Source organism: Bombina bombina, chromosome 4 (assembly GCF_027579735.1).
Source record: "Bombina bombina isolate aBomBom1 chromosome 4, aBomBom1.pri, whole genome shotgun sequence".
NCBI lineage: Eukaryota > Metazoa > Chordata > Amphibia > Anura > Bombinatoridae > Bombina > Bombina bombina.
The window spans coordinates 465,900,751-466,044,929 of NC_069502.1; the positions used below are offsets into that span (position 1 = coordinate 465,900,751).

Genomic DNA, 144,179 nt, shown 5'->3' on the forward strand with positions numbered 1-144,179 from the left:
GAAAGACTTAGTAGCTTCAACATAATATTTCAAAGCTCTAACAACATCCAAAGAATGTAACGATTTCTCCTTAGAATTCTTAGGATTAGGACATAATGAAGGAACCACAATTTCTCTACTAATGTTGTTGGAATTCACAACTTTAGGTAAAAATTCAAAAGAAGTTCGCAACACTGCCTTATCCTGATGAAAAATCAGAAAAGGAGACTCACAAGAAAGAGCAGATAATTCAGAAACTCTTCTGGCAGAAGAGATTGCCAAAAGGAACAAAACTTTCCAAGAAAGTAATTTAATGTCCAATGAATGCATAGGTTCAAACGGAGGAGCTTGAAGAGCCCCTAGAACCAAATTCAAACTCCAAGGAGGAGAAATTGACTTAATGACAGGTTTTATACGAACCAAAGCTTGTACAAAACAATGAATATCAGGAAGATTAGCAATCTTTCTGTGAAAAAGAACAGAAAGAGCAGAGATTTGTCCTTTCAAGGAACTTGCGGACAAACCTTTATCTAAACCATCCTGAAGAAACTGTAAAATTCTTGGAATTCTAAAAGAATGCCAAGAAAAATGATGAGAAAGATACCAAGAAATATAAGTCTTCCAGACTCTATAATATATCTCTCTGGATACAGATTTACGAGCCTGTAACATAGTATTAATCACAGAGTCAGAGAAACCTCTTTGACTAAGAATCAAGCGTTCAATCTCCATACCTTTAAATTTAAGGATTTGAGATCCTGATGGAAAAAAGGACCTTGCGACAGAAGGTCTGGTCGTAGCGGAAGAGTCCACGGATGGCAAGAGGCCATCCGGACAAGATCCGCATACCAAAACCTGTGAGGCCATGCCGGAGCTACCAGCAGAACAAACGAGCATTCCTTCAGAATCTTGGAGATTACTCTTGGAAGAAGAACTAGAGGCGGAAAGATATAGGCAGGATGATACTTCCAAGGAAGTGACAATGCATCCACTGCTTCCGCTTGAGGATCCCTGGATCTGGACAGATACCTGGGAAGTTTCTTGTTTAGATGAGAGGCCATCAGATCTATTTCTGGAAGTCCCCACATTTGAACAATCTGAAGAAATACCTCTGGGTGAAGAGACCATTCGCCCGGATGTAACGTTTGGCGACTGAGATAATCCGCTTCCCAATTGTCTGTACCTGGGATATGAACCGCAGAGATTAGACAGGAGCTGGATTCCGCCCAAACTAGAATTCGAGATACTTCTTTCATAGCCAGAGGACTGTGAGTCCCTCCTTGATGATTGATGTATGCCACAGTTGTGACATTGTCTGTCTGAAAACAAATGAACGATTCTCTCTTCAGAAGAGGCCAAGACTGAAGAGCTCTGAAAATTGCACGGAGTTCCAAAATATTGATCGGTAATCTCACCTCCTGAGATTCCCAAACTCCTTGTGCCGTCAGAGATCCCCACACAGCTCCCCAACCTGTGAGACTTGCATCTGTTGAAATTACAGTCCAGGTCGGAAGCACAAAAGAAGCCCCCTGAATTAAACGATGGTGATCTGTCCACCACGTTAGAGAGTGTCGTACAATCGGTTTTAAAGATATTAATTGAGATATCTTTGTGTAATCCCTGCACCATTGATTCAGCATACAGAGCTGAAGAGGTCGCATGTGAAAACGAGCAAAGGGGATCGCGTCCGATGCAGCAGTCATAAGACCTAGAATTTCCATGCATAAGGCTACCGAAGGGAATGATTGTGACTGAAGGTTTCGACAAGCTGAAATCAATTTTAGACGTCTCTTGTCTGTTAAAGACAGAGTCATGGACACTGAATCTATCTGGAAACCCAGAAAAGTTACCCTTGTCTGAGGAATCAATGAACTTTTTGGTAAATTGATCCTCCAACCATGATCTTGAAGAAACAACACAAGTCGATTCGTATGAAATTCTGCTAAATGTAAAGACTGAGCAAGTACCAAGATATCGTCCAAATAAGGAAATACCACAATACCCTGTTCTCTGATTACAGACAGAAGGGCACCGAGAACTTTTGTAAAAATTATTGGAGCTGTAGCTAGGCCAAACGGCAGAGCCACAAACTGGTAATGCTTGTCCAGAAAAGAGAATCTCAGGAACTGATAATGATCTGGATGAATCGGAATATGCAGATAAGCATCCTGTAAATCTATTGTGGACATATAATGCCCTTGCTGAACAAAAGGCAAGATAGTCCTTACAGTTACCATTTTGAACGTTGGTATCCTTACATAACGATTCAATATTTTTAGATCCAGAACTGGTCTGAAGGAATTCTCCTTCTTTGGTACAATGAAGAGATTTGAATAAAACCCCATCCCCTGTTCCAGAACTGGAACTGGCATAATTACTCCAGCCAACTCTAGATCTGAAACACAATTCAGAAATGCTTGAGCTTTCACTGGATTTACTGGGACACGGGAAAGAAAAAATCTCTTTGCAGGAGGTCTCATCTTGAAACCAATTCTGTACCCTTCTGAAACAATGTTCTGAATCCAAAGATTGTGAACAGAATTGATCCAAATTTCTTTGAAAAAACGTAACCTGCCCCCTACCAGCTGAGCTGGAATGAGGGCCGCACCTTCATGTGGACTTAGAAGCAGGCTTTGCCTTTCTAGAAGGCTTGGATTTATTCCAGACTGGAGATGGTTTCCAAACTGAAACTGCTCCTGAGGATGAAGGATCAGGCTTTTATTCTTTGTTGAAACGAAAGGAACGAAAACGATTATTAGCCCTGTTTTTACCCTTAGATTTTTTTATCCTGTGGTAAAAAAGTTCCTTTCCCACCAGTAACAGTTGAGATAATGGAATCCAACTGAGAACCAAATAATTTGTTACCCTGGAAAGAAATGGAAAGTAGAGTTGATTTAGAAGCCATATAAGCATTGCAAGTTTTAAGCCATAAAGCTCTTCTAGCTAAAATAGCTAGAGACATAAACCTGACATCAACTCTGATAATATCAAAAATGGCATCACAGATAAAATTATTAGCATGCTGAAGAAGAATAATATTATGAGAATCATGATCTGTTACTTGTTGCGCTAAAGTCTCCAACCAAAAAGTTGAAGCTGCAGCAACATCAGCCAAAGATATAGCAGGTCTAAGAAGATTACCTGAACACAGATAAGCTTTTCTTAGAAAGGATTCAATTTTCCTATCTAAAGGATCTTTAAACGAAGTACCATCTGACGTAGGAATAGTAGTACGTTTAGCAAGGGTAGAAATAGCCCCATCAACTTTAGGGATTTTGTCCCAAAATTCTAATCTGTCAGACGGCACAGGATATAATTGCTTAAAACGTTTAGAAGGAGTAAATGAATTACCCAATTTATCCCATTCTCTGGAAATTACTTCAGAAATAGCATTAGGAACAGGAAAAACTTCTGGAATAACCACAGGAGATTTAAACACCTTATCTAAACGTTTAGAATTAGTATCAAGAGGACCAGAATCCTCTATTTCTAAAGCAATTAGTACTTCTTTAAGTAAAGAACGAATAAATTCCATTTTAAATAAATATGAAGATTTATCAGCATCAATCTCTGAGACAGAATCCTCTGAACCAGAAGAGTCATCAGAATCAGAATGATGATGTTCATTTAAAAATTCATCTGTAGAGAGAGAAGTTTTAAAATATTTTTTATGTTTACTAGAAGGAGAAATAACAGACATAGCCTTCTTGATGGATTCAGAAATAAAATCTCTTATGTTATCAGGAACATTCTGCACCTTAGATGTTGAGGGAACTGCAACAGGCAATGGTACATTACTAAAGGAAATATCTGCTTTAACAAGTTTGTCATGACAATTAATACAAACAACAGCCGGAGGAATAGCTACCAAAAGTTTACAGCAGATACACTTAGCTTTGGTAGTTCCAGCACTAGACAGCGATTTTCCTGAAGTATCTTCTGACTCAGATGCAACGTGAGACATCTTGCAATATGTAAGAGAAAAAACAACATATAAAGCAAAATTGATCAAATTCCTTAAATGACAGTTTCAGGAATGGGAAAAAATGCCAATAAACAAGCTTCTAGTAACCAGAAGCAAAGAAAAAATCAGACTGAAATAATGTGGAGACAAAAATGACGCCACATCCGGAACGCCGACATTTTTGGCGCAAAAGGACGTCAAAAAATGACGCAACTTCCGGCGACACGTATGACGCCGGAAACAGAAAAGATTTTTTGCGCCAAAAAAGTCCGCGCCAAGAATGACGCAATAAAATGAAGCATTTTCAGCCCCCGCGAGCCTAACAGCCCACAGGGAAAAAAAGTCAAATTTTTAAGGTAAGAAAAAATGATTGATTCCAACGCATTATCCAAAATATGAAACTGACTGTCTGAAAATAAGGAATGTTGAACATTCTGAGTCAAGGCAAATAAATGTTTGAATACATATATTTAGAACTTTATAAATAAAGTGCCCAACCATAGCTTAGAGTGTCACAGAAAATAAGATTTACTTACCCCAGGACACTCATCTACACGTTTGTAGAAAGCCAAACCAGTACTGAAACGAAAATCAGCAGAGGTAATGGTATATAAATAAGAGTATATCGTCGATCTGAAAAGGGAGGTAAGAGATGAATCTCTACGACCGATAACAGAGAACCTATGAAATAGACCCCGTAGAAGGAGATCACTGCATTCAAATAGGCAATACTCTCCTCACATCCCTCTGACATTCACTGCATGCTGAGAGGAAAACCGGGCTCCAACTTGCTGCGGAGCGCATATCAACGTAGAATCTAGCACAAACTTACTTCACCACCTCCATAGGAGGCAAAGTTTGTAAAACTGAATTGTGGGTGTGGTGAGGGGTGTATTTATAGGCATTTTGAGGTCTGGGAAACTTTGCCCCTCCTGGTAGGAATGTATATCCCATACGTCACTAGCTCATGGACTCTTGCTAATTACATGAAAGAAATATTTACGCCATATCTTATGGTAAATTTTCCTGGTAACAGGTTTCCTAGCCTGTATTAAGGTATCAATTACTGACTCCGAAAATCCACGCTTTGATAAAATCAAGCGTTCAATCTCCATGCAGTCAGCTTCAGAGAAATTAGATTTTGATGTTTGAAAGGACCCTGAATTAGAAGGTCCTGTCTCAGAGGCAGCGACCAAGGTGGACAGGATGACATGTCCACTAGATCTGCATACCAGGTCCTGCGTGGCCACGCAGGCGCTATTAGAATCACCAATGCTTTTTCCTGTTTGATCCTGGCAATCAATCGAGGAAGCATCGGGAAGGGTGGAAACACATAAGCCATCTTGAAGGTCCAAGGTGCTGTCAGAGCATCTATCAGGACCGCTCCCGGGTCCCTGGATCTGGACCCGTAACAAGGAAGCTTGGCGTTCTGGCGAGACGCCATGAGATCCATATCTGGTTTGCCCCAACGTCGAAGTATTTGGGCAAAGACCTCCGGATGAAGTTCCCACTCCCCCGGATGAAAAGTCTGGCGACTTAGGAAATCCGCCTCCCAGTTCTCCACGCCTGGGATGTGGATCGCTGACAGGTGGCAAGAGTGAGACTCTGCCCAGCGAATTATCTTTGAAACTTCCATCATCGCTAGGGAACTCCTTGTCCCTCCCTGATGGTTGATGTAAGCCACAGTCGTGATGTTGTCCGACTGAAACCTGATGAACCTCATAGTTGCTAACTGAGGCCAAGCCAGAAGGGCATTGAGAACTGCTCTCAATTCCAGAATGTTTATTGGAAGAAGACTCTCCTCCTGAGTCCATGATCCCTGAGCCTTCAGGGAATTCCAGACAGCGCCCCAACCTAGTAGGCTGGCGTCTGTTGTTACAATTGTCCAGTCTGGCCTGCTGAAGGGCATCCCTCTGGACAGATGTGGCCGAGAAAGCCACCATAGAAGAGAATCTCTGGTCTCTTGATCCAGATTCAGCATAGGGGACAAATCTGAGTAATCCCCATTCCACTGACTTAGCATGCATAATTGCAGCGGTCTGAGATGTAGGCGTGCAAAAGGTACTATGTCCATTGCCGCTACCATTAAGCCGATTACCTCCATGCATTGAGCCACTGACGGGTGTGGAATGGAATGAAGGATCCGGCAAGCATTTAGAAGTTTTGTTAACCTGTCCTCTGTCAGGTAAATCTTCATTTCTACAGAATCTATGAGAGTCCCTAAGAAGGGAACTCTTGTGAGTGGCAATAGAGAACTCTTTTCTTCGTTCACTTTCCACCCATGTGACCTTAGAAATGCCAGTACTAACTCTGTATGAGACTTGGCAGTTTGGAAACTTGACGCTTGTATCAGAATGTCGTCTAGGTACGGAGCTACCGATATTCCTCGCGGTCTTAATACCGCCAGAAGAGAACCCAGAACCTTTGTAAAGATTCTTGGAGCCGTAGCTAACCCGAAGGGAAGAGCTACAAACTGGTAATGCCTGTCTAGGAAGGCAAACCTTAGATACCGGTAATGATCCTTGTGAATCGGTATGTGAAGGTAGGCATCCTTTAAATCCACTGTGGTCATGTACTGACCCCTTTGGATCATGGGTAAGATAGTCCGAATAGTTTCCATTTTGAACGATGGAACTCTTAGGAATTTGTTTAGGATCTTTAAATCCAATATTGGTCTGAAGGTTCCTTCTTTCTTGGGAACCACAAACAGATTTGAGTAAAACCCTTGTCCGTGTTCCGACCGCGGAACCGGATGGATCACTCCCATCAGTAAAAGATCTTGTACACAGCGTAGAAACGCCTCTTTCTTTATCCGGTTTGTTGACAACCTTGAAAGATGAAATCTCCCTTGTGGAGGAGAAGCTTTGAAGTCCAGAAGATATCCCTGAGATATGATCTCCAACGCCCAGGGATCCTGGACATCTCTTGCCCAAGCCTGGGCGAAGAGAGAAAGTCTGCCCCCCACTAGATCCGTTTCCGGATCGGGGGCCCTCACTTCATGCTGTCTTAGGGGCAGCAGCAGGTTTTCTGGCCTGCTTGCCCTTGTTCCAGGTCTGGTTAGGTTTCCAGCCTTGTCTGTAGCGAGCAACATTTCCTTCCTGTTTTGGAGCTGAGGAAGTTGATGCTGCTCCTGCCTTGAAGTTACGAAAGGCACGAAAATTAGACTGTCGAGCCCTTGGTTTGGCTCTGTCTTGAGGCAGGGCATGGCCCTTACCTCCCGTAATGTCAGCGATAATTTCTTTCAAACCGGGCCCGAATAATGACTGCCCCTTGAAAGGTATGTTAAGCAATTTAGATTTAGAAGTCACATCAGCTGACCAGGATTTTAGCCACAGCGCTCTGCGCGCCTGAATGGCGAATCCGGAAATTCTTAGCCGTAAGTTTAGTTAAGTGTACTACGGCATCAGAAATAAATGAATTAGCTAGCTTAAGGGTTTTAAGCTTGTGTGTAATCTCATCCAATGGGGCTGAGTCAAGGGTCTCTTCCAGAGACTCAAACCAAAATGCCGCCGCAGCCGTGACAGGCGCAATGCATGCAAGGGGTTGCAATATAAAACCTTGTTGAACAAACATTTTCTTAAGGTAACCCTCTAACTTTTTATCCATTGGATCTGAAAAGGCACAGCTATCCTCCACCGGGATAGTGGTACGCTTAGCTAAAGTAGAAACTGCTCCCTCCACCTTAGGGACCGTTTGCCATAAGTCCCGTGTGGTGGCGTCTATTGGAAACATTTTTCTGAATATAGGAGGGGGTGAGAAAGGCACACCGGGTCTATCCCACTCCTTAGTAACAATTTCAGTAAGTCTCTTAGGTATAGGAAAAACGTCAGTACACGTTGGTACCGCAAAATATTTATCCAACCTACATATTTTCTCTGGGATTGCAACCGTGTTACAATCATTCAGAGCCGCTAACACCTCCCCTAGTAATACACGGAGGTTTTCCAGCTTAAATTTGAAATTTGAAATGTCTGAATCCAGTTTATTTGGATCAGATCCGTCACCCACAGAATGAAGCTCTCCGTCTTCATGTTCTGCAATTTGTGACGCAGTATCAGACATGGCCCTAGCATTATCAGCGCACTCTGTTCTCACCCCAGAGTGGTCTCGTTTACCCCTAAGTTCTGGCAATTTAGATAAAACTTCAGTCATAACATTAGCCATGTCTTGTAAAGTGATTTGTAATGGCCGCCTTGATGTACTTGGCGTTACAATATCACGCACCTCCTGAGCGGGAGATGCAGGTACTGACACGTGAGGCAAGTTAGTCGGCATAACTTCCCCCTCGTTCTCTGGTGAATTTTGCTTAACTTGTACAGATTGGCTTTTATTTAAAGTAGCATCAATGCAATTAGTAGATAAATTTCTATTGGGCTCCACCTTGGCCTTTGAACATATTGCACAAAGAGATTCCTCTGTGTCAGACATGTTTAACAAACTAGCAATTAGACTAGCAAGCTTGGAAAATACTTTTCAAATGAATTTACAAGCAATATAAAAAACGTTACTGTGCCTTTAAGAAGCACACAAAAAAACTGTCACTTTGATATAACAATGAACCGGTTTAGTTATAGCAATCAATTTTTCATATGAAATGCATTAATTTAGCAAAGGATAGCACCCATCAGCAAATGGATTAATAACCCCTTAATACTAAAAAATGATTGACAAATCAAATAAATGCGTTTTTATCACAGTCAAAGCACAGTCTCACAGGTCTGCGGTGAGTGATTACCTCGCTCAAACTAGTTTTGGAGACCCCTGAGCTCTGTAGAGACGTCCTGGATCATGCAGGGAGAATAAGGAAGACTGTGACTGAATTTTTAATGCGTAGTAAAAGCGCCAAAATAGGCCCCTCCTACTCATAATACAGCAGTGGGGAAGCTTAGTAAACTGATTTTATTCAAATAATCGACAGCCAAGTGGAAAATAATGCCCATAAATTTTCACCAAGTACCTCAGAGAGAAAAACGATTAACCTGCCAGTAAACGTTTTAATATATGAAATAATAATAAAAGCCTGTTGCTAGTCGCTATCACTGCAGAAAGGCTATAAGTTATATGTATATCGTATTTTCTTAGTGAAGTGCCATTCCCCAGAAATACTTTAGTGCCAACATACATACATAACAGCCTGATACCAGTTGCTACTACTGCATTTAAGGCTGTACTTACATTATATTGGTATTAGCAGTATTTTCTCAGTCAATTCCATTCCTTAGAAAATAATATACTGCAACATACCTCTTTGCAGGTGAACCCTGCCCGCTGTCCCCTGTTCTGAAGTTACCTCGCTCCTCAGAATGGCCGAGAACAGCAAATGGATCTTAGTTACGTCCGCTAAGATCATACACAAACTCAGGTAGATTCTTCTTCTAATACTGCCTGAGAAGAAACAACACACTCCGGTGCTGTTTAAAACAACAAACTTTTGATTGAAGTAATAGAAAACTAAATTTAATAACCACACTCCTCTCACACATCCTATCTATTAGTTAGGTGCAAGAGAATGACTGGGTGTGACGTAGAGGGGAGGAGCTATATAGCAGCTCTGCTTGGGTGATCCTCTTGCACTTCCTGTTAGGGAGGAGTTAATATCCCATAAGTAATGGATGACCCGTGGACTGACTACACTTAACAGGAGAAATTAGACTGTTTGGCCTTTGATTTGGCCCTGTCCTGAGGAAGGGTATGACCCTTACCTCCAGTAATGTCAGCAATAATTTCCTTCAAACCAGGCCCGAATAAGTTCTGCCCCTTGAAAGGAATGTTGAGTAATTTAGACTTTGAAGTCACGTCAGCTGACCAGGATTTAAGCCATAGCGCCCTACGCGCCTGGATGGCGAATCCGGAATTTTTAGCCGTTAGTTTAGTCAAATGAACAATGGCATCAGAAACAAATGAGTTAGCTAGCTTAAGTGTTCTAAGCTTGTCAATAATTTCAGTCAATGGAGCTGTATGGATGGCCTCTTCCAGGGCCTCAAACCAGAATGCCGCCGCAGCAGTGACAGGCGCAATGCATGCAAGGGGCTGTAAAATAAAACCTTGTTGAATAAACATTTTCTTAAGGTAACCTTCCAATTTTTTATCCATTGGATCTGAAAAAGCACAACTGTCCTCAACCGGGATAGTGGTACGCTTTGCTAAAGTAGAAACTGCTCCCTCGACCTTAGGGACCGTCTGCCATAAGTCCCGTGTAGTGGCATCTATTGGAAACATTTTTCTAAATATAGGAGGTGGGGAAAAAGGCACACCCGGTCTATCCCACTCCTTGCTAATAATTTCTGTAAGCCTTTTAGGTATAGGGAAAATATTAGTACACACCGGCACCACATAGTATTTATCCAGCCTACACAATTTCTCTGGTACTGCAACTGTGTTACAGTCATTCAGAGCAGCTAATACCTCCCCAAGCAATACACGGAGGTTCTCAAGCTTAAATTTAAAATTAGAAATCTCAGAATCAGGTTTCCCCAAGTCAGAGATGTCACCCACAGACTGAAGCTCTCCGTCCTCATGTTCTGCATATTGTGACGCAGTATCAGACATGGCCCTTACAGCATCTGCGCGCTCTGTATTTCTTCTAACCCCAGAGCTATAGCGCTTGCCTCTTAATTCAGGCAACCTGGATAATACCTCTGACAGGGTATTATTCATGATTGCAGCCATGTCCTGCAAGGTAATCGCTATGGGCGTCCCTGATGTAATTGGCGCCATACTAGCGTGCATCCCCTGAGCGGGAGGCGAAGGGTCTGACACGTGGGGAGAGTTAGTCGGCATAACTTCCCCCTCGACAGAACCCTCTGGTGACAATTCTTTTATAGATAAAGACTGATCTTTACTGTTTAAGGTGAAATCAATACATTTAGTACACATTCTCCTATGGGGCTCCACCATGGCTTTCAAACATAATGAACAAGTAGTTTCCTCTGTGTCAGACATGTTTAAACAGACTAGCAATGAGACTAGCAAGCTTGGAAAACACTTTAAACAAGTTTACAAGCAATATAAAAAACGTTTTTTAAACAGTCACAACAACTGCCACAGCTCTACTGTGGCTTTTTACCTCCCTCAAATACGACTTTGAAGCCTTTTGAGCCCTCCAGAGATGTCCTGGATCATGCAGGAAGAAGCTGGATGTCTGTGTCTAATTTTTGCTGCACAAAAAAGCGCTAAAATAGGCCCCTCCCACTCCTATTACAACAGTGGAAAGCCTAAGGAAACTGTTTCTAGGCAAAATTCAAGCCAGCCATGTGGGAAAAAAAAAACTAGGCCCCAATAAGTTTTATCACCAAACACATATAAAAACGATTAAACATGCCAGCAAACGTTTTATATTACATTTTTATAAGAGTATGCATCTCTATTAATAAGCCTGATAGCAGTCGCTATCACTGCATTTAAGGCTTTACTTACATTAATCCGGTATCAGCAGCATTTTCTAGCAAATTCCATCCCTAGAAAAATATAACTGCACATACCTTATTGCAGGAAAACCTGCACGCTATTCCCCCTCTGAAGTTACCTCACTCCTCAGAATATGTGAGAACAACCATGGATCTTAGTTACTTCTGCTAAGATCATAGAAAACGCAGGCAGATTCTTCTTCTAAATACTGCCTGAGATAAACAGTACACTCCGGTACCATTTAAAAATAACAAACTTTTGATTGTAGAAATAAACTAAGTATAAAACACCACACTCCTCTTACGACCTCCATCTTTGTTGAGAGTTGCAAGAGAATGACTGGATATGGCAGTGAGGGGAGGAGCTATATAGCAGCTCTGCTGTGGGTGATCCTCTTGCAACTTCCTGTTGGGAAGGAGAATATCCCACAAGTAATGGATGATCCGTGGACTGGATACACTTAACAAGAGAAAGAAGTACTATCTGCCGTAGGAATAGTAGTACGTTTAGCAAGAGTAGAGATAGCCCCATCAACTTTGGGGATTTTTCCCCAAAACTCTAATCTATCAGATGGCAAAGGGTACAATTTCTTAAACCTTGGAGAAGGAGTAAATATAGTACCCAGACTATTCCATTCCCTAGAAATTACTTCTGAAATAGCATCAGGAACTGGAAAAACTTCTGGAATAACTACATGAGGTTTAAAAACTGAATTGAAACGCTTATTAGTTTTAATATCAAGAGGACTAGACTCCTCCATATCTAATGCAATCAACACTTCTTTAAGTAAAGAATGAATAAACTCCATCTTAAACAAATATGAAGATTTATCAGTGTCAATATCTGAGGCAGAATCTTCTGAACCAGAAAGATCCTCATCAGAGATAGAGAAGTCAGAATGATGGCGGTCATTTAAAAATTCATCTGAAATATGAAAAGTTTTAAAAGACCTTTTACGTTTACTAGGAGGAGGAATAACAGACAGAGCCTTCCGAATAGAATTAGAAACAAATTCTCTTACATTAACAGGAACATCCTGAACATTAGATGTTGAAGGAACAACAACAGGTAATGGATTATTACTAATGGAAATATTATCCGCGTTAGACAGTTTATCATGACAACTAACACAAACTACAGCCGGAGGAACAGTTACCAAAAGTTTACAACAAATGCACTTAGCTTTGGTAGAACCTACATCAGGCAGCGTCTTTCCAGAAGTAGATTCTGATCCAGGGTCTTGCAATATGTAATAGAAAAAAACAACATATAAAGCAAAATTATCAAATTCCTTAAATGACAGTTTCAGGAATGGGAAAACATGCAAAACAAAACAAGCCACTAGCAACCAGAAGCAACTAAAAAGTGAGACTGAAATAATGTGAAAAAAACTGGCGCCAAGTATGACGCCCACATTTTTTGGCGCCAAGTATGAAGCACACTTTTTTGGCGCCAAAAACGTCTGCAACAAACATGCGTGAAAAAAAATGACGCAATAAATGTAAGCATTTTCTGCACCCGCGAGCCTAACAGCCCGCAATTTAGAAGAAAAAAGTAAATTGAAAATTTTAAGGTAAGAAAAATATTAATTCATATGCATTTTCCCAAAAAATGAAACTGACAGTCTGAAAAAAGGAACACTGATTATCCTGAATCATGGCAAATATAAGTTTAAAACATATATTTAGAACTTTACATATAAAGTGCCCAACCATAGCTTAGAGTGTCATGAATAGAAATAAGACTTACTTACCCTAAGACACTCATCTACATATAGTAGATAGCCAAACCAGTACTGAAACGAGAATCAGTAGAGGTAATGGTATATAAGAGTATATCGTCGATCTGAAAAGGGAGGTAGGAGAAGAAATCTCTACGACCAATAACAGAGAACCTATGAAATAGATCCCCTAGAGGAAGACCATGTTATTCAAATAGGCAATGCTCTCTTCACATCCCTCTGACATTCACTGCACTCTGAGAGGAAAACCGGGCTTCAGCCTGCTGCGAAGCGCACATCAACGTAGAAATCTAGCACAAACTTACTTCACCACCTCCATGGGAGGCAAAGTTTGTAAAACTGAATTGTGGGTGTGGTGAGGGGTGTATTTATAGGCATTTTGAGGTTTGGGAAACTTTGCCCCTCCTGGTAGGAATGTATATCCCATACGTCACTAGCTCATGGACTCTTGCCAATTACATGAAAGAAATACAATTTAATAATAGGAGTAAATTAGAAAGTTGCTTAAAATGTCATGCTCTATCTGAATCATGAAATAAAAAAATTTGGGTTCAGTATCCCTTTAAGAACAGTTTCCCAAAGTTCAGTATTAGAAGCCGTCATTCAAATTCTTAAACTTTGCTGAAGGATTAAAAGGGATTACCTGTTTTAGCCAATTCCTTAGAAACTCTCTCAACTATCTCATAGGCAGCATCAGGGACAGGAAAAAAACCTTAGAAGGTTTAACCATAGGATATAAGTCTAAACGAATAACAGCCTTATCCTCCGCTAATTTTCCGATTCATAACCAGAGGAAGACCCCTGATTGTTAGAGAAAAACTCCCCCTCTGAGGATTCAGCAAATTCATAAAACAGAAACATTAACCTCAGTAGGCTCAGAGCCATTAAAAAGATATAAATAAATTTTTTTTTAAAAAAACACAGCAGAAAGCCAAACCACTGCTGAAGCATGTCAGCAGAGGATATGAAATATGAGTATATTGATGACCCAACACGAGGAAGACAAGAGTGATGTGGGAGGGGATTTATAGAGCTCTTAGGGTTTGGGAATCTTTGCCCACTCCTAGTGGCAGGGAAGAGTAATTCACCGTGGACTTTCATTACCTGTATAAAAGAAAAACAATTTATGCTTACCAGATAAATTCCTTTCCTTCCGGATAGGGAGAGTCCACGGCTTCATTCCTTACTGTTGGGAAATACAACACCTGGCCACCAGGAGGAGGCAAAGACACCCCAGCCAAAGGCTTAAATATTCCTCCTACTTGCTCATTACCACAGTCATTTTGCCGAGGGAACAAGGAAAAGTAGGAGAAACATTAGGGAATAAATGGTGCCAGAAGAATAAAATAAATAGGGGACTGCCCATAGACTAGAGAAAATGGGCGGGGGCCGTGGACTCTCCCTATCCGGAAAGGAAAGGAATTTATCTGGTAAGCATAAATTATGTTTTCCTTCCTAAAGATAGGGAGAGTTATTCATTCCTTACTGTTGGGAAAACTATACCCAAGCTCCAGAGGACACTGAATGAATAACGGGAGGAAACAAAAAGGTAGAGGTGGACCCTATTCTGAGGGCACCACAGCCTGCAAAACTTTTCTCCCAAAAGCGGTTTCAGCCGAAGGAAAAACATCAACTTGTAAAATTTTGAAAAACGTATGTAAGGAAGACCAGGTAGCCGCCTTACAAATCTGATCCATAGAGGCCTCGTTCTTAAAGGCCCAAGAGGAAGCCACTGCTCTATTGGAATGAGCTGTTATCCTCTCAGGAGGACGATGTCCCGCTGTCTCGTAAGCTAAGCGGATGACACTCCTTAACCAAAAAGATAGGGAAGTCGAAGTAGCCTTCTGCCCCTTATGCTTCCCTGAATAGACAAAAAAAAAAGAGGAAGATTGTCTTAATTTCTTAGTAGCCTGAAGATAGCACTTCAAGGCACGACCCACATCCAAATTGTGAAGTGTTCCTTCAATGAAGGATTAGGATACAAGGAAGGAACCACAATCTCCTGATTGATGTTGCGATCTGACACAACCTTAGGAAGAAAACCTAATTTAGTACATAAAACTGCCTTATCTGCATATAAAAAAAAAAAAAAAAAAAAAAAATCAGATAAGGGGGCTCACATTGCAAAGCAGAGATCTCAGAAACTCTGCACGCAGAGGCAATAGCCAATAAAAAGAAAACCTTCCAAGATAATTTAATGTCAACATGCAAAGGCGCAAACAGAACCTGTTGCAAAACCCAAAGAACAAGCTCTAGGCTCCAGGGAGGAGCCCCAGATCTAAACACAGGTCTAATCCTAATTAGAGCCTTAACAAAGGACTGCACGTCTGGAAGCTCAGTCAGTCTCTTGTGCAATAAAACCGTCAGGGACGAAATCTGTCCCCCTCAGGGAACTAGCAGAAAGGCCCTTCTCCAGCCCATCCTGGAGAAAAGATAAGATCCTGGCAACTCTGTGCCAGGAAAAACCACACTCTTCACACCAGAATAAGTCATCCAGACCTTGTGGTAGATACGCAGAGTAACTGGTTTACAAGCACGAATAAGAGTATCAATGACACTCAGAGAAACCTCTCTTGGCTAAGACTAAGCGTTCAATCTCCACGCAGTCAGCCTCAGAGAATCTAGATTTTGATGAACAACCCCTGTGCCTTCCTTGCACCCCAAACACCTCCCCATCTGAATAGGCTTGCGTCCGTAGTCACAATCTTCCAGAAAGGTCTTAAGAAGCATGTACCTTGGGACAGATCTGGACAGAGCCACCAAGAGAGCGATTCTCTCGACCGGTTGTCTAATACAATCTGTTGAGACAAATCTGAATGATCACCATTCCACTGCCTCAGCATGCACAGTTGTAAAGGTCCAAGATGGAACCTGGCAAAAGGAATTAACTCCATGCAGGACACCATGAGACTAATCACCTCCATACACTGAGATACAGAGGGACTCAAGGAGGTCCGGAGGGCAAGACATGCTGAAATTAGCTTGCAACGTCTCTGGTCTGTTAGAAATATCCTCATGGACATGGAGTCTATTATAGTATCTAGGAATTCCACCCTGGTACTTGGGATATGAGAACTCTTTGCCAATTTTATCTTCCATCCAAGTGATCAAAGAAGACTGAGAAGGGACTCCGAGAACTCTTCTGCAAGATGAAAGGATGGTGCTTGCACCAGAATATCGTCCAAGTATGGGTCTACTGCAATACCTTGAGTTCTAGCAACGGCTAGAAGAGCCCCCAGAACCTTTGTAAAGATTCTTGGAGCAGTAGCTAGGCCAAAAGGAAGGGCAATGAAATAGAAATGCTGGTCCAGAAACGCAAACCTCAGGAACTGAAAGTGTTCCCTGTGGATTGGAACATGATGGTAAGCGTCCTTCAGATCTATTGTGGTCATAAACTGGCCTTCCTGAATTAAAGGAAGGATGGACCTTATTGTCTCCATCTTGAAGGAAGTGACACTGAGAAATTTGTTTAAGCACTTTAGGTCCAGAATTGGGCTGAAAGTTCCCTCCTTTGGGACCACGAAAAGGTTTGAATAAAACCCCAAACCTCTTTGATAGGCACAGGGACAACTCCTAAGGAGGATAGTTCCCAAACACACCCTAGAAAACATAATTTATGCTTACCTGATAAATTCCTTTCTTCTGTAGTGTGATCAGTCCACGGGTCATCATTACTTGTGGGATATTAACTGCTCCCCTACAGGAAGTGCAAGAGGATTCACCCAGCAGAGTTGCTATATAGCTCCTCCCCTCTACGTCACCTCCAGTCATTCGACCAAGGACCAACGAGAAAGGAGAAGCCAAGGGTGTAGTGGTGACTGGAGTATAATTTAAAAAATATTTACCTGCCTTAAAAAACAGGGCGGGCCGTGGACTGATCACACTACAGAAGAAAGGAATTTATCAGGTAAGCATAAATTATGTTTTCTTCTGTTAAGTGTAATCAGTCCACGGGTCATCATTACTTGTGGGATACCAATACCAAAGCAAAAGTACACGGATGACGGGAGGGATAGGCAGGCTCTTTATACAGAAGGAACCACTGCCTGAAGAACCTTTCTCCCAAAAATAGCCTCCGAGGAAGCAAAAGTGTCAAATTTGGAAAATTTGGAAAAAGTATGAAGCGAAGACCAAGTTGCAGCCTTGCAAATCTGTTCAACAGAGGCCTCATTCTTAAAGGCCCAAGTGGAAGCCACAGCTCTAGTGGAATGAGCTGTAATTCTTTCAGGAGGCTGCTGTCCAGCAGTCTCATAAGCTAAACGAATTATGCTACGAAGCCAAAAAGAGAGAGAGGTAGCAGAAGCTTTTTGACCTCTCCTCTGACCAGAGTAAACGACAAACAGGGAAGACGTTTGTCGAAAATCTTTAGTTGCCTGTAAATAAAATTTAAGGGCACGAACTACATCCAGATTGTGCAAAAGACGTTCCTTCCTCGAAGAAGGATTTGGGCACAAGGATGGAACAACAATCTCCTGATTGATATTCCTGTTAGTGACTACCTTAGGTAAGAACCCAGGCTTAGTACGCAGAACTACCTTATCCGAGTGAAAAATCAAATAAGGAGAATCACAATGTAAGGCTGATAACTCAGAGACTCTTCGAGCCGAGGAAATAGCCATTAAAAATAGAACTTTCCAAGATAACAACTTTATATCAATGGAATGAAGGGGTTCAAACGGAACACCCTGTAAAACGTTAAGAACAAGGTTTAAACTCCATGGTGGAGCCACAGCTTTAAACACAGGTTTAATCCTGGCCAAAGCCTGACAAAAAGCCTGAACGTCTGGAACTTCTGACAGACGCTTGTGTAACAGAATGGACAGAGCTGAGATCTGTCCCTTTAAGGAACTAGCGGATAACCCCTTTTCTAAACCTTCTTGTAGAAAAGACAATATCCTAGGAATCCTAACCTTACTCCAAGAGTAACCTTTGGATTCGCACCAATATAGGTATTTACGCCATATTTTATGGTAAATCTTTCTGGTGACAGGCTTCCTAGCCTGTATTAAGGTATCAATAAGATCAAGCGTTCAATTTCCAAGCAGTCAGCTTCAGAGAAGTTAGATTTTGATGTTTGAAAGGACCCTGAATCAGAAGGTCCTGTTTCAGAGGTAACGACCAAGGTGGACAGAATGACATGTCCACCAGATCTGTATACCAAGTCCTGCGTGGCCATGCAGGCGCTATTAGAATCACTGATGCTTTCTCCTGTTTGATTCTGGCAATCAATCGAGGAAGCATCGGGAAAAACATAAGCCATCCTGAAGGTCCATGGTGCTGTCAAGGCATCTATCAGGACCGCTCCCGGATCCCTGGATCTGGACCCGTAGCGCGGAAGCTTGGCGTTCTGTCGAGACGCCATGAGATCTATCTCTGGTTTGCCCCAACGTGGAAGTATTTGGGCAAAGACCTCTGGATGAAGTTCCCACTCCCCCGGATGAAAAGTCTGACGACTTAAGAAATCCGCCTCCCAGTTCTCCACTCCCGGGATGTGGATTGCAGACAGGTGGCAAGAGTGAGACTCTGCCCAGCGAATTATCTTCGATACTTCCATCATTGCTAGGGAGCTTCTTGTCCCTCCCTGATGGTTGATATAAGCTACAGTCGTGATGTTGTCCGACTGGAACCTGATGAACCCCCGAGTTGCTAACTGGGGCCAAGCCAGAAGAGCATTGAGGACTGCTCTCAATTCCAGAATGTTTATTGGAAGAAGACTCTCCTCCTGATTCCATAGTCCCTGAGCCTTCAGAGAATTCCAGACAGCGCCCCAACCTAGTAGGCTGGCGTCTGTTGTTACAATTGACCAGTCTGGCCTGCTGAATGGCATTCCCCTGGACAGATGTGGCCGATAAAGCCACCATAGAAGAGAATTTCTGGTCTCTTGAATGGAATGAAGGACACGGCATGCATTTTGAAGTTTTGTTAACCTGTCCTCTGTCAGGTAAATCTTCATTTCTACAGAATCTATCAGAGTCCCCAGGAAGGGAACTCTTGTGAGTGGAAAGAGAGAACTTTTCTCTTCGTTCACTTTCCATCCATGCGACCTTAGAAATGCCAGTACTATCTCTGTATGAGATTTGGCAGTTTGAAAGCTTGAAGCTTGTATCAGTATGTCGTCTAAGTACGGAGCTACTGAAATTCCTCGCGGTCTTAGTACCGCCAGAAGAGTGCCCAGAACCTTTGTGAAGATTCTTGGAGCCGTAGCCAGTCCGAATGGAAGAGCTACAAACTGGTAATGCCTGTCTAAAAAGGCAAACCTTAGATACCGGTAATGACTTCTGTGAATCGGTATGTGAAGGTAAGCATCCTTTAAATCCACTGTGGTCAAGTACTGACCCTCTTGGATCATGTGCAAAATTGTTCGAATAGTTTCCATCTTGAACGATGGAACTCTTAGGAATTTGTTTAGGATCTTTAAATCCAAGATTGGCCTGAAGGTTCCCTCTTTTTGGGAACTACAAACAGATTTGAGTAAAACCCTTGTCCTTGTTCCAACCGCGGAACTGGATGGATCACTCCCATTAATAAAAGATCTTGTACGCAGCGTAGAAACGCTTCCTTCTTTGTTAGGTTTGTTGACAACCTTGACAGATGAAATCTCCCTCTTGGGGGAGAGGATTTGAAGTCCAGAAGGTATCCCTGAGATATGATCTCTAACGCCCAGGGATCCTGAACATCTCTTGCCCAAGCCTGGGCGAAGAGGGAAAGTCTGCCCCCCACTAGATCCGGTCCCGGATCGGGGGCCCTCAATTCATGCTGTCTTAGGGGCAGCAGCAGGTTTTCTGGCCTGTTTGCCCCTGTTCCAGGACTGGTTAGGTTTCCAGCCTTGTCTGTAGCGAGCAACAGCTCCTTCCTGTTTTGGTGCAGAGAAAGTTGATGCTGCTCCTGCTTTGAAATTACGAAAGGAACGAAAATTGGACTGTCTAGCCTTGGCTTTGGCCTTGTCCTGAGGCAGGGCATGACCTTTACCTCCTGTAATGTCATCAATAATCTCTTTCAAGCCGGGCCCGAATAAGGTCTGCCCTTTGAAAGGAATATTAAGCAATTTAGATTTAGACGTAACATCAGCTGACCAGGATTTTAGCCACAGAGCTCTGCGTGCCTGAATGGCGAATCCTGAATTTTTAGCCGCAAGTTTAGTTAAATGTACTACGGCATCTGAAATAAATGAATTAGCTAACTTAAGGAATTTAAGTTTGTGTGTGATGTCATCTAGTGTGGATGATTGAAGTGTCTCTTCCAGAGACTCAAACCAAAATGCTGCTGCAGCCGTGACAGGCGCAATACATGCAAGAGGTTGCAATATAAACCCTTGTTGAACAAACATTTTCTTAAGGTAACCCTCTAATTTTTTATCCATTGGATCTGAAAAAGCACAGCTATCCTCCACTGGGATAGTGGTACGCTTAGCTAAAGTAGAAACTGCTCCCTCCACCTTAGGGACCATTTGCCATAAGTCCCGTGTGGCGGCGTCTATTGGAAACATTTTTCTGAATATAGGAGGGGTGAGAAAGGCACACCGGGTCTATCCCACTCCTTAGTAACAATGTCAGTAAGTCTCTTAGGTATAGGAAAAACGTCAGTACTCGTCGGTACCGCAAAATATTTATCCAACCTACACATTTTTTCTGGGATTGCAACTGTGTTACAATCATTCAGAGCCGCTAATACCTCCCCTAGTAACACACGGAGGTTCTCAAGCTTAAATTTAAAATTTGAAATGTCCGAGTCCAGTTTATTTGGATCAGAACCGTAACCCACAGAATGAAGCTCTCAGTCTTCACGTTCTGCAAACTGTGACGCAGTATCAGACATGGCCCTTGCATTATCAGCGCACTCTGTTCTCATCCCAGAGTGATCACGTTTACCTCTTAGTTCTGGTAGTTTAGCCAAAACTTCAGTCATAACAGTAGCCATATCTTGTAATGTGATTTGTAATGGCCGCCCAGATGCACTCGGCGCTACAATATCACGCACCTCCTGAGCGGGAGATGCAGGTACTGACACGTGAGGCGAGTTAGTCGGCATAACTCTCCCCTCGTTGTTTGGTGAAATATGTTCAATTTGTACAGATTGACTATTTTTTAAAGTAGCATCAATACATTTAGTACATAAATTTCTATTGGGCTCCACTTTGGCATTAACACATATAGCACAGAGATATTCCTCTGAATCAGACATGTTTAACACACTAGCAAATAAACAGCAACTTGGAAATACTTTTCAAAGTAATTTACAAATAATATGAAAACGAACTGTGCCTTTAAGAAGCACAGAAAATATTATAACAGATAAAATAATTAAGTTATAGCATCAATCTTTGTCAGAATATACAGTTTTAGCAAAGGATTGTTCCCCTCAGCAAATGATAACTAACCCAGGCAGCAGAAAAAAATACACAAATAAACGTTTTTTATATCACAGTCAATACAATCAGCACAGCTCTGCTGTGAATGATTACTTCCCTCAAAAAAGACTCTTGAGATCCCTGAACTCTGTAGAGATGAACCGGATCATGCAGGAAGAAAATGAACCTCTGACTGAGTTTTTCTGATGCATAGTGAAAGCACCAAAATGGCCCCTCCCCCACACACATAACAGTGAGAGGGATCAGTGAACTGCTCTAATTTAAATCAAAACTATTGCCAAGTGGAAAAAAAGTGCCCAAAACATTTTTTCACCCAGTACCTCAGAGAAAAAAACGTTTTTACATGCCAGCAAAAAAACGTTTTACCTCAATAATTAATTGTCATTTAAAACCTATTGCAAGTCCCTGCAAAATAGGTTAAGTCTATGTATACAGTTTAAAAGCCAGAGAAGTACCATTTCCCAGAAAACTGAAGTGTAAAATATACATACATGACAGCCTGATATCAGCTACATCTACTGCATTCAAGGCTGAGTTTACATTATAACGGTATGGCAGGATTTTCTCATCAATTCCATGTCAGAAAATAATAAACTGCTACATACCTCTTTGCAGATTAATCTGCCTGCTGTCCCCTGATCTGAAGTTTACCTCTCCTCAGATGGCCGAGAAACAGCAATATGATCTTAACTACTCCGGCTAAAATCATAGAAAAACTCAGGTAGATTCTTCTTCAAATTCTACCAGAGAAGGAATAACACACTCCGGTGCTATTATAAAATAACAAACTTTTGATTGAAGATATAAAAACGAAATATATCACCATAGTCCTCTCACACATCCTATCTAGTCGTTGGGTGCAAGAGAATGACTGGAGGTGACGTAGAGGGGAGGAGCTATATAGCAACTCTGCTGGGTGAATCCTCTTGCACTTCCTGTAGGGGAGCAGTTAATATCCCACAAGTAATGATGACCCGTGGACTGATCACACTTAACAGAAGAAATCCCTCTGTTCTGGTCTGGTAGACTGATTCGAGAGAAGGAATCTGCCCCTTGGCGGAACAGATTTGAAGCCTATCCTGTATCCCTGAGATACGACCTTTAGGACCCACGGATCCTGTACGTCCTTGAACTAGGCGTCTGAAAAAAAGACAGTCTGCCCCTACATGATCTGATCCCGGATCGGGGGACGCCCCATTATGACGATTTGTTTTCAGCAGGCTTCTTATTCTGCTTGGATTTATTTCAGGACTGAGCCGGCTTCTAAGTACTCTTGGGTTGCTCGGGCTTGGAGGAGGATTGTTGTCGTTGGGATTTGTCAGAACGAAAATTAGAAGATTGCCTTCCTCTAGACTTGCTCTTATCTTGCGGTAGTAAGGCACCCTTGCCTCTAGTAACCATATAAATATAAATAATGGATTCCAGGCCTGGACCAAATAAAATCCTTTCCCTTGAAGGGAAGAGAAAGGAGTCTGGACTTAGAAGTCATATCCGGAGACCAATATTTCAACCACAGCACCCGGCGGGCTAGGTCCGCAAAGCCAGAGGCCTTTGCATTTAGGCGAATAATTTGCATGTTTGCATCACAGATAAAAGAATTAGCAATTCTCAAAGCTTTAATTCTGTCTTGAATATCCTCAAGGGGAAAACTCACCTAAATAAGTTCCGACAAAGTCGCACCAGTAGGTAGCCGCTCCGGCAACTGCAGCCGCCAGTTGAAACAAAAATCCTGTATGTTGAAACACCTTTCTCAGAAAGGTTTCCATTTTCTTATCCATCGGCTATCTGAACAAAGAACTATCCTCAAGAGGTATAGTAGTACGTTTAGCAAGCGTAGAGATAGCACCATTCACCTTAGGAATGGAGCCCCACAAATCCAGTTGAGAGTCTGGGAACAACTTTTTAAAAGTAGACGAGGAAAAGGAAGAACCAATTCTTTCCCATTTGTTCTTAATAACGTTCGCCATGTTACCCGGCACAGGAAAAGTCAAAGGAACTTTCCTGTCTTCGTAAACTGTCTAATTTAGTTATCATAGGTTCTTCAGGCAGCGTGGTCTCTGGAACCTCTAACGTAGACAGAACCTCCTTTAATAAAAAACGCAAGTGCTCAATTTGAATTTTAAAGGGCGGTTCCTCCGCAGCAGGAGGCTTAGACGCTAAGGACTCTGACCCAGAAAGTTCACCCTTTGAAGCTAGAGGTTAACTCATCATCGGATAACTGGGACATAATAGCTAAATCCGATAAATATTTAGATGATACCAGGTCAGGAGAGCTATGTTGAACCTTTCTCTTGCGTTTGTTAGAGCGAGGTAATGCACTGAGGGCTCCAGACACTGCCGTTTGTAACTGCGCAGCAAAGTCCGCAGGAAGAAGGCCCCCTCTGGATGGAGGATTAGATGTGCTACAGGGAACTGCATGTGGAGTGGATAATGTAGCAAGGGTATTAATCTCATGGGATGCCGAGTCCTGAGAGGTAGACGGCTCAAAGGGACTAAGCCTTAGCAGGCTTGTCTCCCTTCTTAGACTTTATAACGTTGTTAAGGCATGTGGAACATAATTGAGTGGGCGGGAAAACCACAGCTTCCTCACAATATTAACAGGTATGATTTAGTACAGAAGGAGTACCTTCTAACATGTCAAGAGTTCTTCATAGCTCAGGTTTTACCCACAGGACACAAAATTGTTTTTTTTTTTTATTATAGGAAACTGCACCTTTATACTCCCAATGACTGGGGCACTCACCACCTCCTAGACCCAGACAGTTAACAGAGGAAACGCTCGCCTCAGGTTCAAGTCTCAGCCGGAATCAAGGAAATGAACATAGACATGGAGTGCAAGCCAGTACTTCCCTGTTATTACAAGTACAGCAAGAAATAGGAGCTGTGCAACACTTTCAAAAACAAAAGTGAAACCTGTTTGTTCCAGCCAAATACACAGTCTATTAGGCCAGGGGAAAAGAAAAAAAAAAAAATCACACAAAGCAGCATGTAAATAATTAATACACTGATTAATTAACCCCAAGTGTTTAAAAAAAAAAAAACACCTTTAGAGGATATTATCCCTGGATCCTATCAAGGTATAAAGGAGCCACACTGTGACCCTGTTATAGCGTATTAAGTGTAAAAATTTAAAGATCTTAACTCCAGGATCCATGCTGTCGAACAGAACACAGCCTCTCAAGTGTGACAGTCTTATAGCAGCGCTCCTGACGGACTTGAGTGAGAGAAAGCAGGCAGTGAAACTCCTCAACACTGCTTGCTTAGGAGCGGTAGTTTGGATGGTTTTGCAGAATAACTTTCCCTGCGTCTCCAGACTAACTCATCAATACACCTCCCTGAGAGGTTGACATGACTACTTAAACCTCCAGTGCTATCTCGAAGGGCAAATAGATTTTTTTCAGGACTCTGATTCCTCAGACACTTCTCTGCCACCTCCTAACGTGACGAAAGGCAAAGAATGACTTGGAGTAATGAGGAAGTGGGAGGGATATTTAAGCCTTTGGATGGGGTGTCTTTGCCTCCTCCTGGTGGCCAGGTGTTGCATTTCCCAACAGTAAGGAATGAAGTTGTGGACTCTCCCTATCTTAGGAAGGAAAAGTGTATATATGGGAAGGGTGGGGTACCCTTTACACTTCTGGGATGAGTTCACTTAAAAAAAAACTGCAGACTATAATACCAAGCAATTCTGCATATGGTTCACCAAGTGTGTGAGAAAAAGGACTGTTGGGAAAATAAACGCATAGCTGCAATAATCCAAAAGCACTACTGTGTTGCAGTTCAGAGCAGTTATATCAACAACAATGTAAATAAATTGCACACGATTTATTGACCAGGGCCACTGTACACTAGATTTTTCTTTGCATAAATGTTTTCTAGATGATCCATTTATATAGCCAATCTAGGGGGCGTTTTTGTATATAAAAAAAAAATTAAACAAATTGTTATTAAAAATAAGCAAAAACATTGTGCTGATTTTATGACTCCTAACCAAGCCCCAAAGTTTTAGATATATACTGATGTATATAGACTTCAGATTGCTTCTGTTTGTATAATGGGTCTTTTCATATGTAGGGGAGGGGGGAAGTTTCTACTCTCAGCTCCTTTCAGTGGGTGAAGCCTAACCTCATCAACAACGCTAAACTAGGATCTTTTTAAGTAAGTTTTTATACAAGTATCTCTGCATATTATTCTTTATAGTAGTGCCCATTTCATGCAGTTAAATGAAAATTGGTGTATACTGCCCCTTTAAAACAGCATATTGGCAATGGCAAAACCATGTGAAAAGCTATCGCAATTCTGAGCGCAATAGCATTCATATATCTGATCAGTTCTTGAAATTATTTTAAAAAGGATGAAAATGTATTTTACATTCTACAAAGATGAGAGCGATGCAAAGACAAACCATTCTTATCTTCTACTGTTTTCGCGATTGAGGTTAATAGAAGCAAATGATTTATGAAAGATTAACCCCAGAGATCCTGTCTTTGTTTTTTGTTATCTAATCCACATTAGGCCAGTGTAATCACATGATTTCCAGACCTGTTTTGACAGCAGCTAAGAGTCTTCCTGAGAGGAAGCACCCAGTGTGAGCTGGAAAGATGTAAACCCCAAAACACGTGCATAACAGGATGTCCACACCCCATCTCCTCCTATAAAGAATATCACATTTTAAACTCACCCAATATCCAAATCAGAATACCACCTCTGAAAGAAATGAATTAGTATCTCTTATGTAACTGATCTCATGGTCTGTACTATTACTAACAGCATTCAATTTATATGGTTTCATTCATGTATTTTCATATCCCCTTATACCACCCTAGTTTTCTCACACACACACAAAAAAACACCACACCAAGAAACAAAGAATTTCTTAAATAATTTAATTGAAAAATTGTTAAAAAAAAACAATTATAAAACAAGGAGAATTTCCTGTGTGGAAGAATCCACAAAATAAACATAGTAACACAATAGCAGAATAGAGATAATGTCGGAAACAGAGGAAGCACCCCAAGAAATTCATGATGAGACACAATGGACCAAATTCAATACAGCTGATAAAAAACAGCAGACACCTTGGAAGGTGAACTACACAACTTTGAGTGAGGATTTTATCTGTATGACAGAAAGAACTTACAGCTGCCTCAGTCCTAGATGTGTAAGTACCAGGAGGCACTGCAAAACAAACATAGCATGCAGCCTTTAGTTGAGACATGATCTGGGTGTCTGCTGTGTATTCGGAAGCCAAATGGTGCTGCAATGTCAGTTTTAATTACTGTCCTTGCAGAGGATGGAAGACACTCTATTATTGCTATATATATATATATATATATATATATATATATATATATATATATATATATATATATATATATATATATATATATATATATATATATATATATATATATATATATATATATATATATATATATATATATATATATATATGGAGAAGGATTTTGTACATCCAGTTCATGGTTGCAAATGGTCACACAGTGAAAGTTATCAGCAAGCAGAGTTCCTGTGAGCAAAGCTAACATGGCTTTTTCCTCCCAGATCTCTTTTATACACCCACAGCTCTCTGTAGAGCTCAAAGTCTGTATTTCTTCTTCAATATGAAGAGTTGTGTACCACAGGTGTTGGAGTATTACACCTGGATAGGCAAGGTCTGGCTCATCTGCAGCCTCATGTCTTGGACACTGTGGAGAAGCTTCTTCTGGTGACCAGCCAACGTCACCCCGATACGGAGCAAATCCCTGCATGGGAAAGAGACAGATCATTTATGAGCTGGTACAAACTATATTTCAGTTATTGCCACTCTGGTTTAGGCTCTACACTGCAGTCAAGTATAAACCTCCAACTTAGTCCCTATTTTACTGTGGTCAATCTCCCACATTCTCCCAAAGAACTAATTACTTACTCAGCTGTCATCTGAGCCACCAAGTGGAAGGAAGTAAAGCCAGCACTCAGAAAGTTCTCCTGGTACTGGCCCATTTTGATAGCCTCCAACCAGTCACCCACAGTAGGAAAAGTTGTGTAATCTGGAACCGTGCGATCCAAAAGCTGCTGAGATACCCTAATACAACAGAAGAGAGCAAATTAATTAATTCAAGAAGAGTTTAATGATTATCTAGACAAAGAAAAGACACCGTAGACACATAATTTTAATGTAAGCTAGTCAGGGTAAGCTTCATGACTTACACAAGCCACCACAAAGGAAATCTAACATCTTAAATAGGCATATAAGTACAGAAACTTATTTTCAAAGCACATTGTAAAATATGTTTTAGATTGAAAAAAAAAAAAATCTTCAAAAATAAAAAAGTAATGTTCCTTACCCTGCCTGTGCCGGACTAGTGACTTTTAGACTAGCTGCATTACGTATTAACTTGTCCAGCGAACTAACAATCTGGGAGAATTTAGGCCTTAAGTTGCGGTCACGGAGCCAACAATCGAGCATAAGCTGGTGCAAAGCAGAGGGACAATCCATTGGGGGTGGCAGACGATAGTCCTGCTCCACTGCATTAATAACCTGAAAACGAGATGTACAGATCATCAAGCTATGCTTTTTCCCCATCTTTTTTTTTTTCACCTGCCCTCTGTTACATCTAGATGCTTTCACCTACACTTCTCTCAATCTAGGATCCAACTTTAACTATAGAGTAAAACTAAACATATTAAACCATTCTCCAGCAATTAAAAAAAAAAAAAAAAAAAAAAAAACCAACTTACATCCTGATTTGACATATCCCAGTATGGCCTCTCGCCATATGACATCACTTCCCACATGACAATGCCGTAACTCCAGACATCACTTGCTGATGTGAACTTCCGATAAGAGATGGCTTCTGGAGCCGTCCAACGAATAGGAATCTTTCCTCCCTAATTAAGAATCCTAGTTAGAATACTTAAATTGCACAATGGCACAGTAAAATGGTGTTTTATATGCATTTCTGCGAACAATGGACATTTGTATTTTATTATTTAAATTGAATACCATTTGCTGACACACATTTAAAAAGGGATAGACAGGTCAAAATAAAAAAAAACTCATGATCCAAATAGGATTCAATGTAAGAGGAAATTTGTATCCAATAGTTGCAACTTGCTTGTAGTCAACGTGGCCTTGAGCTGCACTAGCTCAAAGAATTGCGCTCTTTATAAATCACTCCAGCAAAACAGGAACTGGCAATTATAAATTTACTGCACAATTTAAAAATATAAGTTACTCAGGGCAGAGTATAAAGAGTGAGTTTCTCAGAGTGTTGCAGTGGTCCGAGGATAGGTCACCATGAAGGGACATCATATGACCACTGCAACATTCTGAGGAACTCTCACCACTTTACACTCTTTTGCTGTGAGCTATTGAGCCCTGTTTCTATTGTGGTATTATGTTGCTTTTGGTGTCAAAATTTGTGCCCTGAGCGACTTATTTTTTTAAATTGTGGAATAAATTTATATTTGATTGCCAGTTCCTGTTTCGCCAAAGTGATTTATAAAGAGCACAATTCTATGAGCTACTGTAGCTCAAGGCCACGATAACTACAAGCAAGTTGCAACTATTGGAGACACTCACTTAAAGTGACACAAAACATACATTTTTGCTTTCATGATTCAGATAGAGCATGCAATTTTAAGCAACTTTCTAATTTACTCCTATTAAAAATTATTTGTTCTCTTTGTATCTTTATTTGAAAAAGCAGGAATCTAAGCATAGCAGCCAGCCCATTTTTGGTTCAGAACATGGGTAGCGCATGCTGATTGGTGGCTACTTTACTTTAATAATTTATTTAGTCCCCTTTTCTGGTAATTTTATTCTGACAATTGTGTCCTTTTCAGTTCCTGTTAGGCTGCACACACTAGTGAATTATTTATATTATAACCATTTCAAATTGGCCTCCGCAGAGAAAGAAACCCAAGTTACAACATGGCAGCACCCGTTGCTGTATAGACACTAAAATTTTACTTATTTTGTCAATATATAAACAACTAATTAAACATTTAAAACCTATGTTATTCTCAGACTAATCTGTTCTTTGAATGCTTCATTCTAGCTAGCTTTTATTTAGTGTTTAATAACCCTTTAAGGTTGGTAAGAATTCTCCACAAGGATAACTTCAATTTACTGTATAAATGAAAAACAATTTGAGGTAAAACTCTCCATCTTCCTTATTTTATATATAAAACCACAACTCAGAGAGACAATCAATCTATAGTTCACTTAGGAATGAACACATTAACTGCACATTGTGTGCAAACACCTGTTTATTCCCACAGTCTAATGTACACACCAGAATTACCATCCAAAACACACTTTATGCTTCTTAATATATGCACATCAATCCACACAATATTAATACTCCTCTGATACAAACACTCTCACCAACACTTTCATGAACACACATTCAAAAATTGTCCACATATCTGTCTTACCAATGAACTGGTGTATGTTGGATCCGAACGGTTATTCTGAAGGAATCTGGACAGCCCAAAATCAGAAACTTTGCAGACCAGGTTACTATTCACAAGGATATTCCGGGCAGCAAGGTCACGATGAACATAATTCATTTCTGACAAATACTTCATTCCAGATGCAATACCCCGAAGAATCCCTACTAGCTGAATAACTGTAAACTGGCCATCGTTCATCTGTTGAGAGAAAAATGCTTCCATTTAAACACTTGTCATGACAATTCATCAGCTCAAACTATTTAACTTATACTCTCAACTTGAGGAAACACAGCCGGCTCTGGCTTCTCTAGGTAAAATCTGTTTATTGCTTCCTCAAAAATTCACTTTGAAATATATATTTTTTTTTATATCATCTTTGTATACCGACTCACATCTTCCCTTTTATCAGCTTTCAAACAAATGGAAAGGTCAAATGATTTACTAAACCCACTATACCAACTCATCTAAAAAACTAAATGAGTTGGTAAAATGTAATTCTAAGAGTATTTAGCCAACTTCATTAGTCAGCATAACCAGTTGGACTCCACCAACTCTTCTTCATAAGCAGTGTGTCACAGTCTTAAATAACATGAGATGCTCTCTCCGATTCCTGTAATAAGCATTCTTCTAGCTTTCCCAACATACCCTTAGGAATGAGTCTAAGGCTCCATTTTCCATAAATTCGGTCAGGATCATAACAGGGCGGCTCCTGGTCACAACTCCCTCTAGTCGGATGATATTCGGATGATCAAACTGACCCATGATGCTCGCCTCACTCAGGAAATCACGTCTCTGCTGTTCTGTATATGCCGCCTTTAGTGTTTTTATTGCCACCAGCTGCTCTCGGCGTCCAGCTTGCTTCAGTCTACCACGACACACCTCTCCAAACTCACCTGAGTGAAGCATAAACACCCAAAGTTAGACACTGCAAGACAAATTGTGGTCACTCTCATAACCACACGTCTGGGCACACTCTTGGGAATGGATCAAAAATTGAAAAGAACACAGGACTAACCTGCACCAATTACTTCTTCTATCTTCACACAAGATATATCAATTTCCTTGGCAAAATCACGCACTGCTTCATTAGGATCCTCATATGTGAAAGGATCAATATAAAGTTTCATACCAGGAACCACTGCAAAAGGAAGATATATTAGAGAGAGATATTAGAGAGAGAGAGAGAAAAAGAGAGCGAGATATTAGAGAGCGAGATTAGAGAGAGAAAGAGAGCGAGATATTAAAGAGCGAGATTAGAGAGAGAAAGAGAGCGAGATATTAGAGAGCGAGATTAGAGAGAGAAAGAGAGCGAGATATTAGAGATCGAGATTAGAGAGCGAGAATATTTAAAACCACCGATCACTAATCATTTTAACGCAAGAGGCAGAATGATGAAAATAATTAAACATGGAGATGAAATACAAGGGTATGTGTGTGGGGAGGAGAGAGAGAGAGAGAGAGGTTTACTGTATGTTCTCAAGCAAAACCATATTTAAACATACGCAACAATAAAAAAGGAAATAAGACACTCACTGTATTGCTGTAGTTTTTCTGTGTATTCCGACTCTGGGTCATTTCTCTGTTTCCTGCTGCAAATAGCAATTTTAATGGATATGGTCAGTTTTGTGGCATGAAACATAGAATTTGACGGTAGATAAGAACCAAAAAACATAATTTATGCTTACCTGATAAATTCCTTTCTTCTGTAGTGTGATCAGTCCACGGGTCATCATTACTTGTGGGATATTAACTGCTCCCCTACAGGAAGTGCAAGAGGATTCACCCAGCAGAGTTGCTATATAGCTCCTCCCCTCTACGTCACCTCCAGTCATTCGACCAAGGACCAACGAGAAAGGAGAAGCCAAGGGTGTAGTGGTGACTGGAGTATAATTTAAAAAATATTTACCTGCCTTAAAAAACAGGGCGGGCCGTGGACTGATCACACTACAGAAGAAAGGAATTTATCAGGTAAGCATAAATTATGTTTTCTTCTGTTAAGTGTGATCAGTCCACGGGTCATCATTACTTGTGGGATACCAATACCAAAGCAAAAGTACACGGATGACGGGAGGGATAGGCAGGCTCTTTATACAGAAGGAACCACTGCCTGAAGAACCTTTCTCCCAAAAATAGCCTCCGAGGAAGCAAAAGTGTCAAATTTGTAAAATTTGGAAAAAGTATGAAGCGAAGACCAAGTTGCAGCCTTGCAAATCTGTTCAACAGAGGCCTCATTCTTAAAGGCCCAAGTGGAAGCCACAGCTCTAGTGGAATGAGCTGTAATTCTTTCAGGAGGCTGCTGTCCAGCAGTCTCATAAGCTAAACGAATTATGCTACGAAGCCAAAAAGAGAGAGAGGTAGCAGAAGCTTTTTGACCTCTCCTCTGACCAGAGTAAACGACAAACAGGGAAGACGTTTGTCGAAAATCTTTAGTTGCCTGTAAATAAAATTTAAGGGCACGAACTACATCCAGATTGTGCAAAAGACGTTCCTTCCTCGAAGAAGGATTTGGGCACAAGGATGGAACAACAATCTCCTGATTGATATTCCTGTTAGTGACTACCTTAGGTAAGAACCCAGGCTTAGTACGCAGAACTACCTTATCCGAGTGAAAAATCAAATAAGGAGAATCACAATGTAAGGCTGATAACTCAGAGACTCTTCGAGCCGAGGAAATAGCCATTAAAAATAGAACTTTCCAAGATAACAACTTTATATCAATGGAATGAAGGGGTTCAAACGGAACACCCTGTAAAACGTTAAGAACAAGGTTTAAACTCCATGGTGGAGCCACAGCTTTAAACACAGGTTTAATCCTGGCCAAAGCCTGACAAAAAGCCTGAACGTCTGGAACTTCTGACAGACGCTTGTGTAACAGAATGGACAGAGCTGAGATCTGTCCCTTTAAGGAACTAGCGGATAACCCCTTTTCTAAACCTTCTTGTAGAAAAGACAATATCCTAGGAATCCTAACCTTACTCCAAGAGTAACCTTTGGATTCGCACCAATATAGGTATTTACGCCATATTTTATGGTAAATCTTTCTGGTAACAGGCTTCCTAGCCTGTATTAAGGTATCAATAACTGACTCAGAAAAACCACGCTTTGATAAGATCAAGCGTTCAATTTCCAAGCAGTCAGCTTCAGAGAAGTTAGATTTTGATGTTTGAAAGGACCCTGAATCAGAAGGTCCTGTTTCAGAGGTAACGACCAAGGTGGACAGAATGACATGTCCACCAGATCTGTATACCAAGTCCTGCGTGGCCATGCAGGCGCTATTAGAATCACTGATGCTTTCTCCTGTTTGATTCTGGCAATCAATCGAGGAAGCATCGGGAAAGGTGGAAACACATGAGCCATCCTGAAGGTCCATGGTGCTGTCAAGGCATCTATCAGGACCGCTCCCGGATCCCTGGATCTGGACCCGTAGCGCGGAAGCTTGGCGTTCTGTCGAGACGCCATGAGATCTATCTCTGGTTTGCCCCAACGTCGAAGTATTTGGGCAAAGACCTCTGGATGAAGTTCCCACTCCCCCGGATGAAAAGTCTGACGACTTAAGAAATCCGCCTCCCAGTTCTCCACTCCCGGGATGTGGATTGCAGACAGGTGGCAAGAGTGAGACTCTGCCCAGCGAATTATCTTCGATACTTCCATCATTGCTAGGGAGCTTCTTGTCCCTCCCTGATGGTTGATATAAGCTACAGTCGTGATGTTGTCCGACTGGAACCTGATGAACCCCCGAGTTGCTAACTGGGGCCAAGCCAGAAGAGCATTGAGGACTGCTCTCAATTCCAGAATGTTTATTGGAAGAAGACTCTCCTCCTGATTCCATAGTCCCTGAGCCTTCAGAGAATTCCAGACAGCGCCCCAACCTAGTAGGCTGGCGTCTGTTGTTACAATTGACCAGTCTGGCCTGCTGAATGGCATTCCCCTGGACAGATGTGGCCGATAAAGCCACCATAGAAGAGAATTTCTGGTCTCTTGAATGGAATGAAGGACACGGCATGCATTTTGAAGTTTTGTTAACCTGTCCTCTGTCAGGTAAATCTTCATTTCTACAGAATCTATCAGAGTCCCCAGGAAGGGAACTCTTGTGAGTGGAAAGAGAGAACTTTTCTCTTCGTTCACTTTCCATCCATGCGACCTTAGAAATGCCAGTACTATCTCTGTATGAGATTTGGCAGTTTGAAAGCTTGAAGCTTGTATCAGTATGTCGTCTAAGTACGGAGCTACTGAAATTCCTCGCGGTCTTAGTACCGCCAGAAGAGTGCCCAGAACCTTTGTGAAGATTCTTGGAGCCGTAGCCAGTCCGAATGGAAGAGCTACAAACTGGTAATGCCTGTCTAAAAAGGCAAACCTTAGATACCGGTAATGACTTCTGTGAATCGGTATGTGAAGGTAAGCATCCTTTAAATCCACTGTGGTCAAGTACTGACCCTCTTGGATCATGGGCAAAATTGTTCGAATAGTTTCCATCTTGAACGATGGAACTCTTAGGAATTTGTTTAGGATCTTTAAATCCAAGATTGGCCTGAAGGTTCCCTCTTTTTTGGGAACTACAAACAGATTTGAGTAAAACCCTTGTCCTTGTTCCAACCGCGGAACTGGATGGATCACTCCCATTAATAAAAGATCTTGTACGCAGCGTAGAAACGCTTCCTTCTTTGTTAGGTTTGTTGACAACCTTGACAGATGAAATCTCCCTCTTGGGGGAGAGGATTTGAAGTCCAGAAGGTATCCCTGAGATATGATGTCTAACGCCCAGGGATCCTGAACATCTCTTGCCCAAGCCTGGGCGAAGAGGGAAAGTCTGCCCCCCACTAGATCCGGTCCCGGATCGGGGGCCCTCAATTCATGCTGTCTTAGGGGCAGCAGCAGGTTTTCTGGCCTGTTTGCCCCTGTTCCAGGACTGGTTAGGTTTCCAGCCTTGTCTGTAGCGAGCAACAGCTCCTTCCTGTTTTGGTGCAGAGGAAGTTGATGCTGCTCCTGCTTTGAAATTACGAAAGGAACGAAAATTGGACTGTCTAGCCTTGGCTTTGGCCTTGTCCTGAGGCAGGGCATGACCTTTACCTCCTGTAATGTCATCAATAATCTCTTTCAAGCCGGGCCCGAATAAGGTCTGCCCTTTGAAAGGAATATTAAGCAATTTAGATTTAGACGTAACATCAGCTGACCAGGATTTTAGCCACAGAGCTCTGCGTGCCTGAATGGCGAATCCTGAATTTTTAGCCGCAAGTTTAGTTAAATGTACTACGGCATCTGAAATAAATGAATTAGCTAACTTAAGGAATTTAAGTTTGTGTGTGATGTCATCTAGTGTGGATGATTGAAGTGTCTCTTCCAGAGACTCAAACCAAAATGCTGCTGCAGCCGTGACAGGCGCAATACATGCAAGAGGTTGCAATATAAACCCTTGTTGAACAAACATTTTCTTAAGGTAACCCTCTAATTTTTATCCATTGGATCTGAAAAAGCACAGCTATCCTCCACTGGGATAGTGGTACGCTTAGCTAAAGTAGAAACTGCTCCCTCCACCTTAGGGACCATTTGCCATAAGTCCCGTGTGGCGGCGTCTATTGGAAACCTTTTTCTGAATATAGGAGGGGGTGAGAAAGGCACACCGGGTCTATCCCACTCCTTAGTAACAATGTCAGTAAGTCTCTTAGGTATAGGAAAAACGTCAGTACTCGTCGGTACCGCAAAATATTTATCCAACCTACACATTTTTTCTGGGATTGCAACTGTGTTACAATCATTCAGAGCCGCTAATACCTCCCCTAGTAACACACGGAGGTTCTCAAGCTTAAATTTAAAATTTGAAATGTCTGAGTCCAGTTTATTTGGATCAGAACCGTCACCCACAGAATGAAGCTCTCCGTCTTCATGTTCTGCAAACTGTGACGCAGTATCAGACATGGCCCTTGCATTATCAGCGCACTCTGTTCTCATCCCAGAGTGATCACGTTTACCTCTTAGTTCTGGTAGTTTAGCCAAAACTTCAGTCATAACAGTAGCCATATCTTGTAATGTGATTTGTAATGGCCGCCCAGATGCACTCGGCGCTACAATATCACGCACCTCCTGAGCGGGAGATGCAGGTACTGACACGTGAGGCGAGTTAGTCGGCATAACTCTCCCCTCGTTGTTTGGTGAAATATGTTCAATTTGTACAGATTGACTTTTTTAAAGTAGCATCAATACATTTAGTACATAAATTTCTATTGGGCTCCACTTTGGCATGAACACATATAGCACAGAGATATTCCTCTGAATCAGACATGTTTAACACACTAGCAAATAAACAGCAACTTGGAAATACTTTTCAAAGTAATTTACAAATAATATGAAAACGAACTGTGCCTTTAAGAAGCACAGAAAAATATTATAACAGATAAAATAATTAAGTTATAGCATCAATCTTTGTCAGAATATACAGTTTTAGCAAAGGATTGTTCCCCTCAGCAAATAACTAACCCAGGCAGCAGAAAAAAATACACAAATAAACGTTTTTTATATCACAGTCAATACAATCAGCACAGCTCTGCTGTAATGATTACTTCCCTCAAAAAAGACTCTTGAGATCCCTGAACTCTGTAGAGATGAACCGGAACATGCAGGAAGAAAATGAACCTCTGACTGAGTTTTTCTGATGCATAGTAAAAGCGCCAAAAATGGCCCCTCCCCCACACACATAACAGTGAGAGGGATCAGTGAACTGCTCTAATTTAAATCAAAACTATTGCCAAGTGGAAAAAAAGTGCCCAAAACATTTTTTCACCCAGTACCTCAGAGAAAAAAACGTTTTTACATGCCAGCAAAAAAACATTTTACCTCAATAATTGTCATTTAAAACCTATTGCAAGTCTCTGCAAAATAGGTTAAGTCTATGTATACAGTTTAAAAGCCAGAGAAGTACCATTTCCCAGAAAACTGAAGTGTAAAATATACATACATGACAGCCTGATATCAGCTACATCTACTGCATTCAAGGCTGAGTTTACATTATAACGGTATGGCAGGATTTTCTCATCAATTCCATGTCAGAAAATAATAAACTGCTACATACCTCTTTGCAGATTAATCTGCCTGCTGTCCCCTGATCTGAAGTTTACCTCTCCTCAGATGGCCGAGAAACAGCAATATGATCTTAACTACTCCGGCTAAAATCATAGAAAAACTCAGGTAGATTCTTCTTCAAATTCTACCAGAGAAGGAATAACACACTCCGGTGCTATTATAAAATAACAAACTTTTGATTGAAGATATAAAAACTAAATATATCACCATAGTCCTCTCACACATCCTATCTAGTCGTTGGGTGCAAGAGAATGACTGGAGGTGACGTAGAGGGGAGGAGCTATATAGCAACTCTGCTGGGTGAATCCTCTTGCACTTCCTGTAGGGGAGCAGTTAATATCCCACAAGTAATGATGACCCGTGGACTGATCACACTTAACAGAAGAAAGGCCCATCAAGTCTACCCATATCACATGTTACTTTTTCCTTAGGATAGCCTTATGCATGTCCCAGGCATTTTTAAATTCATTTACAGACTGTGTGTTTACCACCTCAAATGGAAGTTTATTCCATAAATCCACCACCCTTTCTGTAAAAAACATGCTTCCTCAAATTTCTCCTGAATCTGCTACCCTCTTTAGATTGTGACCCCTTGTTTTGGCATTTATTTTTTGTGAAAAATGCTTCTATTTTATTAAGTCCCTTCATATATTTGAAGGTTTCTATCATGTCACCTCTTTCCCTTCTATCCTCTAAGCCAGTGTTTTTCAACCAGTATGTCAATATGTCATGTATAGTTTGTAGGAGGCATGGAATGACAGCACAGTGTGTGTGTGTGTATATATATATATATATATATATATATATATATATATATATATATATATATCTATCTCCTGTATTAGGCTATAATGTCTGATTTTGTAAAATTTTGGGATGGTGGTGTGCCACAGGATTTTTTTTTTAAGGCAAAAAAGTGTGCCACGGCAAAAAAAAGGTTGCAAATCACAGCTCTAAGCTATACATATTTAGAACATAGAGTCTTTTCTTTGTACGTTTTATATTTTAGACCATGTACCATTTTAGTAGCCCTCCTTTGGACAGCTTTTAGTTTATTTATATCTTTCTGAAGATATGGCTCCAGAACTGTACACTGTATTCCAGATTTGGTCTAACTAATGATCTGTAAAGTGGCATAAGAACCTTGCTATTTCTGCTACTAATACCTCTTCCAATGCAACCAAGCATTTGACTGGCCTTGCTGGCTGCACTGCTGCATTGTGTACCAAATTTTAGCCAATGATACAATATTTCACCCAAGATGGTACAGCCAGCTACAACCATTAAAAACAGATAAGCTTAAAAGGACATTTACTAAAAAAAAATTGTGAACGATTTTCCTGTAATTAACCTGTGAAAATGTTGCGTGTCCCCCCAGAGTTGCAGGAGCACATGCTGCATAATTGGGTGTCCCTTTATTTCATGATTCAGATAGAGCATGTGATTTTAAACAACTTTCCAATTAACTTATTTTACCTAATTTGTTTTGTTCTTTTGCTATCCTTTGTTGCAGCACATATATATGCCTCATTATTGGCTCACCTAATGCATTGAGCTAGCTCCCAGTAGGGAATTAATGCTTTAACAAAGCATAACAAGAGAATGAAGCAAATTAGATAATATAAGTAAATTGAAAGTTACTTAAAACTGTATTCTCTGTCTGAATTATGAAAGAAAAAACAAAATGTATGCTTACCTGATAAATTTCTCTCTTGTGGTGTATCCAGTCCACGGGTTCATCCATTACTTGTGGGATATTCTCCTTCCCAACAGGAAGTTGCAAGAGGACACCCACAGCAGAGCTGTCTATATAGCTCCTCCCCTAACCCCCACCTCCAGTCATTCGACCGAAGACAAGTAAGAAAAAGGAGAAACTATAGGGTGCAGTGGTGACACTAGTTTTAAAAATAAAAACACCTGCCTTAAAGTGACAGGGCGGGCCGTGGACTGGATACACCACAAGAGAAAGAAATTTATCAGGTAAGCATAAATTTTGTTTTCTCTTGTAAGGTGTATCCAGTCCACGGTTTCATCCATTACTTGTGGGAAACCAATAGCAAAGCTTTAGGACACGGATGAAGGGAGGGACAAGGCAGGAACTTAAACGGAAGGCACCACTGCCTGTAAGACCTTTCTCCCAAAAATAGCCTCCGAAGAAGCAAAAGTATCAAATTTGTAAAATTTAGAAAAGTATGAAGCGAAGACCAAGTCGCCGCCTTACAAATCTGTTCAACAGAGGCCTCATTTTTAAAAGCCCATGTGGAAGCTACCGCTCTAGTAGAATGAGCTGTAATTCTTTCAGGAGGCTGCTGGCCAGCAGTCTCATAAGCTAACCGGATTATGCTTCTCAGCCAAAAAGAAAGAGAAGTTGCCAAAGCCTTTTGGTCTCTCCTCCTTCCAGAGTAGACAAACAATGCAGATGTTTGACGAAAATCCTTAGTAGCTTGCAAATAAAAACTTTTAAACCTTATCTGTATGGAAGATCAGATAAGGGGAATCACACTGCAAGGCAGATAACTCTGAAACTCTTCGAGCTGAAGAGAAAGCCACTAAGAACAGAACTTTCCAAGATAAAAGCTTGATATCTATGGAATGCAAAGGTTCAAACGGAACCCCTTGAAGAACTTTAAGAACTAAATTTAAACTCCATGGCAGAGCAACAGGTTTAAACACAGGCTTGATTCTAACTAAAGTCTGACAAAACGCCTGAACGTCTAGAACATCTGCCAGACGCTTGTGCAAAAGAATAGAGCAGAAATCTGTCCCTTTAAGGAACTAGCTGATAATCCCTTTTCCAATCCTTCTTGGAGAAAGGATAAAATCCTAGGAATCCTGACCGTACTCCATGAGTAACCCTTGGATTCACACCAATGAAGATATTTACACCATATTTTATGATAGATTTTCCTGGTGACAGGCTTTCGAGCCTGAATCAAGGTATCAATGACCGACTCAGAGAAACCATGTTTTGATAAAATCAAGCGTTCAATCTCCAAGCAGTCAGACGCAGAGAAATTAGATTTGGATGTTTGAATGGACCTTGGAGTAGAAGGTCCTGCCTCAGTGGCAGAGTCCATGGTGGAAAGGATGACATCTCCACCAGATCTGCATACCAAGTCCTGCGTGGCCACGCAGGTGCTATTAAAATCACAGAAGCTCTCTCCTGCTTGATCTTGGCAATCAGACGAGGGAGGAGAGGAAATGGTGGAAACACATAAGCCAGGCTGAAGGACCAGGGCACTGCTAGAGCATCTATCAGCGCTGCCTGGAGATCCCTTGACCTGGACCCGTAACGAGGAAGCTTGGCGTTCTGACGAGACACCATCAGATCCAGTTCTGGTTTGCCCCATAGTTGAATCAGCTGGGCAAGTACCTCCGGATGGAGCTCCCACTCCCCCGGATGAAAGGTCTGCCGACTTAGAAAGTCCGCCTCCCAGTTCTGTACTCCTGGGATATGGATAGCTGAGAGATGGCTAGAGTGAACCTCTGCCCATAGAATAATCTTGGAAACCTCCATCATTGCCAGGGGACTCCTTGTTCCCCCTGATGGTTGATATAGGCTACAGTCATGATATTGTCCGACTGAAATCTGATGAACCTGGCCGCAGCTAGCTGAGGCCAAGCCTGAAGAGCATTGAATATCGCTCTTAGTTGCAGAATGTTTATCGGAAGGAGGGCTTCCTCCTGAGTCCACGAACCCTGAGCCTTCAGGGAATTCCAGACTGCGCCCCAACCCAGAAGGCTGGCATCTGTCGTCACTATAGTCCACTCTGGTCTGCGGAAACTCATTTTCCTGGACAGATGGACCCGAGATAACCACCAGAGAAGAGAATCCCTGGTCTCTTGATCCAGATTTAACAGGGGAGACAAATTTGTGTAGTCCTCATTCCACTGATTGAGCATGCAAAGTTGCAGTGGTCTGAGTTGTAGGCGGGCAAACGGAACTATGTCCATTGCCGCTACCATTAGGCCAATCATTTCCATACACTGAGCCACTGACAGCCGAGAAGTTGAATGAAGAGCACAGCAGGAAGTTAGAAGCTTTTATATCCTGACCTCTGTCAGAAAAATTCTAATTTCTACTTCAGAGTTCCTAGGAAGTAAACTCTTGTGAGAGGAGAGAGAGAGAACTCTTTTCTCTGTTCACTTTCCACCCGTGAGACCTCAGAAAGGCCAGAACAATGTCCGTATGGGACTTGGCAATTTGAAAAGTCGACGCCTGGATTAGAATGTCGTCTAGGTAAGGAGCCACCGCTATGCCCCGTGGCCTTAGAACCGCCAGAAGAGACCCTAGAACCTATGTAAAGATTCTTGGCGCCGTGGCTAACCCGAAGGGAAGAGCCACAAACTGGTAATGCCTGCCCAGGAAGGCAAACTTGAGGAACTGATGATGATCTCTGTGAATCGGAATGTGGAGATAAGCATCCTTTAAGTCCACGGTAGTCATATATTGACCCTCCTGGATCATAGGGAGGATGGTTCGGATTGTCTCCATCTTGAAGGATGGGACCCTGAGAAATTTGTTTAGGATCTTGAGATCCAAGATTGGTCTGAAAGTTCCCTCTTTTTTGGGAACAATAAACAGGTTTGAATAGAAACCCTGACCCTGTTCCTCCCTTGGAACTGGGTGAATCACTCCCATAACCAGTAGGTCTTGAACGCAACGTAAGAATGCCTCTCTCTTTATCTGGTTTGCAGATAGTTGTGAGAGATGAAATCTCCCCATTGGAGATGAACCTTTGAATTCCAGAAGATATCCCTGGGAAACAATCTGTAGTGCCCAGGGATCCTGGACGTCTCTTGCCCAAGCCTGGGCGAAGAGAGAAAGTCTGCCCCCGACTAGATCCGGTCCCGGATCGGGGGCTACTCCTTCATGCCGTCTTAAAGGCAGCAGCAGGTTTTTTGGCCTGTTTCCCCTTGTTCCAAGCCTGGTTAGGTCTCCAGACTGGTTTGGACTGGGCGAAATTTCCCTCTTGTTTTGCATTAGAGAAAGCTGAAGCTGCGCCACTCTTGAAGTTTCGAAAGGAACGAAAATTATTCCGTTTGGACCTTAACTTATTGGACCTATCATGAGGAAGGGCGTGACCTTTACCTCCGGTAATGTCAGAGATGATCTTCTTCAGGCCAGGCCCGAATAGGGTCTGTCCCTTGAAGGGGATGTTAAGAAGCTTAGACTTTGAAGTAACGTCTGCTGACCAGGACTTAAGCCATAGCGCCCTACGCGCCAGAATGGCAAAACCTGAATTCTTAGCCGTTAGCTTGGTTAAATGAAAAACGGCGTCAGAAATAAAGGTAATAGCTAATTTAAGAGCTTTAATCCTGTCTAAAATATCATATAACAGAGTCTCCCACCTGCAGAGCCTCCTCAAGAGACTTGAACCAAAAAGCCGCTGCAGCAGTAACTGGGGCAATGCATGCAAGAGGCTGGAGAATAAAACCTTGATGTATAAAAATTTTCTTAAGGAGACCCTGCAATTTTTTATCCATAGGATCTAGGAAAGCACAACTGTCCTCGACGGGGATAGTTGTACACTTAGCTAGGGTAGAGACTGCTCCCTCCACCTTAGGGACCGTCTGCCACGAGTCCCGTATGGCGGCATCTATGGGAAACATCTTTTTAAAAGCAGGAGGGGGAGAGAACGCACACACCTGGTCTATCCCATTCCTTAGTAATAATTTCCGAAAACCTCTTAGGGACTGTAAAAACATTAGTGTAAACAGGCACTGCAAAGTATTTGTCCATCTTACACAATTTCTCTGGAACTGCAATGGGTTCACAGTCGTCCAGAGTCGCTAAAACCTCCCTAAGCAATAAGCGGAGGTGTTCGAGCTTAAATTTAAACGCTGTCATTTCAGAATCAGACTGAAGCAACGCCTTCCCTGAGTCTGAAATGTCACCCACAGATAGAAGCTCACCTGCCTCGGCTTCTGAGTATTGTGAGGGTATATCGGACACAGGCATTAAAGCGTCAGAAAGCTCTGTATTAGTTCTAGCCCCAGAGCTGTCTCGCTTTCCTTGTAACCCTGGCAGTTTGGACAATACCTCAGAGGGTAGCATTCATAACTACCGCCATGTCCTGTAAGGTAAAAGAATTAGACGTGCTAGATGTACTTGGCGTCACTTGAGCGGGAGTTATAGGTTCTGACACATGGGGAGAGCTAGATGGCATAATCTCCCTTTTTTCAGTCAGAGAATCCTCTGGAGATAAATCTTTAAGCGCCATAATATGGTCTTTATAGTTTATAGAAATTTCAGTACATTTGGTACACATTCTAAGAGGGGGTTCCACAATGGCTTCCAAACATATTGAACAAGGAGTTTCCTCTATGTCAGACATGTTTAACAGACTAGTAATGAGACAAGCAAGCTTGGAAAACACTTTAATAAAGGTGAAACCGCAATTAAACAAAAACGTTACTGTGTCTTTAAGAGAAAAAAAAAAAAACTAGCACTTAAACTGCAAAACAATGTAAAAATATAGTAAAGTCTTCGAAATTTTTACAGTGTGTGTAAGGGACTAAAGCAACATTGCACCCACTTGCAAATGGATGATTAACCCCTTAGCCCACAAACCGGATGTAAAAAACGTCAACCACCGGTAAAAGACAGTTGAGCACCTTGCCACAGCTCTGCTGAGGCTCCTACCTGCCCTCAAATACGATTTAGGGAAGAAATAAAGCCTTTATAATGGTCCTCAGATGCCAGAGGACTCCTCTAGGGAAGCTGGATGTCAGTCTGAAGGAAAACTGCGCATCTAGAGCGCGAAAATAGGCCCCTCCCACCATGTACTGGATGTCAGAGGGGCCTTAAGAAAATACTCCTAGGAGTATCTGACTAGCCATGTGGAAAACTAGGCCCCAAATAAAGATTTATCTCCCTCAGAGAAAAAAACGTCCTATTTATGAAACATGTAAACGTTTTGTCAATAAGTAATATGAGTATTAACATGAGTATTACCCTGTTTTGTAAGCATGATCCCAGTCGTTAAATCACTGCATCTAGCTTACCTCAAATATACAAGACTCTGTCAGCATTTTCTAGAACTTTTATTCATCTTTCTAGAAATAAAAATACTGAACATACATACCTCAAAGCAGGTAATCTGCAGACCGTTCCCCCAACTGAAGTTTTCCCATACTCTTCAGTTATGTGTGAGAACAGCAATGGACCTTAGTTACAAACCGCTAAGATCATCAACCTCCAGGCAGAATTCTTCTTCTAATTTCTGCCTGAGAGTAAAACAGTACAACGCCGGTACCGTTTAAAAATAAACTCTTGATTGAAGGTAACACTACACTAAGTCACCACATATCTCTTGATACTTCCGATCTTGTCGAAAGTTGCATAAGAATGACTGGGGGTGGGGGTTAGGGGAGGAGCTATATAGACAGCTCTGCTGTGGGTGTCCTCTTGCAACATCCTGTTAGGAAGGAGAATATCCCACAAGTAATGGATGAACCCGTGGACTGGATAGACCTTACAAGAGAAATATGGGGTTTAATGTCCCTTTAAGTATGCTGCAGTTTAAGAATGCCAGGTAAACATACTCAAGTGTTCAAAAGGGTATACCTCTAAACTGTAAAATTAGCAAGGTTTGCAGGGTGAGTTTTCAAAGGTTTCATATTTACTTGTATGCATATATGTAGCACTTAACATACAACATACTACACACACAACAAAACTTTAAATCTCCCTTCTAAGTAACCCCCTCCCCACATATTACAGTAACACTTACCTGAAACAAACTATTACTATAACGACCACAGCAATAATAAAAACCAGGCCGGCAGTTACAGAGCCAACAACCATCGGGACCTGCTCCTTCAGACTGCTTTGATCTCCTGTATGGGACAGTAGGGAGGGTAGAAAGGACGGGAGGTGAGGGATCATTGGGAACAGGGGTATGTGCATTCAAACTCAAGGTGCAGGAGAGAACGGGACGTAAATAAATACATCAGTGAAAGAGAAACAGAGGGTTGTGGTGAAATTAAAGCCAGATTGGCCAAAATAAAGGAGAGCATCAGCTGGCTACACTCAGATCTGAGAAATACCATCAGTTGAGATGAATAGAATGTGGTGAATCAGCAAAGGAAAGTGATGAAGATTTAAAATAGATATGAAACCAGAGGAAGGTGGTGATGAAAGCTTAGACAGGAAAAAGCAAGAAAATGGAGGGATTATGCACACACCATCCTCAGCTGCGGTCTGGAACTCTCGTGGCTCACTATATGCTCCATATCCAGCCACAGTACGAGCCCGAACCTGAGCCACATACACAGTGTCCGGGAGAAGGCCCTCCATGCGCACAGATGTGCGCTGACTGGTCACTGTGTTACCTGCACCACTGTATCCCTAATAGGTAGCGGAGAGGGAGACAAGAGTAAAATAAGGGAAAAATACAAAAAAACAAGCTAAGGTAGGAACTGTGCGTGGATGGAGGGTTGAGGTAGAATGGAAAATGTACAAGGAAAGGAGTTTGGATACCAAGATAAGAAGAGAAGCAGAAAAAAAAGTTAAGATAAAATAAAAACATATGTTAGGCATTTAAAAAACAGTTCATTAGGTAGAGAAGGATAAGGAGGATTTATATGGGTTGGTGAAAGGTGACAGAAGAAGCACAAAGAGTAGCTAGAGTTCATTAGTGGGTCAAATGTAGCAGGGAGGAAGAAGGAGTAATATGGCAAAAAGGAGGAATGAACCAATGAAAGAAGATGTCGTGCTCACCTTCGCAAAGTACTTTATCTCATAATCCAGAATTATGCCATTGGGACTTTCAGGGGGAGCCCAGGACAGAGTGAGAGAACTTGCAGAGCTGCCATGAGATTGCACAATAGGTACAGCTGAAGGAGCTGCAGAATAAGATTTGTAAAATGAGTAAATAGTATGAAACCATTATACTCCACATTATTATCCTGAACTTGCACTTCTGGCTAACTTATCACTGCTTTTTATATACCCCCCCCCCCTTTGTCAGTCATCCTTTCTTCCCTAAGTTACTATACTAAAAGTAAAAAGCTTATCCATCAAGCTGAACTTTATATCATATCTAAACCATCTTAGTTCACCCTTTTCCTGACCGCAACTTCCTAGATGTCCTCACTTACCTGCTTGGTTGGTGGTTATATTGACACAGTAGTAATTAGGAACGTGGGTGCTTTTGCTGGATACGCCATTTACAGCCTGTATCTCAAAGCTATATTTAGTGTGGGCTTGCAGATGACTGACAGAGACACGACGCTCAATAAACCCAAACTGCCGAGGCCAGAACTGGACATTGTCATCACAACGAGAGCAGCCACGCTCTGAACACTTCTTGCAGATAACGTTATACAGAACATCCTCTCGTCCACCCAAGTCTCCAGGCTCTGACCACTCCAGGATGACATATGTTTCGTTCACACTGGAAATTACATGACGTGGTGCAGAAGGCACAGCTAAAAGGAAACAGGTTGATGTTCAGAGAAAAAGATTGCCTCATTATGCCTACACATTATGTTCTCTTGTATTAACTCGCTGCTTCAACCCCTGAAAAACTTAAAAAATGTACACAATTATATTCTTCTGAGTCTTGTTCTAATTCTCTTTCTCAAAACCAACTGCACCTAGCATACCCTTAAAGGGACAGTTTACTCAATTTTTCTCCCCTTTAATTTGTTCCCAATGATCCACTTTACCTGCTGGAGTGTATTAAATTGCTTACAAGTTATTTCCATTAACCTTATATTGGCATTTGAATTAGTTTATTTAGCCTGTGGTATCCCCACCCATCCTGAAAGTTTTTGGCCACAAGGCCAAGCTGTATTAACACAGCCAGTAGAAGAAATTACACTCCCAGTGGGTTATAGAAGAGCTAAGGTAATAAAATGTTAATTTTCTATTGTTCTCTCCAAGTATTGGTGATTGGTTTATGGACAGATAAGATAAAGAAGCCGGTATATGTACACAATGTGATAAAGTAATGAGATCTGATTATACCTACAAGCTCAACCCATTTTATTAGGTTGTGGCTTCAAAACACAAAAACAGCTCATTCATATACACAAATAAGCTTTAAAAAGCAAGTCTCATACATTTTATACTCTGCAGCTGGTAAAAAAAGTAATTGGAAACACATTAAGGGAAAAACAATTTTATAGTATACTGTCCCTTTAACCACATTTCACAATACATTATTCCATGTTGCTTTTGAGATACAATTACAATATACTTTGAACTCATGGCGCACACACACACACTTACAGGTACATGGAGTGTCAGCTAACTCGCCATCAGCTCGGTAATATCCATGTTGACAGGCACAAATGGTGACTCCAGTAGAACTTGTTCTGCTGTTATAGGGACAGGGAACACAGGGACCTTCTCCCTGCTTCGATTTGTATGTGCCACGACTGCAGGCTGGTTAGAAAGAGGAACGTTAGAAAAAAATGTAATGTGAAGGAATAACAAGGAAAAAAATTAAAATGGTATAAAAAGTCAAATTGCAACATTTTCCTGTGTACTTTGGCCCATCTATCAAACTCCCTATTATGTAGGCACCTTTATATCTTGTCTGTTGTCAGTATAAATACTTAGCACTGTATGCACAAACCCATGTGAGTAGCTTAGTACCAAATCAACACCACTTAGATTGGTAATCCAAGAAAACAGAATTTATGTTTACCTGATAAATTACTTTCTCCAACGGTGTGTCCGGTCCACGGCGTCATCCTTACTTGTGGGATATTCTCTTCCCCAACAGGAAATGGCAAAGAGCCCAGCAAAGCTGGTCACATGATCCCTCCTAGGCTCCGCCTACCCCAGTCATTCGACCGACGTTAAGGAGGAATATTTGCATAGGAGAAACCATATGGTACCGTGGTGACTGTAGTTAAAGAAAATAAATTATCAGACCTGATTAAAAAACCAGGGCGGGCCGTGGACCGGACACACCGTTGGAGAAAGTAATTTATCAGGTAAACATAAATTCTGTTTTCTCCAACATAGGTGTGTCCGGTCCACGGCGTCATCCTTACTTGTGGGAACCAATACCAAAGCTTTAGGACACGGATGAAGGGAGGGAGCAAATCAGGTCACCTAAATGGAAGGCACCACGGCTTGCAAAACCTTTCTCCCAAAAATAGCCTCAGAAGAAGCAAAAGTATCAAACTTGTAAAATTTGGTAAAAGTGTGCAGTGAAGACCAAGTCGCTGCCCTACATATCTGATCAACAGAAGCCTCGTTCTTGAAGGCCCATGTGGAAGCCACAGCCCTAGTGGAATGAGCTGTGATTCTTTCGGGAGGCTGCCGTCCGGCAGTCTCGTAAGCCAATCTGATGATGCTTTTAATCCAAAAAGAGAGAGAGGTAGAAGTTGCTTTTTGACCTCTCCTTTTACCGGAATAAACAACAAACAAGGAAGATGTTTGTCTAAAATCCTTTGTAGCATCTAAATAGAATTTTAGAGCGCGAACAACATCCAAATTGTGCAACAAACGTTCCTTCTTTGAAACTGGTTTCGGACACAGAGAAGGTACGATAATCTCCTGGTTAATGTTTTTGTTAGAAACAACTTTTGGAAGAAAACCAGGTTTAGTACGTAAAACCACCTTATCTGCATGGAACACCAGATAAGGAGGAGAACACTGCAGAGCAGATAATTCTGAAACTCTTCTGGCAGAAGAAATTGCAACTAAAAACAAAACTTTCCAAGATAATAATTTAATATCAACGGAATGCAAGGGTTCAAACGGAACCCCCTGAAGAACTGAAAGAACTAAATTGAGACTCCAAGGAGGAGTCAAAGGTTTGTAAACAGGCTTAATTCTAACCAGAGCCTGAACAAAAGCTCGAACATCTGGCACAGCAGCCAGTTTTTTGTGAAGTAACACCGACAAGGCAGAAATCTGTCCCTTCAGGGAACTTGCAGATAATCCTTTTTCCAATCCTTCTTGAAGGAAGGATAGGATCCTAGGAATCTTAACCTTGTCCCAAGGGAATCCTTTAGATTCACACCAACAGATATATTTTTTCCAAATTTTGTGGTAAATCTTTCTAGTTACAGGCTTTCTGGCCTGAACAAGAGTATCGATAACAGAATCTGAGAACCCTCGCTTCGATAAAATCAAGCGTTCAATCTCCAAGCAGTCAGCTGGAGTGAAACCAGATTCGGATGTTCGAACGGACCCTGAACAAGAAGGTCTCGTCTCAAAGGTAGCTTCCAAGGTGGAGCCGATGACATATTCACCAGATCTGCATACCAAGTCCTGCGTGGCCACGCAGGAGCTATCAAGATCACCGACGCCCTCTCCTGATTGATCCTGGCTACCAGCCTGGGGAGGAGAGGAAAGGGCGGGAACACATAAGCTAGTTTGAAGGTCCAAGGTGCTACTAGTGCATCCACTAGAGCCGCCTTGGGATCCCTGGATCTGGACCCGTAGCAAGGAACTTTGAAGTTCTGACGAGAGGCCATCAGATCCATGTCTGGAATGCCCCACAGCTGAGTGACTTGGGCAAAGATTTCCGGATGGAGTTCCCACTCCCCCGGATGCAATGTCTGACGACTCAGAAAATCCGCTTCCCAATTTTCCACTCCTGGGATGTGGATAGCAGACAGGTGGCAGGAGTGAGACTCCGCCCATAGAATGATTTTGGTCACTTCTTCCATCGCTAGGGAACTCCTTGTTCCCCCCTGATGGTTGATGTACGCAACAGTTGTCATGTTGTCTGATTGAAACCGTATGAATTTGGCCCTCGCTAGCTGAGGCCAAGCCTTGAGAGCATTGAATATCGCTCTCAGTTCCAGAATATTTATCGGTAGAAGAGATTCTTCCCGAGACCAAAGACCCTGAGCTTTCAGGGATCCCCAGACCGCGCCCCAGCCCATCAGACTGGCGTCGGTCGTGACAATGACCCACTCTGGTCTGCGGAATGTCATCCCTTGTGACAGGTTGTCCAGGGACAGCCACCAACGGAGTGAGTCTCTGGTCCTCTGATTTACTTGTATCTTCGGAGACAAGTCTGTATAGTCCCCATTCCACTGACTGAGCATGCACAGTTGTAATGGTCTTAGATGAATGCGCGCAAAAGGAACTATGTCCATTGCCGCTACCATCAACCCGATCACTTCCATGCACTGAGCTATGGAAGGAAGAGGAACGGAATGAAGTATCCGACAAGAGTCTAGAAGTTTTGTTTTTCTGGCCTCTGTTAGAAAAATCCTCATTTCTAAGGAGTCTATAATTGTTCCCAAGAAGGGAACCCTTGTTGACGGGGATAGAGAACTCTTTTCCACGTTCACTTTCCATCCGTGAGATCTGAGAAAGGCCAGGACGATGTCCGTGTGAGCCTTTGCTTGAGGAAGGGACGACGCTTGAATCAAAATGTCGTCCAAGTAAGGTACTACAGCAATACCCCTTGGTCTTAGCACAGCTAGAAGGGACCCTAGTACCTTTGTGAAAATCCTTGGAGCAGTGGCTAATCCGAAAGGAAGCGCCACGAACTGGTAATGTTTGTCCAGGAATGCGAACCTTAGGAACCGATGATGTTCCTTGTGGATAGGAATATGTAGATACGCATCCTTTAAATCCACCGTGGTCATGAATTGACCTTCCTGGATGGAAGGAAGAATAGTTCGAATGGTTTCCATCTTGAACGATGGAACCTTGAGAAACTTGTTTAAGATCTTGAGATCTAAGATTGGTCTGAACGTTCCCTCTTTTTTGGGAACTATGAACAGATTGGAGTAGAACCCCATCCCTTGTTCTCTTAATGGAACAGGATGAATCACTCCCATTTTTAACAGGTCTTCTACACAATGTAAGAATGCCTGTCTTTTTATGTGGTCTGAAGACAACTGAGACCTGTGGAACCTCCCCCTTGGGGGAAGTCCCTTGAATTCCAGAAGATAACCTTGGGAGACTATTTCTAGCGCCCAAGGATCCAGAACATCTCTTGCCCAAGCCTGAGCGAAGAGAGAGAGTCTGCCCCCCACCAGATCCGGTCCCGGATCGGGGGCCAACATTTCATGCAGTCTTGGTAGCAGTGGCAGGTTTCTTGGCCTGCTTTCCTTTGTTCCAGCCTTGCATTGGTCTCCAAGCTGGCTTGGCTTGAGAAGTATTACCCTCTTGCTTAGAGGACGTAGCACCTTGGGCTGGTCCGTTTCTACGAAAGGGACGAAAATTAGGTTTATTTTTTGCCTTGAAAGGCCGATCCTGAGGAAGGGCGTGGCCCTTACCCCCAGTGATATCAGAGATAATCTCTTTCAAGTCAGGGCCAAACAGCGTTTTCCCCTTGAAAGGAATGTTAAGTAGCTTGTTCTTGGAAGAAGCATCAGCCGACCAAGATTTCAACCAAAGCGCTCTGCGCGCCACAATAGCAAACCCAGAATTCTTAGCCGCTAACCTAGCCAATTGCAAAGTGGCGTCGAGGGTGAAAGAATTAGCCAATTTGAGAGCATTGATTCTGTCCATAATCTCCTCATAAGGAGGAGAATCACTATCGACCGCCTTTATCAGCTCATCGAACCAGAAACATGCGGCTGTAGCGACAGGGACAATGCATGAAATTGGTTGTAGAAGGTAACCCTGCTGAACAAACATCTTTTTAAGCAAACCTTCTAATTTTTTATCCATAGGATCTTTGAAAGCACAACTATCCTCTATGGGTATAGTGGTGCGTTTGTTTAAAGTGGAAACCGCTCCCTCGACCTTGGGGACTGTCTGCCATAAGTCCTTTCTGGGGTCGACCATAGGAAACAATTTTTTAAATATGGGGGGAGGGACGAAAGGAATACCTGGCCTCTCCCATTCTTTATTAACAATGTCCGCCACCCGCTTGGGTATAGGAAAAGCTTCTGGGAGCCCCGGCACCTCTAGGAACTTGTCCATTTTACATAGTTTCTCTGGGATGACCAACTTGTCACAATCATCCAGAGTGGATAATACCTCCTTAAGCAGAATGCGGAGATGTTCCAACTTAAATTTAAATGCAATCACATCAGGTTCAGCCTGTTGAGAAATGTTCCCTGAATCAGTAATTTCTCCCTCAGACAAAACCTCCCTGGCCCCATCAGACTGGGTTAGGGGCCCTTCAGAGATATTAATATCAGCGTCGTCATGCTCTTCAGTATCTAAAACAGAGCAGCCGCGCTTACGCTGACAAGTGTTTATTTTGGCTAAAATGTTTTTGACAGAATTATCCATTACAGCCGTTAATTGTTGCATAGTAAGGAGTATTGGCGCGCTAGATGTACTAGGGGCCTCCTGAGTGGGCAAGACTCGTGTAGACGAAGGAGGGAATGATGCAGTACCATGCTTACTCCCCTCACTTGAGGAATCATCTTGGGCATCATTGTCATTATCACATAAATCACATTTATTTAAATGAATAGGAATTCTGGCTTCCCCACATTCAGAACACAGTCTATCTGGTAGTTCAGACATGTTAAACAGGCATAAACTTGATAACAAAGTACAAAAACGTTTTAAAATAAAACCGTTACTGTCACTTTAAATTTTAAACTGAACACACTTTATTACTGCAATTGCGAAAAAACATGAAGGAATTGTTCAAAATTTATCAAATTTTCACCACAGTGTCTTAAAGCCTTAAAAGTATTGCACACCAAATTTGGAAGCTTTAACCCTTAAAATAACGGAACCGGAGCCGTTTTAAACTTTAACCCCTTTACAGTCCCTGGTATCTGCTTTGCTGAGACCCAACCAAGCCCAAAGGGGAATACGATACCAAATGACGCCTTCAGAAAGTCTTTTCTAAGTATCAGAGCTCCTCTCACATGCGACTGCATGCCATGCCTCTCAAAAACAAGTGCGCCACACCGGCGCGAAAATGAGGCTCTGCTTATGCTTTGGGAAAGCCCCTAAGGAATAAGGTGTCTAATACAGTGCCTGCCGATATTATTATATGAAAATACCCAGATAAAATGATTCCTCAAGGCTAAATATGTGTTAATAATGAATCGATTTAGCCCAGAAAAAGTCTACAGTCTTAATAAGCCCTTGTGAAGCCCTTATTTACGATCGTAATAAACATGGCTTACCGGATCCCATAGGGAAAATGACAGCTTCCAGCATTACATCGTCTTGTTAGAATGTGTCATACCTCAAGCAGCAAGAGACTGCACACTGTTCCCCCAACTGAAGTTAATTGCTCTCAACAGTCCTGTGTGGAACAGCCATGGATTTTAGTTACGGTTGCTAAAATCATTTTCCTCATACAAACAGAAATCTTCATCTCTTTTCTGTTTCTGAGTAAATAGTACATACCAGCACTATTTCAAAATAACAAACTCTTGATTGAATAATAAAAACTACAGTTAAACACTAAAAAACTCTAAGCCATCTCCGTGGAGATGTTGCCTGTACAACGGCAAAGAGAATGACTGGGGTAGGCGGAGCCTAGGAGGGATCATGTGACCAGCTTTGCTGGGCTCTTTGCCATTTCCTGTTGGGGAAGAGAATATCCCACAAGTAAGGATGACGCCGTGGACCGGACACACCTATGTTGGAGAAATTAGTCCCTTTAAAAAAAAATGCACTAATATATTGTTTTTCAATACAGTGTTTAATTCTTAAAATGTTGCTTTTTTAGGTAAAAATGTATGTGTCACCTTAAATCTGTATTTGATACCTTTGCATTGAGTGTCCTTGTTGGCTGCTTCAAATCCAGCTGCACAAGTGCAGGCTCCTACAGGAACCATCCACTCCCCATCTCCATTACAGTATAGCTTGAGAGGAACAGATAGTTCAAGAGCATTGGGCACACATGTACCAGGTGCAATGACTAGTGACGTTGGTTCAGCACCTGTTAAAGTCTCTGGGAAGGTAGCAAAGCCAGCCACTGTACGTGGACATTTCTTGTAGAAGACACGCACTGAAATGAGTGAAACACAGGCACCCAAGTCTTGGAATGCTAAATAAAACCCAGCACGGGAAAGTGGTCCAAAGCTGCGCACTTTGGTGTTAACACGGGCAGAGTCTCTTCGAGAAAAACTTGCATCAGGAGCAATTGTGTCCACTTTTACATAGGGGTTTTCCATCCAGGAGGGGCTATCAGCAGAGGCAGAGTCTGAATCAGACTCATAGTAGAATAAATTAAAGGTCTCTTTGCAAGAACCCGGAATATTGGGTAGGCTATTACAGTCTCGAACCGTGAACTTCAGCTCCACATAGACACGTTGAACATCTTTACGAGAGATGAACTGTGTGCGAAGCCAGTTATTCTGATTTAGCTTCTGTACATTACACACCTGATATGTTCTTATAGGATTAGATGCATTGTCATATCCACTTACTTCCTCCCACTGAAATGAAAGTAAAGAAGCATTTTAGGAAGGAAAAAAAACAAAAAAAAACAAAAAACTTGACAATAGACTTTTCAAAACAGAAGGATGAATGGATGTACAATGAATGAAAAGCACAGAAGGGGGAGGTTAGGCTAAAGGGAAAAATAAAACAAACGAAAAACACCAAACCCCCCCCCCCCAAAAAAAAAACACCCCACAAACATGACAAATAAGGGGATAATACATAAGCCACTTGAGTATAGACTATTAGATGAAAAAAGAGAGAGGAAAAAACAGCATAGAAGTATAATAGTAATGAAAAGTAAGAAACCATGGGAAGGTAGACATAAGGAAGTAATGAGGAAAATAAGTGAATGTAAAAAAGGAAAATCAGAAGGACGACAAAATTAAAATTAATGGAGGAGGGGATTTAAATCCATGGCTCTTAGAAAAAAGGCTGAAAAGCTTTGTTACTCATCCTCTGGGATAATCTATTGATACTAAGGGTTTAAGACCAGTTTATCATTCACTAAAGTTTCAGCTCACCCCAGTCTCTGGATGTACTGCCCATGCCAACTCCGATGTCGTCCACCTTGTGTCCAACAGTGTATCTATTCAAAGAGAATTAGGAGCTGTCAGGCTAACAAATGGGCTGCAATATGCAATTCAAGGACAGTATAGCATAGAAGAACCTCTTGTAACACCTAATTCATTCCTAAATAAATAGCTTAAAATATGTTCTGGACTTACAGAGCACATTAATAATAGTACTTTAGCAGGTTATGGGAGAACAAGATGCCTGTGCCACATCATTTCTTTTTTTTTTTTTTTTTAAATCATGCGGTAATATAAAATACAGATGTAAGAGTCAACTACTCTGGAAATATATATCCCAAATCCTATCGACCTATCGATGACCTGTAACATCACAGCAAGTGGCAATTACAAAACCCAGGATAAACAGATTAGATGATAGGAATAAAAAACATATCCTAATACTCTAGCAGAGAAAGAGTGCTAAGGTACATTCAACTATTTTTTTTAATGCACCAGAAATGATTCAGAGCATTACAAACGTTTTGCATACAAAATAGATGTTTTAAAACCACTGCAAACTGACATTTTGTCCGGTACAACCCACTGAAAAGACTCTGGAAAATATATTTTATTTCCTTTGCTGAATCCAATAAAGAACAAATATAAACAAGCTTGGGAACATATCAACCATTGCCCAAGGGGGAGAGGAACAATACTGTACAATTTTCTGATTTCATTTACATGTAGAGGAGGACAAAAAATAATAAAGAAGTTTTAATTATGTATAATTTATATTTTATGGGGAAATTACATTTACATTTAGTATCCAACTATAAAAACACTCAAAAATAAAAAGGCTGTATCGCATATCGATTTAAAAGATGGCCTTTAAATACGTATGTGACCACAAAAAAAAAACAAACACAAAAATATGTTTCAAGCTCTTAACCATGATTACAGACACACAATTCTTGGAAAAACAAAAACACAAAAAAAAAATATCAATCAACTTAAAGTGAAGGTAAATTTAGATGATAAAATGCCTGTTTTTTAAAAATCTGATTCATAACAGGGGCACTTTAATTCATCAAAATTTACATTTCACTCGTGTTGTGAAAATACTTACCTTTTAATCCTGACAGCTGCTCCAGCGATTCCCCCGGTCGTCGCAAGCTTCTTCATACGTCAGAAATTATGGATCGGTCATCCTCCAATCACGGCTTTCCCCTGGGGGAATCAGTGTCTGTTTCAACGCCGTGATTGGAGGAAGTCGGATTCCTCATTTTAGACCCGGGAAGAGGCTTTGCGACGGGCAGGGGAAGCGATGCAGCGGCTGTCAAGATTAAAAAGGTGAGTATTTTCACAACATGAGTGAAATGTAAATTTTGATGAATTAAAGTACCCCTGTTTTTAACTGGATTTTTAAATTGTTTTAATCAAAATTTACCTTCACTTTAAGGGAGGCTTTTTAAGAATAACAGATTAATTAATGAGAGAAAACCCAATTTAAGAAGACATCCATACAATCCCCGATTCACAACATATGTCTTATAGTTTATTCCAACTGTCTGGGAGTATGCAGCATATTTTGTAGAAAATAAACCAGTCCCTCATATAACAAACATCCCTGTAAAATTAAGTTAAAAATAATTGATTCTACAATAGCCTATGAGACACACCTACAATAATTAAAAAAAAAAAAATGATCCATTATTAAAAGTACCAATAAATACAGTAGATTTGCATAAACACCACATTGCATGATAAAAAGACAGTCTGAACGTAGTAGATTTTTTTTTTCTGTCAGTTATGTCTATTTCCACTTCTGTATCATGCAACAGCCATCAGCCAATCATAAACGCATATACATATATTCTGTGAATTCTTGCACATGCTCAATAGCTGGTGACTCAAAAAGTGTAAACATAAAAAGACTGCACTTTTTGTTAATGGAAGTAAATTGGAAAGTTATTAAAAATTGCATGCTGTATCTGAATCATTAAGTTTAATTCTGACTTAAGTGTTTCTTTAAAATACTAAAGATCTGTGGCTCAATTTCTCTTTCAATAAGGGGCACGTGGCTACTGACAAGTGATCGCCTATATATAGTAATACAGAGCATGACAATTCTTAGCTCACTAAAAATGTGCTTCTGGCTCATGACCATTTGGACTTTAATGTAATGTGGCGTGGTAGTGACACATTAAGTGTTTTATGCTCTAGGGGAGATTTAGAGACATGTGCACAGCGCTTGAGGCTCCTTTTCCCCTGATATATACAAGTATCCAGGGCTAACCTACCAGTGATTCTAATGGATCAGCTGCTACAGACTACTGCATTGTCCTTTTGTTCAAAATAGTGCATGAGTGGGAACTGGCAGAAGCTGCACCTATAAAAACGTATTCATTTAAAACGACAAACTGATTATGCATTTCTTACTGGTAATATCATATTGTATAATGTGGAACAAAAATTATACTTCTGAAAAGGGCCATATAACACAAATCAAAGCACTAATGCATTGAATAAAAGTATTGCCACATATCTTATGGTGCATGCAGCCAATCAGAGCAGGGCGGCCCCCTGTGCATGCGCATTCCCATCTGGTGAATGGTTTGAGCAGCAGTAACATTATTCTATGAGGCAACAATGACACTAATGACTATTCCCACCCAACAGAAAGCATTAAGATACAATATGCTTGCAATCTATAACAAAATTGGCTAGCCATATATTGCCCTGTATGGCACAGTGTGTTCTCTGGAATTTAAATTGTTGACATGACCCAAAAAAACCTTTCATGATTCAGATAAAAGTGAAATTTTAACCAACTTTCCATTTTACTTCTGGAATCCATTATTGAAAGGCATACCTAGATAGTCAATCTTATAAATATAAGTAAAATAGAAAGTTGTTTAAAAATCGTGTGCTCTGATAAAAAGTTTTTGGGTTTCACGTTCCTTTAATTGGCTACTGCTTCTTGAAAGCGATGTCAGGATACCAAGGATCTTTTTCTAATTTGTTATGCAGATACCACAGGATACACCCTAGCACTCAAATAGTACCTTAAATTCAAATCAAAATATGTATAGTGTTTTGTGCAACACTGATTAAAAACACATTTGTTTACAAAAACTTTAAAAAAAAAATTAATGGGAGCTCAAACTCATTAAAAACCACTAAATCCATAATTAAGATCTCCGGCTTAGCGCATTAAAAATAAACAAAGTCCTCAGACACCCCCATCACCCAGTAACATGTTTTGCCATCATATAGCTTTTTTTTTTTTTATTTAAGTGAGATACATCAAGACTCAATAACAAAGCCACATAACTTTTTGCATTACGCTACATATGTATATCAATAGATAATACTCTTAACGTAGCTCCTCCCACAGCCGTTTCATGCGCCTAAATCTGAAAGACGGTCAATGCATGACACATGTGATGAGAGGGGGAAGTGACGTCACCGGATGGGGTCGTGGTTTAGGGCCCTTATTGTCTATGTCGCAGTTACCAAGTTAGATGCGTTGTACAAGCTGTAGCAATAAAATAATGTTGTACCTTCTATGCTGTGTCCTGCATCTCATGACAACACATACCTTAGAGTATCAAAGAATTTTAAAAAATAAATATATTTTTTAAAGAACATCAACTTTGTCCCAAAGCAAAGCAGGTTGGATAAATCAATAACACTGGAAACTAAAATACTGTACTCAAAATTCCTGCTGACTTCACAATTTTATGCTGCAACTATGCGCTTAGCCATACCAGAGGTGTAAAAACATTGTTAAAGGGACAGTACACTGTAAAATTGTTTTTATATTAAATGTATTTTAAATGACTTGTTATACCAGCTGCAGAGTATAACATTTATGAGAAATTGCATTTTCAGATTTATTTGTGTATATGAAGTAGCTGGTTTTGTGCTTTTAAACCACAGCCTATTACAATGGGTTGAGCTTCAGGTAATATCAGATCTTATGTTATCACTTTGTGTACACAGACTTGCTTCCTTATCTTATATTTGTCTGGAAAACTAAAGCTCAATACTTAGAGAACAATGGAAAATGCCAAAATAGGGGTAAAGGAGCTACTTGTAAACAATTTAAAATACTCCAGCAGGTAAAATGGTTAATTGGGAACAATTTAAAGGGGATAAAAAATGTAGGTGAACGGTCCCTTTAAAAGTACTGATCAGGAACACACAGTACTGCAGGTGCTCTAAAATAAATTGTCTACCATAGGAATGTGTCCACCATGTCACTTCTGGTGGACGCATTAAGCTGCTGGAGGTTTGTGGCGCTCACTACGCATGCGCTAGAGGCCCAACCTCCTACAAACAGCCGATCGAGGAAATATATGCCACCACACACTGAGCGCACGTTACTGGTTGCAAAATCAGACAGAACAAGCTGTCATTGGATTTTGTAACCAGAAAGGGCGCCAGACGGGTCGCAGAATCTGTACACCACCACACAACGGCTGCAACGACTTGCACAGCTATTAACCCCTTATACTCAGTCAACAAGTTCAACCAGTCCCTTCAATGTGTAGCAATCTGAGCGGGGAGTATTTCAAACAAGTTCTCTTTTTGTGAGTCTCAGTCACCCTCTGTCAATCATCTTTTCCTATTCGCAAAAATAGATAACTTGTTTCAAATACTCCCCCCTTAGATTGTTACACAGTGAAGGGATTGGCTGAACTTGTTGACCGAGTATAAGGGGTTAACAGCTGTGCAAGTCGTTTCAGCCGTTGTGTGGTGGTGTACAGATTCTGTGACCCGTCTGCCGCACTTTCTGGTTTCAAAATCCGATGACAGCTTGCGCTCAGGAATGTGGTGCCATATATTTCCTCGACCCGCCGTGTAAATCAGCTGTTTTAAAGGGACAGTCTAGGCCAAAATAAACTTTCATGATTCAGATAGAGCATGTAATTTTAAACAATTTTCCAATTTACTTTTATCACCAAATTTGCTTTGTTGTCTTGGTATTCTTAGTTGAAAGCTTAACCTAGGAGGTTCATATGCTAATTTCTTAGACCTTGAAGGCCACCTCTTTTCAGAATGCATTTTAACAGTTTTTCACCACTAGAGGGTGTTAGTTCACGTATTTCATATAGATAACACAGTGCTCGTGCACGTGAAGTTATCTGGGAGCAGGCACTGATTGGCTAAACTGCCAGTCTGTCAAAAGAACTGAAATAAAGGGGCAGTTTGCAGAGGCTTAGATACAAGATAATCACAGATGTTAAAAGTATATTATTATAACTGTTGGTTATGCAAAACTGGGAAATGGGTAATAAAAGGGATTATCTATCTTTTAAAACAATAAAAATTCTGGTGTAGACTGTCCCTTTAAGGAGGTTAGGCCTCTAGCGCATGCGCAGTGAGCGCCACAAACCTCAAGCAGCTGATTCACGTCACCGGAAGTGACGTGGTAGACAAATTCCTACGCGGTAGACAACTTATTTTAGAACACCGGCATAAAGCAGAAACGGACGCTGATCCAATTAGCAATGCTAAATCACACACTCTTTGTGGGGGTTAAACACAGAGTTGCAGTGTCGCTGGTGATAAAAATGAGTACTCAAATGTATCACTATAATAGTCCTTTAAGAGTTTAACCCCAAGAAATTGACAGAATGAAAAACTCTTCTGCCAAGACATAATCCCCACAAGCCAAATAAAAAATAAATTAAAAAAAGTTGCATTATTTTGATGTTCATCATCTGACAATCTTTGCGGAGGGGGCATGTATGTAGCAGTTAATAAATTTAAAATTGGTAATGTATTGCAAAGCTAAATTAATGTTAATGAAACATTTTATTGTACAATTTCATACTGTTTACTGCCCCTATAACAGTCACAGCCTCTAAAAACAGAGAGCACATTCTTCAATAAACAAATGGTCCTTGGCAGCCATTTTCCCTTATTGGAGGTCCCAAACGTGTTAAACATGATGGTGACTCTTAGCCCAGGGGTCGACAAACCTTTTTATAATTTAAGAGCCAGTAAGAATATTTAGAAGCCAGGCAGTGGTATGTATATATAAGCATATGGAAAATAAAAATAAAGTTAGGAGCCAGGGGTAAAATTCTAGGAGCCAGTGGCTCCCTGGCTCCTGTGTTTGTCGAGCCCTGTCTTAGCCCACTTGTGTCTTTTATAGATGAACTGATATACAAAGACAGTACAGAGCAGAAATACCATGCAGTACTTTTCTAAATGAAGGATTTATACAGCTAATCCCAAATCTATGTTTCAGAATTTCTCTGATTTATCAATTGAGGTTCAGCTACATTCCTCTATGGAAGGCTTTTGACAAATTGTTCACATTTTTGTAGCCTCAACGTTTTCAATTTTCATATCATGTATAAGATTATGCTTGAAAAATCATTAAAAAAAAAAATATATAAAACACACACTGCAGTTTCATCCTAGTTTAGGACAGTGTTAATTTCTACCCGTCGCTATTTTTTCTAATAGTATAACCTCATGATTACCTGGAACACATTTATCCAGTGCACTTGCAAGTGTAGACTATCTCCATATTGCTGGTTGGTTGACAATGCTATTGTTAATGTTCTAAAATACTAACAAAAGGTACATTAGATAACTAAAATAAGCCATAAATCTACGCAAATCGATTTTATGTCTAATTTAATTTCGTATTTATTTATAAAACATCCTTAAAAAGGGATATGAAACACTTTTTCTTTCATAATTCTGATAGAGAAAACATCAAATTTGCAGAGTTCTCTAGCTATCCTTTGTTGGATGAACAAAAATGCACTACTGAGAGCTAGCTGAACACAAGCTGAGCCAATGACTAGCAGCATATATTTGCAGATACCAATCAGCAGCTAGATCCCAGTAGTAAATAGTTGTTCCTGAGCCTACCTAGATATGCTTTTCAACAGAGAATGAAGTAAATAAGATAATAGAACATGCAATTTTAAAAACTTTTTCAATTTACTTCTATCTGAATCATGGAAGTTTCATTTTGACTTTGAATCTGTGTGTTTAATTTGCCTGCATTGTTAAAGTGAATGTAAATTTTGATGCTAAAGTGCCCGTTTTTTAAAAATTTGATTAAAAACAGGGGCAATTTAATTAATCAAAATTTACATTTCCCTCCTGTTGTGAAAAAATACTTACCTTTTAATCTTGACAGCCGATCCAGCTTTCTCCACCCGTTGCAAAGCCTCTTCCTGGGTATAAAATGAGGAATCCGGCTTTCTCCAATCACAGAGTTGAATCAGACAACGATTCCCCAGGGGGGGGGGAAGCCGTGATTGGAGGATGACCTATCCATCATTTATGACATCAGAAATGGCTTGCGACGACCGGAGGAAGCTGGAGCTGCTGTCAGGTTTAAAAAGGTAAGTATTTTTTCACAACAGGAGTGAAATGCAAATTGATGAATTAAAGTGCCCCTGTTTTTAATTGAATTTTTAAAAACCGGGCACTTTAGCATCAAAATTTACATTCACTTTAAGCATGTAAAAAGGACATGAAAGTCAAAATTAAGTTCTCTTAATACTGATAGTGTACAATAAAAAAACAAAAAAAAAAAACACAACAAGACAAAAACAAACACACCACACACAACTATTCTACTGTTATATCCAATTTTTGTTTGTACTTCACCATATGTTCCTTCCCTTCTAATACTATTAAACAACCCCTAACCAAAACATATTACTCTTTCAGATCAAAATTAAACTAGTGATGCACCGAAATGGAAATTCTGGAACGAAACCGAAAATCCAGAATGCACTTGGCCAAAAACGTATTTTTATTTTAAAAAAATATTATTTTTTTTGCATATTTAGACTATTTAATGAAATAATCTGAATTGAAAAACTGCAAGCCAATCAAATAACCACACTTATTGAAACACTAAAATTGGACAATTTTTTTTTTATATATTTATATCTCTTAAAGGGACATTATACACTCATTTTTTCTTTGCATACATGTTTAGTAGATGATCTATTTATATAGCCCATAAAGTTGTTGTTTTTTTAAATGTATAGTTTTGCTTATTTTTAAATAACATTGCTCTGATTTTCAGACTCCTAACCAAGCCCCAAAGTTTTATGAGAATACCATCAGCTACATCCTCCAGCTTGCTGTTGTTTGTGTAAAGGGTCTTTTCATATGCAAAAGGGGGAGGTGGGGAGTGTCTTATTTCCCACTTGCAGTGGCTTTCCAACTACCTTTTCAACAGAGTTAAACTGAGAGCTTCTAAGTAAGTTTTTAAACAGTTTTATACTGGATATTTATATCAGTATCTGTGCATCTTATTCTTTATAGTAGTGTCTATTACATGCAGTTATATGAAAATGAGTGTATACTGTCCATTTAAAACAATGATATGTTACACAATTTTACAAAGAAAAAAAAAAAAAAAAAAAAAAGATTTTGGCCGAAAATGGCATTGTTTCTGCATCCCTAGTTAAAACAATATTAAATATCAATTTATGGTATTATTCTGTATAACAGAATCAGATTTAACAGGTTTTGTTTTTTTACAAATTATCCAAATAAAGTATAGTCCTAGAAAACTATTATATGCCAAACAGTAAGTCAAGAAATGAACTCAAACAGCAACTCTAGGCTAGCATCAAATTTGAAATAAGCAACACCATGCCGTTTTCGCCCAAAATGTTTGTGGCCGAAAATTTGGTGCATCCCTAAAGTAAACTGTCATGATTCAGTTAGAGCATGCAATTTTGAACATTCCAATTTACTTCCATTCACAAAATGTGCAGTCTTTTTATATTTACATTTTTTGAGTCACCAGCTCCTACTGAGCTTGTTCAAGAATATTCGTATATGTATTTGTGATTGGCTGATGGCTGTCACATGATACAGGAGTAGAAATAGACATAACTTTGAATGTGTAAGAAAACAGTCTACTACTCATGTAAAGTTTAGACTAAGTGCTATTGCATTGTATTTTTATCATGCATTTGTGGATTATGCAAATCTCCTGTATTTACAGGGCTACGTTCCAACTTTAACAAACTCTTGATCAAGTATTCCTTTCTGGCTTCAGCTCCGACAACTGCACCAGATATATTTACAGCCTGGTTGTCAGTGCTAACAGAATTGTAATCCTGACTATCAAAAAAAAAAAAAAAAAAAAAAAAAAAAAAAAAAAAGGGGGGGGGAGGGAAAGGCCTACCATCTTGGTTCTGTTACCTACAATTGTGGAGTGTTTTGTGTGGGCTACACCCAACATGTACTTTCTCAGACACTAGACTGCAGTCACCCCCCCCCCTTTCAAATGTTTTTATGAGTTTTACTTGATAATTCAGAATGTATTTACATAACATGAGGTAAAGCCTGGGGCAGCAGGAACTAGGCACTCATCCTATCTTAAGACCTTTAACTCACACGTCAGTATTGAGATTTTGTCATTTAGCTCTTGTTTATGCGGAAAATGTACAAAGGAAATATACAAACACCTTGTAGAAGTCTGCATACACTGCTATCATGGTCCAAGAGCAGCACTTGCTTCCATAAAATGAATCAGAGAAAGAAATGCACAAACACTAGGGACTACATAGCTCACTCCATCACAAAAAGCTGACACCACAACGGTAAGAAGATACACAAGAAACCTTCAAAGTGAGCAAACCAATGTTGTTTGTTCAGCCTCCACTTCAAACTAGTTTAATGTTTGGCCTTAATATTTAATTATTTTTTTAGAAACTGTATAAAAACGCATCTTCCCATGGATGCATAAAAATAACTGGCTCCTTTAAAGGAAAAAAAAACAAAACAATTTATGCTTACCTGATAAATTTATTTCTCTTGTAGTGTATTCAGTCCACGGGTCAGCCATTACTTATGGGATATATTCCCTTCCCAACAGGAAGTTGCAAGAGGATCACCCACAGCAGAGCTGCTATATAGCTCCTCCCCTCACATGTCATATCCAGTCATTTGACCGAAACAAAACAAGAAAGGAGAAACCATAGGGTGCAGTGGTGACTGGAGTTTTAATTAAAATTTAGATCTGCCTTAAAAAGACAGGGCGGGCCGTGGACTGGATACACTACAAGAGAAATAAATTTATCAGGTAAGCATAAATTATGTTTTCTCTTGTTAAGTGTATCCAGTCCACGGATCATCCATTACTTGTGGGATACCAATACCAAAGCTAAAGTACACGGATGATGGGAGGGACAAGGCAGGAACTTAAACGGAAGGAACCACTGCCTGTAGAACCTTTCTCCCAAAAACAGCCTCCGAAGAAGCAAAAGTGTCAAATTTGTAAAATTTTGAAAAGGTGTGAAGCGAAGACCAAGTCGCAGCCTTGCAAATCTGTTCAACAGAGGCCTCATTCTTAAAGGCCCAGGTGGAAGCCACAGCTCTAGTAGAATGAGCTGTAATCCTTTCAGGGGGCTGCTATCCAGCAGTCTCATAGGCTAAGCGTATTATGCTATGAAGCCAAAAGGAGAGAGAGGTTGCCAAAGCTTTTTGACCTCTCCTCTGTCCAGAGTAAGCGACAAACAGGGAAGAAGTTTGCCGAAAATCTTTAGTTGCCTGTAAATAGAACTTCAGGGCACGGACTACGTCCAGATTATGCAAAAGACGTTCCTTCTTTGAAGAAGGATTAGGGCACAATGATGGGACAACAATCTCTTGATTGATATTCCTGTAAGAAACTACCTTAGGTAAAAACCCAGGTTTAGTACGCAGAACTACCTTGTCTGAATGGAAAATCAGATAAGGAGAATCACAATGTAAGGCAGATAACTCAGAGACTCTTCGAGCCGAGGAAATAGCCATCAGAAAAAGAACTTTCCAAGATAAAAGCTTAATGTCAATGGAATGAAGGGGTTCAAACGGAACTCCTTGAAGAACTTTAAGAACCAAGTTTAAGCTCCACGGAGGAGCAACAGTTTTAAACACAGGCTTAATCCTAGCCAAAGCCTGACAAAAAGCCTGGACTTCTGCCAGACGCTTGTGCAAAAGAATAGACAGAGCAGAAATCTGTCCCTTTAACGAACTAGCAGATAAGCCCTTTTCCAAACCCTCTTGTAGAAAGGACAATATCCTAGGAATCCTAACCTTACTCCATGAGTAACTCTTGGATTCGCACCAATATAAGTATTTACGCCATATCTTATGGTAGATTTTTCTGGTAACAGGCTTCCGTGCCTGTATTAAGGTATCAATAACTGACTCTGAAAAGCCACGCTTTGATAGGATCAAGCGTTCAATCTCCATGCAGTCAGCCTCAGAGAAATTAGATTTGGATGGTTGAAAGGACCTTGTATTAGAAGGTCCTGCCTCAGAGGCAGAGACCATGGTGGACAGGACGACATGTCCACTAGGTCTGCATACCAGGTCCTGCGTGGCCACGCAGGCGCTATTAGAATCACCGATGCTCTCTCCTGTTTGATCTTGGCAATCAGTCGAGGTAGCAGCGGAAACGGTGGAAACACATAAGCCATGTTGAAAACCCAAGGGGCTGCTAGAGCATCTATCAGCGCCGCTCCCGGGTCCCTGGATCCGTAACGAGGAAGCTTGGCGTTCTGGCGAGACGCCATGAGATCCAGTTCTGGTTTGCCCCAACGATGAATCAGTTGAGCGAATACCTCCGGATGAAGTTCCCACTCCCCCGGATGAAAAGTCTGGCGACTTAGAAAGTCCGCCTCCCAGTTCTCCACGCCTGGGATGTGGATCGCTGACAGGTGGCAAGAGTGAGACTTCTTTGAGACTTCTAACATCGCTAGGGAACTCCTGGTTCCCCCTTGATGGTTGATGTAAGCCACAGTCGTGATGTTGTCCGACTGAAATCTGATGAACCTCAGTGTTGCTAGCTGAGGCCAAGCTAGAAGAGCATTGAATATTGCTCTTAACTCCAGAATATGTATTGGGAGGAGTTTCTCCTCCTGAGTCCACGATCCCTGAGCCTTCAGGGAGTTCCAGACTGCGCCCGAACCTAGAAGGCTGGTATCTGTTGTTACAATTGTTCAATCTGGCCTGCGAAAGGTCATGCCCTTGGACAGATGGACCCGAGAAAGCCACCAGAGAAGAGAATCTCTGGTCTCTTGATCCAGATTTAGTAGAGGGGACAAATCTGAGTAATCCCCATTCCACTGACTTAGCATGCATAATTGCAGCGGTCTGAGATGCAGGCGCGCAAATGGCACTATGTCCATTGCCGCTACCATTAAGCCGATTACTTCCATGCACTGAGCCACTGACGGGCGTGGAATGGAATGAAGGACACGGCAAGCATTTAGAAGTTTTGATAACCTGGACTCCGTCAGGTAAATTTTCATCTCTACAGAATCTATAAGAGTCCCTAGGAAGGAGACTCTTGTGAGTGGTGATAGAGAACTCTTTTCCACGTTCACTTTCCACCCATGCGACCTCAGAAATGCCAGAACTATCTCTGTATGAGACTTGGCAATTTGAAAGCTTGACGCCTGTATCAGGATGTCGTCTAGATACGGAGCCACCGCTATGCCTCGCGGTCTTAGAACCGCCAGAAGTGAGCCCAGAACCTTTGTAAAGATTCTCTGGGCCGTAGCCAACCCGAAGGGGAGAGCTACAAACTGGTAATGCCTGTCTAGAAAGGCAAATCTTAGGTACCGAAAATGGTCTTTGTGAATCGGTATGTGAAGGTAGGCATCCTTTAAGTCCACTGTGGTCATGTACTGACCCTCTTGGATCATGGGTAGGATGGTTCGAATAGTTTCCATTTTGAATGATGGAACTCTGAGGAATTTGTTTAAGATCTTTAGATCCAAGATTGGTCTGAAGGTTCCCTCTTTCTTGGGAACCACAAACAGATTTGAATAAAATCCCTGTCCTTGTTCCGTCCGCGGAACTGGATGGATCACTCCCATTACTAGGTGGTCTTGCACACAGCTTAGGAATGCCTCTTTCTTTATCTGGTTTGCTGATAACCTTGAAAGATGAAATCTCCTTGTGGAGGGGAAGCTTTGAAATCCAGAAGATATCCCTGAGATATGATCTCCAACGCCCAGGGATCCTGAACATCTCTTGCCCACGCCTGGGTGAAGAGAGAAATTCTGCCCCCCACTAGATCCGTTTCCGGATAGGGGGCCGTTCCTTCATGCTGTCTTGGGGGCAGTAGTAGGTTTCCTGGCCTGCTTGCCCTTGTTCCAGGACTGGTTAGTTTTCCAGGCCTGTCTGTAACGAGCAACAGTTCCTTCCTGTTTTGGAGCGGAGGAAGTTGATGCTGCTCCTGCCTTGAAATTTCGAAAGGCACGAAAATTAGACTGTTTGGCCTTTGATTTGGCCCTGTCCTGAGGAAGGGTATGACCCTTGCCTCCAGTAATGTCAGCAATTTCTTTCAAGCCGGGCCCGAATAAGGTCTGCCCCTTGAAAGGAATATTAAGTAATTTAGATTTAGAAGTCACGTCAGCTGACCAGGATTTAAGCCATAGCGCTCTCCGCGCCTGGATGGCGAATCCGGAGTTCTTAGCCATTAGTTTAGTCAAATGTACAATGGCATCAGAAACAAATGCATTAGCTAGCGTAAGTGATTTAAGCTTGTCCATAATTTCATCCAATGGAGCTGTGTGAATGGCCTCTTCCAGAGACTCAAACCAGAATGCCGCAGCAGCAGTGACAGGTGCAATGCATGCAAGGGGCTGCAAGATAAAACCTTGTTGAACAAACATTTTCTTAAGGTAACCTAATTTTTTATCCATTGGATCCGAAAAAGCACAACTATCCTCCACCGGGATAGTGGTACGCTTAGCTAAAGTAGAAACTGCTCCCTCCACCTTAGGGACCGTCTGCAATAAGTCCCGTGTAGTGGCGTCTATTGGAAACATTTTCCTAAATATAGGAGGTGGGGAAAAGGGCACACCGGGTCTATCCCACTCCTTGCTAATAATTTCTGTAAGCCTTTTAGGTATAGGAAAAACGTCAGTACACACCGGCACCGCATAGTATCTATCCAGCCTACACAATTTCTCTGGAATTGCAACTGTGTTACAGTCCTTCAGAGCAGCTAATACCTCCCCAAGCAATACACGGAGGTTCTCAAGCTTAAATTTAAAATTAGAGATCTCTGAATCCGGTTTCCCTGGATCAGATCCGTCACCCACAGAATGAAGCTCTCCGTCCTCATGTTCTGCAAACTGTGACGCAGTATCAGACATGACTCTAACAGCACCAGCGCGCTCTGTCCTAATCCCAGAGCTATCGCGCTTGCCTCTCAATTCTGGCAGGGTATTATTCATGATTGTAGCCATGTCCTGTAAAGTGATTGCTATGGGCGTCTCTGATGTACTTGGCGCCATATTAGCACGCGCCCCCTGAGCGGGAGGCGAAGGTACTGACACGTGAGGAGAGTTAGTCGGCATAACTTCCCCCTCGTCGTCTGGTGATAATTCTTTTATAGATAAAGACTGACCTTTATTATTTAAAGTGAAAATCAATACATTTAGTACACATATTCCTATGGGGCTCCACACTGGCCTTCAAACATAATGAACAAATAGATTAATCTGTGTCAGACATGTTTAAACAGACTAGCAATGAGACTAGCAAGCTTGGAAAACACTTTAAAACAAGTTTACAAGCAATATAAAAAACGCTACTGCGCCTTTAAGAAGCACAAAACCTGTCAAGTTGAAATAACAATCAACCAAATCAGTTATACCAACCAAATTTTCACAGTAAATGTATTAAGCTAGCAGAGCATTGCACCCACTTGCAAATGGATGATTAACCCCTTTATACCCAAAACGGATAATCAATAGAGCAAAAAACGTTTTTAACACAGTCAAACACACTGTCACAGGTCTGCTGTGACTGATTACCTCCCTCAATATGACTTTTGAAGTCCCTTGAGCTCTCTAGAGACGTCCTGGATCATGCAGGAAGAAGCAGGAAGACTGAGTATGAATTTTTACTGCGCAAAAAAAGCGCTAAAATAGGCCCCTCCAACTCATTATTACAACAGTGGGAAGCCTCAGTTAACTGTTTCTATGCAGAAATTAGTCAGCCATGTGGAAAAAATTATGCCCCAATAAGTTTTATCACCAATGTACCTTAAAAAACGATTAAACATGCCAGCAAACGTTTTAAAACATCTTTTTTAAAGAGTATGTATCTCTATTGATAAGCCTGATACCAGTCGCTTCCACTGCATTTAAGGCTTTACTACATTACTTCAGTATTAGCAGCATTTTCTTAGTCAAATTCCATTCCTTAGAAAATTATTTTACTGCACATACATTAATAAGCCTGATACCAGTCGCTTTCACTGCATTTAAGGCTTTACTACATTACTTCAGTATCAGCAGCATTTTCTTAGTCAATTCCATTCCTTAGAAAAATATTTTACTGCACATACCTTAGTTGCAGGAGACCCCGCACGCCATTCCCTTTCTGAAGTTACCCCACTCCTCAGAATGTGTGAGAACAGCCAGTGGATCTTAGTTACTTCTGCTAAGATCATAGAAAACGCAGGCAGATTCTTCTTCCAAATACTACCTGAGAAAAAACAGCACACTTCGGTGCCATTTAAAAATAACAAACTTTTGATTGAAGAAATAATAAAGTATAAAACACCACAGTCCTCTCACGACCTCCATCTATGTTGAGGGTTGCAAGAGAATGACTGTATATGACATGTGAGGGGAGGAGCTATATAGCAGCTCTGCTGTGGGTGATCCTCTTGCAACTTCCTGTTGGGAAGGGAATATATCCCACAAGTAATGGATGATCCGTGGACTGGATACACTTAACAAGAGAAACAACTCATTTTCTATCACTCATATGAAAAAACACAATGTAAAAACACACACACACACACGATAGAATCATGTATGTGATTAAAGAAAACATTTCTCCTTAAAGGGACATTACACATTTTTTCTTTGCATAAATGTTTTGTAGATGATTTATAAAGCCCATAAAGTTTTTTTTTTAAATGTATAGTTTTGCTTATTTTTAAATAACATTGCTCTGATTTTCAGACTCCTAACCAAGCCCCAAAGTTTTATGTGAATACGCTCAGCTACCTACTCCAGCTTGCTCCTGTTTGTGTAAAGGGTCTTTTCATATGCAAAAGAAGGGGGAGGGGGGGGGGGGGAAGTGTATTATTTCCCACTTGCAGTGGGCTTTCCAGCTATCTTTTCAACAGAGCCAAACTGACAGCTTCTAAGTAAGTTTTTAAACAGTTTTATACTGGATTTTTATATCCGTATCTGTGCATCTTATTCTTTATAGTAGTGTCTATTACATGCAGTTATATGAAAATGAGTGTATACTGTCCATTTAATGATTTAGGTAGAACAACTTTACTTCTATTATCAATTTTGCTTCATTCTCTTGGTATGCTTTGTTGAAGAAAACAGCAATGCACTACTAGTTTTAAACTAAACACGTGAGTGTGTGTACATACCAATCATCAGCTAGAACATAGGTTCTGCAAAGGATAACAAGAGTAGGAAGGAAATTAAATAGATATTCATGATTTAGACAGAAAACATAATTTTAAATAACTTTCCAATTTACTTCTAATTATGACTTTACTGTCCCTTTAATTCATTATACGGAAAACGGTGATGCATAATAGTATGCGCATATATATTGCTCCTATACATTTGTACTCTATTTACATATTTTATTCAATACTATAAAAAAGTGTTTCTTGGTTCTCCAAGTAGTTTTTTTTCATCTGATTAACCAACAGTTATTAATTTTGGCTTTTATGTTTGTTTTTAAAAGAAATAATGATACCACATTTCCTTAGCACTACATTTTTTTTTATTTTTTTTTTACTTTTTGTCCACACAAGGCGGCGTGTCCAGTGCACAAGTCAGAGTGTGCTCTTCCACCGACGACTGCTCCTGCTAGCTATTGTAAAATATGCTCACACTTAAATAGGATTTCACCAGAGTTTATGAGGGAGAGAATTGTTTACTTTGCGAATAATACATTTCAGTGGTATGTACACACACATTGGATGGTTATGTATGTTTGTCGGCATCTTCCCCTGCATGGGCCCTTCTCTAAAGTTTTGTAGAAGGAGGGGTGGGGGGACCCCGGGGATTGAAAAGAGGTGGGGGCCGTTTCAGGATTAGCTTTCCCTGTTTTACACAGAAATCTGCACAAAATCCAGGCTCTTTTTTTGTTTTAAATGAGAAAAATGTGTCCAAGTTGAAACAGAGCCAGAGTTTAAAAAAAAAAAAAAGTTACAATGAAACCGAATGTTGTAAAAAGGAAAAAAAAAATAAAAAAAAAAATGTAGCAGTGCGTGTGCATCAGTCCTGATGTACAGAACGCTCACATAGGGGTTATATTAAAGAACTTTGGTCATGTAACACGCCAAGAACTAAGAATGTTAATGCCAGCTTGGTAATAAAAGTTCTTTTGAGGCTTTATAAAAAGTATCTAAAAGCTGTAAAAGTAAAAATACTTAACTATTAATATGCCACTTAACGAATCAAATTAATCAACAAAACACAGATAGAACCCAGTATATTCATTCCCTTATAAAGCTGGCTTGTAACCATTTTGGAGGAAGTCATATCCGTGTAACAGGAGCTCCATCTTCTTTCGGTGTGTGTGTGTTTTTGTGTGACATTAGATTTATTTTATTTTCTCTTTTTTATAAAAGATGGCAAAGTCGAGATGCCAGTACAGATATATGTCCGATATAGTGCAAATTTTAAAACCCTTTATAGAATGTATTTTATGCTTTTGGTATCCAGCTTAGGAGTGAGCATGTATCTTAAAGAGATACTGAACCAATTATTTTTTCAGGATTCAGATACAGCATGCAATTTTAAGCAACTTTCTAATTTACTCCCATTATCATTTTTTCTTTGTTTTCTTGGTATCTTTATTTGAAAAAGCAGGAATGTAAGCTTACAAGCCGGCCCATTTTGGTTCAGAACCCTGGATAGCGCTTGCTGATTGGTGGGTAAATTTAGCCACCAATCAAGCAAGCTGTAACAAGGTGCAGAACCAAAGATGGACCGGCTCGTAATCTTACATTCCTGCTTTTTCAAATAAAGATACCAAGAAAACAAAGAAAAATCGATAGGAATACATTAGAAAGTTTCTTAAATTGCATGCTGTATCTGAATCCTGAAAGAAAATAATTTGTTCAGTATCCCTTTAAACAGTATATGGCAGCAGTGTTTATATTCTACATATAGTGCACAAGATCATCCGAGTCTACTTAAAGGTGCTAAGTTTCAAAAAAGGATACCAACAGAAAGAGGTAGATTTGATAAAGCAGATTGGACGTTTTCATTATTATTATTAATGGCACACTATTTGAATCATGAGACAGTAATTTTGACCTCCATGACCCTTTAAGAGAGTTTATATTAATATAAAAATGAACAGATCCCCTGTACAATTCTGTGAGACACAGCAAAAAGGCTGTTCCCTGGCTGAGAATCGCAACTACCGTGTTCCGAGGCTTCTGTGCTTGTTTACATAGGCCTCTATTTTTCCCACACCATTCTACTCCTCAAACACTTTTTGGCAGCAGCACAGAAAAGCGCCCCTCTTCTCTGCAGCTCGCTAATTCCTATAATCTGTTATAAAGGTTACTGAGTCTGAATGTATGTAAATATACACATACAATAAATACATTTGCATAAGCCATAAAAAAATTAAGGTATGGGGCCCTTCCCCCAAGTCACTGTTAGCTGCTCCCCACACAGATAGTGTAGATGGACTTATTCTTCCATTCTTCATTGCATTTCTAGTTTAATGTTCTAAATAAAGCAGGTGGCACATTACTAACGCTAGCTTAACCTGGCCTATAAGAGCTAAAAACAATCCTTTATAATACAAAACATTTGTTACTTAATGCCTCAATACAGTTTAATACTTAGTATTTAACTGACTCAAATGCACAAATTAAAAACCTAAAACTACCAATTTGTCAAAAAGCCAATACAAAGTGCTGCCAATCATCCTATATAATAAATAGGATTAAGTAACAGAAATTCAGGTTATAAAAAGGACAAAGGCAGCCATGAATAATTCTGCTTTGACACACAACTATCACCGATATTCCGGTTTTCTTTTACAAGCTATCTTTACACACTTTCTAATATTTAAAGAACAATAAAAAAAAAAAAAAAAAAAAAAAATATATAATAATAATAATAATAATAATAATAAATTCTTAAAGGGACAATTCACCTTAGTATGAGGGTGCAAACTGCCTCTGTCTCACCTTTGACAGATATGGATATCCAAAGTAGAAATGGCTGCAGCACACCAGATGAAGTTTAAAACATTTTTATTACAAGAAGTGAAGAACAGGCGACGTTTCAGACTTCTGCCCTTTCTCAAGCCAAGTCTTTTTTTAAACAAACATACTGGTGTAGACGGTCCCTTTAACTGATAAATTCCTTTCTTGGTGGTAATAGTCCACAAAATTCCTTATTTGTGGGAATTTATCACCTGGCCACCAGGTAGAGGCAGACACACCCCACAGCAGAGCTTTAAATATCCCTCTTACTTCCCTTTCCCTCCCAGTAGGATGTATAGCCAGGGATACGGGGAAAGAGGAAGAAAGAAGTAGGGTAAAGAGGTGCATATTAGAACTGCCGCCAACCAAGATAAAATTAGGTGGGTTCGTGGACTATCACCTCCAAGAAAGAAAGGAATTTATCAGGTAAGAATAAATGTCTTCTTTCTAAGGTGGTGATCGTCCATGGAAATCCTTACTTGTGGGAACTAAATTACCCAAGCTGTGGAGTCCACAAGGCAAAAACCATGTAGGAAAGAAGGAAAGGCAGACAACTATTTACCAGGAACTCCCGCCTGAAGGACTCTCCTTCCTATAACCAGCCTCCGCAAAGGCAAACTCCTCAAAAAGATAAAGCATTGAGAAAATATGATAATGGCACCAAACTATAACCTTGCAATTGTGCTCCGCATTCCTGAAACCAAAAGGACACAGAATGAGATAAATGAGCTATAATACAGAAAAAACGAGACTGTTCCGCCCCAATGACGCTACGAGAAATACACGATAACCGTAAGATGCAACAAGCAGCATAGAAAACTGCACTAAAGGCAACTGTTAATCAAATAACTGACACAAAGCAGCCCGATACAAAACCGTGCACTGACAGACTAATATGAAACCCAGTTATATTGATATAGGCTATCCACTGAGTCAAGCTGCTAAACTGGCTATATGGTTACTTTACCTTTGCAGCTTGTGGGCTTAGAGACACATGGGTACTTACCCAGAAACAGTCCCCTCCATTAATGTTACTCCAATGGAAAGCTCAGGATACAGAGTAGAGAGCCCACCCTTTGCTGTAACTAGCAGTAGAGAATATACATCATCATCGTGGACAAGCAGGAAAAAGGCTATAGGAACTGTTCCAGCGACACCCATAGCAGGCTTGTGAGCACAACTCCCTCCTATCCTATACATCCTACTGGGAGGGAAAGGGTAGTAGGAGGGATATTTAAAGCTCTGCTGTGGGGCATCTTTGCCTCCTCCTGGTGGCCAGGTGATTAATTCCCACAAGTAAGGATTTTCTTGGACTATCATCACCTAAGAAAGAAATCTGTTTGTAACCATTTAAGAGAGAATATTTCACCATCAGAACACACTTCTGGTAGATATCAGCCTGGGTGACAATGGTATTGCAGCTGAATGGATCACTCCAGCCTTCAGAGCAGTTTTATTCTGAGGTAACAGGACAATTCAAGGAAGCAGTTGCTCTTGAGCTACAATGGTCAGCCCTCTACTAGTTTGTCTGGCTTAAACGGGTCAGCTGAAATATATTTCACATTTAGAGAGAACTTAATAAAATGCTAGAGTTGTATAGCCCTGGTATACTATTGTATTAGACACAGCAATATACAGAGTGTTAACAAAAAACAAATGTGCTTTAATTTCTGTGTGCCCATACGGGATGCCAGGCTCAGAGCCCCTGGCTTGATTGAGACCTCATGTACAAGAGGATACCTACGAGTCTGTCTAAATATGCTTGGATGGCAAAAAAAAAAAAAAAAAAAAAAAAAAGGTCTCAAAGTTTTTTTTAAAGTTTTCAAAAAGGGACAGTCTAGAATAGACTTTTTATTGTTTTAAAAGATAGATAATCCCTTTATTACCCATTCCCCAGGTTTGCATAACCAACATGGTTATATTAATACACTTTTTACCTCCGATAACCTTGTAGACGACTTTTTAGTTATCTATTGACTTGCATTTTAGCCAAATTAGTGCTGTGTTGTGCCGACTACTCCACAGGCGTGAACACAAGGTTATCTATATGGCCCACATGAACTAGCAGTCTCCTGTTGTGAAAAGCAAATAAAAAAATCGTGATAAGAGGCTGTCTGTAGTGGCTTAGAAGCAGAAAGAAATTTAGAGGTTTAAAAAAACACAAAAAAAAAAAAAAAAACACATTAATATAACAATGTCGGTTGTGCAAAGCTGGGGAATGGGTAGTAACATAATTTATGCTTACCTGATAAATTCCTTTCTTCTGTTGTGTGATCAGTCCACGGGTCATCATTACTTCTGGGATATAACTCCTCCCCAACAGGAAATGCAAGAGGATTCACCCAGCAGAGCTGCATATAGCTCCTCCCCTCTACGTCAGTCCCAGTCATTCGACCAAGAATCAACGAGAAAGGAGTAACCAAGGGTGAAGTGGTGACTGGAGTATAATTTAAAAGATATTTACCTGCCTTAGAAACAGGGCGGGCCGTGGACTGATCACACAACAGAAGAAAGGAATTTATCAGGTAAGCATAAATTATGTTTTCTTCTGTTATGTGTGATCAGTCCACGGGTCATCATTACTTCTGGGATACCAATACCAAAGCAAAAGTACACGGATGACGGGAGGGATAGGCAGGCTCATTATACAGAAAGAACCACTGCCTGAAGAACCTTTCTCCCAAAAATAGCCTCCGAAGAAGCAAAAGTGTCAAATTTGTAAAATTTGGAAAAAGTATGAAGCGAAGACCAAGTTGCAGCCTTGCAAATCTGTTCAACAGAGGCCTCATTCTTAAAGGCCCAAGTGGAAGCCACAGCTCTAGTGGAGTGAGCTGTAATTCTTTCAGGAGGCTGCTGTCCAGCAGTCTCATAGGCTAAACGTATTATGCTACGAAGCCAAAAAGAGAGAGAGGTAGCAGAAGCTTTTTGACCTCTCCTCTGTCCAGAATAAACGACAAACAGGGAAGAAGTTTGGCGAAAATCTTTAGTTGCCTGCAAGTAGAACTTGAGGGCACGAACTACATCCAGATTGTGTAGAAGACGTTCCTTCTTTGAAGAAGGATTTGGACACAAGGATGGAACAACAATCTCTTGATTGATATTCCTGTTAGTGACTACCTTAGGTAAGAACCCAGGTTTAGTACGCAGAACTACCTTGTCTGAGTGAAAAATCAGATAAGGAGAATCACAATGTAAGGCTGATAACTCAGAGACTCTTCGAGCCGAGGAAATAGCCATTAAAAACAGAACTTCCCAAGATAACAATTTTATATCAATGGAATGAAGGGGTTCAAACGGAACACCCTGTAAAACGTTAAGAACTAAGTTTAAACTCCATGGCGGAGCAACAGCTTTAAACACAGGCTTGATCCTAGCTAAAGCCTGACAAAAGGCCTGGACGTCTGGATTTTCTGACAGACGCCTGTGTAACAAGATGGACAGAGCTGAAATCTGTCCCTTTAATGAACTAGCTGATAAACCCTTTTCTAAACCTTCTTGTAGAAAGGACAATATCCTAGGGATCCTAACCTTACTCCAGGAGTAACGTTTGGATTCGCACCAGTATAGGTATTTACGCCATATTTTATGGTAAATCTTTCTGGTAACAGGCTTCCTAGCCTGTATCAGGGTATCAATAACCGACTCAGAAAAACCACGTTTTGATAAAATCAAGCGTTCAATTTCCAAGCAGTCAGCTTCAGAGAAGTTAGATTTTGATGTTTGAATGGACCCTGTATCAGAAGGTCCTGTCTTAGAGGTAGAGACCAAGGCGGACAGGATGACATGTCCACTAGATCTGCATACCAAGTCCTGCGTGGCCATGCAGGCGCTATTAGAATCACTGATGCTCTCTCCTGTTTGATTTTGGCAATCAATCGAGGAAGCAGCGGGAAGGGTGGAAACACATAAGCCATCCCGAAGTTCCAAGGTGCTGTCAAAGCATCTATCAGAACCGCTCCCGGATCCCTGGATCTGGACCCGTAGTGAGGAAGTTTGGCGTTCTGGCGAGACGCCATGAGATCTATCTCTGGTTTGCCCCAACGTCGAAGTATTTGGGCAAAGACCTCCGGATGAAGTTCCCACTCCCCCGGATGAAAAGTCTGGCGACTCAAGAAATCCGCCTCCCAGTTCTCCACTCCCGGGATGTGGATTGCTGACAGGTGGCAAGAGTGAGACTCTGCCCAGCGAATTATCTTTGATACTTCCATCATTGCTAGGGAGCTTCTTGTCCCTCCCTGATGGTTGATGTAAGCTACAGTCGTGATGTTGTCCGACTGAAACCTGATGAACCCCCGAGTTGTTAATTGGGGCCAAGCCAGAAGGGCATTGAGAACTGCTCTCAATTCCAGAATGTTTATTGGAAGGAGACTCTCCTCCTGATTCCATAGTCCCTGAGCCTTCAGAGAATTCCAGACAGCGCCCCAACCTAGTAGGCTGGCGTCTGTTGTTACAATTGTCCAGTCTGGCCTGCTGAATGGCATCCCCCTGGACAGGTGTGGCCGATAAAGCCACCATAGAAGAGAATTTCTGGTCTCTTGATTCAGATTCAGAGTAGGGGACAAATCTGAGTAATCCCCATTCCACTGACTTAGCATGCACAATTGCAGCGGTCTGAGGTGTAGGCGTGCAAAAGGTACTATGTCCATTGCCGCTACCATTAAGCCGATCACCTCCATGCATTGAGCTACTGACAGGTGTTGAATGGAATGAAGGACACGGCATGCATTTTGAAGCTTTGTTAACCTGTCTTCTGTCAGGTAAATCTTCATTTCTACAGAATCTATAAGAGTCCCCAAGAATGGAACTCTTGTGAGAGGAAAAAGAGAACTCTTCTTTTCGTTCACTTTCCATCCATGCGACCTTAGAAATGCCAGAACTAACTCTGTATGAGACTTGGCAGTTTGAAAGCTTGAAGCTTGTATTAGAATGTCGTCTAGGTACGGAGCTACCGAAATCCCTCGCGGTCTTAGTACCGCCAGAAGGGCACCCAGAACCTTTGTGAAGATTCTTGGAGCCGTAGCCAATCCGAATGGAAGAGCTACAAACTGGTAGTGCCTGTCTAGGAAGGCAAACCGTAGATACCGGTGATGATCTTTGTTTATCGGTATGTGAAGGTAAGCATCTTTTAAATCCACTGTGGTCATGTACTGACCCTTTTGGATCATGGGTAAGATTGTCCGAATAGTTTCCATTTTGAACGATGGAACTCTTAGGAATTTGTTTAGAATCTTTAAATCTAAGATTGGCCTGAAAGTTCCCTCTTTTTTGGGAACCACAAACAGGTTTGAGTAGAACCCTTGTCCTTGTTCCGACCGCGGAACCGGATGGATCACTCCCATTAATAACAGATCTTGTACACAGCGTAGAAACGCTTCTTTCTTTATCTGGTTTGTTGACAACCTTGACAGATGAAATCTCCCTCTTGGGGGAGATAATTTGAAGTCTAGAAGGTATCCCTGAGATATGATCTCTAGCGCCCAGGGATCCTGAACATCTCTTGCCCAGGCCTGGGCGAAGAGAGAAAGTCTGCCCCCCACTAGATCCGGTCCCGGATCGGGGGCTCTCGGTTCATGCTGTCTTTGGGGCAGCAGCAGGTTTCCTGGCCTGTTTGCCCTTGTTCCAGGACTGGTTAGGCTTCCAGCCTTGCCTGTAACGAGCAACAGCTCCCTCCTGTTTTGGTGCAGTGGAGGTTGATGCTGCTCCTGTTTTGAAATTCCGAAAGGGACGAAAATTAGACTGACTAGCCTTAGCTTTGGCTTTGTCTTGAGGTAGGGCGTGGCCCTTACCTCCTGTAATGTCAGCGATAATTTCTTTCAAACCGGGCCCAAATAAAGACTGCCCCTTGAAAGGTATATTAAGTAATTTGGACTTAGAAGTAACATCAGCTGACCAGGATTTTAGCCACAGCGCCCTACGTGCCTGGATGGCGAATCCTGAGTTCTTAGCCGTAAGTTTGGTTAAATGTACTACGGCCTCCGAAATGAATGAATTAGCTAGTTTAAGGACTCTAAGCCTGTCCGTAATGTCGTCTAGCGTAGATGAACTAAGGTTCTCTTCCAGAGAATCAATCCAAAATGCTGCCGCAGCCGTAATCGGCGCGATACATGCAAGGGGTTGCAATATAAAACCTTGTTGAACAAACATTTTCTTAAGGTAACCCTCTAATTTTTTATCCATTGGATCTGAAAAAGCACAGCTATCCTCCACCGGGATAGTGGTACGCTTAGCTAAAGTAGAAACTGCTCCCTCCACCTTAGGGACCGTTTGCCATAAGTCCCGAGTGGTGGCGTCTATTGGAAACATCTTTCTAAATATTGGAGGGGGTGAGAACGGCACACCGGGTCTATCCCACTCCTTAGTAACAATTTCAGTTAGTCTCTTAGGTATAGGAAAAACGTCAGTACTCGCCGGTACCGCAAAGTATTTATCCAACCTACACAGTTTCTCTGGTATTGCAACGGTGTTACAATCATTGAGAGCTGCTAAAACCTCCCCTAGTAATACACGGAGGTTCTCCAATTTAAATTTAAAATTTGAAATATCTGAATCCAATCTGTTTGGATCAGAACCGTCACCCACAGAATGAAGCTCTCCGTCCTCATGCTCTGCAAGCTGTGACGCAGTATCAGACATGGCCCTAGTATTGTCAGCGCACTCTGTTCTCACCCCAGAGTGATCACGCTTGCCTCTTAGTTCTGGTAATTTAGACAAAACTTCAGTCATAACAGTAGCCATATCTTGTAATGTTATCTGTAATGGCCGCCCAGATGTACAAGGCGCCATAATATCACGCACCTCCCGGGCGGGAGATGCAGGTACTGCCGCGTGAGGCGAGTTAGTCGGCATAACTCTCCCCTCGCTGTTTGGTGAAATTTGTTCAAATTGTACAGATTGACTTTTATTTAAAGTAGCATCAATACAGTTAAGTACATAAATTTCTATTGGGCTCCACCTTGGCATTGGAACAAATGACACAGATATCTTCCTCTGAGTCAGACATGTTTAACACACTAGCAATAAACTTGCAACTTGGTTATAATCTTTTTTAGCAAAAACGTACTGTGCCTCAAAGAGGTACTAAACGATTAAATGACAGTTGAAATAATGAACTGAAAAAACAGTTATAGCATCAAACTTTAAAACAACACAACTTTTAGCAAAGGTTTGTTCCCATAGTAAAATAACAATAATTAAATTTGACATAAAAATTACAGAGCAACGTTTTTATTCACAGTCAATATAAAATTCTCACAGCTCTGCTGAGAGAATCTACCTCCCTCTAAAGAAGTTTGAAGACCCCTGAGATCTGTCGGAGATGAACCGGATCATGCAGGAAATATAAGAGTAACTGACTGGAAATTTTTGATGCGTAGCAAAGAGCGCCAAAAACGGCCCCTCCCTCACACACAGCAGTGAAGAGAAACGAAACTGTCACAATTAAAACCAAACAACTGCCAAGTGGAAAATAATGCCCAAATATTTATTCACTCAGTACCTCAGAAATGTAAACGATTCTACATTCCAGCAAAAACGTTTAACATGATAAATACTTATTAAAAGGATTAGTGACTTTTAACAGAGTAGTTCCGGTGAAATACCATCCCCAGAATACTGAAGTGTATACATACATGTCATTATAACGGTATGGCAGGATTTTCTCATCAATTCCATTCAGAAAATAAAAACTGCTACATACCTCAATGCAGATTCATCTGCCCGCTGTCCCCTGATCTGAAGCTTTTACCTCCCTCAGATGGCCGAGAACAGCAATATGATCTTAACTACTCCGGTTAAAATCATAGTAAAAAACTCTGGTAGATTCTTCCTCAAACTCTGCCAGAGAAGTAATAACACGCTCCGGTGCTATTGTAAAATAACAAACTTTTGATTGAAGTCATAAAAACTAAGTATAATCACCATAGTCCTCTCACACATCCTATCTAGTCGTTGGGTGCAAGAGAATGACTGGGACTGACGTAGAGGGGAGGAGCTATATGCAGCTCTGCTGGGTGAATCCTCTTGCATTTCCTGTTGGGGAGGAGTTATATCCCAGAAGTAATGATGACCCGTGGACTGATCACACATAACAGAAGAAAAAGGCATTATCTATCTTTAAACAACGATTTTAGTATTGACTGTTCCTTTAAATACACTCCATGCATCTCCCATTTTGTAACCTAGGTTATACTGCAGGTATCTGAAGGAGAGTTGCTGCAGATGTGAACATAGATCAGCAATGGACGGTAGATTTCAACATAGCAGCACTAATGACTATAGTTAGCCAGGGAATAACAATATGCTTATAAAAGCTATTTAGTATTTAATATGCCTTTAAATATTTTAATGTGTTTTACAGAAGTTACAATGCTATTGCCTTTATTTGTCCACGTTATCCCACAAGCCATAAGATGTAGAATTTTACTGAAGGCTCTTTTTGGGTTAAAATACATAGAATATATCAAAATGTCAGTTTATGCTTACAAAACTTTTAGGTGTCAAAAAAAATAAAATAAAGGGAGGACAGTGTACTGTAAAATCTACTCTTTAATGTGTTCCCAATTATCTATAATATGAGCTTGGGTACATGAAAGGACCAGAATTTACATAATCAACAAATGAATAATAATAAAAAATAAAAAAATAAAAATAAAAATCAATACTACTATAGCACTTAGGGCTAGATTTATCAAAGATGAGGCAGACAGCGGCGCGTATACGAGCCCCTGTACGCCTCAGCTTGCCTGTGGCGGGGCGAAATTACACGCAGGTAATCACCATTGCACACGAGCGCAATTTTGCGCTCGGGTGCAATCCCTCCCCCTGCCCGCGCACAGCCAATCATGCGCGGGCAGGAGCTGTCAATCTCCTCGGTCGGACTCGACCGCGGAGATTGAATTTCGCCACCTTAGAGGTAGCAAAGAGGTTAGGGAAGAGGCGGTCTGGTGACCGCTGCTTGTTAAATTACAGCAAGTTCTTGTGAGAACTTGCAGCTGTAGGGCTTTGATAAATCAAGCCCTTAGACATAACTAGTCATTTGAAGTTCAGACTATTTTCACTCTCCCTGTATCATGTGACAGCCATCAGCCAATCACAAATGCATATTACGTGAATCCTTGCACATGCCAAGTAGGAGCTGGCGACTCAAAAAGTTTAAGAAAATGTGCAGTCTTTATATTTAATGAAAGTAAATTGAAAATAGTTTAAAATTGCTGCTCTATCTGAATCATGACGGTTTAAATTTTGATGAGTGTCCCTTTAATTTGAAATGTATCTTAACTATAGTCCTTTGTGTATAGAGTGAGCTATAAGACAAGGTCTGCACACCCTGCAAGCTTTGCCATTTTCAATGGGTTGTGGCTTCAGTATGCAAAGTCAGCAATTTCATATATAAAAATAAATCAAAAGGCACAATCTCCCATGCATTTATACTCTGCAGCTAGTATATAATAAATCATTGGAAACACATTTATGCAAAAACAATTTTACAGAATCCCTTTAAGTTATTTTTATATTCAACGAGCCTGTAGTGTGTGTTTATTGCTTGTATTTATGCCACAGATGTTTTATCTGATTATTTGACAATGCATGCACCTATACATGTATGTTTGCAATTTTACTTCTGGTTCTTAACTTTTTGGGTTTTACTACATATTTCTATTCACCACAATGTATGACTTTTAAAAAGTGTCTAACTGGCTCCTGGCTTCGAAATAAATCATTCACTCATTTACACATTATGCAAGAAAATGAATCAGGGTTTACCATAAGGCAAAGGTGACTAAAGATTTATTGCTTTCTGCTCCAAACCGTCATAGTGTGCCCTGCATACTCCTGCTTACTAATAAGGAACGGCGCTGTAGGGTTTACAGAATCAGTTACAGGTGGCATGTAAAGCATACGCGTTCTGTTTAGGATTGCTTTTTACCTGGACGAGACCCAGGCTGCAACACAGAAATCAAATAGGCAGGTCCTATATCTCTACAACCTCTCCTTCCCAGGTTGGTAAGGGGCTAATATGAGGGTTTCCATTGTGACATGAGAAATCAAATTTTTAATAAAGCAAAACTCTTGTATCCATTCAGTACAACAATGGAGCTTGACAGTTACCATGTCATTAGGACACGATGGTCAGTGCAATCATTTGAAACAAAACAAACAAGCCCCCAAAGACAAGAGCAAAGAGATGAACACAAGAATAGTGGCTGTGACTACAAAGAAAGTCTATTTCCAAACGGGCACAAAATTTATAATAAAAATTGTTCTTTTTAAACAGACATTAAAAATAAAAATAAATGAATCATCTTGTGAATCAAAAGGAAGATGGGTTTGGAAGTAGACAACTTTATTGCCTTGATATATTTTTACCTTTCTAAATGAAAATGGTTATGTGTAAACAAATATGCTGGTGTAATAATATAATAAAGCATTTTTGTTCTAATTAGCAGTCCTTTGAATGATAAACCGCCCCTTCCTTGCTCAGTGTGTCTGGTTACCATTAACTTGGTTTGTCTATATGTAATAAATCACCCATACCTGACTATATATTTTCTTATTTTCATTACTATATATGAAATGGTTGTCAGTGTCATTGCTTTGTATTTCACTAAGACTAGGTACAGCCTCATTTTATGACAGATTTCTAAAGTAAAAACTTTGCTGCATTTAAACGTGTGGTGTATATTGTTTAAAGAGAAACAGGAATTATACAGTTATTTTAAGCACATAACCAGATATAAAATGCTGTAAAAAAGTTATATATTTTGTATGTTGCAAAGCAAAATATATATTTGCAGTTTGCTGAGAAAGTTGCTTGGCTTCTCCAGTATCATTCATAATTCTCTAAAATGAATTCAGACTTCAGAGTCATTAAGAAGGCTGAAGAGACCAGTGAGGGCATTTAATATTAATGCATAACGTAGAAAGAAGTCCTGGGTTCTTGGGGTTGGCCGAACAGTGCTCTAATTATATAAAGTGTCAATAGTTATGGATCTCCCTGTACTACACTCTCACCCCTCTATTTTTGTCCTCATCTATCATCACATCCCAGGTCAGCACTCCTACTTCCCTATTCTTCTAATCTTATTGTCTCCCTTTAGATTTCCTTTTATCTTAGTGCTTCTCCTTATTTGGGGCTACGGCTGGAATTTAAAGTGATGGTAAATTATCCCCCCTTTGTATAAATCGATCTACATATGTTAGCCATATGTAGCGTTGAAATACCCCGCATTACGGCTGCCCACTTCAAAATTTTTTTTTTTTTTTATTTATTTTTTTTTTTTTTTACAGCTAATGGATTGAACTGTTCTCCAATCAGTGCTTTAGCTTATATAAAAAAAAAAAAAAAAAAAAAAAGGTGAATTCCGTATGGCTAGTGTGCCGATTGGAGAACAGTTCAAACCATTAGCTCGCCATTAGAATTTGTTATATTAAAAAGTAAGTTATAGTGCATCTTCATTACAACTGATGACACACGCCATCTAAAATATTACTAACATTTCGGATTAGTTTATACAAAGGGGACAGTTTACTTCCATTTCTAATTATGGTTCTTAAAGGGACATGAAAATTAACACGATTCATAAAGAAAGTTTAAAAAAATACAATCTAATTCAGTTGTAAATGTACCACTTTGTCTTGGTATCCTTTGTTTTAACTTGGCTCTTGATTCAGATAGAGAACACAATTTTAAACAACTTTCCAATTCACATACATTACCTAAATATGCACAATGTTTTTTATATGCACACTTCCGATACAACAGGTGCTACTGAGTATGTGCAAGATTCACAGAATATACGTATATGGATTTTGTGATTGGCTGACAGCTGTCACAAGGAAAATAAAACTTATTTTGTTATGTGTCAAAAAAAATAAAATCTAATATACTCATGTGAAATTCAAACAAAGTGATTTTGCATTGTCTATTATGCATTTATCGGGTTATGAAATTCGACCGTGTTTAGTGGTCATTTAAAGTGTACGATGCACTAAATCTTAAATTTAATTTTGCCTTGCATATTCCAGTAACTTTTTTTATCTTCCTATACATCTGCAGCTGCTTAAAAAGGCATATATCTAGCTCTGCTTTAGTAATGCTTGCTGTTATAAAGAGACAGCAAACGCCTTGTAATTACAAGACATTTCCGTTGTGTTGCTATAGAACATTCTGTCCAAGTCTAAACTTTTTTTAAAACATCTAGTTTGTTGCAATTGCTTAATAGCTAAACTCCGCCCACAATTTTTCTAATTTGGAGAAGCCAATCCAGACTGGAGTCTGCAGACAAGGCTTGTCACAGATGCATGGTTTTGCATTTGTTCCCCGTTAAAGCCAATTAGGGAAATATATCTGGGTAGCAGGGTTAGCCTTGATAATTCAGCAGGGTTCAAGTTCTGAGAATGAATAAAACCAGTTTTAAATCCATAAAATTACATGAAAAGGAGCAACAACAAAAAACAGATAATTAAAATGTATTACCTATGTATTTCCAAATGATATTTACAAATCAGTAATTTTCTGATATAGCTGAAAAAATAAAAAATGTAAGAATTTATTCTAAAAATGTAATATTTATGTAGAAAACAGTGGATTTAAATCAAGTTTTACTTACTAGGGATTTAAATCAAATCCCCCCTTGACATAATTTAATAAGAACCGTAATAAAAATGAAAAAGAAACAAGGAATTTTCTAATGTGATGTTTTTAAATGTATCAGCTTGGCTTAAGGATTATGACAAGTAACCTCATGGAAGAGTCCATTTTCTCATAGGTTTCAGAATCCCTGATCTAATTTCACTTTGTATCCCCTGAACAGGATATGTTTTGTCATTGGATAGCCCTACTGCCAAGCTACATAAGACCCTGAATTAAAAAAAAAAAAAAAAACTTTTAGAATAAATGTCTGTCTGTAATTCAAGACAAGCAATAAAGTTTAAGAAACAACTCAAAAGGCCACTGATCATACAGCCTTTCTGTCTCCTAAAACTAACCCCCCCCCCCACACCCTTAGTAGTAAGTAACTATCAACCAGTGCAATATACATATAGGCTTTTGTTTTGAGAGAAAAATATCCCCTCTCTCTCATTCAGTGGAGAAGAAGCATAAAAGATGATACAAGACAGACAGAAAAGACCTGCAGGGCTTGAGAACAGGTTACTTGTAGGATGCAGAAGACATTTCCTCTTTTCAATTCTGCTACAGTTCATGAAACCAGACATGTAGTCGCATGTAAACTCACTGCGCACCATAATTATATTCTGCTGGCCTTATGACTGAGTAAGAGGACAACGTAAACAGAAAAATAAAATATACCTAGTGATAGAGCAGTTTATACAAAGGACACTACATATATTTTATTTCCTTCTTAAAGGACAACGTTCTTCGCACAAACGGGTCGGTGGGAGTTTTGTTTTTTAAATGCCATTTACACACGTACGTTAAAGTGAATGTAAATTTTGATGTTTAAGTGCCCGGTTTTTAAAACTTTGATTAACAACAGGGGCACTTTAATTCATCAAAATTTACATTTCACTCCTGTTGTGACAAAAAAAACTTACCTTTTAAACTTCACAGCAGCTGCTGCTTCCTCCGGTCTCACAAGCCATTTCTGATGTCAGAAATGATTGATAGGTCATCCTCCAATCACAGATTCCCCCCCGGGGGATTCAGTGTCTGATTCACTGCTGTGATTGGAGGAAGCCAGATACCTCATTTTAGACCCAGGAAGAGGCTTTGAAACAGGTGGAGGAATCTGGAGCTGTGTGAAGATTAAAAAGTAAGTTTATTTTCACAACAGGAGTGAAATGAAAATATTGATGAATTAAAGTGCCCGTTTTTAATCAAACTTTTAAAAACCGGGCACTTTAGCATCAAAATTTACATTCACTTTAAACATAGTCCTCTGCAGCAATAGTCCAGAACAAAATGCTCTAGCACATAATGATTTAATGGCAATAACGATTGCACCGGTTAATTCAGATAATGAATACCACAGAAATGGACTTTGTGTTTCTATACCCACTTCAGTATAGCGGACCCTGCAGCAAGAAACAAATCTATACAATCGGGTAAAATGGATTCAGATACATGTTATTCATGCAATTAACTTTTTAGAATCACAGATATAAGGGAACAGCACATCTGAGGAAATTCTTATGTACGATACCAGGGTTGTAGCGGCTATGGACCCAGGAACCCTGACACTACCTTTTTAAAAAGGTGAGAGATGAATATGCAGCTTAAAAGCTTCAGCACTCCTCACAGCATGGTGCCAATGTGTATCATTTCCTCACTGGAGGACATTGTCCCTTTAACCTCCTTACATCTGCCTGCATTTAACTCTTAGGGTGCCAGAAATGGTTCCAGCCTGCTCAGACAGCCAAGGTACTTAAATGTCTGGGTCAGCTTTATATCGGCATCCTTCTATAAAATTACAAGATTTTTGTAAGATTTTGTGTTGATATTGCAGATCATAGGCAATTTTTACATGCGTTAGCACTTGGCACCCCTGCTCTGTGAGTTTGCTAGCACCTCATGGCTGGGCTACAATTGCTCCTAGAAGCTACCACTTCACAATAGCACTTACAGTTGTCGGGACAGATCTAGTAGGTCAGAAATCTAACAAAGTGGCTTACGGCAAAGGTGGCATCCTATGCCATATTTAAAAGGGACAGTCAACACCAGAATTTTTGTGGTTTAAAAAGAAAGATAATCCCTTTATTACCCAATTCCCAGTTTTGCATAACCAACACAGTTATATAAATACACTTTTTACCTCTGTGATTACCTTGCATCTAAGCCTCTGCAAACTGCCCCCTTATTTCAGTTCTTTTGACAGACTTGCTTTTAAGCCAATCAGTGCTCACTCCAGGGTAACTTCACGTGCATGAGCTTAAAGTTATCTATATGAAACACATGAACTAATGCCCTCTAAGTGGTCAAAATGCATTCAGATTAAGGCAATCTTCAAGGTCTAAGAAATTAGCATATGAACCTCCTAGAATTAGCTTTCAACTAAGAATACCAGAAGAACAAAGCAAAATTGGAAAGTGGTTTAAAATTATATTCCCCATTTAAATCATGAAAGATTTTTTTGGACTTGACTGTCCCTTTAAAGTCACTTGTGTATGGAGACTTCATGGATATTTGCTGAAGGAATAATATCCCAAGTTGCATTCATATTATTTGTTGTTAGAAGGTTAAACCTTCACAGCTATATGTAAACTAATAAATATGGACGACAGATCTTTTATGCTGCTCTTTATGGTTAACCAGACAAACATTTTCTAGATACATATGAAATACTGCTAACAGTAAGACTCAAATCATCATAATTCATGTGGTATGAGCCTCTTAAACCTTTTTTTGTGGAGTTTTCACATTTAAGCTTGGAATGCGCAAATATTCAGCATCCGTTAATAAAACAAATTCTGAAAATGACTGCGGCCTCTGGCATTCGGATCATTTTGGTGCTCGATTTAAAGGGACAGTCTAGTCAACATTAAACTTTCATGATTCAGATAGGGGATGCAATTTTAAGCAACTTTCCAATTTAACTTCTGCTCTCCAATTTGCTTAGTACTATTAATATCCTTCATAGAAAAGCATAGTTATGTAGGCTCCGGAGCTGGGAGCTTGCTGCCGATTGGTGACTGCATATATGTACCTCTTGGTATTCTTTGCTGAAAGCTAAGCCTAGGTAGGTCATATGCTAAATTTCTAAGCCCTAGGAGGCTGCCTCTTATCTCAGGGCATTTTGTGATTTAAATTGTGATGTTATTAAAATATTTTTTTAAACATACAATTTCCCCAATAAAAAAAAAATAAAAAATGAACTGCTAGCACTGTGAAAAAGCTTGACACCACAACTACTAGATGTCCTCAGCAATCCTTAATATTTTAATTCCCCCAAAATAATCTGAAGGATTCACTGTCCTCTTCAAATAGCAGCTCTACTGATATAATCATGCTCACACCCCTTTGGATAACGCAGAGGTTGGTGTAGACATTACAAAGCTGACAAATCTGCTTGGAACATAGAAGCCAGGGAAGGTTTTATTTTATATATATGAAAGCTTGCTGAAGAATTCCAGAGACAGGGCCCAGAATTCTAAATGTTGAAGCCAAGACTACTTGGCTCTCAAGATCTGAAAGACCCTGAAAAATTATACATCAATTAATGTGAACTTGGGACGGTCTTATAAAAAAAAAAAAAAAAAAAAAAAAAAAAAAAAAGCATCCACACTAATAAAGAGAAAAAAAAAAAAAAAGTCATTTGAAATAGAAGATTAGAAATCCCTCAGTTTTTTGAGCGTTATATTTAAGGTTGCAGATTGTGAAAATGTCATTTTACAACATCTTTTTAACCTACAGTATTTTTTTGTTAAATAAACCAGAGGCAAAAGTAATAAAAAATTAAAACAAATAAAATTATATATATATATATATATATATATATATATATATATATTTTGGGATCCAAGAACTCACTGTAGGTTGTGTTGCCTGGGTGCACTCTATGGTAGATAGGTAGAAACCTTCATGGAAAGAGGCGGCACTCACAGGACTTAGTTAACACAAAATGTATTCATAATTCATCAATTCAGTCATTCAACGTTTCGGTCCTCGCGGGGACCTTTCTCAAGACAGTTGCTCAGTAAGAGAGTGTATGTTGTACTCACCGCTGAGTGTTCATTGTCAAACTCCAAATTAAGTGGTGCAAAAAGGGAGAAATCAAGGAAAGTAATTTGCTAGACACTATGCTTGGACATATAAAAACTAGGGATGCACCGATACTAGTATCGGTATCGATACCAAGTATTTGCATGAGTACTTGTACTCGTGCAAATGCAACGATGCTTAAACCTATACCTCCACTTCCTACCCATATGCTATCTTGTGGCGTTTTTTCAAACTGCATGTTCCCATTTCATTTTAAACTGGAGTGGAGACTAAACTAAAAATTGTTTACTACTGTTCTGACAATACAAATTGCTGTTATTAGTATTATTGAAGGAGAGATCACTGTACCTCGTTCAGACAAACCCCTGAAGTACTGGGCAGTTAATAAACAGATTTCCAGGTCTGGCTAAAATGGCCCAAAAATATCTTTCTGCCCCATGCAGTAGTGTGGAAAGTGAAAGACTGTTCAACTTAGAGTCGAACCTCCATACAAAAATTTCAGATTGATGTGATATAACAGCCCTTCAACCCAATTATATCACCCCTTTAAATTTAATATTTTATTGTAATATTTTTTATTTATAAACATAATCGGCGAGTATTTGAAAACAAGTATCGGTACTTGTACTCAGTCATACAAAAATGGCATTGGTGCAACCCTAATAAAAACTATTGCTATGAAATTAGGCAATAAATGTGTCACTCATGGCAAATACCTTATTATAAAAAAAATTAAAAAAAAAAGCGTCAGTTCGAGAGCTTGTGAGAATTAAATGCTCAATCATAGGTTTACTCAACTGTTCACTAACTGGAATGACCTTTAAAAGGGATATTCTGATGCAGAAATTACATGCATGCAATTTTTGCATTACTGACTGTAGCTATGTGTTTAACTCTCGCTCAGGAGCCACAAGTATGTAGACTGTGAGCCAACCAGTAGCAGCAGCCACCACCAATCCTCGTCACATCCTACTCAAGAGTTTTGAAGCTGAACTGTTTAACCCGCTCTGCAGGGGTTAAATACACAAGTTAGGATCCGTAATGCACAAATTGCATGTGCTCACAAACAAGATCATAGATTTTTGTTTTGTATTTGAATCAGTGTACCATGGGTGTTCTGACAGCACACAGATCACGATTACCTGACAAGGAAGTTACATTTTTTACCACCAACTTTTGTTTTAAAAGGGATATAAAATGTGTTTATTAAAAGGAACAGAAGAGTCGTTTAAAAAAAAAAAAAAAAAAAACACACACATTTGAAACCCAATTTTTTTTTCATGATTCAGATAGAGTATATTTAAAACAACTTTCCAATTTATTTCTATTACCAAATTTGCTTCATTCTTTTGGTGTCCTTTGTTGAAGGAGCAGCAATGCACATAAAAACTTAAATAATCACAGAGGTAAAAAGTATATTAATGTAACCGTGTTGGTTATGCAAAACTATGTTTAACAAAAATTCTGGAGTAGACTGTCTCTTTAAGCATTTTGCAGGATCACAATTCTGAAATCTAAAGAATCCTTACCAGCCTCTCTATGAGCAGTGGTATAATATCAACAAATCTATATATCGATCTCATAACATCAGTGGCAAACTTCAGGTAAAACGTAAAATAAGAATTGAAAAGTTGTTTGTTATACAATAAAACAGTTTATAGAAGTCATTTAAAAATGACTTGTCTTTCAACAAACCGTAAAAAACAAAAAGAAATGTTTCATCTATGGTCAGATAGGCAGAAGGGACTATATATATTTTTTACCAGACAGAAAAATCTAAAATGTCAGAGCTAAAATTATAACTATTGAACCTCTCTCTCTCTCAATTCCCACTGCAGATCCTTTCACTCACCGCTACAAACCCTAACACCCTATATAACAAGCTAAGCTGAGGGTTTGGGCACACTGACATGTTTGCCCTAGAGCAGTGATTCTTAACTAGGGTGTTACAGTCCTCAACAGATAGTGTCACAAATAGTGCTGGGGGTGAAAAGATTCCAAACGGCTCATGGCACAGCTTGACAAATTTTAATCAAAAGTTAGGAGCCAGACAGAAATTAAGCAGTCGACTTCGAATCTTTGGAGCCTGGCTCTTTTTTTTTTTTTTTTAAATTAAATACATGCAGAAGAAGCTAAAACATTTGGAGTAGTAGCGTTTGAAACATTGACTCAATATATGCATGTATTGGTGTTATATATATACTAACATTTTTAATATTAGCTAATTTTAGCTTAACTTTTGGCAAAAAATTTAGCCGGGTGGACAGAAAAATCAGCCAGGTGGTGCATACGCTAAAAAAGTTATGGGGAGAACACATAGGGTTCGATTTATCAAGCTGCGACAGACAGGAGCATGCATATGCGCCCCTGTCCACCGCAGCTCAACTCTGGCGGACTGAATTCCCCCTAGCGGAATTTAACATTGCAAGGAAGTCCTATTTTGCGCTTCTGTGCAATGCCACCCCCTGACTGCGAACAGCCAATCGCGTGCGGGCAGGAGTTGTCAATCTCATTGGTCAGACGAGACCAGGGAGATTGAAATTCTCCACACAAGAGGTGGAGAAGTGTTTAGGAAGCAACGGTCTGATGACCGCCGTTATATAAAATTGTGACTGCAGAACCTACAGTTGCAGAGATGGCAAAGGGCTTGACAAATCGAGCCTTTAACCCCTTAAGGACCAGCGACGTACCCTGTATGTCACTGGCCTTTTTTTGGGAGTTGATTGTTTTATAGCGCGGTCTTGCCACCAGCGTTGAGACTGCTCTATTCCACAAAGCCTGCTGGAGGGAGGGCATTAATAGCGTGTTCTTGCTAGACTTGTGCTATTATGTCCTGAAAAAACCCTTAACGACCAGTGACATACAGGGTACATTGTGGTCATTAAGGGGTTAATGTAACCTATGTTTGCATCAAGATGCAACAAACTTCTAAACCAGAGACTTCTGAGTACAAGCATTTTTGCTATTACTTGTATAAGCAGTAATGCTTCTAGTAAAACATATCACTGTTTCAATGGCAAATGTTTAAAATGCTAAGCCCCGTGCTCCTTCATTCAAACGCTATGCCTGCACAAAGAACCAGTGCTTGCCTGTATTATGCCGATGACACAAGTCTCCACCTATCTGGTGAATAGGCATGGTGTTCAAATGAAGCATTTGTGCATATGCCACTGAGACAGTGATAACAAAATCCTTCTCGTAAAAGCCAATACAAATATATTGCAAAAATGCTTCTATTCAAAATAAACAATTTTAGAAACAAAATAAAAATTTGAATTTATTTTGTTACTAATACACAATTAAAACATGTTGTGGTTAAACAGAGTTGCTAGAGTTAAAATGACATGCTAAAAAATTAGAGAATGTTATTTCTCAGCTAGAATGATCATTGTTCAACTTCTGAAATACGTACACATCTTAGTTCACATTTTTATATTGTTGTATTATACAAATGAAGCCAACAAAGTGTCACAAGAATTGAAAACCCTCTCTCCTAGAGAACCATTGACAGATGCTGGTGCAGAACTTCAGTTAGCAGTCTACCCCAAGGATGCCTGGCCTTTTAACCTTACAGCACCACTGGATAGTTTCACCCATTCCAGGGCTGGATAATTTTAGAAACATTTCACTAAAGCAAATCTGAGCTGTGCATATAAACATACATCAACTGATTACAGGTACAAATCCACAAATAGTCTATTTTAAACAACAAATATTACAAAAGTACTGTATTAAAAATCATATAAACCCATTAGGTTACACGTATAAGCTGTATTATAGCAAGTAAATATTGTCTAAATAACATAAGATAATATTGTTTACACTTGGTTCCATCCCCTATTTGAAGGGACAGTCAAGTTAAAAAAAAAAAAAAAAAAACACACACAACTCATGTTTCAAATAGGGAATATAATTTCAAACAACTTTTCAATTTACTTTTATCGTCAATTTTGCTTTGTTCTCTTGGTATTTTTACTTGAAAGCGAAACCTATTTAGGCCCATATGATAATTTCTAAGCCCTTGAAGGCCGCCTCTAATCACAAGCTTTATTATTTTCTTTTCACAACAGGGGAGAGCTAGCTCATGTGAGCCATATAGATAACATTGTGATCACACCCGTGGCTTGTGTCAGACACTGACCTAACTGGCTAAAATGCAAGTAAATAAAAAGTCATGTGATCAGGGGCTGTCAGAAGATGCTTAGACACAAGGTAATCACAGAGGTAATAAGTATATTAATATAACTGCGCTGGTTATGCAAAACTGGGGAATGGGTAATAAAGGGATTATCTATCTTTTAAAACAAAAAAATTCTGGTGTTGACTGTCCCTTTAAACTGTCCTATTTTACAGCTGCAAATATTCTAAAACCCAAACCTTTTTCTGGTCCCAAGCAGCTGGGATAAAGTGTTTTCTACCTGTACTATTATTCCACATCACATACACTTAATATTTATTTACAATTGTGTCTTGTACAGTTATGCAATGATGGCATCTGTTTTTTGTACACACCCAGATACATGTGAGCTCTTAACATGGTTATCTTTCTTCTCAACCATTCACACTTTGCTGCTTTAAAGGGACATTTTTGTATTCAAGATCAAAGTTCTGCAAGCTAGCTCACCTCAGTGGTTCAAACACATATAGTACTCAAGGTTAGTGACACAGAGATGATGAGCAATGGGGAGCCACACTGTGACCCCAGGCCATAAATTGCACTGACTCACTATTATCTAAGCATCAAAGAAAGAGTGCCTAAGGTTTTCATGTCATCTTCAAGAGGTTGAAAGTGCTATCATTTTAAAAAAAAACTTTTTCAGCAAAAAACAAGCAGCATTAAAATACAATAAAAGCATGAGAATTTGGTGTAATTTATATATTATATGCACACACGGCAGACATCTCAGGGTTTTAATGTTTTTTTTTGTTCTATCATTACAAACATTCTGCTCCAAGAATGGGCCATTATCTAGTAGACAAATTTTGTGTTTAGAACACATGCAAAAAAAATAATACATTTGTAGTTAAATAAAAAAGGCAAAATAAACAAATTCCATAAAAAAAAAAAAAAAAAAAAAAAGTAAATCCTCCTTAAACCCTACTTCAAATATGGCAAAACCTTGATCTCTCTAGCATGCAGCACAACCCAGAACAGAATCTTTCATTGCAACTTCACCCATTAGAGGAAAAGCACCAGGTACAGTTATTTTAATAAAATTATTATTTTTACTCAGAAAAATAAAAAGTGAATGCATTGCTTCCACTACTAAATGTACAACATAAATGCTGCCTTTCATAAAATATGAAGGTAGCCTTATTGGATCCAACAGCCATCCTCCCCCCAAAAAAACAAGGACTATATAGTCTGGCCTGGATACATTCAGAAAAATGATGAGACCTTTTGACCAAACTTGCATAACACCACAATTCTATGGTAGACTGTCTCTTTAAGATTATTTCACTGTTTTTTTTCCACTGTTTTATTGCAGGCATGTAAATTTGATAGATTATCAAAAACCACATATTAGAAATGACTGTACAGTTTTCAAGAATTAAAACAGTTCTAGCCACCTGGGAAATTAAAATGGAGTACACAAAGCACACATTTGCAGAAAGTACACCCTTTGGTGCATCATATGAGGGGCTACAAGTATTTCTAGCATGAATTTGGGGTGTGCAGCAATTAATGGAATAAGTTGCATTGCTTAAAAACAATACTAAGCAAAGAGCCATATACCACTTATCACTTCTGTCTATATGTGCTAGCAATACACGTAGCCCCATATTTGATGCGCCAAGGGGTGTACTTTCCAAAAAATGTGTACTTTATTTAATGTATCTTAGTTTCCCAGGTTTCTACAGAAGCTGTCTGATTGCAGAGCCAACCCATAAGTTATTTTTTTTTTTTTTTTTTTTTTAAAAAACGATTTCAATATTGCCATGTCTGCAAATAAACAGTTCTAGCCACTTGGAAAATTAAAATATGGTACACAAAGCACACATTTGTAGAAAGTACAGTCTTTGGCGCATCAAATGAGGGGCTATATGTATCTAGCGCATAATTGACGTGCGCAACAAATGAAGAGACAGTCAACACCAGAATTTTTGTTGTTTTAAAAGATAGATAATCCCTTTATTACCAATTCCCCAGTTTTGCATAACCAACCGTTATAATTATACACATTTTACCTGTGTAATTACCTTGTATCTAAGCCTCAGCAGACTGCCTCCTTATTTCAGTTCTTTTGACAGACTTGCATTTTAGCCAATTAGAGCTGTCTCCATGGTAAATTCATGTGCATGAGCTCAATGTTATCTATATGAAATACGTGAACTAATGTCCTCTAGTGGTGAAAAACTATCAAAATGCATTACGATTAGAGGCAGCCTTCAAGGTCTAAGAAATTAGCATATGAACCTCCTAGGTTTAGCTTTCAACTAAGAATACCAAGAGAATAAAGCAAAATTGGTGATAAAAGTAAATTGGAAAGTCGTTTAAAATTGCATGCCCTATTTGAAACATGAAAGTTTTTGGACTTGACTGTCCACTATGGTGCTTTGCATAAAAATATATATATATTTTTAGTAAAGAGCCATATTCCACTTATTACATTGTTTTTTATGCTAACAATACATGCAGACACTCATTTGATGTGGCTTGGTGTGTACTTTTTAGAAATATTTAGTTTATATACCATATGCATCATCAGTGAAGGAATCAGTCTCAGAACTCAGCTGCTTCCTCAGCACTGAGACGCTTAGCCATAATTCTCTTTATAAAATAGTTTTTAAAGGAATTATGTTGCTAGAAAATATATAACTTTTCTTGCAAAAAATAAGCTTCTTTGCAGTAAAAATACAGAGGTTTTGAAGGATGGAGAGAGCTGTGTAAAGTGGGCGTTTTAATCATCTTCCATGCACGCTAAAAGACTGAAATTTTTTTTTTTTTAAATCACGTACCTCTACCATGTATTAGTTTGTAACCACATTATCCAGGTGATCATGGGATTACAAATATAATAATCGTTCCGTATTGTAAAAGGGGATGCAACATTTCTCAGCTAGGTGATCACTGTGATCATTTAGCTATAATGGATAAACCGATATTTGTCAAAAACAAGTAATTTAAAAAAATGCATTTAGGGGGTCTCTAGGCAATTTTGATCTTTATGTGCCTTTAGAGACCTCAAATCCTTTTCTTTTTTTTTTTTATTATTTTTTTACTTTTTATTCTGCACCCCAAAGACATACCATTGGAAAGGGTAGAAGAGTACCTTTCCAATGGTGGGTCTGTAGCTGCTTAGATGCCTGAGATACATGCCCCTATCTCCCTATAACAGACAATTGGCAGTTTTAAATAAAGTTGCACCATAACATCACGCGTGACATCACTGTGAGGGAAGCCCCGGCGATGCCTGCAAGTATCCAGGCCAGATTGCTAGGGTAGGAGTGGATGGGGGGTCCTCAGAGCTCCATCAAGGAGGGGGAGTGCTAGTGACGGCACTGAGCCGTTGTTAGCACCCGAGTGGGAAAATTTGCGATGGTACAGAGCCGTCATTAGCACTCAAAGGGTTAATCACATTGTAAGACCATTTCACAAATAACCATAAAAAGCACAGTTTGGGATATGCTACAACCCAGACCAGATTTAAAGAAAGAAGAAAACATAAAAAATGTATGGGATTCCAAAAATATAACACTTTAAAATGTTATTCTTGAACAGCAACTTTTAAAAATATCACAAGTCTTAAGCGTTTAGAAATAATTCCATAATGTGCTATTTCAGCATATTGGTTGGGCCTCAGAACTTTTAAATAAATATTAGTCTTCAGCACAGCATGTCTGTTTAGGCTACAACTATGCACCCAGTTTGCACAAAATGTTACATGACTTAGTTGCAAGGCTTAAGTGTTGGAGTTGACATGACCCAGCAGGTAATCCACCAATAACCAGCTTGATTTACAAGTTGGTTTTTTTTTTAGAGAGCAGAGGATTTGGTTTTCACTAACAATTTGTGCCTGAAAAATCAGCAAACTTTCACCATCACTAGTGTATTCTTTTCACTATTACTACAGGAATATTCTACTAACTGCACGTACCTAAACTGCAACTACTTATCATAGGGAACAAAAAATCCTGGATTTTGTCTATCCCCAGTGATCACAGAGGAGCTAGGATTAACATTTTTAGCAGCCAAGAAGTATATACTTCCCTAAACAGAAACTTTCTCTGAATAAATACATAAAGTAGTATGGTGAGTGTTACAGGCAACTTAAATTTTCAATTAAATATGTAATTCCCAGACAAACAAACTTAAAGGGAAGTATACTGTAATTTTCCCTTAATGTGTTTCCAATAACTTGTTATACTAGCAGCAGAGTATAAAGTGTAAGATATTATTCCTGTGTTTATTTATTTGTATGAAATAGCCGGTTTTGGTCTTTGACACCACTACACATGAAAATGGGTTGAGCTTTTAGTTAAATCAGATTTCCTTATTTAATTAACTTCTGTATGCACAAATGCTTCCTTATCTCAGTCTGTATACCAACAAGTGAAAATTAACATTGTTACTTTCCTACCTCTCACTGGGAGTGCAATTTATTCTGCTTGCTATGTTTACACAACTTAACATACTTAAAGGTGGCATTAAAGACTAAATAATGCTAGGTAGAATGATGCATTGTGAGAACAACATGTAGATGTATTTTTTAAAGTTTCATTAGCGTATTAAAAATTGAAGAAATGCGTGTACATTTTAGTGTCTATAAAGCAATGGGCGCTGCCATGTTATAACTTAGGTTACCTTATATGCTGTGGCCAATAAGTGACAGTTATAAATAGAGGTCTCTAGAGTGTGCAGCCAATGGATGTGGAATATAATAGTGTTCTGCACTTCCATTTCTAACAGGAACTGAAAAGCTCAGTTTCAGAATGGAATTACAAGTAAATAGAGAAAATAAATAAATGAAAGTATTTTGCAAACATATATATGGGATACCACAGACAAAATCAACTGTTTCAAGTGCTGATATAGAAGTAAAGGAGCTATTTGTGAACAATTGAATGCATCCCAACAGGTAAAATAGACCATTGGGAACAAATTTAAAGGGACACTGAACCCAAATGTATCTCTTTCATGATTCAGATAGAAAGTTGCTTAAAACTGCATGCTCTAATTTACTCCTATTATCAATTTTTATTTGTTCTCTTGCCAGCTTTATTTGAAAAAGAAGGCATCTAAGCGAAGGAGTCAGTCAATTTTTGGTTCAGTACCCTGCACAGCACTTGTTTTTTTGGTGGATTAATTTATCCACCAAACAGCAACAACCCAGGTTGTTCACCAAAAATGGGCTGGCATTTAAACTTACATTCTTGCTTTTCAAATAGATACCAATAGAATGAAGAAAATTTGATAATAGGAGTAAATTAGAAAGTTGCTTAAAATTGCATGCTCTACCTGAATCATGAAAGAAAAAAAAATTTGGGTTCAGAATTCCTTTAAGGGAAGAATATTTTAGGGTAAATCGTGCATTTAATTAAAGAGAAAACTTCAACACACTAAAATAGTTTTCTTTAACAAATATAAATTAAAAAAAAAAAAAAAAACAATACATAAGTATTGAAAACTTAAGACAACCAACATGCAAAAAGGGTATCATATAACCTTCCAGGATTATATTTAATCTGTGACCAATAAGAATTCTTCCCTGTAGTTAATAATATCTCCAAATAATGTAGGGCTAGCAAAAGGAATTTAAAGTGTCATTTAAAGGGGACACTGTGAGAAAACATAGCTTCATATGCCAAAAGGCCTACAATATAATCTTCTCAGACACATTCTGCTTTGCAGCAAGCACAAACTCATAAACAGAGCACAATTCTAACATTTGTGGGTATATATTTAGATTTCAGAGTAGCAATGACTTTTTCAGACGTTGCTCATCAGTATGTGAACAAGTCAAACAACTTGTACATGCTGGCTGTCTTAATTCTTGCAGTGTGGTAACAGCTTGCCATATGTTTTACTTCACACAAGTTACTCTTCACAGTTTACAATGCTCAATCTGTTTTATTTCATGCAGACTACTAACCTTGGGAGTATGAAATCTGTTACATTTCTTGCAAAGTTTTTTTTCTATGTAATTACCAACATGTTTTAAGGTGAAAAAAGACTGATTAACATTTAAATACTTACATTTTTAGACAAGGTTTTCAAACTAAGCTAATGTATAACAACCTTTTAAAAAGGATTGAAGAATAGTTGCAAGTGCTGACAAAAGCTTTCATCTCAGTTAGAAAATAAATGAACAGTAAAGCCATATGCAATGTAACAAAACTCATAAGGACAAACAATAAAATGAAATGGGTAGCAAATTGAGGTACTTAGCATTTTTTTTTTTAAGGATCAGGTTCTGGAAACTACAACTGAGCTATATAGCCTTGGGGTGGCATCCAATTAGGAATACACAAAGGGCAGGGAGGGTGGCACAAACACCCTAGCAGATACATTCTGTAGTGATTATAGTAATGTGCAAAGGTAAAAATATGCTAAAAGTCTGCCTAGAACCAATAAGAAAGTAATAGACCATAAGTATTGGTATATCACATAGCCTACCCAATATGTGGGGGGAAATCTACTCTTCAGACATACAATTACAAAAAGGAATTTACAGTAACAAAAAATAGACATACAGTCTAAGTCTTTGTGGTTTTAGGAATGAGATCATCCAGGAAGTATATTTGTACAATGCCTCCAGGTAGTATGGGATATATAGTAAGGCTCAGAAATGACTAAGAAGTAGCCCTCTGCTAACTGTAGGCTCAGTAATTAGTCTGCATTCCATTAATAGGACTGGAAAATAGATAGGACAAGAGGTTTTTTTTAAAAAAAAAAACAATCAAGCTCTATCTAATCTATTCATTCTATTTTTTTCCTCTTACACCTCTGACCTCTTTAGGTACTATTTCAGGTTAGCAGCATTTTTGAGTATAATTAATTTTATATGCCTATGAACACACAGAAAAAAACACTAGTACAAGGGCCTCTGTTTGATAAAACATAACTTAAGAAAAATAAATAAAGACAGGCAACATGTCTGGCTGAACACTGCTTTTTGTCAAACTTTGACAAACAGAAAATGCTGTGAGTTGTTTTATGAAGCCATGACCAGTGTACTGTAACTTCTCACTGTCTGGATGTTCCTAAGAGACTACAGCAGACAGTCTTTGCAGCTTGCACCTGGCATCAGTACTCCGCTGTTTGCAGTGGCCTTTGCCACTTTCACTTGGCATGCTATTCCATATATCCACCACTATTTCTGTTAGCTATTACTTCCTCTCATTGACTAGATGGCTTCAGCTTCAAAGGCATTGTCTTTTGTTTTAGCATATTTCTCAGAAATATTACTTCCCTCCTGTGCTCTTTTAAAAAAATTGCATGTTGATGTTTACACCAAGCTATGCATATCAAGTACTATCAGATGCTATGTGGAATAGGCATCATTTTAGTTACCAGGCAACTTTTTTATTTGAAGTGTTATAACCCCCCTCCCCTCTAATTTTCTGGACCATAAAGTAGCCCCATCCCTCCTATTTTGAGGGCAATAAAGAAAACCACACATCTAATTAGCACAAACTTGAAGGGTATGGAAACAGTAACACTTTTTATCTCTAAGAAATTAGCCTTTTTTTCTGAAGCACAGTAATGTAACCATGTGATTTTGCTGTACAACTATTACAATTCTCAATTTGAAAAATACACACTTGTATGTATAATTGACTGACATATAAATCAACAAATAAAAAGATTTGTTATCTGACCAAATTATCATTTTCTTAGACAGTTTTAAAGCTAACAATACAAGCTCTAATTCTAACAACTAAACATAATAAGCAATAACCCCTTAACTACCAGACAGCAGTATCTTCCATCTCTGCCAGACAACGAAATACCTCATTCTATATGGCTCTTATCGCTGTCTTCTGACCATGAAGTATACCTCGTTAGTAAGACTGTGCAGACCGTACAACTTATCCATAACAGGATGATGGAATACCTCATTAGTATGAGCACGGAGTACACCATCTGCAGCGAGCTCAGCCCTGGGTATATGTCTGACCAGGAGCCCCGCACATCCTGCCTTACATGTGTGTAACAGGAGACTTGCCCGGGTACACACCGCATTCTATAGATTTCAGTGACTGATATATAAATGAGATCTCACCTTCCAGAGCTCTCGCCGGCGCCAATACCAGGATCGCGACCAGAACAGGCAGCATCTCGAAGTGATTCTCGCACATAATTCCCGCAATACGTGTCTCCCGGTGTCCGTGCCCCCAGCTGATGGCGGCTCAGGGTATCCGTGCCCCCCACCGCGGGTGTATCCGTGTCTGTGCCCCCCGGCGGGTGTGTCCGAGTGTCTGAGGCCCCCCCGCGGCTGTGTTCGGATAACTCCAGACCTCACACTGGCAGCACCCGCACTGCAGCCGCAGCTCAACCTGGGGGGAGGGGTAAAGTGCCAATCACTAAACAGGCACGCCCGCTTGCCTTGTCAACAGCCACTCCTCTTACTGCTGATTGGACACTCAGAAAGACTCCGCCGATCTTAGCGCAGGCCACGTGGGTAGGAGAGATTTAGAGGCGTGGTCTGGAAGAAAAGATGAATTGAGCTGGGCAGGGTCTTTTGGGATAATTCCCAACCTCTACAATCCATTGGTTTAGGTTTCCGTTACTATGGAAATATGAAAGGATTTGTCAATCACTACAAGAATACTGAAAATCAATTGGTAGGACACAGCGCCCTCACTCAGGACACACAAGAACTGCATCAGCCGAATAAAAGGGAAAGGGACGGATAATAATAAAGAGTGATGGGAAATAATAGGAAGGGTGTGATGTGAGTGTGGGAGTCCTTAAAGTATCGGGGAGTAGGCGAATGTGAACAGCCAAAAATAGCACTTGTTTACTAACACGAGAAATACCGGCTCTGTAATTACAAACAAATCAGGCAAGTTGGTGCATTGTTTTGTTCCGGGTAAGTTTTCGTTTCAGCAGCAAATTTACATTGACATTTTTTAAAATGAGAAATCCTTGTGATTACAATAAAAGGTAATCACCTACATTACAAGTTTTGCGCTATAAAGGGTATGAAACGAACGCAATTAAAGTTGCGTTATTTCACCCTCCATAGCGCTGCCATTACAAGTTTGAAAAACCCGGCTTGTGCCTGCGATATGGTGCTTTTACGCTCCATACCGCACCAAAAACAAGCGCTGTTTTGACGTTGTGCACTCTTTCCCCATAGAAATCAATGGGGAGAGCGGGTCAGAAAAAAGTCTAACACCTGCGATCACGGAAAGAAAAACTCTGTAATGCAGCCCCATTGATGTCTATGGGGGAAAAAAACAAACGTTTATACCCAACACCATGACACACCCCTAATCTGCCGCCCCCGACATCGCCGGCACCTACATAATGTTATTAACCCCTAATCTGCCGCTCCCGATATTGCCGCCACTATACTAAACTTATTAACCCTATTCGCCGCAACTAAATAAAGCTATTAACTCCTAAACCTCTGGCCTCCCAAATCACTACCACTAAATAAATCTATTAACCCCTAAACCGCCAGCCCCCCACATTGCAAAAATCTAAATTAAACTATTAACCCCTACACCTACCCCAAAACCTAACGTAACCCTAAGTCTAACCGTAACCCTAACACCCCCTAACTTTAACATAATTACAATAGAGCTAAATTAAACTTACAATTATTAACTAAATAATACCTATTTAAAACTAAATACATACCTGTGAAATAAAACCTAAGCTAGCTACAATATAACTAATAGTTATATTGTATATGTAGCTAGCTTAGATTTTCACAGGTAAGTTTGTTTTTATTTTAACCCTTTCGTGACAGGGTTAAAGTGCCTACATCGGAACAACTGTTCCGATGTAGACAAATTGAAACTACGCGATCGTGCATACGATCGCGAGATTTCAATTATTGGATCGCATCTGGGGGGCGTCCCTACAATCCTAGGAACGCCCTCCAGACCGCGATTAAATCCCTGAAGCACAGAAGGCTTCAGGACAGCCGTTAGTTATGACGTTCCATTCCGTCATAACGGCTTTAAAGCCCAGTCTAATTATGACGGAATGGAACGGCATAACGGCTTTAAAAGGTTAACTAGGTAGACTAATTAGTAAATAGTTATTAACTATTTACTAACTACCTAGTTAAAATAAATACAAACTTACCTGTGAAATAAAACCTAAGCTACCTTACACTAAAACCTAAAATTGCAAAATATTTAAAAACACTAAAATCACAAAAATAAAAAAAAACTACCATTACAAAAAAAAATACATTACACAAAATAACAAACAAATTATCAAAAATAATAAAAATTATTCCTATTCTAATACCCATTTTAAAAAAAACACCCCAAAATAAAAAACATAATCTAGAATAAACTACCAATGGCCCTTTAAAGGGGCCTTTTGTAGGGTATTGCCCTAAGTTAAACAGCTCTTTTACCTGGAAAAAAAAAATGACATTACAAACCCCCACCCCCCCCCAAACCCACAAAATAAAAAAGAACTATCTAAAAAAAACCTAAGATAACCATTGACCTGAAAAGGGCATTTGTATGGGCATTGCCCTTAAAATGGCATTTAGCTATTTTGCTGCCCAAACCCTAATCTAAAATAAAAGCACACCCAAAAAAACCTTTAAAAAAGGATAACACTAACCCCCGACGATCTATTTACAGTTTTTGAAGTCCCGCTTGAACGATCTTCACCCCGGCGGCAAAGTCCTCATCCAGGCTGCGAGAAGTCTTCATCCAGACAGCCTCTTCAATCTTCATCCCGGCAGCGAAGTCCTCATCCAAGCGGCGAGAAGTCTTCATCCAGGCGGCCTCTTCAATCTTCATCTAGGTGGCATCTTCTATTTTGATCCTGGTGGCGCAGAGCGGGTCCATCCTGAAGACATCCGGCGTGGAGCATCCTCTTCATACGGTCACCGCCGTACACTGAATCTTCAATGCAAGGTAAGCGATTCAAGATGGCCTCCCTTGCATTCCTATTGGCTGAAAAATTTGAATCAGCCAATAGGAATAAGATCTGATAAAATCCTATTGGCTGTTCAAATCAGCCAATATGATTTAAGCAGCTCTCATTCTATTGGCTGATTCGAAACAGGTAAAGCAAAGAAAAAGAGACTCGCTTGAAGATCTTAGAGTTAGGTTTTTTATTTTGGGGGGTTGGGTTGGGTTGGGTGGTGGGTTTTACTGGGTTTTTTTACAGGTTTTTTTTACAGGTAAAAGAGCTGTTTAAAGGGACAGTATACACTCATTTTCATATAACTGCATGTAATAGACACTACTATAAAGAATAAGATGCACAGATACTGATATAAAAATCCAGTATACAACTGTTTAAAAACTTACTTAGAAGCTTTCAGTTTAGCTCTGTTGAAAAGGCAGTGGGAAAGCCCACTGCAAGTGGGAAATAAGACACTCCCCCCCTCCCCATTTTTTGCATATGAAAAGACCCTTTACACAAACAGGAGCAAGCTGGAGAAGGTAGCTGACGGTATTCAAATAAAACTTTGGGGCTTGGTTAGGAGTCTGAAAATCAGAGCAATGTTCTTTAAAAATAAGCAAAATTATACATTTTAAAAAAAAACAAACTTTATGGGCTTTATAAATAGATAATCTACAAAACATTTATGCAAAGAAAAAATGAGTGTATAATGGCCCTTTAACTTAGGGCAATACCATTCAAAAGGCCCCTTTAAGGGCTATTGGTAGTTTATTGTAAGCTAGTTGTTGTTTTTTATTTTGAGTGGGCTTTTTTATTTTGATAGGGCTATTAGATTAGGTGTAATTCTTTTTTATTTTGGATAATTTTGTTTGTTATTTTTAGAGTAGTGTTAGGATTTTTTTTAATGTGTATTTAGTTTAATTTAATTGGTAGTTAGTTTCATTTTAGTTTAATAATTTTATTAGTTTAATTGTTAGTTTAAACTTAGTTCTTTTAATTTGACAGGTAAGTTTTAATTTAATTTAAACTAGGGAAATTGTAATTTTAATCTAAAATTAGGGGGGCGTTAGGTTTAGGGGTTACTAGTTTAATTTAGTTTATTGCGATGTGGGGGCTTCCGGTTTAGGGGTTAATAGTTTATTTTAATATATTTAGTTGTGGGGGGCTTACGGTTTAGGGGTTAATAGGTTTATTATAGTGGCAGCGGTGTAGGGCTTAATAACTTAAGTATAGTGGGGGCGGACGGCAGAGTAGGGGTTAATAATAAAATAAAAAGGATGAACAGAAAATTAGTGGATATGTAATGGCCGGTTACTGTTTGAAGTCACATCAGTTATAAGGTGCTGTGGAGTGGTGATGGCTAGTTTCGTGGGTGAGACTAAGGTAGTAATTATTGGACAGGTTGTTACTGAACTCTGCCACCCCAAGATATACAGAAGTAACTCCAAAGTTCAATCCGTATCATGTGTGTGAATCACACATAGTGCAGGAAAATACTGGGAGATAAACCGGTGGCTTTAAACTGACCGCCCGCTCTCTGGTATCTGCATGTCAGTCCCCAATCCCGGAACCCAAAACAAGTTGAAATATCAAGGGAACTTCACTCACCCACTCTCGTAAAGAAAATCGGAAGTCTTGTAGTCCAGATTCAGGATAAATATTGCCGGAATGAGTGGCCGGGAAACAACTTGCCGCACTTCCTTCTCATGTGCTCTATCCTACGTGATCCGATCACATGACTAGGGCCTCTCCAATCAGGTCCAAACAGCAAAACAGTATCAAAAACTGACATCACTTAGTTACCCGGCTTAGCACAAACACGGCTGTAGATTAGAAATACGCTAGTAGACACATCAAGGTTTTAAAAATGGAGTGGATCCCTGAAGTCCACTTAAAATAATGCAAAAAAGAAGTCCAAAAAACCTTGATATAGCAAAAGATAAAAAACAAACTTTATTAAGTATAAAGTTAAAAGCACACAGGAGATAGTAAAAATAATCCATTGGCCAACCGAAAAAGATAGCCTGACCGGTTTCGGTGTCAAAACACCGTACTAATAGACCTAGATTCTCTACACCTGAGGCAAAATTAAAAACAGTCTACCACACTCTGATAGGTTAAAACAAAAGAGGGATGGGTGAGGTTGGCCAAGGATTAACCCTTAATTGTTTGGTTAACGAAAATGCACAGAGTATGACTAGAATAATTAAACTGGACATGGTTATATAATATATTGAATGGCAGTGACACATAAAAGGGCATAACAGTTTGGGGCTTACTCACATAGACAGACAGGGAGAGATATTTGGTAACACATGTTGCAGATATATACAAATATAAATATACTGTAAAATCTTAAATACATTTTAAATTTTAAAATGCAACAAAAACTAAACCAAATAAATGTACACTCAACTGGTTAATACTAAACAGTTAGCATATGGACACATGGATCAACGCAAGATAGGTCACTAAGAGCATATAATAATAACAAAAAAGGCAATAGGATGTATAACAGCAGAAAATGTCTAAAGGTAAATTAAGGACAAATTGATGCAAAAAGGCAGGAAACTTGCCTCATAAGCATGTACAGGCAAATCACCTCTGCCAAAAATGTATAATGTCAAATTCGGAATTGAAACCTATTGGAATCAAACTGTTCAGTTTGAAAATCCAATAGGTTTCCTGTCTGAAGAGTATGGAGAACTTGTCCCCACCTCTAAGTGGTCTCTGTACTTGCTCAATTGCCCTCCATTTAAACATATCTACTTTTTTATTGTGGATCTCCAAAAAATGCCTAGACAGGGCTGAACATGGTTTTTCCCCAGAAATATAGGAAAGATGTTCCCTTATGCGGGTACCCACCTCCCTGGTGGTCCTTCCTACATATACCCTTTGACATTGTGTGCACTCCACTAGATAGATTACATACATGCTTTTGCAGTTCACACAGCCCCTAATTGGGAATTCTTCCCCTGTCTGGTTGTGAGTGAACGACTTGGAGATCTGTACATGATCACAAGAAATACATGTTCTCCTACCGCACCTATAGGTGCCATTACAGTGTAGCCAAGAGCTCCCAGAGGATTTATCCCTTAGGAGACTGGGGCATAACATGTTCCCTAACGTGGCATTCCGCTTTGCTGTAAAAGCACAGCCTTTGTCCACAATATCTCTCAATTTTTTATCTCCCCTCAATATGGACAGATTCCTGTTAATAATTTTACAAATCTGGTCATATTGATCTGAGAAACAAGTCACAAATCTAGGTTGGAGTTGATCAGTTTGCCCAGTCCTCTGTGAGGTCCTGGACGTGTTGGTGAACAAGGATTCCCTTTTCATGTACTGAACCGATGTATAGGCTCTATCTATCACCCTTTTTGGGTATCCTCTATTTTTTAACCTTTGGCTAAGAAGCCCACTCTCTTGTTGGAAGGAACCATTAAGGGTACAGTTTCTTTTTACCCTCATGAACTGACCCTTAGCAATGCCCCTGAAGACATGCTCGGGATGACTGCTGCGTGCATGCAATAGACTATTGCCCGCTATGGGCTTCCTGAAGAGAGTGGTAATCACTTTGCCTGTTGACTTCAAACCCTTAAGAGACACATCCAGGAAGTTAATACTATCCTTATTCCACTCAAAGGTGAACTGTATCCCTACCATGTTTTTTTCAGTTCTCTCACAAAACATTCAGCTTGTTCCTGATCAGATGGCCATACTATGAGTAGGTCATCTATGTACCTGATATATTTGGCTATGTATGTTGAAGGACCGCCAGTACCTCCATAAACATGGCACCTCTCCCACCAACCCATAAACAGGTTGGTGTATGATGGGGCAAATTTAGCTCCCATCACCGTGCCACGTCTCTGGAGGTAATGAAGTCCCTGAAACTTAAAAAAATTGTGTTCCAACAAGAACTTAACCACCCGGATTAGGAAGTCCTTCATCTCACAAGAATGGTTTGTATACAAGTCTAGGAAGTATCGAATGGCAGTTAAACCATGTTGGTGTGGAATGGAAGAGTACAGGGAAACCATGTCTACTGTAAGGAAACTGTACTCCTCTCTCCATTCGATACTTTCCATGACCTGTATAGTCTGAGTAGTGTCCCTAACATAGCTAGGCAATTTGGGTACAAGTGGCTGTAAGTAGGAATCAATCCATTTGGACAGTGGTTCCAAAAGGGATCCAATACCAGCCACTATTGGTCTACCTTTTACATTGATGATACTCTTGTGCACCTTAGGAAGGTGGTGGAAGATGGGAGTGACTGGATTGGTAACCAACATCTGTTCAGCCAACTGTGAATCAATCAATCCATCCTCCACTGCCTCATCAAAAAGGTGCCCAAGCTCTCTTGAAAACCTAGCAGTGGGGTTACAGGGCAGCATGATATAGGTGTCAACATCATTTAGTTGGCAAAACGCCTCATCAATGTAGCTCGTCTTGTCCATAACTACCACACTACCTCCCTTGTCAGAATGTTTAATCACAATTTGGTCATTCTCACATAAAATAGATAATGCTTGTTTCTCTCTGATCGTCAAGTTGTGGACACCTACTCTTGGGACCCTAGATAATTGTGTTAGATCTTCTACCACTCGCTGATGGAAAACTTCTAGTGCTTTACCTCTGGCTTGGAGAGGATAGAATGTGGATTTGGATCTCAGGACAGGGTTAGTAGTCTGTAGGTGAGGGTCATCAATCATGTGTCCATCACCCTGCAGACTCTCAAGAGAAACCAAGGTGCAGATATCTTCAAAGGTCAATGAACTATGTGCCACGGGACTCAAGGGAATAAGGCTGCTAGGCCTCTGTTCTATTACATTCTCACCTGAAAAAAATCTGCGGAGAGTTAAATCTCTGACTAGATTGTTTACGTCTAAAATGGTCTGAAATAAGTCAAATGTTCGAGATGGAACAAAACTTAAACCATAATTAAGAACCTTGTGTTCTATATCAGTCAAAGCATATGAAGAAATTTTGATTACCATGTCTAATGATATTTCTTCTGTTTTGTGTTGTAGTTCTGTGGCCTTATTGTGTCCCTTGGTTGTCTCTGGCTCTCTATATAGGGGTCTATATTTGCTCGATTCTGAGCTCCCCCTCCATGAAATTGTCTCTCGGCCTCTTGAAAAACCTGAGTATTAGTCTGTGCAGGCCCTTGACTAGGGTGATCATGATTATATATGCGATTACTAATATTAGTTTCTGAATAAGTGTCTGATCTCATTATTTTAGGTTTTGCCCCTAGGGATGAAAAACCTTTCAAAATACCTTTGTTACCACCACCTGATGTACATGTTATTTTCTCTACTGATGGAGTATCGCCCCCTGATGCCTGTTCATCCCCTGAAAAGCCTTCAAAACTTGAGGCAAACCTATCTTCATCAGAGACCTCTGCCTCTGAGTCAGAAAAGGTTACTTTCTTTGGAGGATCAGTTTGGGGGTCTTGTAATCTCTGTTTATTACTTCTATTCTGATATCTTCTATTTCTGTTTTCGTTTTTTATTGTTATTGCCCCCAGTAGAATTCTCCTGTACACCATGATTAAACCAAGTTTTGTTTCTTTGGCGGCGGTGCCACACATAAACAACACCAGTGGAATAATCCTTTTGATCCCCTTAGTGTGTTTGGCTTGAATCACTAACTTTTTAGACTCCTCAATGGTTTTTTTGAAAATAGTCTCAAATTGCATATATACTTCACTTTGTTTAAACTTATCCATTTCAGATTGTAAAGTAGCAATTTTTATCTTAACTTCGTTTAACAAAAAATCCTTATACTCTATGAGGAGAGAGATCAATGTTAGTGAACAGTCAGTCAATGCCTGGTTCCAACGTGAGATAAACGATTCATCTTTGATGTCATACGTAGGGAATTTGTTTAGTTTTAAGCCTCTAGGGATCATCTTTAAATTGAGATACTTTGTTAGAATCCACTTATCCCATTTGAGTTTTTGTTCCTTTAATTTTAGGTTTTCAAAATCTTGAAATAGATCCCCTAGTTTAATCCTTGGGGAATCATGGTCAAAGACATCCTCCAAGTCCAACATATCCAGGTTATCCTCATCAATTTCAGAAAACATAAGGGTATCTATCTCCTGTGCCCCCTCCATAGGGGTATTAGCTAATGAATTTATAATAATAAACACTTAAACAAAATATAGTGTATTGGGTGTCTCTAGTAATGTACTGAAACAAACTGTTCTCTGGCAGGGGTTAATAATATTTAAATAGTGTTTGCGATGCGGGAGGGTGGCAGTTTAGGGGTTAATAACTTTATGATAGTGGTGACGATGTTGGGGAGCGGCGCAATAGGGGTTAATAATTATTTTTAGTGGCAGCGATGTCGGGAGCAGCAGATTAGGGGTTAATAAGTTTATTATAGTGTTTGTGATGTGGGAGGGCCTCGGTTTAGGGGTTAATAGGTAGTTTATGGGTGTTTAGTGCAAATTATAGCAGTTTATTTATGAGTTTTATGTAACAGATTTGTAGCGTAAAACTCATAACTACTGCTTTTAGATGGTGTTACGGATCTTGTCATTTTAGGGTGTAATACAGGTTTTTTAGCCTCACCGCAAAACTCGTAATGGCAGCTCTATGGAAATCCCATGAAAAAACCTAATTTTTACGAGTGCGAGACTGACGTTGCGTTACAGGCTAGAAGGCTTGCGGTACAGCTATAACGGCAAGACCATTACCATTTATTCAGCATTAAAACACGAACGCACAACTTGTAATCTAGCTGATAGTGAGTAGTAAGCCTTAAAGGGATAGTCTAGTCAAAATTAAACTTTCATGATTCAGATAGAGCATGCAATTTTAAGTAACTTTCTAATTTATTCCTATTATCAATTCTCCTTCGTTGTCTTGGTATCTTTATTTGAAAAAGCAAGAATGTAAGCTTAGGAGCCAGCCCATTTTTGGTTTAGCACCGGGGTAGCGTTTGCTGATTGGTGGCTACAAGTTATGCCCCAATCAGCAAGCGCTACCCAGGTGCTGAACCAAAAATAGGCCAGCTCCTAAGCTTTACATTCAAGTAAAGGTAACAAGAGAATGAAGAAAAAATGATAATAGAAGTAAATTAGAAAGTTGCTTAAAATTGCATGTTCTATCTGAATCATGAAAGTTTAATTTTGAATAAATTATCCCTTTAAATTGATGGTAAACTTTACATGTTTTAAAATCAGGTCCGGGATCTAAGCAATATTTTACAGGGACTTTAATTGATCACTTCTAATAAATTGCGCTGTAATATACTTTTTAATCTCGTGCAATTCTAATCCGACATGCTCAAAACATATATTTTTTGTGAGCTAACAGTTAGAACTGTTCTCCAATCGGCGCTCTAGCAGTACGGCACATTTTTTGTAGCTTGAGCGTCGATTAGAGAACAGTTCAAACCGTTAGCTCACAAAAAATATGACCTGATTTTAAAACATGCAAAGTTTACCGTCCATTTAATAACCCTTGTGAAGCTCCACCGTCCCAAAGGGGAGTTGAAATTGCCAGACGACTGCTGTCTTTATCAAGATGCAATTACCAGTAACCAAACTGTGAATCCCACACTAAACACTGTGCTCCGCTAGCTTGTGACCTATGTCCTCTATGGTGTGAAGTCTGTAGTGTTCTCTCATTACTTGAGTGAAAGCAAATACAAATTGCTTCTGTGTTTTTCTTATCCGCTGCAACCATAGAACTGACCCATTCTGATGGTTCTGTGACATTTTACGCAGCCCAGTTTCTCCATCCCTGTTAGATCTTGTGTGACTTTAGTCTCAAGAGTTAGAGGTATTTTCCTTGGGGTATGAATGACAGGCTGTGCACCATCTTTTATACAGATCCTGCTTATCCCTGGGAGGCCCTTGAATAGATTGCTGTATTCACGCTTAATGACAGTCTGCTGCACCCACTATCCACAGAGATTATGAACTTCACAAGCTCAATCTCTTTGCTTCCTTTGAGACCTATTACTGCGTGGGCTTGTGTTTCTATCACACATAATTGTAGGATCTTTTCAGCTCCTTTATAAAAACACTTTACCTGACAGCGACCCATCACTTTCAGCTTTTCACCATCATATCCCATCAGTTTTGTGAGTTCTTGAGTCTTTAGGGGGACTCATTCCTGAGGAGTTCCCAGTATATGTGGCTTGGCACACAATTTACTTGTGCCCATGTATCTATTTTGAATGTAGCTGGAGTTTTGTGAGCCCCAAGCTGTATTGTTACATTTGCTTCATTCACAGAATGATGTATTGCAAGATATACTGGGGTGCAATCTCTCTGCATCATTGTCCTCTATGGCATGTACAGCCCGTGTTTGTGTCCTTGCAGTATGTGAAGTCACTTTACACATCCTGGCACAATGTCCTCTTTTCTTGCAATTATTGTAGATCTGCCACCTTGCAGGACAGGCAGCATTTTTGTTGTGCAGATTTCCACACCAGTCACAGGCTGCTTAACATTCCTTCTTAAATAAACCAATACATTTATAATGTTGTTTGCACCAGTGTCACCCTTGCTTTTTGTCCCTTTGCATCTTCTCTTGCCGGTATCTGCTGCTTTGACTTTCTATAGCATTGATCTGGTCTTAGTGTTACTTCCAGTACCTGCATGTCCTTATTTGACATTTCCTATGCTCTAGCAATCCCAATGGCTTTCTCAAGATTTAAATCTTCCTCCTGCAGCAACTTTTCCTTAACTTCTTTAAACTTACTGCCCATCAGAACACCGGCCTTTATAATGTCTCCAGCATCAGGAAAAGCACAGTTTTTGTCGAGCAAATGCAATTGTGTCACCCATTCATCCACAGAATTACTTCCACACTGGTTCATCTCATAAGACAGTTTCCTTTGCACTGTGCAGTTTTTGCTTGAGTTGCAATGTGCCTCAAACTTTGCAAACAGTACCTCAGTTTTTCTCTTGTCCTCGGTAGTGATATCCCCACTTTCCTGCCAGGCTCTGCACACATCACGTCCTTTTTACCCCACACATATCAGAAAGTGTGATGCTTTTTGTTAATCAGTCCACTTGTCTGTATCTGGGCCTGCAAACACACGTTCTTTCAGCTCCCTCCATCTTGCCCATTTTTTAGAGATGTTTCCTGGAATTTCCAGGAATGGAATCTTCTTTGCGCTACTGTTCGTTGCCATATCTCTTTCCACCCCATGTTGGTATGATGTTTTCATGTTGGTATACTGTGCCCTTTTTATGCCATAGATAGTGCTTTGTGTTCTTCCAGAACTCAACCTTAGTTTTGTCCACAAAACACTTTCCCAGTAGCGTTGTGGAGTGTCAAAGTGGTCTTTGGCAAACTTTAGGCGTGCAGCAATGTTTTGTTGGGAAAGCAGCGTCTTCGTGGTGTCCTACCATGGACCCCATTCCTGTTTAATATTTTCCATATAGTAGACTCATGAACAGAGATTATAACCAGTTGCAATGATTTCTTCAAGTTTTTAGCTGTCACTCTAGGACTCTTTTTTTACCTCATTGAGAATTGTGCAGTGTGCCCTTTGAGTCATCTTGGATGGACGGTAACTTCTAGGGAGAGTAGCCACAGTACTACATCATTTTCATTTATAAACAATTTATCTAACAGTGGACGGATGAATATGTAAGCTCTTTGAGATAACATTGTAACCCTTTCCAGCTTTATGCAATGCAACAATTCGTTATCAACAGATGCATTTTGTGAATAGCTTGAAGGGCGAGATTACAAGTGGAGCAGTATTTAAAGGGACAGTCTACACCAAAATTTTTCTTATTTAAACGGATAGATAATTCCTTTATTACCCATTCCCCGTTTTTGCATAACCAACACTGTTATATTAATATGCTTTTTACCTCTGTGATTACCTTGTATCTAAGCCTATGCAGACAGCCTCCTTATCTAAGTGCCTTTGACAGACATGCAGTGTAGTCAATCAGTGAATACTCCTAAATAACTTCACGGGAGTGAGCACAATGTTATCTATATGACACATGTGAACTAGCACAGTCTAACTGTGAAAAATGCTCCGAGCTAGGAGGCGGTTTTCAACTATTTAGAAATCAGTTTGAGACTAGCTAGGTTTAGCTTTTCAAAAATACCACCAAGGGAACAAAGCAAATTTGATGATAAAAGTAAATTGGAAAGTTGTTTAAAATTGCATGCCCTATCTGAATCATAAAAGTTTAGTTTTGAATTTACTGTCCCTTTAACGCTCTCGCTTGTGCACTAACTCCGGTAGAAGTATTTTGCGCACGCTGGGTAGTGCTCGTATTACAAATTGAAAGTAAATGTTTTTTGCTCGGGTGCTAACCCGATGCTCGCAAAAAGCCAAAGCTAGGATATTGCACACGTGTTAATGTATTCCCCCATAGAATTCAATACAGAATATGTTCTATTTATTCATAAATACATATTTCTACATATACCTGATGGTATTTTGGTACAATATATATCTTTACCTATATATCTATATGATTATATATAGGTATAGATATATATAGGAATATCTATTTATCCTTAGAACATTTCCTGCTATGTGCAGAACATTGGAATGTGAAATACTTACAGTAAATACACACTATAACACTTTATTAAATACTAGTACTAAAGCCCGTGTACACGGGCCATTTTTTGCAGTACAGCGGTCCCACCCCTTGCTCTCTCCCCCCTCTCTTTTGCTCTCTCTTCCCCCCTTTCTTTTGCTTTCTCTCCCCCCTCTCTTTTGCTTTCTCTCCCCCCTCTCCTTTGCTCTCTCTCTCTTCCCTCTTTTGCTCTCTCCCTCATTTCTTTTGCTCTCTCTCCCCCCTCTTTTGTTCTCTCCCCCCTCTTTGGCTCCCCCCCCCCTCTTTGGCTCTCCTCCCGCCTCTTTGGCTCTCTCCCCCCCTCTTTGGCTCCCCCCCCCCTCTTTGGCTCTCTCCCCTCTTTTGCTCTCTCTCCTCTTTGGCTCTCTCTCTCCCCCCTCTTTGGCTCTCCCCCCCCTTTGGCTCTCCCCCCCCTTTGGCTCTCTCCCCCCCCTTTGGCTCTCCCCCCCCTTTGGCTCCCCCCCCCTTTGGCTCTCCCCCCCCCCTTTGGCTCTCTCCTCCCCCCTTTGGCTCTCTCTCCCCCCTCTTTGGCTCTCTCCCCTCTTTTGCTCTCTCTCCTCTTTGGCTCTCTTTCCTCTTTGGCTCTCTCTCTCCCCCCTCTTTGGCTCTCCCCTCCCCTTTGCCCCCCCCCCCTCTTTGGCTCTCCCCCCATCTTTTGCTCTCTCTCTCCCCTCTTTGGCTCTCTCCCCCCTCTTTTGTTCTCTTTCCCCTCTTTGGCTCTCCCTCCCCCTCTTTGGCTCTGCCTCCCCTCTTTGGCTCTCCCCCCCCCCCTCTTTGGCTCTGCCCCCCCCTCTTTGGCTCTCTCTCCCCCCTCTTTGGCTCTCTCTCCCCCCTCTTTGGCCCTCTCTCCCCCCTCTTTGGCTCTCTCTCCTTTTTGGCTCTTTTTCCTCTTTGGCTCCCCCCCCCCTTCTCTTTGGCTCTCCCCCCCCTTCTCTTTGGCTCTCCCCCCCCCCTTCTCTTTGGCTCTCCCCCCCCTTCTCTTTGGCTCTCCCCCCCTTCTCTTTGGCTCCCCCCCTTCTCTTTGGCTCTCCCCCCCCCTTCTCTTTGGCTCTCCCCCCCTTCTCTTTGGCTCTCCCCCCCCCTCCTCTTTGGCTCCCCCCCCCCCTTCTCTTTGGCTCTCCCCCCCCCCCTTCTCTTTGGCTCTCCCCCCCCTTCTCTTTGGCTCTCCCCCCCCCTTCTCTTTGGCTCTCCCCCCCCTTCTCTTTGGCTCTCTCTCCCCCCCTTCTCTTTGGCTCTCTCTCCCCCCCTTCTCTTTGGCTCTCTCTCCCCCCTTCTCTTTGGCTCTCTCTCCCCCCTTTGGCTCTCTCTCCCCTCTTTGGCCCTTCTCCCCCCCTCTCCTGCTCCCTCTCTGGCTCTGTCTTGAAGTCTTCACATCGCGGGACCCCGCCCGGCCACGCCCCACGCGGCGGCACCAGCCCGGCCACGCCCATCGCGATGCCCGGCCACGCCCCATCGCGACGGCACCCGTCCGGCCACGCCCATCGCTGCGGCACCCGCCCGGCCACGCCCATCGCGACGCCCGACCACGCCCCCATCGCAAGGCTCACGTCGGCCACAAACAGCTGTGAGGTCTCACGCAGCACACCTCACAGCTGTTGAGTAGCTCGCGCTCCATATCTCTTTCCACAGGCTGTTTCAATCAGCTTACCTCGCGCTCCCCAGACCTCACAGCTGTTTGTGTACCTCGCGCTCCCTATCTCAAGGCCAAGTGTTTGTCTCTACTGCGCATGACGGCTTCAGACAAACACTTGGCCTTTTATAATATAGGATGAAAATTGCATAAATACTTTTTTTTTTATGTTTTCATCTACTTAACTGCATAGGGCTCCAAAGCACCTTATATATACGTTATATATATGTCTATATATGTATACACATGTATTTATGTATTTATATATGTATATCTGTCTGAAAATACATATAAACACACATATAAATACATATGTACACACACATATATATAAATATATATACTGTATATATATATATATACACATACTTATATACATACATATACATATTTAGATATGTATATGTATGTAATCTCAATGTTAAAGCCCTTTGCCTGCTTTTTTTTAACACCTGAGAACTTTTTTGAGACATATTTTTTTAATAATTTTTATTACACAGTGCTATTATGAGTGTAACTGTACTTTTAAATGTATTTTTTATGTGTTTTGTAACACTTTTTTGTTTTGTGAAACAGTTAACCAGAGCTCTGAGGACGCACTATCCCGCCACACATTAATTTCAACTGTGCTCAAGCAATAATGTTTACTTTCAACATGTAATTAAAAACAGGATGGAGTGAGTGCACCTTGAAACTGATTAGATATTAGTGAACAGAATAATATTTTGAGTGGTTAAAAATTATGCTCTACATACAAACAAGTTATCACGTATAAATTATATGTTTTTGACATTTGTTCACCTACCACGTTGCAACACTTTTAAAAGCACTTTGTAATTATTTTTCTATTAATTGGAACTCAGCTCCCCTTCATTTGTCCGTTCTTACTTTCAACTTGTAACACAAGCGCTACATCCTATGCAGGCAAACAGCCACGATAAACCCCTTTTTGTGCTTAAAGGGACACTAAACGCAAACATTTTCTTTCATGATGCAGAAAGATAATGCAAATTTAAACAACAATCCAATTTACTTATTTTATTTATTTTGCTTCATATTTTAGATATCCTTAGTTGAAGAAAAAGCAATGCACATGGGTGAGCCAATCACATGAGGCTTGTGCAGCTTGTGCAGAAGTGCAGCAACCAATCGGCAGCTAGTGAGCCTATGCTTTTCAGCAAAGAATATCAAGAGACTAAAACAAATAAGATAATAGGAGTAAATTAGAAAGTTGTTTAAAATTGCATGCTCTTTCTATATCATGAATGAAAAAAATGGGTTTCATGTCCTTTTAACTGTTAACGCGCCAAAAGTCAAAGTAGCTCTAACCCACACCTTCCATCTCATTTCATTAATTGGACAATGTGTTTGCCAATTTCCAATTCTAATTAGCTTTTGTTGAAGTCATTAGCCTAGGGTTTCACATACTTTTTTTCAACATATACTGTGAATATTTGAATGATATAATTCAATATGTAAAAGAACAATACAATAATTTGTGTGTTATTAGTTTGATTGTGTTTGTTGATTACTGTAACTTAGACGAACATCAAACCAGATTTGAAGACACATTTATACATAACAGGAACTTATGCTCCTGTGTTTTAAGTTACATTCAAATGGATTAGTTTGAAGCAAAAAATAAAACTTAATAAAGTGTATGTCAGAAAAATATAGCCTTATTTTTCCCATTAAGCTATGGCTGTCCAACTGTTACCCCTGGGTCATGTTTGTTATAGCAGATTATTTTTACAGCTTAGCAGGTTTCTCTGTACTTTTTTAATTTAAACCTTTAATATTTTTATTTGTCCCTGTCACATTACCAGATGCATGAAAATAAAAATAAATGTGCTGTGCTTGTGTGAGGGTATTACATATACTAATTTGTAGAGAGTGGATGTGCTTTGCTGCTGTGTGATCTCAATATGTGCTGTACTCTTGGAGGGGGGGGGGTAAGTGAAATGATCGCTTTGCGTAAGTAACTAATAGATGTTCTTAAGGGCATATTTATATTACTGATATAATATATATTTACTAGGCGATAAGCAAAGCTATCCAAAATAAAAAAATTAAACCTAAACTAATACCCCTATAAAAATTAAATATCCCTCGCAAAATAAAAACACCCCTTAATCTAATACTAAACTACCAATAGCCCTTAAAATGGCTTATATAGGGCATTGCCCTAAGTTAAACAGCTCTTTTACCTAAAAATATTACCAATTACCCCCCTAACAGTAAAAAACCCCACCCAACCAACCCCCCAAAATAAAAAAAATAATATGCATAAGGACATCGTTCTGTACTATCCATTATGTGTTATTATTAAGATACAATATATCTGACTACAATTATCCTGATTACCTTATACGCTATTTATATTCATTACTGGTAAGAGGATAGTATTACCCTTATTAGTATCAATTTTGACTTACATCTTAAAAGCACAATAGTACTTAAAGGGCCATAATACCCAAATGTTTAAACACTTGAAAGTGATGCAGTATAGCTGTAAAAAGCTGACTAGAAAATATCACCTGAACATCTCTATGTAAAAAAGAAAGATATTTTACCTCAAAAGTTTCTCAGTAGCCACATCCCATTGTAAAGGACTTTTAAGCAACAAATCAGTATGTCCCGGGACAGCTGAAGGAGCGAGCTTTCGTGCACACTCATCTTCTCTATTCAGTGTAAGGAAGTTTACAATGAAATCTCATGAGAGTTAAGTGAATTCTTGTGAGATCACAGTAAAAGAGTTCATGACTTCAGCACTTTTGATGCTGATTGGCTGCTGTTCATTTCTTCATTTTTATATTTTTTTACCTGCAGCTGAGTATAACTTGTATATAGAACTTACTCTGCTGAGCTGAGGAAATTGTGAGGTAAAATATCTTCCTTTTTTACATAGAGATGCTCAGGTGATATTTTCCTGTCAGTTTTTTACAGTTATGCTGCATCAGTTTCAAGTGATTTAGCATATGAGTATTATGTCCCTTTAAAGCAGGGCCGGTGCTAGGATTTTTGGCCACACAGGCGAGGATCCTTTTTGCGCCCCCCCCCCCCCGATTACGTACCATCCCATTGCTAGTTAAAGGGACATGAAACCCACATTTTTATATCATGATTCAGATAGAGCATGACATTTTAAGCAGCTTTTTAATTCACTCCTATTTTTAATTTTCTTTGTTCTCTTGGTATCTGTATTTAAAAAGCAGGAATGTAAGCTTAGGAGTCAGCCCATTTTTGGTTCAGCACCTGTGTAGCACTTGCTAATTGGTGGCTAAATTCAAATTAAACAGTGGTAGTGCTGCATAGCAAATCAGACCAGTGGCTGTGCTGCATAACACATCAGACAGTGATAGTGCTGCATAGTAAATCAGACAGTGGTAGTGCTGCATAACAAATCAGACCAGTGATTGTGCTGCATAACAAATCAGACAAGTGGTTGTGCAGCATAGCAAATCAGCCAGTGGTAGTGCTGCATAGCAAATCAGCCAGTGGTAGTGCTGCATAACACATCAGACCAGTGATTGTGTTGCAAAACAAATCAGACCAGTGATTGTGCTGTATAACAAACAGACAGTGATAGTCCTGCATAGCAAACCAGACAGTGGTAGTGCTGCATAGCAAACCAGACAGTGGTCGTGCTACATAGCAAATCAGACAGTGGTACTACATCTATATCTACACATCTATAATATAAACACTGAAATGATATTAACAGTGGCACACTGACCTCTTCTTATACCCTGATGTATATGAAATCACAATAAGTGCTTGATATGGTAAAATTAAATAATACAGGATTCAAGAATTCTAATCCGCCACCCTACCTCTCTCAGTACCGGATCTGGCCGTCTGGTTACTCACAATTCATTGTTTTCCCCATCCTATTTGAGAGAATTGTGTCACACATGCAGTCACCCTTTCCAAAATAAATAATGTGAAACAACCGAATGCCAATCATTTGCCTTCTCTGTTTTCAAAAAAGCATTAAACTGACATACATCTTAATAGTTATATATTAGCATTATATGTCACATCTAGTTGTACCACATACATATTTATATATCACAAACTTTCAACTTGGACTTATTAATATATATGTGAGGTTTGTGTATCAACCCTTTGAATGCCACTGAGGGTTGTAGAGAAAACCAAGGTTACACATATATCACATATTTTGTCTTAATGTTTAATGTTTAAGTCAGTAACAAACATAGAGCTAATAATTTTAACCTTTTTTGTGCCAGTAACAGATAAAACAAAAACAATTAAAAAAAATGTTTTTTATTAAACCAAAAAACACATACATCATCATTTAAACTCCTATGTTCTAAAGGGAGAAGTGATATAAACTTTTTGTACCATCAGTACTTCATAGAACAAAATGTTATTTCCCCCTTAATGCCAGTTACACAAGGCAGTGATTTTCTGTAAGTGCCATACTTACCTGTTGTTCTTCTCTGTACTCTTCATTCCTGCCTTTCACACAAATACCACTGTATGTATATATGTACAGGGAGTGCAGAATTATTAGGCAAGTTGTATTTTTGAGGATTAATTTTATTATTGAACAACAACCATGTTCTCAATGAACCCAAAAAACTCATTAATATCAAAGCTGAATAGTTTTGGAAGTAGTTTTTAGTTTGTTTTTAGTTATAGCTATTTTAGGGGGATATCTGTGTGTGCAGGTGACTATTACTGTGCATAATTATTAGGCAACTTAACAAAAAACAAATATATACCCATTTCAATTATTTATGTTTACCAGTGAAACCAATATAACATCTCAACATTCACAAATATACATTTCTGACATTCAAAAACAAAACAAAAACAAATCAGTGACCAATATAGCCACCTTTCTTTGCAAGGACACTCAAAAGCCTGCCATCCATGGATTCTGTCAGTGTTTTGATCTGTTCACCATCAACATTGCGTGCAGCAGCAACCACAGCCTCCCAGACACTGTTCAGAGAGGTGTACTGTTTTCCCTCCTTGTAAATCTCACATTTGATGATGGACCACAGGTTCCCAATGGGGTTCAGATCAGGTGAACAAGGAGGCCATGTCATTAGATTTTCTTCTTTTATACCCTTTCTTGCCAGCCACGCTGTGGAGTACTTGGATGCGTGTGATGGAGCATTGTCCTGCATGAAAATCATGTTTTTCTTGAAGGATGCAGACTGCTTCCTGTACCACTGCTTGAAGAAGGTGTCTTCCAGAAACTGGCAGTAGGACTGGGAGTTAAGCTTGACTCCATCCTCAACCTGAAAAGGTTCCACAAGCTCATCTTTGATGATACCAGCCCAAACCAGTACTCCACCTCCACCTTATTGGCGTCTGAGTCGGACTGGAGCTCTCTGCCCTTTACCAATCCAGCCACGGGCCCATCCATCTGGCCCATCAAGACTCACTCTCATTTCATCAGTCCATAAAACCTTAGAAAAATCAGTCTTGAGATATTTCTTGGCCCAGTCTTGACGTTTCAGCTTGTGTGTCTTGTTCAGTGGTGGTCGTCTTTCAGTCTTTCTTACCTTGGCCATGTCTCTGAGTATTGCACACCTTGTGCTTTTGGGCACTCCAGTGATGTTGCAGCTCTGAAATATGGCCAAACTGGTGGCAAGTGGCATCTTGGCAGCTGCACGCTTGACTTTTCTCAGTTCATGCGGGCAGTTATTTTGCGCCTTGGTTTTTCCACACGCTTCTTGCGACCCTGTTGACTATTTTGAATGAAACACTTGATTGTTCGATGATCACGCTTCAGAAGCTTTGCAATTTTAAGAGTGCTGCATCCCTCTGCAAGATATCTCACTATTTTTGACTTTTCTGAGCCTGTCAAGTCCTTCTTTTGACCCATTTTGCCAAAGTAAAGGAAGTTGCCTAATAATTATGCACACCTGATATAGGGTGTTGATGTCATTAGACCACACCCCTTCTCATTACAGAGATGCACATCACCTAATATGCTTAATTGGTAGTAGGCTTTCGAGCCTATACAGCTTGGAGTAAGACAACATGCATAAAGAGGATGATGTGGTCAAAATACTCATTTGCCTAATAATTCTGCACTCACTGTATATATATATATATATATATATATATAATACTGCAGGATGTACAGCAAAATTATGTTGCTCTGTTCTAATAGGCTCCCAGGCACTCCGGGAGAGCGCCCCCTGATCACCAATAGGCTCCCATGCACCCTGGGAAAGTGTCCCCTAGTGGCCAATAGGCTCCCAGAAACCCTGGGAAAGTGGCCCCTTCTCACCAGTAGGCTCCTAGGTACCCAGAGAAAGTGGCCTGCTCGCCAATATACTCCCAGGCACCCCAGGAAAGCAGCCCCTTCTCGCCCATAGGCTCTAGGGCACCCGGGAAAGTGCCCCCTAGTGGCCAATAGGCTCCCAAACCCCCTGGGAAAGTGGCCCCAGCTCACCAATAGGATCTTTTACACCACAGTAAAGTGGCTCCTGTTTGCCAATATTCTGCCAGTCACCTAAGAAAATTGGCCCTTGCTTGTCAATAGGCCCCCAGGCATCCCCTGGAAAGGTGGCCCCTGCTTGCCATTAGGCTTCCAGACACCCCAAGAAAATGTCCTCTGCATACAAATAGGCTTCCAAACACCCTGTGCCCAATACGCTCCTGGGCACCGCAGGAATGAGGCTCTTGCTTAGGCAAAAGGCCTTTGCCTAGGGAAATGTTTTTTTTAAAAAAGCTTAAACAATTAGCCTATTGGTGAGCAGGGGCCACTTTCTTTTAGTGCCTGTGAGCATATTGGTGAACAGGGGGCTCTTTCCTGGAGGACCTGGGAACTTATTGGCAAGCATGGCCACTTTCCTAGGGTGCCTGGGAGCCTATTGGTGAGCAGGGGCTACTTTCTCAAGGAGTCTTGGAGCATTTTGTCAAACAGGAACCACTTAACAGGGGTGACTTGAAGCCTATTCGTGAACAGGGACCACTTTCATGGGGTGCCTGGAAACCTATTGGTGAGCAGGGACCACATTCCTGGGGTGACAGGAAGTCTATTGGCAAGCAGGGGCCACTTTCTTGGGGTGCTTGGGAGCCTATTGGTAAGCAGGGTCCACTTTACCAGGATGCCTGGGAACTTATTGGTGAGCAGGGTCCACTTTCCCGGGGTGTTTGGGAGCCTTATGGTGAGCAGGGGCCACTTCCTCAAGGGGCTTGGAGCTTATTGTCAAACAGGGGCCACTTAACTGGGGTGACTTGAAGCCTATTGGCGAACAGGGACCACTTTCATGGGGTGCCAGGGAGCCTATTGGTGAGCAGGGACCACATTCCTGGGGTGACAGAAAGTCTATTGGCAAGCAGGGGCCACTTCCTTGGGGTGCCTGGGAGCCTATTGGCAAGCAGGGGCCACTTTCCCAGGGTGCCTGGGAGCCTATTGGCAAGCAGGTGCTACTTTCTCAAGGGGCCTTGGAGCCTATTGTCAAACAGGAGCCACTTAACTATGGTGACTTGAAGCCTATTGGAGAACAGGGACCACATTCCTGGGGTGGCTGGGAGTCTATTGGTAAGCAGGGACCACTTTACCAGTGTGCCTGGGGACTTATTGGTGAGCAGGGGCCACTTTCCCGGGGTGCTTAGGAGCCTAATGGTGAGCAGAGGCCACTTTCCTGGGGTGCCTGGCAATCTATTGCTGAGCAGGGGCCACTTTCCTGAGGTGCCTGGGAACCTATTGGTGAGCAGGGGCCACTTTCCCGGAGCTCCTGTGATCTTAGTGGCAAGTAGGTGCCACTTTCTCAGGGTGTCTGGGAGCCTATTGGCGAGCAGGGACCACTTTCCAGGGTGTCTTGGAGTATCTTGGCAAGCAAGAGACACTTTCCTGAGGTGCCAGGAAGCATATTGGCAAGCAAGGGCCACTTTCCCAGGGTTGCTTGGAAGACTATTGGCAAGCAGGGTCCACTTTCCTGGCCAGTGCCTGGGAGTATATTGGCAAGCAAGGGCCACTTTCCCGGAGTGCCTCGGAGCATATTGGCAAGCAAGGGCCACTTTCCCAGAGTTGCCTGAGAGACTATTGGCAAGCAGGGGACATTTTCCTGGCAGTTCCCTGGGAGTATATTGGCAAGCAAGGGCCACTTTCCTAGGGTGCCTCGGAGCATATTGGCAAGCAAGGGACACTTTCATGGGGTGTTTGGGATCATATTGGCAAGCAGGGCCCACTTTCCCAGGGTTGCCTAGAAGTCTATTGGCAAGCTGGGAACTAATTGGCAAGCAGGGGCTACTTTGCCAGGGTGCCTTGGCTTTAAAAGGCTGAAAAAACTGTGCACAGCTAATTGATTTTGGTTGAAAATTATTTGCCTGAATAGGGCCACTTGCCTGTTGGCAAGCAGGCACCACTTTCCTGGGGGTTACCTGGGAGTATATTGGCAAGCAAGAGCCACTTTCCCGGGATGCCTCGGAGCATATTGGCAAGCAAGGGACACTTTCATAAGGGTGTCTGTGAGCATATTGGCAAGCAAGGTCCACTTTCCCAGTGTTGCCTGGGAGACTATTGGCAAGCAGGGGCCTCTTTCCTGGCCAATGCCTGGGAGTATATTGTCAAGCAAGGGCCACTTTCCTGGGGTGCCTCAGAGCATATTGGCAAGCAAGGGCCACTTTCCCAGAGTTGCCTGATAGACTATTGGCAAGCAGGGGCCACTTTCCTGGCCGGTGCCTGGGAGTATATTGGCAAGCAAGGGCCACTTTCCTGTCCAGTGCCTGGGAGTATATTGGCAAACAAGGGCCACTTTCCTGGGGTGCTTGTGAGCATATTGGCAAGCAGGGGTCAGTTTCCTGAGGGGTTCTGGGAACTAATTGGCAAGCAGGGACTACTTTGTTAGGGTGCCTTGGCTTTAAAAGGCTGAAAAAACTGTGCACAGCTAATTTACATTGTCTGAAAATTATTTGCCTGAATAGTAGTTAGGCTTTTTGCCTAGGCAAATGTTTTTTAAAGCTTAAAGTGATGGTAAACTGTAAGAAAATATAACACTGCATTTTATTAAGATTTTAAGTGTATATATATATATATATATATATATATATATATATATATATATATATATATATATATATATATATATATATATATATATATATATATATATATATATATATAAAAACATACATATACATATTTAGACATATATCTCTGTTAAAGTGTCAGTAAACCTTAAAAATAATGTTTAAGGTCTACAATAGCCTCATATTCTGATTAGTGGATCTGGGTGGAAGAGGTGCCAGAATGGAATTGGTGGGAAGGTAATGTGTGATAACGGTGTCCACATGGCTTGAATACAGAGAGCTAAAACATGCAATCATCTAGGTTTCTAATACTTTCCCTCTTGCAGACATGAACACCAGTTTGTGGAATATTTACTGTTTCTTTAACTTTCACCTACAGAGGCAACCAATAAGAGTAAAAACCCTTGAAATGGTTTCATACTGTTGCTTTCATAACTCTTACAATATGTTTCCCCCTGCTTTGTTGTTCTGTAAATCTGGTGTGGGATAAAGAATATTTCTAATGGGACTATCTCTGTTTCAGCATTTGCAGTCCATTATAGATGATTTTATTGTTATAGTGATTGTCAACGAAGTTCAAATACGGATCCTAACGACATGAGAGCCCACAACTTGAAGATTATACAGGCACCTGATTTACTGTGTTGCTACAAAACAAGTTGCTTTTATATGAATAATACTCAGCTTTTAAAGGGACAGTCTAGTCAAAATTAAACTTTAATGATTCAGATAGGGCATGCAATTTTAAAAAACTTTCCAATTTACTTCTATTATCTAATTGCTCAATTCTTTAGATATCCTTTGTTGAAGAAATAGCAATGTACATGTGTGAGCCAATCACACAAGGCCTTTATGTGCAGCAACCAATCTAGATATGCTTTTCAGCAAGTGATATCAAGAGAATGAAGCAAATTAGATAATAGAAGTAAATTATACAGTTGTTTAAAATAACATACTCTTTCTAAATCATGAAAAAAAAAATTGGGTTTCATGTTCCTTTAATTAGACATGCCTCTTGTTTTGCTGCATGTTCTATTCATTGTTCTATTTCGTATGGGAGCAATTTTGCCTCTAAATTTTAAGATACAATTGAAAATGTTTCAGATTGGCTATGCATAGTGGAGCAGTGCATTATAATCCCTCAGCATATTTAAAGTTAAGATTTGCTGTGAGTCTCTTAGTACAGCTTGTTGATTTTAATATTGCTAAGCAGAGAAACCTTCAGCTATTTATTTAAGACATCTCCACATGGTGCTGGTATGTAGTCTGATATATAGATTCTAAGTAAGCCAAAAATTCACGGACATCTTTTCTATAAAGTTCACACATGAGTATTAAACCTGGGACTCATAAACTGGCCAAGGCTGTTTATACTGTAATACATTAGGGACATCCCTGTTTGAGCTATTATACTTCTACAAATGCTCTTCCACAGATACTAAGATATTTGACCTCCTGTGGCTCTCTGTTTCCCTGTTATATGTGTTAACTGCAGGAATTTACATGCCCTTAGTCTGACTAGATATTTAACCTGGACCTATTACACAAAGCTAACCCTGCTCTTGTTTTTATAGAATTTCCTACACTGACATTGATGTTACAGTCTTTCCAAGATCTGTTCTCACCACTTTCAACTAAGGGCTAGATTTACAAGTGGCGCACTAAATGTTGCACGTGTGCAAAAAGGGGTTTATCACAGCTCTTTGCCCGCGCCTGAAGTAGCGCGCGTATTACAAGAGGAAAGTAACCACGTTTGCTCAAGCGCAATGGATTTTAGCGCGCGTCTGGATAACGTGACTTTAGAGCTCTGGTTAACTGTTACACTCGACTAGAAAGTTGCACAAAAAAACATTAAAATATATATTAAAAGTACAGATACACTCATAATAACACTATCTAATAAAAATTATTTTAAAAATTGCAATAAAAAGTTATAAGGGCTCAAAGATATGAGGGCCCCTATTTAACAAAGGTCTTGTTGACCTGATCCGACAGTGCGGATCAGGTCCGCAAGACCTTGCTGAATGCAGAGAGCAATACGCTCTCCGTATTCAGCATTGCAACGCCGCCCCCTGCAGACTCGCGGCCAATGGGCCACCAGCAGGGAGGTGTCAATCAACCCGATCGTACTCGATCAGGTTGAATTGTGGCAATTCCTGTCCGCCTGCTCAGAGCAGGCAGACAGGGTTATGGAGCAGCAGTCTTTGTGACCGCTGCTTCATAACTGCTGTTTCTGGCGAGTCTGAAGACTCGCCAGAAAACACGGGCCTTCAAGCTCCTTTCGGAGCTTGATAGATAGGCCCCGAGGTCTCAAAAAAAGGACTGCAAAATGATTTAACATAGAGATAATACATACACATGTCTAAATATGTATGTATGTATATATCTGTGTACAAATGTATTTATGAATATATATGTATTAACAGACATATATACACATATAAACACATAAAAACATATGTTTACATTGGAGCCCTTGCAGTCAAGTAACTGAAAACATGTAAAAGCATATACAGTATAGGTAAATATCTATATTTATATATAATCATCTATATATATATATATATATATATATATATATATATATATATATATATATATATATATATATATATATATATATAGGTATAGATATACATTTATATATCTTTATCTATACATACATATATATATATATATATACATATATATATATATATATATATATATATATATATACACAGTATATTGTATGTATATGTATATATATATATATATATAAATAGAACATATTGTTCTATGTGAAGAACATTGGGATGTGAAATATTCAAATATTCATATTTCATGTCAGGTTAGCACACTTGAATAAGGATGTTAGTTTTTTTGTGTGCGTCAGGTTAGTGATTGTGCACATTTTTTTTACTTTCACCTTGTAATACACGCACTACCCGACTTGCGCAAATAGCTTATTTCTAGCTGAGTTAGCGTGTGAGCGGGAGCGATAAATAGCGCTCCACTCATAACCTAGCCCTAAATGTTTAGTCACTTTTTCAATAATGTTTAAAACTTCACACATAGGTAACCGTCTAAAAACAACATTCTATCAATGTATACTCTACTATTGCATAACCCTAAACCAATAAATGAATAACAAAGCATTGCAGTAGAATGTATATCTTAGCATTTAAATGCTTGTGTCGCAACATCTGACATATTCATGCATGTACGTTAAGTCAATACTAGCGCCTATTCTTTAGTTTGCCTTGCAGACCAGTGTGACTAACTTCAGTCCCTCTACTAAATGAAATCAACTTTCTGTTTATTTACAATTTCTTTCCCTCTGATCTGGCCTGATTTTTTTCTGTCACAATTGGGGCTTTTGCTTTTCTATGATCCTGCAATTAACTAATTAAACTGATTCAGCTGACTGCACAGGCCTATATATTTAGCACAGATTTTAGGGAAAGCATTGCTGGGGTAGCATAGTTAAGGACTCCTCATTATAAGTTTGCATCATTAAAAGTGACCATGTTACATGTGAGAGCAAAATAATTGCACAGACACTGATCAAAATTTGAGCAAAGTGCAGTTTGTAAGGCAAGTAAATACAATTGTCGCGCTTCTTGTCTGTAAGATTTGCTCTGTATGATTTGTGTTCCATTTACTTTTTTGCTACTTCATATCTTTTTAAAAAATAAGGGCCAGATTACAAGTAAAGCGCTAATTAATGCTCTCCCACGAGTGTTAATTGCCCTAGCAGTAAGCTTTTGTGTGCATCGTATTTTTAGTTGAAAGCAAACTGTTTTCGCCCAAAGAGCGCAAAAATCAGAACTTAGAATATCGCGTGTGCGTTCACGCATTCCCCTATAGAAGTCAAAGGAGCACAAAAAGTGGATAAAAAACACCCCACTCTCGCACAATTCTGGTCGCATATTCTCAAGTGTGCTAACCCGACATGAAAATATGAATATTTCACATTACAATGTTCTTCACATACAAGAATATGTTCTATTTATTAAAAAAAAATGTGTGTGTGTGTATATATATATATATATATATATATATATATATATATATATATATATATAATGTTTTGTTGGTACAATATATATCTATACCTATATACATGATTATCTATAGCAGGCCCGGACTGGCCATAATGCATACAGGGCAAATGCCCGGTGGGCCGGGCTCTAATGTGGGCCTTGCTGCTATATAGAAAACCCATCTTCTATTAATATGGGTAACAATAGGAAAGCTGCCTATTTTGTGACGCAGAAAGTACATTTTCTATGTGGCTGTTAAATAGAGATGCTGTAGGAGGAGGGTTCTGGTCTATTATGGCTACCTAGCTGACAGATATGGGCTGCTCCACCTTTAAATACCCGGGCCTATTTTTGGTCCCAGTGTGGTCCTCATTTATAGATATGTACAGATATATAAAGGAATATCTATTTATAAATACTTAGAACATATTCTGCTATGTGCAGAACATTGGAATGTGAAATGTTTATAGTAAATACACAGTATAACACTTTATTAAATATGAATATTGCATGAATATGATTTTACATGTTTTTATCTACTTCAGTGCAAAGGGCTCCAATGCACTTCTATATATGTCTATATATGTGTAGATACGTAGTTATGTGTTTATATGTGTATATATGGCTGTAAATAAATTTATACACATATAAATACATATGTTCACACACACACACACACACACACATATATATATATATATATATATATATATATACACATACATATTCATCTTTAGACATTTATATGTATGTATCTCAATGTTAAAGTCCTTTGCCTGCCTTTTTTTCTAACACCTGAGACCTCCTATCTTTGAGCCCTTATACATTTTGTGTGCAATATTTCTTTATTAATAATTTTTATTAGATGGTGTTATGAGTATTACTGTACTTTGTAATGTATTTGTAATCTGTTCTTTGCCACTTTTTAGTTTTGTGAAACAGTTAACCAGAGCTCTGAAGTCACGATAATCATTCTAGAGTAAATTGCGATTGCGCTCAATCTATCGCATTTACTTTCAACTCGTAATACAAGTGTTAAGCCTGACGAGCGTAAACCCAGTGATAAACCCATTATTGCTTGCGCACAAACGTTAGCGCTTCACTCGTAATCTGGCCCCACAATCATTTTGTCCTTAGCTCACTTCATATGCAATATTTAAAAGACCATCTTTCTTGTCATTTTCTACTTCACTTCTAAACTCTCCCTCTCCATTCTGTGCCACCTGTCAAACCTCTCACAATATTGTAAATCTATATCCTTTCTCTTCTCACTCTTCATCTAGATACTACTAGCTATAGATAATATCTCCCTAATCCTGGGTCTTCTCAGATTTCCAACTCAATTATTCACTTATTCAATTTATTCACACTTGTTGTAGAAAATTATTATTAAAAAAACACACAGGCAACCTAATAGCTATTCATTGTCTGTCCATGGCCAGCACTCCATTTCACTATTAATCAAGCTCACTTGTACCCAAGATCTTGTCATCTCTAACTCCCTTAGCCTTCTGGCTCTTGCTGAAACCTAGTTTTCTCCCTCAGACACAGCATCCTGCTGCTCTATCACAGGAGGCCTTCAACAGAGCAACATCCCAGAGCTGGTAATAGATAACATGGTGTTGGTATCCTAGTCTCTCGCCACAACACATTTCAACACATACCTCGGTTTCTTCTCTTACATTCTCCTCTTTTAATGGTCACATGATGCTTTATATATTCCCCCCAGGTAACTCACACATTCTATGAATAACTTTGCCACTTGAAAATCCTACGTTTCTCTTCTGACACTACAACCTTATTCTTTGTGATATCCATATTCCTGTTGCCAATTCCAGTACCCCTTAAAATGTGAAAGCTTCTTCAGCTTACTTTCATCTGAGGCCTATCAGAATAAACTGTTTCTCACACTCACAAAGATAGGCACTCGTTAGTCTGATCACAACTACTCATCCCTATCTCTCTCCTCCCCTAAAAACATTTTTTAATGCTTTCCTCTGATAGTCCTCATTTAATCTAACCTCCACATAAAATCCTACTTAACACCAGTCGCATTGCAAAAATCCTGTGTTGGAATGACTTGACCCCCCAGATCTCTAATCACAACCTTGTTGACCCTTAACGGGACCTTGCCATATTTCTCTTTTAACCCTTGCCATAATCCAAAACAACAATTTACTGTAACTGCAGTATAGACAAGCCTCGCCCAAACCCTGATCTGCAATCATTCCACTGCAATGATGCCCTAACACTCAAAGGACTTTCCATGCAATTCCTCCAACTGGAAACCCTTATGCATCAAAATATGGATTATTAGAAGAAGGGGGAGAGGCTCACTAACCCACCATAATTCTGACTATCTAATCTTATTCCATAGTTGATTTATTTATAGTCTACAACACTGAAAGCCTTAAACCTCAGAGTACAGTCACAGGCTACAATAAGCTTAATAAACCCCACATTTCACTTTTTAACACACAGCACAATTTCAAAAGAAGAAGCAAATGATGTCACAGGTCCATTACTGTATGCTCATACAAATGTGAACAGCATTTTGTGATATGGTTTTACTGACCCAACAATCTCCTTCACTACTAAGCTATTTGATTTATACTGGTCTGACAAACTGTTCCTCACTCACTGCTGCATCTCTGCAAACACAGTATGATTCAAACAACCCTTTGAAGATCCAATCCTCCCTGAACACTTGCCTGAATATCCTTCAGTCGGCAAAGCTCTTGTAAATACTAGAAGAGGTTGTATTTGTCCAAACCTAGTGCTGGAGCTTTATGTTCAACCAGTGCTATTTTCACTTCTGGTCATAAAGCTTCAGGCATAGAACACTAGATAGCATTCTGTACAAACTATACATTAAAACATTATATTGGGGAAAAATGTCAGAATGTATACCAAAAATAAGTCAAAACTCCACATGAAGTCACTTATGTGTTTTGGTTTACTCAATTGTCATAGCTAATAACAATTACCTGTTTATCTGCTTAAATTAAACATGCTAAACATGTTTGGAAAATTCCTAACCCCAGGTGGAGTTGGTTTAAACCTATCAATATTTTGGGAAGTGATGCATAACAAGGGTATGTAACAATAAAAGGAGACAAAGGGTTAACTCTAAATATTAACATGTCTTAAAGTACTTATCTTGAAGACACATGGTGACACACATGAGTCACTTGATGTACCACGTTCAAGAACACACAGGTTACCTAGTAAATAAACAGGTGTTCCATTGTATCATCCAATAGCTGTCTATCATTGGTTATGTTGAAATCTAAGTGTAGGATCACCACCTAAAACTAAATTAGTACTAGGAAGGTGTGATCTAGAATTAGAGAGCATTTATCCAATATTAAAACTGGTGGCTCTACAACACGCTTGGATCATCATTTTACAGATATCAACAATCAGAATGTCCAGAATTCTGCATTACTTGGCATTGAAAAACTCAATGGAGAGAGGTTATATAGATAAACTTTTTTCAATGGGAGAGGACGTTTGGATTTTAATATTGCTGAGTCTTGTTCTAAAGTGATTGTATTCTAAATCGGATTTGATTAATCATTAGGAATAGTGCATTCAAGATAGGATGAAAGGATTATTTTATGCTGTCATTACAAGCAATATGATACACTTTTGCTGTTGTCATTTTAGATTTACTGTTAAAACGTTTTCATGTACATGTTTTTTGATTGAGCTGTTTATATTATTCATGTCACTAACCCATAACTGATCAGATTTCATGTCATATTATTATATAAATGCATTGAGTCATGGTAATATGTAGAGTTAACCTTTTTATACGTATTTGTTATTGTTACATACCCTTATGCATAATCAGTTGGTTTTAAGCATGTTTTAGTTATGTAGATAGACAGGTAATTGTAATTAGCTATGACTATGGCATAAGGTGAAGCGCATCGATGTTGACTCTGGGTGGATTATTCACTCATTATTCACATGAATCTTGACACCAATTTTAATAATTTTAATACAATATTTTGATTTTATAATGTGTAACAAGTGCCATCCAATATTCTATGCCTCAAGGTAGTTGCTCTTCATATTTAGGGTTAACTGCAGTTTTGTCGGCCAAACATGGTCCTAGGTAATAGCAATGGGGGGCTGGGTTGCAGTTAGACTTAATACCAGTCTGTAAGGATGGCTATCCGCGTTTAGGGTTTAGCAAGGTTGGGACTGGGTCACAGTGAGGTATCCCAGCTATAACACTATTACCTATATTAGAGATGTGTGTACTAGAAAAAAGGAAAAACTGGCACTAGTGTATCGTATTATAGGGAATAATAAACCAATATAATCAGTTTGGTGCTAACCCCTATAATTATAAACTATAGAGAGTATGGGTAAGAGAACCCAAGCAGGGGTTTTAAATAGCACTCTTCCCTATCTTAGTAAGAGGTAATTGTAGGTGTAACACCTTCCCCAATTAATATAACCAATATGAGATTTATTCATAAAATATAACTTTTAATATATTCCACCTCCCTGTTTCCTGGCCGATAACCGCTATACGTCGGCTTCAGGTGACAAAGGTGGATAGCAGAGTCCCAGTACACAAAGGAAATTAGTAAAAATAGCGTCACAGCAAACGCTTAACAACACAAATGCGTTTCGGCTCTATTTGCAGCCTTTTTCAATGTGTTAGATTCTAAATTTTTGACAAACAGAAGCCCGGATGCCTCCTCTTAATATACTGACTCATTGGTTGCAAGTTATCCTATCCACGGAGAGGGAGTGAACACGCCCTCAATTTGCCCAATCACAGCATTTCTATTCTGGTTTTAGGCGTCAAAAAGCAAGCTTACGTGGATCCTATCAGAACAAACACACATTCACGCCGCCCCCACACCACTACTACTATAATGAAGTATTAACCCCTAAACCACCAGCCCCCCACATCGCAACTAATAAACTAAACCTATTTAGTGAAGGGGCATAGTGTGCAAAAAGAATGTGCACCATGAGGAGTTGCAATAAAAATGAACAGGCATGGAAGTCATTCTAGCTTTTGTTCTTTCTCATGGAGTGCTGTTCTCTCTCTCTTCCGATTTTTATGCAAATTGCTCTTGGGTCACCCTAAGAGTAATGGGGAACCAGATGTGGACTCCATGCACACTTGCCCTTAGGTAGATACAACTGCACCTCACTGACGAGGCACATAGGAGGCAGAAACGATCGTCTGGGGTTGTTGCTTCCCTTGTTCAGAGAAGAATTGCTTGGTATTTCGGCGCTGGTCTGTCATTGGGCAGGGTCAGACTGATATGGTACAGGATATTTTTTCTCTGTGAAAGGGCATAGTGTGCTAAAAGAACGCGCACCCTGAGGAGTTGCAATAAAAATGAACAGGCATGGAAGTCATTCTAGCTTTTGTTCTATCTCATGGAGTGCTGTTTTCTCTCTTCCAATTTTTAAACCTATTAACCCCTAAACCGCCAGCCCCTCACAACAAAACTAATAAACTAAACCTATTAACCCCTAAACCGCCAGCCCCCCACATTGCAAAACACTAAACTATTAACCTCTAAACCTAACACCCTGCTAACTATAAATTAAACTTACAATATAGCTATCTTTAAATAAATAAAAACTTAAATGTGAAATAAAAGAAAAACTAAGATTAAACTTTAAATTAACCTTTCATAACTATTCTAATTAAAAAAAATACTACAAATTAAAAATCCTAAATTACATGATTAAAAAACCTAACACTACGAAAAAATAAAAAACCTAAATTACAAATTTAAATAAACCTAACACTATGAAAAAATTTAAAAAATCTAACATTAAAAAGAAAAAAACGCTAAAATTCCGAAAAATAGAAAACACTAAGGCCTAGATTTGGAGTTTGGCGGTAAAAGGGCTGTTAACGCTCCGCGGGCTTTTTTCTGGCCGCACCATAAATTTAACTCTGGTATCGAGAGTTCAAACAAATGCTGCGTTAGGCTCCAAAAAAGGAGCGTAGAGCATTTTTACCGCAAATGCAACTCTCGATACCAGAGTTGCTTACGGACGCGGCCAGCCTCAAAAACGTGCTCGTGCACGATTCTCCCATAGGAAACAATGGGACTGTTTGAGCTGAAAAAAAACCTAACACCTGCAAAAAAGCAGCGTTCAGCTCCTAACGCAGCCCCATTGTTTCCTATGGGGAAACACTTCCTACGTCTGCACCTAACACTCTAACATGTACCCCGAGTCTAAACACCCCTAACCTTACACTTATTAACCCCTAATCTGCCGCCCCCGCTATCGCTGACCCCTGCATTTTGTTTTTAAACCCTAATCTGCTGCTCCGTAAACCTCCGCAACCTACGTTATCCCTATGTACCCCTAATCTGCTGCCCCTAACACCGCCGACCCCTATATTATATTTATTAACCCCTAATCTGCCCCCCACAACGTCGCCGACACCTGCCTACACTTATTAACCCCTAATCTGCCGAGCGGACCTGAGCGCTACTATAATAAAGTTATTAACCCCTAATCCGCCTCACTAACCCTATCATAAATAGTATTAACCCCTAATCTGCCCTCCCTAACATCGCCGACACCTAACTTCAATTATTAACCCCTAATCTGACGACCGCAGCTCACCGCTATTCTAATAAATGTATTAACCCCTAAAGCTAAGTCTAACCCTAACACTAACACCCCCCTAACTTAAATATAATTTACATCTAACGAAATAAATTAACTCTTATTAAATAACTTATTCCTATTTAAAGCTAAATACTTACCTGTAAAATAAATCCTAATATAGCTACAATATAAATTATAATTATATTATAGCTATTTTAGGATTAATATTTATTTTACAGGCAACTTTGTAATTATTTTAACCAGGTACAATAGCTATTAAATAGTTAAGAACTATTTAATAGTTACCTAGTTAAAATAATAACTAATTTACCTGTAAAATAAATCCTAAACTAAGATATAATTAAACCTAACACTACCCTATCAATAAAATAATTAAATAAACTACCTACAATTACCTACAATTAACCTAACACTACACTATCAATAAATTAATTAAACACAATTCCTACAAATAAATACAATTAAATAAACTAGCTAAAGTACAAAAAATAAAAAAGAACTAAGTTACAAAAAATAAAAAAATATTTACAAACATAAGAAAAATATTACAACAATTTTAAACTAATTACACCTACTCTAAGCCCCCTAATAAAATAACAAAGACCCCCAAAATAAAAAATTCCCTACCCTATTCTAAATTAAAAAAGTTAAAAGCTCTTTTACCTTACCAGCCCTGAACAGGGCCCTTTGCGGGGCATGCCCCAAGAATTTCAGCTCTTTTGCCTGTAAAAGAATAAATACAATACCCCCCCCCCCAACATTACAACCCACCACCCACATACCCCTAATCTAACCCAAACCCCCCTTAAATAAACCTAACACTAAGCCCCTGAAGATCTTCCTACCTTGTCTTCACCATCCAGGTTCACCGATCCGTCCTGAAGAGCTCCTCCGATGTCCTGATCCAAGCCCAAGCTGGGGGCTGAAGAGGTCCATGATCCGGTCAAAGTCTTCATCCAAGCGGGGCAGAAGAGGATCTTCCATCCGATTGAAGTCATCATCCAGGCGGCATCTTCTATGGTCTTCCATCCGGAGCGAAGCGGCAGGATCCTGAAGACCTCCAGCGCGGAACATCCATCCGGACCGACGACTGAACGACGAATGACTGTTCCTTTAAGGGACGTCATCCAAGATGGCGTCCCTCGAATTCCGATTGGCTGATAGGATTCTATCAGCCAATCGGAATTAAGGTAGGAATTTTCTGATTGGCTGATGGAATCAGCCAATCAGAATCTAGTTCAATCCGATTGGCTGATCCAATCAGCCAATCAGATTGAGCTCGCATTCTATTGGCTGATCGGAACAGCCAATAGAATGCAAGCTCAATCTGATTGGCTGATTGGATCAGCCAATCGGATTGAACTTGATTCTGATTGGCTGATTCCATCAGCCAATCAGAATTTTCCTACCTTAATTCCGATTGGCTGATAGAATCCTATCAGCCAATCTGAATTCGAGGGACGCCATCTTGGATGACGTCCCTTAAAGGAACAGTCATTCGTCGTTCAGTCGTCGGTCCGGATGGATGTTCCGCGCTGGAGGTCTTCAGGATCCTGCCGCTTCGCTCCGGATGGAAGACCATAGAAGATGCCGTCTGGATGATGACTTCAATCGGATGGAAGATCCTCTTCTGCCCCGCTTGGATGAAGACTTTGACCGGATCATGGACCTCTTCAGCCCCCCGCTTGGGCTTGGATCAGGACATCGGAGGAGCTCTTCAGGACGGATCGGTGAACCTGGATGGTGAAGACAAGGTAGGAAGATCTTCAGGGGCTTAGTGTTAGGTTTATTTAAGGGGGGTTTGGGTTAGATTAGGGGTATGTGGGTGGTGGGTTGTAATGTTGGGTGGGGGGTATTGTATTTATTCTTTTACAGGCAAAAGAGCTGAAATTCTTGGGGCATGCCCCGCAAAGGGCCCTGTTCAGGGCTGGTAAGGTAAAAGAGCTTGTAACTTTTTTAATTTAGAATAGGGTAGGGAATTTTTTATTTTGGGGGTCTTTGTTATTTTATTAGGGGGCTTAGAGTAGGTGTAATTAGTTTAAAATTGTTGTAATATTTTTCTTATGTTTGTAAATATTTTTTTATTTTTTGTAACTTAGTTCTTTTTTATTTTTTGTACTTTAGCTAGTTTATTTAATTGTATTTATTTGTAGGAATTGTGTTTAATTAATTTATTGATAGTGTAGTGTTAGGTTAATTGTAGGTAATTGTAGGTAGTTTATTTAATTATTTTATTGATAGTCTAGTGTTAGGTTTAATTATATCTTAGGTTAGGATTTATTTTACAGGTAAATTAGTTATTATTTTAACTAGGTAACTATTAAATAGTTCTTAACTATTTAATAGCTATTGTACCTGGTTAAAATAATTACAAAGTTGCCTGTAAAATAAATATTAATCCTAAAATAGCTATAATATAATTATAATTTATATTGTAGCTATATTAGGATTTATTTTACAGGTAAGTATTTAGCTTTAAATAGGAATAAGTTATTTAATAAGAGTTAATCTATTTCGTTAGATGTAAATTATATTTAAGTTAGGGGGGTGTTAGTGTTAGGGTTAGACTTAGTTTTAGGGGTTAATACATTTATTAGAATAGCGGTGAGCTGCGGTCGTCAGATTAGGGGTTAATAATTGAAGTTAGGTGTCGGCGATGTTAGGGAGGGCAGATTAGGGGGTTAATACTATTTATTATAGGGTTAGTGAGGCGGGTTAGGGGTTAATAACTTTATTATAGTAGCGCTCAGGTCCGCTCGGCAGATTAGGGGTTAATAAGTGTAGGCAGGTGTCGGCGACGTTGAGGGGGGCAGATTAGGGGTTAATAAATATAATATAGGGGTCGGCGGTGTTAGGGGCAGCAGATTAGGGGTACATAGGGATAACGTAGGTGGCGGCGCTTTGCGGTCGGAAGATTATGGGTTAATTATTTTAAGTAGCTGGCGGCGACGTTGTGGGGGGCAGGTTAGGGGTTAATAAATGTAATACAGGGGTCGGCGGGGTTAGGGGCAGCAGATTAGGGGTACATAAGTATAACGTAGGTGGCGGTCGGCAGATTAGGGGTTAAAAATTTTAATCGAGTGGCGGCGATGTGGGGGGAGCTCGGTTTAGGGGTACATAGGTAGTTGATGGGTGTTAGTGTACTTTAGGGTACAGTAGTTAAGAGCTTTATGAACCGGCGTTAGCCAGAAAGCTCTTAACTCCTGCTATTTTCAGGCGGCTGGAGTTTTGTCGTTAGAGCTCTAACGCTCACTTCAGAAACGACTCTAAATACCGGCGTTAGAAAGATCCCATTGAAAAGATAGGATACGCAAATGGCGTAGGGGGATCTGCGGTATGGAAAAGTCGCGGCTGAAAAGTGAGCGTTAGACCCTTTCCTGACTGACTCCAAATACCAGCGGGCGGCCAAAACCAGCGTTAGGAGCCTCTAACGCTGGTTTTGACGGCTACCGCCGAACTCCAAATCTAGGCCTAAGATTACAAAAAATAAAAAACTAAATTATCCAAAATAATAAAAATTACCCCATGAAAACAAAAAAGCCACCTCAAAATAAAACCACCACCTAACCTAACAATAAACTACCAATAGCCCTTAAAATAATACAAAGTCCCCCTAACAGTAAACCCCCCCACCCAACCAACCCCCCCAAAATAAAAAAAAAACGGTCTAAAAAAACCAAGGGTCATTTGTATGAGCATTGCCCTTAAAAGGGCATTCAGCTCTTTTACTGTCCATCCCTAATCTAAAAAAAAAAAAAAACACCCAAAAAAAAAAACTAATACTAACCCCAGAAAATCTACTGGCCAACAGGATTTCAGTAGCTCTCATCCTATTGGCTGATTTGAAAATGTCAGCCAATAGGAATGCAAGGTACCCCATATTTAAACGGGTACCTTGCATTCAAGCTTCAGTGTATGGCGGTGACCGTATGAAGAGGATCCTCCACGCTGGATGTCCGTGCCGCCGGCAAAGATGCCCCGCGCCTTCACAGCTCCGTACCACCGGGATGGAGAAAGAAGATGCCCCCGTGATGGATGTAGATGTTGCCGCTTGAATAAAGACTTCTCGCCGCCTGGATGAAGATGGATGTCTGGACTTAAGGAACTGTGAGTAGATTTCCTGGGGTTAATGTTGTTGTTTTTTTTTGGGTGTTTTTTTTTTTAGATTTAGGGCTTTGGGCAGTAAAAGAGCTGATTACCCTTTTAAGGGCAATGCCCAGACAAATGGGCAATGGATAGCTTAGGTTTTTGTTTAGACTTAGGCTTTTTTGTTTTGCGGAGTTGGTTGGGTGGGGGGGTTTACTGTTAGGGGGACTTAGTAATTTTTTTGGTAAAAGAGCTGTTTAACTTAGGGCAGTGCCTTACAAAAGGCCCTTTTAAGGGCTATTGGTAGTTTGTTAGGTTAGGGGGTGTTTTTATTTTGGGGTGTCTTTTATATGGCTATTAAATTTGGTGTAATTTTTATTATTTTGGATAATTTAGTTTTTTATTATTTGTAATCTTAGTGTTTTTTTATTTTTCATAATTTTAGCGGGGTTTTTTTGTAATGTTTTTTATTTTTTTCGTAGTGTTAGGTTTATTTAAATTTGTAATTTAGGATTTTTAATTTGTAGTTTATTTTATTTTATTAGAATAGTTATGTTAGTTTAATTTATAGTTTAATCTTAGTGGGGGGGTTTTATTTCACAGCTAAGTTTTTATTTATTTTAAGATAGTCATATTGTACTTTTACTTTAAAGTTATGGGTGTTAGGTTTAGGGGTTAATAGTTTAATTTAATGTTTTGTGATATGGGGGGTGGCGGTTTAGGGGTCAATAGGTTTAGTTTATTAGTTGTGATGTGGGTGGCTGTCGGTTTAGGGGTTAATAGGTTTAGTTTATTAGTTGTGATGTGGGGGGCTGGCGGTTTAGGGGTTAATACTTTATTATAGGGTTTGCAATGTGGGGGACCGGCGGTTTAGGGTTTAATAGGTTTATATAGTGTTGGCGATGTAGGGGGTTTGGTAGTTTAGGGGTTATTAGGTTTATTTCGTTTCTGCGATCTCAGGGGTCATTGGATTAGGAGTTATAAACTTTATTTAGTGTCGGCTATGTCGGGGGGCGGTGGACTAGGGGTATTTAGACTAGGGGGTTATGTTAGGGTGTTAAAACCTAACGTAATTTTCTTTTCCCCATAGACATCAATGGGGTTGCGTTACGGCGATTTGCCATTCCGCGATCGCAGGTGTTAGTTTTTTTCTATTGATGTCTATGGGGGAAAGCGTGCACAAGCACGTAAACTCAGCCTTTGGCTTTTGTGCGGTATGGAGCTTTATCGCACCATAATGCACAGCACAAGGAGGTTTTTCAGTAACTTGTAATGGCAGCGCTATGGAAAGTGCCATACCGCTAATTTATTTTTGCGTTATTTACGCACCCGGTATAGCGCAAAACTTGTTAATCTTGGTGATTGTTCCTAAAGCAAATTTTTACATTTACATATTACTTTTAACGTAAATAAAAGCTTCTATTGCTTATCCTTAAGCCCAGCGAGTGCTGTCTCTTCTATTACCTTCATATTACTTTTAATATCTCTGTTCTAACATATAGACATACAAACATGAATACTATGAAAGAAACAGAGCAAACAACATACTAGCATATTGCACTGGGCAAATGAGCTAAACAAACATCTCCCTACACGTATGTACTTTTACACATATAACTTAAGATGCAGTGTGCAGGGTTTGGCAATGAAATGCCCTGTTTGGTTCTGTCTTTGCTCCCAGCTGTATGCAAAGACATTCCAGCTGGAAAATATGAGACATCAAAAGCCCTCCCATTCCAGGGGGAAGCCTTACCAACTAAATACCTATACTGACAAATCACATGATACACTGCTTTCTATTATGCTTTTCATGTTTGCATAGTTTGCTACAGCCGAGTTGCAATACTTTGTTCAATGCAGAGAGAATTCTGGTTTCAAGCAGATTTACACTGAGGCATTTCTTTTATTTTTCTAAAACAGGGCTTTTCAACCTATTTTCTTTTTGCTTAGTAACATCTGTTTGTAACTGTGACTTCACCATGTTAGGAACTAAAATGCCACAATGTAACCTTAAAGGGACGGTAAAGTCAAAATTAAATGTTCCTGATACACACAGAGGGGCAGATTTATCACGGCCTGAATGGGGCCCGTATACACCTGTTTCCACGCGATCCTTAAGACCGCTGCTCCTTAACTTGTCCGCTACCTCTGAGGCAGCGGACAGCAATCCGCCCGATTGCATTCGATCGGGTTGATTGACACCCCCTGCTAGCAGTCGTGAATCTGTAGGGGGCGGCATTGCACAAGCATTTCACTAGAACTGCTTGTGCATTGATAAATGCCGACAGTGTATGCTGTCGGCATTTATCAATGTGCGGCGGATCATGTCTGCTGCACTTTGATAAATCGGCCGCAGAGCATGTAATTTTAATCAACTTTCCAGTTTACTTCTATTTTCAAATTTTCTGTGTTCTCTTGGTATACTTTG

General features: G+C 40.0%; 1 protein-coding gene across 1 annotated transcript; it reads right to left on the minus strand.

Annotated features, from left to right (window-relative positions):
* Window positions 1-26,922: 26,922 nt before the first annotated feature.
* Window positions 26,923-103,183, minus strand: EPHB3 (EPH receptor B3). The gene is made up of 16 exons (XM_053710354.1): window positions 102,941-103,183; window positions 54,814-54,878; window positions 53,613-54,285; window positions 47,228-47,383; window positions 46,093-46,422; window positions 45,713-45,837; window positions 45,178-45,340; window positions 44,724-44,829; window positions 31,447-31,502; window positions 30,929-31,051; window positions 30,559-30,806; window positions 29,896-30,111; window positions 28,195-28,344; window positions 27,801-27,994; window positions 27,383-27,538; window positions 26,923-27,218 (listed from the first exon to the last, which is right to left on the minus strand). Exons 1-16 carry the CDS (start codon window positions 103,014-103,016, stop codon window positions 27,110-27,112), a joined length of 2,946 nt encoding a protein of 981 aa, XP_053566329.1. The 5' UTR covers window positions 103,017-103,183; the 3' UTR covers window positions 26,923-27,109.
* Window positions 103,184-144,179: the final 40,996 nt, after the last annotated feature.

Bases quoted from the DNA above. Each gene is read 5' to 3' on its own strand.
- EPHB3 (XM_053710354.1), bottom strand. From the start codon at position 103,016: ATGTGCGAGAATCACTTCGAGATGCTGCCTGTTCTGGTCGCGATCCTG. The intron at 31,503-44,723 runs GTAAGTGTTACT...TGCTATTTGCAG, and splicing joins ATAGTAATAGTTTGTTTCAG to CAGGAAACAGAGAAATGACC. The intron at 31,052-31,446 runs GTGAGTGTCTTA...TTCCTTTTGCAG, and splicing joins AGAAAAACTACAGCAATACA to TGGTTCCTGGTATGAAACTT.